The sequence below is a fragment of the Sceloporus occidentalis genome, unplaced genomic scaffold (genome assembly GCF_023333645.1).
Source record: "Sceloporus occidentalis isolate IW3139 unplaced genomic scaffold, rSceOcc1.0.p SCAF_3, whole genome shotgun sequence".
In the NCBI taxonomy this organism is placed as follows: domain Eukaryota; kingdom Metazoa; phylum Chordata; class Lepidosauria; order Squamata; family Phrynosomatidae; genus Sceloporus; species Sceloporus occidentalis.
This window is the reverse complement of record NW_028316983.1, coordinates 188,766,430-188,910,608: the sequence shown is the minus strand read 5'-3', so window position 1 is coordinate 188,910,608 and position 144,179 is coordinate 188,766,430. Positions and strand designations below refer to the sequence as shown.

Sequence of the window (144,179 nt, the reverse complement as noted above, 5' to 3'; positions counted from 1 at the left end):
CATTGAAGTCCAACATTTGGAGGGACATGTGTTGACCTGGAATGGACAAGCAATCTGATGACATAGTGAAAAATGAAATGTCTTTCTTTCAGCACAAAATGGTGCATCAGAATTTAAACAGTTAGCAGCCTCATGGTGTGCAATTTGGTACAATTTATTTGTGGAGGATGTATGCACAACCCAAACCCAAATCACATTAATGATAACCTTGTTAAATATAACATACATGTAGTATGTAATTGCCTAAACTGCAAACACAAACAGAAAAGCCAAGGAAATGTAATTGATTATAGGTTTACAGCGGCTCCAGAAAGCTTTGTGAAAACAAATAGGCACAGTGTGATATATCTAGCATGATGTAGTAACAGAAAGTGACTGTGTGTTACATCATTTATAATAGATGGCACAGATCCAACAAAAAATGGTTGTTTTTCCAGTGGGAGTTCAAACTGCAGAAACATTAGGTCAAAGTGCACAATATGAACGCATGACTAAAGAAAAGAATCTGTCTCTTTTAATTCTTCTTCTAATCCTTACATGGCTCCTCTTTGATAGTGTCTATCTAATGAGTGCCCTTGAGCTGAGCTAATATCTTTCATAAAACAATTTCTGTGCTGCACCTACTCATCATGTTGATAAGGCATGTCTACCTATGAGGCATTTAGTCTATCCCATTTACATGGGGCAAAAGGTCAGACCAACATTAGTAATTCTGTCAAGAATATGTAATATTCTTTTTATAGCTAACCCAGTCTGTAAACTGAACATCAATAATCGCAGCTTTACAGCCTGAATAGTCTAACAACTATTCTCATGTACTCATGAATCACACACTTCAAAAGGCATTTCTAAGCCCCTGGAATTCCTGTGAGGTATTCCCATTTTGGACAACCACCCCCACCCCCCACCCCCACCCCATTCAGGAGAATTATGGGTGTAGATGCCTTCTCTGCAACAAATCTGTTGATTCCCAAGATTCACTTATTGACGTTAATGTAAATAATCAATTTTACACAAAAGTGGATGATAACGTTTATTGTGCAGTGCAAGGAGTGGAATCACCTGCTCTTCCATTTGTGGTTGCATCACAGTTCCCAATAATCCTTACCACTGCCTATGCAGTCCAGAAACAGCTGGAAACATGTATGATTCCTACCATTGGTGTAATGGTATTCATAACACTTTCACAGAAAGTGAAATGACTCTGTCTTCACTCCGTGTTGCCATATTATATTTATCTCACAGCTTTAAAACAAATAAATATTTCATAGTCACCACGAGACAATCCGTGCCCTAGATTACATCTTGTTCTGTAGTCTGTAACTGAAATACATAGTTAAGGAAAGAAAGATGAGAAATGCAGAGAATTTTATTTAGGTTCTTCTTAGGATTTCGTGGAGTTTTTAATATTCATTTTATTCCATTAAAAATAAGGACTTATGTTGTTTATGATTATAAGTTGCACATTTTAACAAAATAAATAGGTAAACAAATCATGTCAAGAGTCCACAATCTGAAGTCAGACAATTTTTATGTAGCTATGTGCACATATATTTGAATTTGACCCAACAGAAGAAACTCTAAAGAAAACCAAGACTTAATTTAGAATATGTTTCCCTCTGCAGCTCTGAGGCCCACTGCCAGCAACACATGAGAACATGCAGATGCCAAAATAAATGAATATATCATTAGTATATTCTACTAGCACAGCTGGTTTTGTCAGGGGATTTCTCTATGAGCAGAAGCTGTTCTGTACAAAGTCTACCCCTCTCTGCTCAACTCGAAATGTGAAAAATTCCTGTAGGCTAAAGAATGATTAATTAGCATTATGTATTTCAAAGAAAAATAACAATTTTATAAACTTCACACACAGTGCAATCCTAGGTAAATTTAATCAGAAGTCTTTCCTACTGGGTTCCATGGGATTGAATCACTAGTAAACTAAATAAATCACTATACTACTATCAAAATGAAGAAGAAAATAAATAAGGCACTGCAAACATCATAATTTTTAATTTAAACAAAACAGCACATAAACCAGGGATTGAAAACACTGTAGCATTGGGAAAGAGAAGTGACTATTCCTCCTACACACAACAAGCCAATGGGGGCTACACTCAGTCAGTGCTACTGCTATCAAAATTTGGTAGCAACTGCAGTGGCTCTAGGATGCAAGAGAAGTAATCAAAAGCCAGAAGCAGAAAACCAAGAGTGGGAACCCAACAGTGTTTTGCTCACAAATCTGATGGTGTAGTCTCAGTTAATTTGGCATCTGTGAAGGGTGCAAAAAGGGGGGTTGTGTGCCATGTGTGACATACATGTTGCCCACCTCTGAGATAAAGAAGCATACCCTAAACCCCAGCAAATCATATAAACATATAAACATGCTATTCATGACTACAGCTGGTACTTAGCAGTCAGGTTTCAAACAAAAATGTACTAAATATGACAGAAAAGGTTTTCACACACTATACTATACAGTATATGTGTGAACACTGTCTGTACACATGTCCAAATGTCTGTGAGGATCTGTTCTTGTGATCATTCCTCATTTGTACTCAGGTAAAAAAATAATCTTAAATGCAAAGTACAGAACAAACGTACAGCTGCACCTGAGTAGAATGGCCGCACGTATCTTTGTGTACACTGATGAAGACTCATGGATGTAATAAATACCTGCCCCCTACACCTTGAATGGAGAACAATCTTTTTGTTCTTAAGGAGCTGCCACAGTAAACTCAAGAGTTCCTAAATAAAGTCTCAATCCAGCAGCACTGTTGAAGAGAAAGAGAACAATATCTCTCTGGATGCAGGATGAAGCCTAGAGCTGCATCCAGCTCGGGGTTGCATGGGAGGAGACAATTCTGAGACCCTAAGAAGGTATCTGATGTAATTAACTCCATTCTGTCCTGCTGATGTTGTTGTGTACCTTCAAGTCATTTCTAATTTACTGCAAGGCTAAGGAGAATCTATCCTAGTGTTTTCACAGCAAGATTTGTTCAGAGGAGAATTCATCTGTTCTGAGGTTCAGTGTGGTTCAGCCAGTGAGTTTCAGTGGATGAGAGGAGATTCAATACTTGGCTTTCCAGAGTCCAAATTCTGTCTATCCTGTACTAATGTTCATATATATTGTTTTTGAAATATAAATTGTATAATTATCTGGATTGTTTCCATTTCTTTGTCCCCCTCTTTCCCGTTCTTAAGAAATAAATTCTTGTCAGCCCTATTGGACATGCTAGGATTTGTCTCTGTGTAGAGTAGCAGCAGTAATTTTTCATTTTTAAAAATTTATTTATTAATTTAAAAAGCAATTTACAAAAGACCCCTAAATACTTATTTGTACATTACTCAAGAACCTTCAATACCAAAATAACCAGAAAAACCCAGAAACCCCAGTCTGAGCACATGTACATTTCATTATAGATCAGTGATGGTGAACCTTTTTGAGGCTGAGTGCCCAAACTGCAACCCAAAACCCACTTATTTATTGCAAAGTGCCATGTCTCTCTGGCTTTCTAGTAACAAACTCTGGCAAGCACTGTGCTGGGGTGACGGCACATGTGCCCACAGAGAAGGCTCTGAGTGCCACCTCTGGCACGCGTGCCATAGGTTCGCCATCACTGTTATAGATGGATAACTGCACTCTGGTATAGATCAGTGAGCTGTATACAAATCTACCTGAAAACAGGTACACAGACTGTACTCATGCTAAATGTAATGTGTGAACATCTCAATATACATCACTTTGGGACATGGAATGGCACCAGATAGTAATATAAATAAAACAGAATTGTCACAGGAGAGAGAACTAGTGGTGCTACACCAAAACATGGAATCATTTACACCAATGGAATTCTTCAAAGTATAAATAATGACATTTTGACCTCAGACACGGATAATAGATAAATAGGCATGAAGCTGAAATTGTCTCCTGAGCAGTACAAGTACAGTTTGTAACAGATTTATTTTTCTTTCCTTTCACATCACTCGCTGAAACAGCAAGAAAGCTAATAACAACCTGTTATGGCTGTGAATCGGCTGAAGAACACAGAAGGAATTCCACTGATCAAAGGCACAATGCTTAACATAAATCAGAGGCTACAGATAGACTAAATATTTTTTATCTTGGTAAATTGACAGCATGGTCTGTTGCTCAAATTAGAATTAGTTCACAACAAGATTGGGATGGAAAGAGTCTAAGGTTATTTTTTTGTAAATACAATTTAATTAAGAAAATAAGCCACAGAGAGATAAGACAACTTAGGGGCAAAACAGAACATCCCTTTGCATCACCGTCTGGGCAGCTTCAGAGTGTGGCGTTTTGACACTTCACGCTCTGAAGCTGCCTGGAAGCCAGATTCACACTGCCCGATTGTCCACGGTCTGTTTCACCCCTTACTTGGTGTTTTGGATTTACGTGGCAATTTGTTTGGTCCAAAGGACAAGGAATGCCTACCCTAAATGAAACATGTGTGCATGCGCTCATGCATACATTCACTGACTTTAAGTCATTTCCAGCTTACGGCGATCCTAGGGCAAACCTATCATGGAGTTTGCTTGCTGAGATTTATACAAAGGGGTTTGTCTTTGCCTTCCTCTGGGCTTCAATCGCTGAGTGGGGATTTGAATCCTGATCTCCAGAGTCATAGTCAAACAGACAAACCACTACAACTTGCTGGCTCTAGGTGAAGATTAACTCACACTTTGGAGAGCTAGGTTGGCGGTACAAGAAACCTTCACCTTTGCCTTTGGTATCTGATGTAGTCCAACCTTCCCAAATCTGGTGCTTTCTAGTTTGGACTATAGCTCTCATTAGCCACAACCAACATAGATATGTCTGCCCAAGTTAAATTCAACCCATTATCAATTTCACTCAGGAATAACTGTCCATGAGAGAAAGCTAAGAACAACAACCACCACAACAGGTCATTAGAGAAATTCATGAGGGAAACAGTAAATCAGTAAACATTATCAAATGAAAAAAACTGGGCAGGGTTAATCTGAAAAGCAGTGCCAAACCCAGGCACGATGCCAGTTTGAAATGGGTCCAGAATAATTGGCATTATCCAAGAATGGAGTTGCACAGCAACCACTTGCTTGAACAGCTTTGTTCATGGAAATGTGTATTTACATCTGCATGTTAGTTACAACTGGTTCACAGAGGGCTTTATAGAAGTGTGACATTGCAAACCTCTCTTGTTAACTACATGCTCTCATTTAGGGTGGAATGTTTAGTAGTATTTTATGAGAGGTTTGTCTAGAAGAAAAAGACAGCAAATACCAGGTGTTCATGAAGGTAGAAGAACAGAAACAGCCAATATTACTTCCAGCTTAACAACTATGACACACATTTCTAAAACACCCTAATAAGGATACAAGTAAACTAGGGATGGTGACCCCAGTGGCTCCCATGATGAGGGCGGTGGGTACTCTCCATTCAGCACCCAAGACTTTCTTCTACGATCTCCAACAAGCAAAGATAAGAAGAAGCATAAACATTAAACATCCTGCACAGACCTGAGCTGAGTTCTACACATAAGAAAACCGTTACACTTGGCCTTGCTCCTGAATAACTTGAGTGGTGGTTTGTATGCTTGGTGGGAAAACATGCAAACTGGTAAAAATTATGTCCATCTTTGTCTGGTGTGCTTTAGTCCTACCTATTCTTTTCTTAGCCTTCTGTCTCTTAACCCTACAAATACTGCTGGTATGTGAAACCCTTCCCTAACTCGAATTCAGCCCTTGGGGTTTAAGAAGTTAAAAAAGGTTCTCAACCTCCGAAGTAAACACCACTCGGGTAAATCAGGACAAGATATTCACATATTAAAAAAAATCCATATTTAAAATTCACAATTTAAAAATAATTTTATCTAAATCATACTTTTAATCTTTTAATTTAATTTAATGTCTTTTAATGGTGAAGACTTAAATTTACTGTGAGAGACTGATAGTTAAAAGCACATCCACCATGTCAAAACCAGAATCCATTAAAAATAAATATATCTGTAAACAAATTATTGTACAAGTGTACAATCACACCACAGAGCAAGAAAATACAAACTTGCCTTTGTGTGCCTGTACCTCTGCGATGGGAATCATATGCTTCTCCCCAGATGTTGGACTGCATGTCCCAGCTTTCACATTCAATGTAATCAGGAATGCTGGGAGTTGCAGTCCAACAATATATTGAGGGCCACATCATTCCCACTTCTGCTCTACATCAATAAATGTTCAAAACAAACTGGGACCAACTGAAGTTGGGTTGCCTTTTGATACTCTGTACTAAGATCAGCTAAAGATAATTACCATAGGCCTAGAAAGAAGCATATGATTTCAACCATAATGACTAAATGACCCTGCAGCTGCCAAATGCTCACTGTTCTGTTATTTCTCTAAAGGTCTAATGACATTCAAATCATTTAAAGAGAGAAGTTTCCTTGGATAACCAGCTGTCTGTACAGGATTTTCACTTAAAGCCCGTTACATATTCATTAATTCCTTGCCTACAAGACAGCTTGTTTTTTTAAAAAAAAAACCTTTTAAACAAGCAAACAAAATGCTTACACTTTAAACAAACACTGCAGCAGCTTCCCATTAAACAGAGATGAGTGTTGAAGAACAGGAGTGATGGGGTGGTGCCTTAGCTCATGAGTAATATATGACAACACCAGATAATTAATGAAGGCATTAAGATCTCCAATTCTGAGACAGATCACAGTGAAAAGAAAATACTATACAGGTTACTTTAGATGGTTGTCTGTTAATCTGCATCTAGACACTCCAGAAATACATCTAATTTTTTTTTTACTATAATCTTCTGGAATCTTAAAAGGAATTTACAGAACGTGATTTAATATGCTGAAATTCAATCTGAACACTTATTGGTGCCATTAGAAGGGCAAAAAGAGGAGAACAGGATGAAGTTCTTGGCATTCTCCTTGAGCACACAAAGTCTCTTGTTTCGTTCCATGGAAGGTGGTCTTGTTCTTATGTGCCTTCAAGTCATTTTTAAATTATGGTGACCCTAAGATTTGTTCGGGGGGGGGGTTGCCTTTGCCTCCCTCTGAGGCTGAGAGAGTGTGACTCGCCTAAGGTCTCCTAGTGGGTTTCCATGGCCAAGCGGGGATTCAAACTCTGGTCTCCAGAGTTGTAGTCCAACATTCAAACCACTACACCATGCCTGTTCTCAGTGGAAGATGACCTACCTGTCATCAAAACTCATTTTCTTCACCACAAAAGAAAAGTAGTTGATACATTGAAAAAAGGCTGTTGTTTCTTTGTATGATAATTAGAGAGACAACTGACAAGAAGTAGGAGATGGGGATCGTACTAGCCTTTGGGGATCTTTTTTGTTGTTATGTGCTTTCAAGCCGATTTATGGTGAATATATTCTAAGCAAGGTTTATTCAGAAGAGGTTTGCTAGTGACCTCATCCAAGGCTGAGAGTGTGAGTTACCAAAGGATACCCAGTGGGTTTCCATGGCTGAGTGGCAATTCAAACTCTGGTTTCCTGGAGCCCTAGTTCAATATTCATACCACTACACCGTGCTGGTTATCTCAGGTATCTACTTCTAGCACCAAGAGATTAAAAAAAAAAGATGCTTTTCAGATACTCATACAAAAAGATTTTATCCTGCCAGAAGAAGATATATTCCTACATTATTTATTTTAAAGTGGGTGCATATTTATTCCTGAAAATAAAAACAAAACTAAGCCAATGGAAAAGGCCCATATTTCCATCAGGAACGTTCAGCCCAAGCAGTTTTTGTGTGGTTCCTTATTCTAAAAAGGTCTTTATTTTTCCAGATGGAGGAGAGATCATTACTTCTCCTCCCCAATATTTCCAGCAGTTTTTGGTTTCACATACAGAGCAATGCTATCTAGCCCTCCTCAGAATTAAGTGTCACTGTGTTCAAAAGCACTTCTACTAAGTGAAGTGTGTACATAATTGGAATGGCATTCATTTAAAAATTATTTATAACAGCAACTAGGACACTAAAACAGAAATATGAAATATCCCACTAAAATTCAGATTAAAATATGTCCAGCTTCCAAAAGCTTGCTCAAACAGTAAAGTATTACTATGCTGCAAAGAAATGTTCCAGTTCAGGCTTTGATAAGTCATGGTGGGGAGACAAATAGGGTCCAGTTTCCTCTCTGCTATCTTTCTACCTGCAGGCCAACAGTTTTATTCAGGCAGGCCTCAAGCAAGATGGTTTGCTCTTAGAGGGACTCAAATTGGTTGTAGCACAATCCACTTTTAATTAACATAACTGACTTTTTTATTATTAGTTATCTTTGGGAGCAAAAGCTGGGCTATAAACAAAAGAAACAAATATAAATATGTGCACCACCTCAACAGACTTCACAATGCTGGCACACAGAGGCAACTGTTAAAAAGCATGCTCTCCAATGAGTCTAGGAAGCACAGTAAGGCATTATAGTCACCCCTCCGTTTTCACAGTCTTGGAATCTGCATCCTTTGCCCATTCGTGGGCAGCAAATGGAGGGGGCCAAAATGGGATGCATGCCCATGGTGTGCACCTGTGGGTGCCCACAGGCATGCACCACCATTCAAGCCAATGAGGCTTGAATATTGGAGATTTTCTGTTTTTACGGGAGGGTCCAGAATGGATTCCCCACAAAAACGGAGGGGAGACTACACAGTATTTCCAGGGGGTAGTGGTTACAAACATTCATGGTGGGGAAAAAGGAAATGGTGAAAACCTATACTTTAGAGACCAAGTCCAAAGATTTGGCCTGTTTATGAAGCTGTCCTCACATAACCAACTTAATTCGGTGAACCCTGTTTGCTTACATATCACCAGAACCTGTCTGCAAATAAGGAGCAGCAACTTTCCCCATGGCTAAGCACATTGTGAGGTCAGTATGTGTGTTCTGCTTTCATGCTGCTTCTTGCTACACAGCGCTCTAAAATATTTAAGACATTTTCATTTCCAGAAGTTCAAAAATGTGAAGGAGTTTCCAAACAGAGTACATACTGGTTAATTTCTCAGATAAGCTTCCATTCTTTCCAGAAAGGCTATTGCTATGGATATTTAAGATAAATAAAGACCCAAATAAGAAATTAATGAAACAATCTGGTTCCCAACTAAAATCAACTGCACCAGACAGAGGCACAGTAAGCAGGTAAACTCCAGGACTGAGTCTAAACTTAGTAATTTAACTTGTTGTTTAACATTTATATACTACTATCAGCAATACGCTGGGTGTTATACAGAACCAAACTTGAGAAAAGTTACTTTTTTGGTCTAAAACTTCCAGAATCCAACATCCAGAATGGGTAATTCCCCAGCCATGCTGGTTAGCTGAGTCTGAGAGATGTAGTCCAACAAACTATTCCAGGTTTTGCAGAGAAGGAAGAGTTAACAGAATCTGGTCCCTTACAATTTACATTCCAGCCAGTAGTACACAATGTTCTACACTTTGTACATGCCAGGAAAACAATAGTCATACCTCACAAAAACATTTCAGATTTGTACTATTGGTTTACTTAAATGTCTCTTTAATTCGGTACTACGTTAGCAGCTGGATTAGAGGTATAGATGTATACAGAGGTGTATCTAGGTGTATGTTGTTGTTGTTGTGTGTCTTCAGGTCATTTCTGACTTATGATGGCCTTATCACAGGGTTGTGTTGGCAAGTTTCTTTGGAGGATGTGTGGGTGTGTGCCACTGCCACCCTCTGAGGCTAACAGAATGTGACTTGCCCAAGGTCATCCAGTTGGTTTTCATGGCTGAGCAGGGATTTGGACACAGGTCTGTCCTAGTCCAATGCTCAAGTCTCTATACCACGCTGGCTCATATACAAGTGTATATCTGCATATATAGGTGTGTCAAACCTATATGCAAAGATATGAAATGATTGAGAGGAGGGGACAGAAAATCACCCCCCAATTTTAAACACAGCCCTATTATTAAAGAGTACTAATGAATAATTACTAACCCCTGTTCTGTTATTTTGAGCACTTGCTCTCCTGATCTCTTTATCCATAATTTCTGACCAGAGTTCAGATTTTGAACCCCCTGCTAAACCCTAGCACTTCTTAACTAAGCAAAGGAGTTTTCCTTCAAAGTGTACATATTAAAACAAACAACAGTATTTGCCCATGGGGAAACCACATTTGCCCATGGGGAATCATTGGAGAATACTTGCCCATAGGGAAACATCAGAGATGTTTCCTATGTTTCCCTATGGGTAAGCTTTCCCCAATGTTTCCCTATGGGCAAGTATTCCTCAATGTTTCCCTATGGGCAAGTATTCCTCAATGTTTCCCTATGGGCAAGTAATTCCTAATATGTGCAAGTACTGCCCAGTGTTTCCCTGTGGACAAATACTCTGCAATGGTTCCCTATGGGAAAGTACTGTCATTTCCTTCTGTTACTTAAGGAGTGCTAGGATTTACCAGAGGGTTCAAAATCTTAATTCTAGTCAGAAATTGTGGCATGTGCGCAGCCACCTCCCTTCGCCACACAGAAACATCCACACAAGCAGCCTTGAACCCTGTCACATCCACAATCTCACAACATCTCTTCCCTTGCTAGTTTTAAATCCAAATTAAAGACTTATATTTGGATAGTTGACATTTTATGACTTTTAGATTGTGCACCACTGGCAGGTTATATGCTGTTTTGATGACGCCTGTAAAGTGCCATGTTGCAAATCTCGTTCTTTGGAGGCTTTTAAACAGAGGCTGGATGGCCATCTGTCAATGGGGATGCTTTGATTGAGAGTTCCTGCATGGCAGAATAGGGTTGGACTGGGTGGCCCTTGCGGTCTCTTCCAAGTCTAGGATGCTAGGAAATTTATGGTGCTATATAAATAAACATTAGTAACAACAATAATAATTCTAACAGGGTTGGACCCTGTTTCACAAAGGACTGGGCATGAGCTCTCTCCCGCTCCTGATCTCTGGCCCCAAGCCTTAATGGAAATACTCCCACAGACAGGAGGAGTGTCTCTGAGCATGTGTAGAGTGATTCTCCCTCACTGCCACACCACATACGCCTGCAGCAATCTCACAACCCCAACAGGGTTGACAAAGGGCTGGATTTGAGATCACCTGGCCCTGGCTTCTGACCCCAGAACCTTAGCCAGACCTTGAAAATATCCCCACAGACAGGAGTGCCTCTGAGCATGTGCAGAGTGATTTCCCTCTCACTACCACACAACATTAACAGGGCTAACCCCAGAACCTTGGCCAGGCCTTAGTGGAAGTACCCCTGCAGACAGTGCCTCTGAGCATGTGCAGAGTGGTTGCCACAACACCCTTCTGTGGTAACCTCACAACCCCAACAGGGCTGGAGCTGATCCCTTACCCCAGAACCCTACCCAGGCCTTAATGGGAGTGCCCCCCAGACAGGAGCAGTGCCTCTGAGCATGTGCAGAGCGGTTTTCTCTCACTGCCACAAGGGAGTGCTTCCCTTCTTCCCCTCCCGTCCCCCTCTGAAGGGGCTGGGGTCCCATGGCCCTCCACTCACCTGGACCTCTGGAGCTCGAAGGCGGCGGCGGCGGCGGTGGCTGCGGTGGGGCCCTGTCCCTGATCGAGGCAGCCATAGCCCTGGGGGGGCCCTGCCCTGGCGAAGGAGGCGGAGGCGGAGGCGGAGGGGACGGGGCTGAGGATTCCCTGAGAGAAGGAGTTGAGGCGGCCCCTACTAGAAGGAGTAGCAGAGGAGGAACAAGAGGATGGAGGGGGGAGAGGGAAGGGGAGGCCGGGGCCCGCCGTCGCCGCTTGCCCAGGGCTGGCGAAGGCGTCTTCCTCCTCCTCCTCCTCCTCCTCCTGGGCCCCTTCCCCCGCCGCCTCCTGCTCCCCGAGAGGAGGGTCGGAGGCCCCATCCTGTGGCTGAGGCAGCGGAGGGGGCGAAGGGAGGCCGCCAGGGAGGACGGCGTCCCTTTCCCGCTCGCCCTCCTCCTCCTCCTCCTCCTCCGGCAGCAGCACCGGCCTCCCGTCCAGGGAGATGTTGCTCAGGAAGGAGAGCGCTGCCTGCCTCCGCCGGGGGTCCATCTGCGGAGGGAAGGGCCGAGGAGGAGGAGGAGGAGGAGGGCCGACGCTCCTCTTGGCGCCCACGGGGCCGCTGCTGCTGCTGCTGCTGCTGCTGGACGACGCCGCCGCCATTGCCATTGCCAATATTCCCTCCCGGAGGGCTAGGCCAGGCCCCCCAGCAGCAGCAGCCAGGCTTCTGGGGAGGAAGGGGGAGCGAGGAAGCGGCGCCCCATCCTGGGCTCCTTTCCCCTCAGGGCCCTCGTCCTCCTCGACGCCAACCGCTGCTGCATGAGGAGCCCGCCCAAAGGAGGACTGGGCCACCTCCGCCTCCTCCTCCTCCTTTTCTCCTCCTCCTTCTCTTTCCTTACCCCTCCTCCGCCCTCTCTTCCACTTCTCTTTCCTTTCCCCTTCCCTCCTTTCTTTCAGTCCTTCCTCTTTCCCCCCTCCCTCTCTCCCTCCCTCCCTCTCTTTGTTTACCCCTCCTCCTTTTCTTCCACCTTTCTATTCCTCCTTCTTTCGTTCGCTCCTTTCCCCCTTCTTTCCTTCCTTCCTCCTCCTTTCTTTCAGTCCTTCCTCTCTTCCCTTTCTTTCTTGCTCCTTTCCTTTCTTTCACTTTTTCTTCTTCCTTCCCTCCTTGCTTTCACTCCTTCCTCTCTTCCCCTTCTCTTTCTTTACCCCTGTTCCCTCTCTTCCATCTTTCTTCTTCCTCCTTCCCTCCTTTCTTTCACTCCTTTCTTTCTTCTTCCGCCTTCCTTCCTTCCCCTCCTTCTCTTTCTTTCACTCCTTCCTCTCTTCCCCTTTTCTTCCTTCCTCCTTCCCTCTTTCTCCCCCCCTCCTCTCTCCCCTCTTTTCTTTCTTCTCTTCTTCCCCTCAGATAAGGTTATTAGCATTTATAGGTGCCTTCGCCCTGGTGGGCACAACCACAACAACACAACCATCCCGTGTGTGTGTGTGTGTGTGTGAGAGAGAGAGAGAGAGGGGGGAAGAAGCTGAGGAGAAAAACAAAAGCTCTGGGCCCAGAGGAGGAGGAGGAAGGAGAAAAGAGGAAGAGAAGGAGAAAAGAGGAGGAGGAACCTCGGTTTAAGGAAGCTCCTTCAGCCTTGTTTTTGTCATCGCACACAAAAACACACCCCGCTTCTTTTTCCTGTGGGTTTAAATGGGAGGGGAATCTGGGGAAGGCGGAGCTTGTTGTGTGTTGTGTCTCTGGGCAGCACATGGCCTTCTCCAGGAGGTTACATAAACACACACACAAAAGGAGGAGGAAGTTAATGGAGTGCAAAAAACTCACTGGTTCCTAACAGGCCCTTTTAATCCCTTCATAACAACCACAATGGGCTTATTCAAAGATATAGCCATGTAAGTAGAGAGATCTTGTGGCACCTTTGAGACTCATTGAAAGAAAGAAGTTGGCAGCAGGAGCTTTCCTAGACTTCAGTCTACTTCCTCAGATGCATTTGGGCTTAGATGGGGGGTTTTTTTGTACCTAGTTGCAAGGACCCCTAAATTCAAGTTTTCCAAGAAAAATGCAGGTTGTATCTGTAGTGCAATTCTTACCAAGATGTTATTCCTGTTTTTAATCTATGCTACTTGATCTCACAGGCAAAACTTCATATGATGGAGTGTCTCTCCAAAAAGCAAACTACTGTAGTACAACAGGGAGAAAGCTTAAAAATATTTAAGGTGTGCATCTTGAAGGGTTACAACATTGTTGTGTAAGTGTTCATTGAGAAGGATTTTTCAGATGTATAGAGTTTATCCTATACATAGATCCTAAGATAGTAGAGAAGACAGCTGAGGATACCCTGGAAAACCAAAAAGACAAATACAAGAACAGGTCCAGCCTGAAATACCCCTGGAAGCCAAGATGCGGAAACCAAGGCTGTCGTATTTTGGCCACATCATGAGAAGGCATGGATTGCTAGAAAAGAATACAGTAATGCTAGGAAAGGTAGAGGGTAGAAGAAGGAGAGGAAGACCATGTGCCAGATGGATAGGCTCAATGAGGGAGGTCATGGGCATAAATTTGCAGGGCCTGAGAAGGGCAGAGGATAGGGATTCTTGGAGATGTCTCATCTACAAGGTGACCATGAATTGGAATTAACTCAAGGGCAGCTAACAACAACAAAACGCAAACCTATCAGGGTTTTCTTGGCAAGATTTATTCAGTGAAGGTTTGCCATTGTCTTCCCCTGAGACTAATAAAATGTGACCTGGCCACATGTGGGGATTCAAACCCTGGTCTCCAGAGCCATAATCCTTTTATTTCAGAGAGTATGGCTCCGTTAAATATTTTTTGGGGGGCTGCAGATCCATCTCAGCGTAAGGATTATCTCAATATATAATGCAAGGGCTCAGAAGGATTAGGAGTTACTTCCATGCCTGGAAGTTCTTTTATTCTGAAGGAATTTGTTGGTTATATGCCTTCAAATGACTCCGACTTGTGGCCACCCTATGCTAGGGTTTTCTTGCAAGATTTATTTACTTTCATTTGAGGCTGAGCTTGTGCGGCTTACCCAAGGTTATCCAGAGGTTTCTGAGCTTGAGCAGGGATTCAAAGCCTGGGGCTCTTTTACTCTACACAGGTATGATGCTAGGATTTCACTGTAATTGCCATTTATTTTAACTGCATAAGAATTGTAAATTCTGCTTCCTAAACTGCAAATCCCAGGATTCCATAGGATGTTGCCATGCCAGTTGAAGTGGAATCCTAGTGTATATATAGCAATGTAATGTGAAAGAGTCTCTGATCTCCCAGATTCCTAGTCCAACACTCAGATTACTGCATCATGATGGCTCTAGTCTGAAGGTATACTTGCAATTAACTTAAATAAGGATTTCTGAGTGCTGATCTTTCTTTCTTGTATTTGCTCAGGTGTGATTTTGGAGGGAGTTTCCTGTTCACTTCTGTGAGTTATGTGTAGAGGAGAAAGGACAAAATGGATGAAAATGCAAAACTTGTAAAGACAGAAGTCAGATGCATTCTGAAATATAAAATGAGCAGACCACTGTAAAGCTTGTGTCGTTTTCTTCTGTAATATGTAGATTTCACTTCCATATCAGCTACTAGAAATAATGTATGCATTTGGTGGCTTTCTCAGGGCTCCTTGAGGTATGATATTGTCAGAATTTGTGATGGAAAAATCTCTTATAGTGCATCTACACTGCACAGTCATATCAGTTTTATCTTGCTTCAACTGTCACATTTACATCTTAGTGAATCTTGTCTAGAGAGGACTTACATTCCCAATTATATTTAAACCGGTTTGCAATTTGTTTTCACTCCAGGTCAGTGAATCGATTCCAGTTGAGGTGTCGTTCCCACTATGAAAGCAGATCTTTTTGTGTATTTGCTTCTTTTTTGACATTATTGTCGTTCCCACTAGGTTGTGCCACTTCAGAATGCATGACAATCATCTATGTGTCATTGATGACGCAAGCGATAACTTATAAAACATTTAGAGGGTGGAGGGGATGATGGAAGCTATGTTTCTTAGTCCTGCTCCAAATATAAATGTCATGCTTCTAGGGATTCCTCCTGGATGGGAGGTTGAAATGTAGGACCTATCCTGGGAAAGGAGGAGGAGGTGACTGATCCCTGAGTGTGTCAAGCACACAATTTTCCCCTTGAGCAGCCTGGGTTGCTGAGGGTCAGAAGAAGGCTCCAGTTATTAAAGTTGCCCTGATCAGCATCTGCAATGACCCTATCCTCACCATCACTAAAAAGGAAGGTAATCCCTGTGGGGAGAATGGGTGAGGAGGGGGGTTCCAAGGCCAAGCCATAGCGCCTGCCTCAGCCTCTTTCTCTGGCAGGAAGCCCAACTCCCTCAGTCACCTCCCCCCCCCCCTCTCTCTCTCTCTCTCTCTCTCTCTCTCTATATATATATATATATATATATATATATATAAATTGACAGAATATGCACTCCATTGGTTTTGCAATTACCTATCCCTCTGAGCTGTATTTGGTCCGCTTGCCTGGCTCACTGCTCGAGTAATTGCAGGTAGTTGCAAATACAATGGATTGCATATTCTCTCTCTCTCTCTTGCACCCATAGATCACACTGCAAAGCACAAAGGCAGTGCTGAGAGTGGGGAAAACTGAAGCGGGATGGCCAATCCCCTCTGCCTTTAGTCCCTCCCTGCTAGTACTGTTCAATTCAGATCCTTCATTCCCACTTGTAGAACACGCTTCGGAATCAATTCTTTCCCAAAGAACTGCCAAAAAACTAGGAAAATCTGTGGGTTTTTGGTGTTTTGGGTTTTTTGTTTTGTTTTTTTGTTTTGTTTTTGCGTTTGCCTCGCTTCATTGTAGTTGAAAGCAAACACAGTAGGACTAGAACCGATTTGAAGGGTTGGCAGTCAAAAAGTTGTTACTAACAAGAATGTGTTCTGCCTAAACACCAAATAAAAGTAGTGATTTCGGTTAGTGTAGTCATGTTTCTTGGTAAAATTAACATACTGCCCACATTTTCCAAACATAGGCTACATGAGGTTCGCTTTATGGAAATCCTTATTTTGGGGCATGTTTCAGCAATCCTACAACAATCAATCAATTTTTTAAAAAGTAAAATAATGTTTGACACCTCTCTTTGAAATTCAGAGTAACCTGAATCTTAAACTTGGTTTTATTTATAAAAAATCTGTTTCTCTCGTTACTTCCACACTATAGAATATGTTTTTTATTCTTGTTGTTTTTGGTGCTTTGTCAGTTTACATAAGGGACTCATTTTCCAGCCTTCACATAAGGGGCATTCCTGGCAACCTAGTGTGCCGATGCCTTCACTTCAGTTTCTGCCACTTTTACTTTAAAACAACTTCACATTCTTTCCAGCCTGAATATGAAGAAACTAGCTAGTTTGGGTAAATTATTGCAAAAAGAACCTGAAATAAAATTGTTGTTGTTGTGGTGGTGGTTCTTCAAGTTGTTCCCACTTTTGGCGATGCTAAGGGGAAATTATTGCCTGGTTTTCTGAGGCCGAGAGTGTGTGGCTCACCCAAGGTTACCCAGTGGGTTTCCATGGCCAAATGAGGAATTGAAGGCTGGTATCCAGAGTTGTAGTCCATCGCTCAGACTACTATGCCATATTTACTTCTTAAAAAGAATCCTTCCTAGATCTTGCTATGGGAATAGGAGAATAATAGAACACATGTGTTAACATGTAGTAAACTATATGGACCAATCATCTGACTCACAAAACACAGCATATCTTTATGTTTTTGTTATTTTCATGTTTTCAAAAGCAGAAAAGACTTGACAGATTATTGACAGCATGGGGGGCATTATTAGAGTGTTTAATGCATGTCCCTTACCTGTGGGGGCTTCTTGATACATTCTGCTGAGGGATGGTCTCTTAGTACCTTTTACATGAGAGCCTGCATATATACAGAAAGTTACCAAACAGTCTACAACAATAATAAATGATGTAATGCTTATTCAAAGTATATATTATATTTATATAATTATTATATATTATAGAAATATATAATATCTATTATATAATTATATAAAATTGTAGAATTGGTCTCTTGGGCTGTGGGATTAATTCTAAGTACACTGAATTGTTGTGAACTGTTTAAATTGCTTTCTAAGTGTTTTATTGGCTATTTCCTGTCCTGAGATTTTTGGCTGTAAGGTGAGATAAGAAGCATTTTAATAAATGAATTGGGCTTCTTACCATACTGTAGAAAGACAACCTTGGTTTTACTTGTCTTACATTGAAACCAGCCATGTTCAACTCTCTTGCTGAGATCTCTAGGCAAAGTGCCATGTGTGTGGTAACTTACTGTTTTTCAAACATTCCTCCTTGCCTCTCTGTAGCCTCCCACACCCTCCAGCAATCAGCTTTTTAAACACTACACATGAATGGAGTAACTTTATTTTTCAAAGTTCAATACTGTGCTATTATCATATATCCTAGTTCTCTATGACAAAGAACATTCAAAGATGAAAACAGCTATTGAGTTTGCTAAACTCTTTTGATATTTTGGTATAAAGCTTTGAAGATCAAATGTATACTGAAAGTGTAAATACACTGCTTTGACTTCCATTCTTATTTTCTATCTACATTTTGTGATGTCAGAACTGCAGAATACATTCAGTGCATCATGAGAAAATAATACAAGACAAGACGGAGGTGCTCATGGTAGCGGCCCCGAAACCAAGAATTGGGTTGCAACCTCCAGTCCTGGATGGGGTCACACTCTCCTCCAGCGACTGTGTTCGCAGTCTGGGGGTGCTCCTTGACTCGTCGCTCCTGATGACAAATCAGGTAAATGCGACGGTCAGGAGTGCCTGTTATCAGCTTCGGCTGATACGCCAGCTGCGCCCTTTTCTGGAAGTAAGGGATCTCGAGACGGTTGTGCACGCACTGGTAACCTCACGCCTTGACTTCTGTAATGCACTCTACATGGGGCTACCCCTGTGCTTGACTCGGAAATTACAGCTGGTTCAAAACATGGCAGCCAGGCTTGTGTCAGGTACATCTAGGAGGGACCACATTACTCCGGTTTTGAGGTCCCTCCACTGGCTGCCTATCAGCTTCCGGGCCCAGTACAAGGTGTTGGTTATCACCTTTAAAGCCCTAAATGGCTTGGGTCCAAACTATCTTAGAGACCGCCTCCTCCCGTACAATCCTCCCCGCGCTCTCCGGTCCTCTGGGAGGAACTTGCTGCAGCCTCTAAAATCTAGGCTTGCGGCAACCTCCCAGAGGGCGTTCTCTGCTGTCGCCCCCAAACTCTGGAACGACCTGCCGGATGAGATCCGTCAGATAACATCATTAGACAGCTTTAAAAAAGCAGTCAAGACGGATCTCTTCCGGCAGGCCTTTCCAGATTAACCATCCCGGCCCAGGTTCCCTGATTCCCTCATTCCTCCCGTGGCCCCATCTTAGTGATGGTTGAGGATCAACAGGGATATCAGGGTTTTTAGTTTTAATTGCTGTTTTTATCCTTGATATTGTATTTTTAATATGTTATACTATTTAATACTGTCTTAAGGGGGGGAGGGATAAAGTGTTTTTAATTGTGATATTTTATATTTTACTGTTGTTAACCACCCAGATTGGTTTGCCAGAGGGCGGTATACAAATAAATATTATTATTATTATTATTATTATTATTATTATTATTATTATTATTATACAAGTGGTTAAAAGAAGATGCTGAGTGGTCTGCTATAATACATTTTTGCATTGCCTCCATCTCTCATTCTTTTTCCCTGTACTTACCAATTGCTTGTTTGAAAAAGACTGCATTTTTTCTTCCATCCAGACCCCAGTGATCACCAGCTCTTCATTTCACCAACATTTTTTCAGTTGCCATCACAACAATTCACAGCTGTACATTTTGATTTCTCAGTCTGGCATGGATAATTTTGACTATAAAATATAACTTTATACTTAATGGATTTATCTAGTTACTCCATAGTTGCCTTTCCAAGTTTTGTTGTGTGCCTTCAAGTCCTATCTGACTTATGGCAACCCTAATGCAAACCAATAATGGGGGTTTCTTGGCAAGATTTGTTCAGAGCTTTTGCCTTCCCCTCAGGCTGAGAGAGTGGGTTTCCATGGCTGAGCGGGGATTCGAACGTGATGTCCAGAGTCAGAGTCTAACACTCAAACCACTTGCTATCACACTGGCTCTTAGCCTTCTGATTTCTTGACTACTTTCTTAATTTTTATTAATGATGGAACCAAGGTCCAGAAAATCTTTTAAATATTTTCGTATCCTAATTACCAATTTTATATTTATGCAAATAACCTGTGGCAATTTAAGACATGCAGAGGCCCCATACTACCTGCATAAAATAGGAAACACTTGGGACTAATATTGATGAAAGTTAAGGAAGGAAGTGCAGAAGCAGGACTAGACTTCAATATCTTAAATTTCCATAGATTATTTACATAAATATAAACTTGGCAATCAAGATACCAAAGTATTTTTTAAAATTTCTGAATCTTGGTTCCATCATTAATAAAAATGAAGAAAGTTGTCAAGAAATCAGAAGGCTAAGAGTAGTATGGGGTCCTCTGCATATCTTTAGTTGTTGGTGCACCTAACCACTATTTTCAAGCCTCCTTCTTCTGAGTCTAATTCTGCTTTCTGTATATGTTGGGTGATAAAACACAGGCTTCTCAAGACCACTTGCCAATGGGAAATAATCTGTTCCTCTGTAATATGTCCTGACAGTGGTCTCTTGTTGAGAGTATCAGGACGGGCAGATGTTGTGGTATACCTGTTTATTTTAGAGCCAGCCAGCTATCCAGTGGTGATCATGACCTGACTCTCAGAAAGATGTTAGTATTTTTAATCTACTGTAGCTTTACTATGCTCAGGGTCTTAGCAGCAAGAAAATTCTCTCTGGGCCAGCTGACATGCTTAAAATTGTTTGCTTACATGAATGGCTAAGAAGCTTAAAAAGAATGTTGATTAAAATTTAACATCAGACTCCAAAATAAAGTAACTATGTGAGCTGGCTTCTAAAATCTTAGCATACAGTTTGATTACAAATGGGATTTAATAGAATGGGGGGGGGGGGGCAGCTTAACTTTAAATGGAACCTGTTGACCATGTGAACAGCTCCATAGATGCCAGACTCTGTTGGCTGTACAGTACTTTAGTCATCAAGACTGGGAATTAGCTAAAACCTATCTGCTACATGAGCTAATAATCTGCACATAACAGCTTGTTTTGTGCCCTATGAAAAGTAGGCAGGGGAGCTTACTGGGCAACTATTTTACAGAGGCAAATATCTTAAGTAAAATGGCCAGGTGGTCAGTAATTTTTTCTTAATGGCATGACATATAACTGTCCTGGAAGATTAGAAAGATCTGAATCTTCTATGTAAAATATTCTACCTGTACTGACCTGTCACTTTCCACAGTTTATGCAGATGTTTGTAACAGAATCTAACACACACACACAAACATTTATTCTGTGATATTTATAATCATAATCAGAGAATGAGAAAAATAGCTCATATTACCCCCACTTGTTTTATATAAAGAATATGTGGTGTTTTCCACAAACTTAAAATGTTTGCCTTTCTGGGTAATAATAATGTAAGAGAAAGGCTAGGATTCCCTAATTTGGCAGGTAGTGAAAAGATGCTTTAACCTGATATAAAATGGTTTTGGCATTAACTGAGAGAATAAAGGGGAAAAAATGTCAGTTTGATGAAATAATGACACAGCAAGAATGGTTGCATCTGTACTGTCATGGTTCAGTGCTATGGAATTGCGGGAATTGTAGTTTGTGGCATCCAGAGCTCATAATTCCATAGCATTGAACCATAATAGTTAAAGTCGTATCAAAACAGATCTTTTCTCCAGTGCAGATGCAGTTAATGTCCTTGCTTCAGCTTACAATCTCATACACATGGTAACCTTTGTCACCCTAGGAGCCAAATTTAAATTTTAGATCATATTCCAGTAGTGGCCAGGGCCAAAGCCAAAGTGGACAGAACCCGATGTTATATGTTTACTCAAAAGTAAGCTCCAGGGCAGCAGTTTCTTTGTCTTCTAAAACACGGCTCAGTTCCATGTAACAACGTTCCTGCCAGCAAAATCTCAGCACCATGCAACAATTTTCCTGCCTGCAAACCATAGTTCGGCAATGCAAAGGGATCTTGTAGCACCTTTGAGACTAACTGAAAGAAAGAAGCTGGTAGCATGAGCTTTTGAAGAATTGAGTCTACTTCCTTAGATGCATGGGGTGGAGGTTATTTTAATTTTAAAGTGTTTCAAATACCCTCTTATCTCTGATTGGAGATTAAGGGGGAGCAGCGGCATCCACAGGCCATAGAGGTTCACATCCCTGCTATAGATTCTTATGTGGAGCAAAATGTCCTTATGTCCGATTAGGCATATAAAGGATTGCATTGTAAATCATGCATTTTTTAAAAAAAATATGTGTACTGAAAATTTCAGGATTCCTCATTGACAGGACATAACGTCAATCTGTGTTAAGTGCTCTGGATTGTGTACCCATGCTTATGAATATAAAAGCATTAGAAGTACTTAGCTGTATCAGATCCAAATCCACCTTCATTATTTTTTGCTTTTTCCTTTCCAATCTCAGCAACAGCAGATGCTGGCACCCCTTTCACACTACATAGTTATAGCAGCATGATTCCACTTTAACCGCTATGGTTCCATCTGATGGTATCTTGGGATTTGAAGTTTAGGGAAGGCATTTAAAATTCTCAGCCAGAGAGTTGTGGTGCTTCACTAAATTATGAACAGCAGTGTTACCCATGCTGCTCCATATATATTTTGGTATAAATGATAACCCTTAATGACCCCTGGATGAACTCTAACAGCCTGTCCACCATTACTGGCAAAGCGAGAGGACATGTACACCTCCCCTAAGGGAGTTCCCATATTAACATCTCAGAGGGTCCAGGGAAGTCGCATGAAGGGATTATCTCCAGGCTGGGAAGAGTAAAAGGATTGCCTTCCCTGAAGCTGTCAACCTCCTCCTCGAACCTATTGTCCGAATGGCATAAGCCCTTTATACTATCTAAAGCAGACATCCAGGTGAAAAGAAAATCTTTAGAACACCTTTGTTTCGGCCAAGCCAGCCTCTTTGCCTCAGGCCAGATTTGACCTATAAAAAGTCCCCACTTTGGCTGCTCAGTGCGCCATTTTTCAAGGTCTACTTGCTCCACGTCAGTCAGACCTCTGTTTTGGTAGCCGGCATTTCTGCTCAAACCCAGGTTGCGGAGCAGACTTGCCTCACTGTCCATCACTCCATTCGCTTCCCGGAGGGAATCTACATTCTGGTAAGCATCTCCATTAGTAACGCCTGAAATCTGTTCCCATTTTCCAACCCTAATTTTCCTGAGTCCTGAGTGTGTGTGTGAGTGTATGCACAACGCAGGTGTTTTCCCCCTATTTCAATAAATTAGACATCTAGTTATTAATATCTGTCTCAGCTTTGTTTATTGGGACCCCCTGGTCTACTCCGTATACATATCGGGAGGGCGATTTTGGTGGGCTCTTGTAGCCAGCCCCTCTTGCAATATTTGAGCTAATAACAACATAATAAAATTCCCCTAACGGACCCTTGGCTACAAGCAGCATTTCAATATTGACACAGCAGTTAAAGTGGGACCGTAGTGTTATAATTGTGAAAGGGCTCTCAATGACTTGCCAGAAATGAGAAGTATCTATCATTTCAGTTTTTGCCAATCTTTATTTCTTAAAAAAGTATGTAAAAATTAACAGAGAGCTCCTTTTCTGAGCTGAACAATGCTATCTAACTCCCTAAGGGCAATTTGTCCTTGAAAGTGGCATGGGCAGAATTTCTCCAAGAGAATGGATGGCTCACCTTCAGTACACAATTAGGAATGACATCCCAATAACCTATAAAACCGGAAGTAGTGCTTCCCTGGTGGTTTGCTGTCAGCCTTTCAAGGACTGCTGCCAGTTACATCATCCGAATATTACATAAATAATAGATGATATCCTGAACAAAACATTTGGTCTCTATATAACACAGTACCACAATTGGAATATGTGCATTATTTTAGTGTGGCTTATAATCATAGGCTTTTGTTCACATTTTGTCTTATCTTAGGCTGCATATGCACCGCAGAAATAATCCAGATTGACATGACTTTAACTGCCATGGCTCAATGTTGGGGAATTGTGGGAGTTGCACTTTTGTGAGACATTTAATCTTCTCTGTCAGAGAGCTCTAGTACCAAGACAAACTACAATTCCCAGAATTCCATAGCATTGAGCCATGGCAGTTAAACTAGTATAAAACTGCATTCTTTCTGCAGTGTGGGTGCAGCCTTAGAGAAAACAGAGAGAAAATGTGATGACCCCCCCCCCCAAATCCGCTATAATTTGGTAACTGAAATATAATTCAGTGATCAAAAACATTTTAGTTTAGAATAAAGGTTAGTTCCTGTTGGTTCATGCTCCACAAAACTACAGAACTGGAAGCTAAACCTGATGCCCCATGATCAGGAATGTGCCAGGTCACAAATTGTATTTGCCTATAATTTAACACCTGATGCACTTTTAGTCTTTCAGGGAAAATTCAAAGTATTTTGCTTCTTTAGGCACAGCCAGTGGATCCGACTCTCATCCAAGTCAAAGTACACAATACCCCCAGCCAGCCAAGTTAGTTTGTCCCAGATGACAAAAAAATCTCTTCCTGGTTTTAGAAGTAAAAAACACAGCATGAATGAACAGAATAATTAACAGCTACTCACTTTTTATGACACCCATATCTGCTGCCTGGCATGAAAGGTTTGCTTTTCTGGGTAATAATAATATAAGATACTGTGCCTAATATTAAAGCTGATCTGGTGTGTATTGTCCTGATAACATTCCTTGATGGAGTGAGGCTGAGCCTTTCTGTGAACAGCTGCTTACAGCTTCATCAAACCAGTGGATAGTACCCTTCTTCATGTTAGTTAAAAGTATTGATATACTTCAACAAGCTTGAAGTACATCAATACTTTTCACTAAAGTGTTGGGCGGCGCGGGGAGGATGATACACCTTTCCAAACATTGGGGATTAAAAAGTACTATCCCTGTGACACCTTACATTGGTTTGAAATTCCACACATTGTGTACACATCCTCAACTGGATTGTCAATATAAATTTTCACGGTATTAGCTCAACAGAGACTGTTTTTGTAAGTAACTGAATCCTGAGGGTTATATTGGCAGAATCTGAAGCGGGGCTCAGTGTAACAAACCAGCTGTTGGTCAGTGATAATGATGTTGCCAGGGATGTTATGGGACTGTCTATTCATGGTTACAGTGCTTTCTCTTTCATTTCCGCATTATTTTGCTGAGCACTTTAAAGTTGTTTACAGTTCTGGAGATGCTGCAATGGCATTAGCTCTGCTGTAGCTGGATCACAAGCATTCTAAGCATTTCAACTACTTTATCTCACTAATGCTGACAACCTTATTAAGTCAGGCCATAGTTGTCATGTTCTGTTGTATATGAGAGCCATAGGCTAAAATACAGTGACCTGTGTAAGTTCACCCAGCTAATTTATGATTGAGGTGAGATCTGAATGAGGGACTCCCTAGCTCATGGCTCAGCTCGGAATAGTTGGCAAGATGCTGAGTGTACTTTTTTCCACTTTTCTTACTGCTTCGTAGGGCTAGTCCACAGTGGGGGAAGAAAAAGCATGAGTGATTGGTGAAGAGAAGACTGAGGGATGACATGATCATATCCTTTAAATACCTCAAGGGAGAAGAGACCCAGTATCTCCTGCCCCAGAGGGTTGGACCTGGTCTAATTGTTTGAAGTTTAAAAAGAGTAGATTTCAACTGAATATTAGAAGGAACTTCTTAGAATCAGAATCGTAGAGTTGGAAGAGACCACGAGGTCCATCTAGTCCAGCCCCTTTTGCCTCAGGCAGCAAAATATTCTGGGCCAGTCCTGATGAGCGGTGCTTCTTTCCTACTTTTTCTGATAACGAAAGATGTGTGATCTTTGCATCCTACACACTGCAGGAGTTAAGGAGATTGAAGAGATCAGTGTATTTCTATACCACATTCCAGCCTTCTGTGCTGTACTGTATTCCCTTTCTGTGGTGGTTCTGAGTAGATATTTAAGAAAAACACTTAAGGTGAATTCACATTGCAGAATTATAATGATTTGATCTTACTGTAATGGGCATGACTCTGCTGTATGGAATCTTGGGATTTGTAGTTCAGTTAAATTCTGTGCTAGCGAGTTCTAGGTCCTGTTTACAGAACATTTTAAAGACCTTGCCAAATTACAAATCCTAGGATTCTATAGCATGGACCCACAGTAGTTCAACTGGGATGAAAGTGCAGATGTATCGGTAGTTTTACAAAGCAGAGCAGAGGTAGAAAAATATATACAATGAGCAACATATTCTTTATTAGTATGGACCACTGAGGATTAAATGTCTCAGGTATGGAACTTGGGCAAATTTTTCAGTCCAATTCAATTTTCTATTGGGATTTTAATTAGAGGTTCAGTGAAGACAGATATACCACACAGTGAAACCCTTTTCTGCAAATTAAATCCCATGATGAATAGCAGTGTATAAATTTGAAAACTAAGAACTACCAAAGGAGCTATTTATTCCTGTCTGTGATGCAGTGAATTTTCTTTCAAAAACAGAAATACTAAAAATGTATGTACAGTTATGTGACACAGTGTGTTGTGGTTTGAGCACTGCATTATGGGTGCATCTATACAGTAGAAATAATAACACTGTTTTTAACTGCTGTAGCTCCATTCTACAGAATCCTGGGATTGTTAGTTTTGTGAGGAACCAGCACTCTTTCGCAGAGAGAGCTAAAGACCTTGTAGAACTACAAATCCCAGGATTCCATAGGATAGTGCTACAGCACTTAAAGTGGTTCCAAACCTTATTATTTCTATAATGTAGATGTACTACTGCCTACCTACTCAGCCATGGAAATCCACTGAGTGACCTTTGGTAGGTCACACTTTCTCAGCCTCAGAGGAAGGCAAGGGCAAACTTCATCTGAACAAATCTTGCCATGAAAACCCCATGATAGGTTAACATTAGTGTCACTATAAATTGGAAACCATCTGAAGGCACACAATAACAACATGCACAATTACAGCAGGAAATGTCTATTTTAAACATCTATGCAAAATCACTCTTTCTGCTGATCACCCCTGCCTTAAGGTTTGGATATGCTGAACCAGAAGCTCTAAGGAAAAGAAGAGGCATCTGTCACTTGTGCTGTCCTCCTGGTGTGTTGGAATACAACTCCCTTAATCCCAAATCAGTACAACATGCTTGACTGGGCATTATGGTAATTGTCATCCAACACATTAGGAGTGAGGCAGACTGGAGAAAACTGAAGCAAATCCTCAAATTCATGTCCCAAGTACAGCCATCTCTACTGCTCTCAAGTGGTCATTATCACTGTAGTTTATCTCACTAGTGCTGTGCAGACATTCAGTGTAATGGAACGTTTCACCACATTATCTCAAGTATGAAAGTCACTAAAGAACATCTCCAGAGCACATTTTGGATCTGCGGAAGTTTCTAAACAGTTTCCAAAGGCATCCCCATGTAGAGTGCATTACAGTAATCCAAACAGAATGGAATCAAAATGTATGACACTGTAACAAGATCTGATTTCTCACATTTTAATTGTGTAATAATAAATAATAATAAATAAATGTTTTATTTGTATACCGCCCTTCCGTAAGATCAGGGCGGTTCACAACATTTAAAAATACATAAAAAATTCCAATGAAACAATATTAAAATTACAACACAATACAAAGATAAAACAACAACAAATGCCCCCGGGTTAGCCAACCATTGCCTGTGCGGCCTTTACGGCGGGGGGGCCTATGAGGACTTAATCGGGGAATGCGATGTTAAACAGGTGAGTCTTCAACTCCCGTTTGAATTGGGCCAGGGAGGTGACTGAGCGGAGCTCTGTGGGCAGCGTGTTCCAAAGGGCCGGGGCGGCGATGGAGAAAGACCTCCTAGAAGTGGAGGATAACCTCGCCCCGGGAACCCTAAGGAGTTGCTGCCCAGATGTTCTGAGGGTGCGAGGCGGAATGTATGGGGAGAGGCGGTCCTTCAGGTATCCTGGGCCCAAGCCATTTAGGACTTTATAGGTCATTACCAGCACCTTGTATTGCGCCCGGAAGCGAATGGGCAGCCAATGGAGGTTTTTTAAAACCGGTGTTATATGGCTGGCCCTGGACGTGCCAGTGACTAGCCTTGCAGCCATGTTCTGCACCAATTGAAGCTTCCGGGTTTGGTACAAGGGCTGTCCCATGTAGAGTCCATTGCAGAAATCCAATCTCGAGGTTACCAGGGCATGTACCACAGTTTCAAGGTCCCTCTGGGCCAGGTATGGGCGCAGCTGGCGAAGAAGCCGAAGCTGATAACAGGTGCTCTTGACCGTCGCATTCACCTGAGCAGTCAGGTGAAGCGACGAGTCAAGAAGCACCCCCAGACTGCGCACAGAGTCCTTCACAGGGAGCGTGACCCCGTTCAGGACGGGTGGAACCACCGCCATTCCTGGGCCAGGGGAACCTATCACAAGTACCTCCGTTTTCTCTGGATTCAGCTTGAGTCGGTTTTCCCTCATCCAGCCCATTACTGACTCCAGACAGGCCACGAGAGGAGAGACGCCATCCTCAGTCACTGCATGAGTCGGAGACATAGAGAAGATTATTTGGGTGTCATCAGCGTACTGATAACCCCGCGCCCCATGTCTCCGGATGATCTCTCCCAGCGGTTTCATGTAAATGTTAAATAGCATGGGAGACAGAATGGCTCCTTGAGGGACCCCAGTTTTAAGGGCCCTCTCATCGGAGCACACGTCTCCCAGCTGCACCATCTGGGACCTCCCGGAGAGGTAGGACCGGAACCACTGGAGCGCAGTGCCCCCGATTCCCACCTCTGCCAGGCGTCCCAGAAGGATACCATGGTCTATGGTATCGAAAGCCGCTGAGATGTCCAAGAGCACCAACAGGGACACGCTTCCCCTGTCGATGCCCAGACGGAGATCATCGACCAAGGCGACCATGGCCGTCTCAACCCCATAACCTGCCCGAAAGCCAGTTTGAAATGGGTCCAGATAATCCGTTTCATCCAAGACCCCCTGAAGCTGGATTGCAACCGCCCTCTCGATCACCTTCCCTAGAAATGGCAGCAGTGAAACAGGCCGATAATTATTATACACCAGGGGGTCGAGGGAGGGCTTTTTTAACAAAGGTTTTACTACGGCCAATTTAAGGACAGATGGAAATTGCCCTTCCCTCAGAGATGTATTAATTATCCGGCGTAACAATAAAGTTACAGCCGGTCCCCCCTGGGCTGCTAGCCACGAGGGACAGGGATCGAGAGAGCAGGTTGTCTTCCGAACACTTCCAAGGATCTTGTCCACATCCTCGGTACTAACCGACTCAAACCGATCCAGCTTAACTAAGTCCACGGAGGCCCTGGATGCCTCTACGTTAGGTTCTGCCTGAATGTCAGCGTTAAGACCTTCGCTTATACGAGAAGTTTTATCCACGAAGAAGTCATTAAATAAGTCGCAGCAGGCCTTAGAAGGTTCAAGGATCTGGTTCAGGGCAGGAGGGAGCTGAGTGAGCTCCCTGACTACCCTGAACAACTCTGCTGGACGCGACTCCGCGGACGCGATACGAGCACCATAGAACGAATTCTTTGCTGCTCGTATCGCCTCTCCGTAGTCCTCTAACCGTTGGGCTAGGAGAGTCAATGCATTTCTGACCACTGTTGAAATCTGGGGATCCAAGCTCAGATCTGAGCATAGGAATACATCCAAGCTCTGAATCTGACATTTTTGGGGTGGGTTAATATTCCCTGATCTGTCCTACGACTGAAGGAACACCTTTGTAGTGTCAGGATTATGTTTCAATTTGTTCACCCTCATCCAGATAGTTACTTGACAGCAGACACTGATTTAGTACAGAAACAGCTTCCTTGGAGTTAGGTGGGAAAGAGACATAGAATTGGGTATCATCTGCACACTAGAGACCCCAAACCCCAATCTCTGGGTGAGCTCTTCAAACATTTCATGTAGACATTAAACAGCAAAGGGGATAGCTGCATGCCCCGAGGGATCCGATAGGCCAATGGAGTCAAACAGGCATCCCTCAGCACCACCTTCTGATTCTGCCCCTCCAAGAAGGAACAGAACCACTGCAAAATGATGCTTCCAAGTCAATGGTATCAAAAGCCACAGAAAGCCAGCAGAATTACAGAGATGTATTTCCCCTGTCCAGTTCTCTGTGTAGGTCATCCTTCAAGGCGACCAAAGCTGTTTCCATCTCATAGCTGGGTCTCAAGAAAGATTGAAATGGATGTAGATAATTCATTTCATCCAAGAATCCCTGGAACTAGGAGACCCTCACATGCTCTAGAACCTTGTACAATAATGGGATATTGTAGACTGGCTGATGATTGCCCAGTATGGTGGCATTAATTTTTTCACTATGGCTTTACTGCTACCTCTTTTAAGCAGGATGGAAACTTGCTTTGTTACACTGAGGTATTCACTACTCTTCTTAGCCACTCAGCCAGCCCCCCTCTAGCTGCTTATAGGAGCCAGGAAGGACACAGCTAAGTATATATGTGGTGGCTCTCACATCTCCGAGGATCCTATCCATATCCTCTGTTGCACAGGCTAAAATTTATCCAATGACACGGGACAACCAGGAGCCAAGTTCACAACTACAACATTTAAGTCTGAGTGGATATGAGTAATTTTATCTGAAAGGTATGGTACACATTCTTTGCAGTGGGCTGTTGACTGGTCTGCATGTTGCTCTTGCGGGGCAGAATGTAAAAGATCCCTGATCACTTGAGACAGATTTACTGGGCAACAATGAAAAAATTCTTATTGCCAACACCACCATAGCATAGGCCTTCCAGTGAGCTCTAACCTGTGCTTGTTCTGACCCAGTCTTCCATCATTATTGTTCTAGTCTCTGACCCACTTGTTTCACCACTGCCAGCTCCCTAGTAAAACAGGGCTTGCTAGGCTCCACTCTGTAAGGTTGGACGCTCTGGGGCAATCATATTCACTCCATGCCATTTCTCCATCCCAGAGATCAGCCAAGTTTTAACAAGATCCCTAATGAAGTGAGGGGTGAAGAAATGAATGAGAAAATGAGTTCTAATTACATCAGTTCTCTGCTTTCAGAGATTACATTTATTCCAGGCTGTAAAGAGCTACATCTGGTCACCTCTGTGCTTTGTTCACTAGACATTCTAATCAGTTAGTTTAAGTATTTTCTGTACCTTTTAATTACTATCAGCTGAGCTATTTACAGGATCAGCAACTGTAAGGATGTTCAGGTCAACACTTATATGTCATGAATTGGCTAGCTGGTGGATAAGATATTTCTATTATAGTGGGACAGATAAGCCAATCTATTTCACGTTTTGAAACAAAAACATGAAGTTTGGCTATTTATATTGCTAAAAGATGTGGAAACTGGAACACAGTTGACTTACCCTCTGAAGGCTAAAGCAGCCATTTTCCGAAATTGCCATCAAATGCAATTTCATTTCCCTGGAAACTGGCAGAACAAGGTTGAGTTGTTTAGGTCTCTGTCAGATGCTGACCTCATTTTAAAAAGAAATGATGATGATAAATAGCTTGTCATTGCTAATGGTGAAGTTCTGGGTACATGAACACTGGAGAATCAATTTGCTTCTGCGGCATGCACTCAGGAAGAAGCAGACAGTCCCATGAATCTGTATGTACTATATAACATGAGCATTGCAATGACCTCCATCAGCTGTTACACTCACTGTGGTAGTTTGTATTTTGCAAAGAGGTTGCAACTAGGGAATGAGCTATGGCTGTCAGCCTTTTGTATGACTGGCTATGTGCCTCTGACACAAAACAAGAAAAGCTGTTTTCAGAGAAGAGAACATGTAGCTAATTCCACAAACAATATCAGCTTTAGAGAAATTTGTTAAGATGGCCATTTGCTAAGAGGGATCTTCTGTGTCTGGTCTGTTTCTGTCGATACTTAGCCCACATAGAAGATTTCTTAGATCTTAGATCTTATAGCATTCCTGTTGTTTGTTATGATTTGTAAAATTGTTTTTAAGATGTGTGTGCCTGTGTGTGATGTATAGCTATGTTATACTTGAAATTTAGGGTCCATTCATACTGCGCTACAAATCAGTTTGCAAACTGGTTTAAAAGTAGGTTGTTCACACTTGCACCGGTTTTTCCTGCCCCGATTTCAAGGGGGGCAGGGCAAATCCCCCTTAACCTGGTTCTTTCAGGAACTGGAATGTCCTTGTTTCTTTTCCAAAACACCAGGTTTTATTGGGGTGCCGCCAATGGGATCTTGTTCCCAATCCCATTCGGGGCATCCAGGAGGGAGGGGGTTAATGTGCAGGGGGTAGATCAACCCCACTCCTGTGCTCTCTCCCTGCCAGGCAAGCACCATTGTTTTTCCTCTTGGCACTCGGTTGTGGGAGTGAAAAAAGCAGAATGCAGTGGACTCAAATTTCCCGCGCTTTGGACAGCCTGGATTTTTTTTCTTTTCTGCCCATCAGTCCCTTATCTAGGGTTGCCATAAGTCGGACCTCCAAACCGGGACAAATGTACGACAAATGTAGGGCAACATTTTCAAATGTAGGACACATTTTATAAAATGGAGGACATGCAAAAAATTTGAGGATTTTAAAAAAATGTTACTATAAATGCATGTTTTTTAGGCATGATCAAAATGGAGGACATTTTGGCATTATTCCTAGACAGATGGCAGAAATGTACTTCCCTTTCTGGCCAACCTCTCTCCCCCATTCCAAACAGCACATTTGGGCATCGAACATGGCTTTACTTAACATGGCAATCTCTTGCATATTTCAGAGGCTTATTGCATAACCAAACTCTTTGGGTTTCACATTGAACATGGATTCACATAGCTATGCATATTGAACATGTCAAGGTGGTTTCACAAGAAGTGATTTGCCCTCGGGTTCAACTGTACTTCTCAGAAGTGTGTACTTGGTCAAGGGACTGTGGTTTTTCTTCACTGTGCATGAGTTTGTAAAAATCACAGCAACTTACATTGGCCGTGCCTCAGAGGCTTGCTCATATCAATATCATCATCATCATCATCATCATCATCATCGTCATCGTCATCATCACTATAATTGTCCAAAAAGGCAGACTTGTTAGCATTCAAAGCACCATAAATACACAGAAAATGCACTTGCATATATTTAATAATAAAAAATAATGAAAAAAACAACAAGGCAGGGGTGTATATATTTAATAATAAAAATTAATGAAATAAGATAAAAAACAAGCAATAATAAAAATTAATGAAATAAAATAAAAACAAGCAATAATAAAAATTAATGAAATAAAATAAAAACAAGCAATAATAAAAATTAATGAAATAAAATAAAAAACAAGCAATAATAAAAATTAATAAAATAAAAAAACAAAAAATAAGTATTTTATATTTTTAAAAATTAATTAAAAAAACCCCAAGGCAGACCTGAAATGGCCACTGACTCACCTTTCCACCTCCTCTTCCTCCTCCTTGGCGCAAAGGCTCCTTGGGAAGCCCCGTGCGCGGGCATGTAAGTGGGGCATGTGCGTGCGCGCTGCCGCTGGCCCATGCTGCGGCCTGGGCGGCATGCGCAAAGAAACAGGAGCCCGTCCCCTTTGGCCAGCTGGCCAATAGCTGGCTGGCCAAAGGGGACGAGCTCCTCTGTCCTAGCCCCACACGCGGGTGGGAAAGCCCCGCCGCAGGTGGTGGCGGCGGCGCTGGCTAGGAGGAGGAGGGTGGCGCTGCCCAGGACAGAGGAGGAGGAGGTGGGTTGGTGGCCAGCTGCATTAGCGGCCGCGGCAATGGCCGCATGAGTGGGCCTGGCCCGGAGGCCGGGACAAAGGTTGGGATTGGGGGGGAACCGGGCCAGGGCAGGCAGGGGGCCCCCAAAAGCGAGATTGTCCTGGGGGCCGCCGGGATATGGCATCCCTATCCTTATCTGCACTGATATCTAATTCCCAGTCCAGAACTCACCAAAGCCAGGGAGGGGGTTCTCCTGGGAACATCATTAGATGATGCTTTAATTTTTTTTTTTAAAAAAAATACAAGTTCACAGCTTATGCACATATTTGCTATTTCATGGCCACAGTAGACAACACCTTTAAATACTCCCATCATCAGTATGACAAAGGTGCACATGATTTGCTTGACATTTAGAAGAAAAACCTTAACAGTTGCGCTGTGGGTTAGGGGTCGTTTTTTTCCTATTTCCAAATAAATAAAACCACAACAGACTCTGCTCCCAAGTTGATGCAAACAAAAGCTCTCGCATATTATATTGCATTTAAACCCCACATTTAAACCCATGGGTGTTTCTTGGCTGAGAGAGTGTGACTCCCCCCAAGTCTAACCTATCCCAGGGTTGCTTGCTAAGGGTTGTTCTAGGGCTTGCCATTGCCTTCCTCGAGAGAGGGTTGGGGGGTTTGCCAAACAGAGTGACATAGATGCACATCATTTGAATGACAGTGTAGCCCCCTCCCCCCCCCCGAGATTGATCGAAATGGTGGCTCCATTTTAAATCAATAAAAATGATAATGTGAACTTCATCAGAGTTAAATTGCCACAGAGAGATTTGATCTTGGTAAACATAGTGGAAACTTTGATTCAGTATTGCATCATCGAATCTCCCTGGATCTACTCATTACAAAAAACACTAGTGTGAATGATGCCTTAATTTAAATGGAAATGGAATTCATTACCACTTTATGTGTAACCCAGAGTTATATATTTGTAAGTGGTCCATAGTCATGATCCCTATGTATTCAGTAGAAATGGGAATACATAGGGATTGCAAGTCCCCAATCTCACTTTACTGGTCAGCAGCCATTGCAAATGATGGGGGACTGATTTTCTCTCAATCAGGATACAGCAGGCTGATGCTTCTACCCCTCTCCCTTGAGTGATCTCTGAGGTAAGGAGGAATTATGACAGGAATCCTGCTTTCAAGAAGGCAGTGGAAACATCAGCATCCTGGTCAAAGAGAGAACAGAACCTTATCACTTGCAGTGGCTGCTGCCAAGTAAGTTCAGACTGGGGCACTGGGAGGGGAGATGCTACTTAGCTGTGTAGCTAAGGTACGGTAGTTATGTAACTAAGTAGCTGATCTAGAATTGCAGCCAATATTTTTTTAAAAAAGATATTCCTACAAATACTAGAGTTTCCAGCACCAACTAACAAGCAAACAGTAACAGCTATTGGCTGATAGGTTGATAGGCTGATGCATGCTGTGAAGGCAAAAAACAGTGGAACAAAGTGAGTCCGCCAGGGGGAAATGTGTGGCTGGTTAGACTCAATGTCACACACTAACAGCATTTGTTAGTGCATTGCGTTAACAGGCTGGTGTGGGGTCATTACAGAAAAGGTGAGGCAGATTTTTTTGGTCAGTGTAAATAAACCCAGGGATGGAAAAACCTGGGAGGCAAGAATGTCCAGGTTTTAGTCATTTCCCACTAGGAAGGGCATCTCTTTTAGTAAAGAAAACCAATATGCATAACTTCCAGTCTGCCAGTGCAGAAAGGGGTTTAACAATTGTTGCTGAACCATTTGGCCACTTGGAGTCAATCTAATCCAGTCCCACCAAAGCGTATCCTATTTCAAAACCCTTCTTAATATGAATTTGCCAAACCTAATTCTGAAAAACTCATAGCATTCAAAAGTAAGTTGTTCTATTGCTTTTGTACTGTAGGGAGAACTTGCCCCTTCTAATTTTTTCCTAATAATTAGGAACAAATGATCGAGGGGAGGTAGGCATAAATATCTTAAAGATACCAGATCCTTGACTGATCTTGAAAGCTAAGTAGGGCCAGCCCTAGTTAGTACTTGGAAGGGAGACCACCAATGAATGCCAGTGATGTGGGTTATTTTTCAGAGGAAGGAACTGGCAAGCCCATCTCTTGAGTATTCCTTGCCTTGGAAATCCCTATGAAATTCATGGGGTCACCATAAGTGGACAGGAAACTTGAAGGCACAAGCATGCAAACACACGCACACAAACACACAATGGGGAGGGGGCTAAAGGACCCCCCCGCAGGCAGCACCTGGAAACTACAACATACCAGGTATTACCAATGGGTATGTATGAGAATGAGCCAATGTGGCATAATGGTTTAGTGCTGGACTAAAATTCTGAGAGACCAAGGTTCAAAACCCTACCCAACCATGGAAAACCACTGGGTAACTTTGACCATGGCCCATTACAGACCGCCCAAAAGGGGCGGTCTCGGGCCGCTGCCGGTTGCAGCGCAGGGAAGCCGCTGCAGCCAAACCGCGCGACTCCCCCGCGCTGTAAAAAAGGAGCGCGAAAATCACGCTCCTTCCGGCAACCCGGAAGAGACGTCGCGAGTGCCAAAGCGTGCACTCGCGATGTCTCTTCCGGGTTTAGACGTCTGGACGCTGTGCGTCCGTTACGTCAAGATGGCCGCACCCATCTGTATAGGGCGCCGCCATCTTGCCGTACAGAATACGCGCGAGGGGCAAGGCGCGTCCGGAAGCGCCGCCCCTCGCGCGTATTCCTGGCGCAACGACGGTGCCGCTTAGGCCCGTCTGTAAGGCGCCCATGTCATACTTTCAGCTTAAGAGGAAGGCAACAGCAAACCTTCTCTGAATAAATCTTACCAAGAAAGGTCTGTAATAGGTTCATCTTAGGGCTGCCATAAACTGGAGTCAAATTGAAGGTCAGCATGACAACAATTCATTTATAGTCCCCTATCTTGATTGCCTGACTGGCGATATAGTTGCACTGATATTCACTGTGAAGAAAAGAAAGGCTACTGATATATTCTAGAGGCCTTACCTTCTTTCTTAATCATCTCTTTTATTCTTCCCAGCACATTCAAGCTGCAATGTCAAATAACAGATGACCTTAGTGCTTATTTGGTTACACTTGAAGCTGGAGAACGTAAGAAACAAAATACAGATGCTATTACTTTAGATGGATTACATTTATTTTCCAGACGTTTGGCTAGACCAGGCAAACAAAGTGAGAAAAGAACATTACCTCTAATACTATCTTGTTTCTGTAAAATATAATGCATGTCCATACTTTCTCTTTTTAAGGGCAAGCAAGATTGCTGGTTTCCCCACTAATATTGTTACAGTCTTTGAGAATATGAAAGATATTTCTGGCTTCTTGAATGGTCTCAGCTTTTTAAAATTTTTGTCTTAGGTCTTAGTGCTGTAATGGTTTAAGTGTTGGACTAGGACTTTGGAGATAAGGGTTTGATTCCTCACTTGACCTTTATTTATTGATTGATTTATTGATTTGTGGCCTTTCTCCTGAAGTGGGACCAAAGGTGGCTCACAGAAGGAAATTAATTAAAATCTGGATGACTTTGGGTGAGTCACACACTCTCAGCCCCAGAAACCCCCGTCTTAGGGTCACCATAATTTGAAAATGACTTGAAGGCCTTCAATAACATAGTTGATCACAAGTTGGTCAACAATTTGATGTGGGGGCAAAACGCTAACACAAATCTGTTCCACAACAACAGAAGTATAGTGTTGCCACTTTGTTCTGTTGTGATCAGACCTCATTTGGATACAAATTACAAAAAAGAAGAATCACACTAAATATAAGGAATGACTGATTGACAGTAAATGATTCTCAGAAGAAGAACTGTCAGGCTGAGAAGGTGGTGGGTTCTACTTTGTTGGAGATTTTAAACAAAGATTGGGTGGGCATCTGTCAGGGATGCTTTAGTTGTGAATTTCTGCCTTGACAGGTTGACAGGAGTTTGGAACAAACTACCTTTGGGATTCCTTCCAGGGCTACAGTTTTATGATTAAATGACTGTGCTGTTCTAAGTATTGTAAAATTGGCTTTTGTTACATAGAGTGCGTTGAGAGATGAAGGAGGATTTTCAGGTGTGCTGAGGATTAATATCAAGTGATATTTATTCCTGATTAAGGCCTGATAATCTCATTAACCAACTTTGAGCAATCATATGCAGCCACATCAAACCATGGTTAACTATTTGGTTTATTCTGAAGTTGATAACCAGTTTCCCTTTTTGAATGAAATAGGAAATGGTGATTCAATAAAGACCACACAGTTTTCTTATTTATATTCTGAAGAGTGGAGTGAAGGGGCTCCATGCATGAGCAAAGGATTTGTTCAAAACTCAGATTATTAATAAAGGAGCCAAAGTTCGTTGCACTGTTCTGTTATTTAAGCATAACCAGAGCACATGTTTAGAGTAAATGCTAAAGGACAGATTGGTTTTGCACAGACCAAAAGATAATTGGGTCAAATTAAATGTTAGATCAAGTCAGCCTGAAAGTTGTACATTGTAAGCATGACTGCAAGAGGTCTTTAAGTTTTTCATCTGTATTTAGTTATCATATTCAGAAACAGTCAGGGGAGAAGGCTATGAAGATGACAAAACCGTAGAAAGTACCCAAAATGGTTTCCATGGAAACAACTGGGATTTAAAATCAGTTTGGAAAGTTACTTTTCAAAAGTAAGCAATCCATTCCATTACTCATTATAGAGTTAAAGAGAGTTTCACTCTTTTTGATGAGTGAAACTGTTACCTCATTGTGTTGCTTGTTGAACTGTTTTCTATTACTTTCTGTTCCTTTTTTGAAGGAAAAATAATCTCAGGGAATTGATAAGAGACTAGCATAAAAACCAAAAATATCTTGTCAAAATGGTTCTAAAAGGTGTTTCTGAAAATAACTAACAACTAGGACTCCAGAACATCAGAGTTTGATTCCCCACAGCCATGGAAACAACCGAGTGATGTTGGGCAAACCACATTCTCTAATCCTGAGGAGGGCTGGCTGAATGGGTAAGGGAAGGGATTGTTGCTTTTTTACAACCTCGATTGATGACCTACACAGGGAACTGACAGAGGGAGTCCCTGTCAGTTCTGCCAGACCTCACAGAAGTTTTTGATGCCATCAACCATGGTATCTTTAGCTCCTTTCATGATGATATCCAGCTCTATTATTCCTTCCCACCCAATTCCAAGGCAGCTGTTTCCGTACTAAACCGGTGTCTGACAGTGGTAACGGACTGGATGACAGCAAACAAACTGAAACATAATCCAGGCAAGATAGAAGTGCTCCTGGTCAGTCAAAAGATAGATCTGGGAATAGGGATCCAGCCTGTGATAGATGACATTTGACTCCCTCTCAAAATGCATGTTTGTAGTTTGGGGGTAATGCTGGATTCAGCCCTGAGCCTGGAGGACCAGGTTTCAGCAGTGACCAGGAATGCATTTGCAGTTAAAACTACTACATGCCTTGGTTACATCCTGTTTGGATTACTGTAATGTGCTCTACATGGAGCTGCCTTTGAAAAGTGCTCAGAAACTTGAGCTGGCCGAAAGAGCTGCAGTTTGTTAACTGGACCTGTTACAGAGAACACACAACTCCCTTGCTGTAACAGCTTCACTGGCTGCCAGTGGCACAATTCAAAGTGTAGGTTTTGACCTGTAAAGCTTTATATGGCTTGTGTCCAGGTTATTTGAAAGATCGTTACTTGAAGGATCTTTTTATGAGACCAAGATCATTTTGAGAGGCCCTTTTCTCAGTACCACCACCTTCTCAGGCTCATTTGGTGGAAACAAAGGCGAGGGCCTTCCTGGTGGCTGTTCCCAGCTTTGTAACTTTCTCCCTAGGTCCTTTGGTCCTTGCTCTCATTCAGTCAGCCAGTCAGAACATTTTTATGCCATCAAGCTTTTAGAAACTCACTAGGGTTGTGCTTTTAATGCTGTATGATGCAGTTTTTAAAATGTTTATAGTCTTTTATGAATTTTAATATTTGTAATGTCTAATGTTTTACCTTTATAAATTGTTAAATTGCTTTTTAAACCTTATATTTATACTTTTATTATTGTATTTTTAGTTTTTAATTTGTATTGTTTTAAATACATTGTTAGCCACCATTATTGGGAGAAACACATGGTGTGGCGGTGAGCGCGCATGTAAACATCTGGCCATTGCTGCCCTGGCCCAGGGACTGACCTAGATTCAAACCAGGGACTGGATACCAAGGACTTGGCTCATGGATCCCTTCCTCTATGCTCAGGCTCAGCGTCCTATACTGAGCTGTCATCATTTTTGAAGCAAAAAAGCCATACAACTACATACAACCAATGGCACTTCCAAACTTTGTTTTAATTTCTTCCTGCCATAAGCGAATTAAATTTATGAGAAACTACCCCCTTTATAATGCCACTCCTACATAAAGATTCTTATTAGGAAAATGAGTGTTAATAAGCAGAAACACTTTCTCAATTATTTACTGTATCAAACATTAAAATTAACTTTCTCTTCTTGAAACAGAGTCCTTCAAGATCAGAGAAGGTTGCTAGAATTCAGTTTGTGTCCTTCTTTCCAGAGTTGCGATACTTAGAACCCTAATATAATCCCTGGTGTCAGTTCTCTAGTTCAGGTTACTTGTATATTTCTGTAAATCATTTAGTAGGGTGGTTGGCTCAGGACAGAGAGTCAAGTAATTCTTAGAAAAGCTTTTGTTACAGACTTCTTGTTCTTCTACATGAATGTGAGAAGTTTCCTTTAGCCGAGTACATGGTATCAACATGCTCTATCTGATGAACTCTTAGAGTTGCATAACTACTACAATATTTGCAGAAATAGGACCATGCCAACTCCCTGGGCAGCTTATTCTTAGATTGCACAATAACTTTACTTTGACAATAGTTATTTCTGACAATATTTCTACATTTTGTTGTTTTTTTAAAAAAAGATCACATAGTGGACAGCCTACAGTGCAATTGATGAAGTTCACTTTGAACTGTTTTCTAGCTTGAGATGGATGGGGGAAATGTGGCTCTTGATACATTGTTGAACTGCAAATACACTCATATAGTATTGCATCAGCCCTAACCAGCATAGCCAACGGTAAGGAATGCTGGGATTTCAAATCAACCATTTCTCACCCATATTACATGCAGGAACTACTTTCCCCTAATTTTGAATTTTCTGTTAGTGTGTAACACCACCAAATACAGTGGGCCCTTCATAGCCACTGGAGTTTGTTTCCAGGAACCCCCATGAATACCAAAATCCATGGATTCTCAAGTCCCATTACATACAAGGGCAAAGTAAAATGGTCTCTCTTATATAAAATGGCAAAAATCAAGGATTCCTTTTTGGATTAAAAAAGATATATTTTCAAGCCATGGTGTTTGAATCTGTGTGGATGCAGAATGTACAGATACAGGGAGACAACTCTATATCCTAATTTTGAACCACATGAGTACTCTTAGGATGTTTCTTGTCTTATTCTATTGTATCGGTCCATGCTTTCATCCTTCCCCTTTCCATTTCCCACTGCAAATACACTCATATAGTATTGCATTACTTCATTTGTAACACTCCACTCCACTCCACTCGGCATTTGTAGCTCCTCCAGTGCAATTCTATGGTCAATGTCAGGCAGATGTTGACCACAGATTTGCACTGGAAGTCCAAGAGATTCCTAGAGGTGTTCTCTCAGGAAACATAGTATCTGTGGTTTTTCCACATTCACAGGAATCCTGTGCTCCTACCCCCCGTGAATGTGAAGGGACAGGTGTACACTAGTTTGATATCTAATCTATTTCTGCCACATCAGCACCAACACAGCAATTGTCAGTAAAACCACACTGAAAATGAAATAATGCCCCCATTTTAATTTTTCCAGTTAAGTAGGGTTTAGTCCTTTGTCTGCAAGTAACAACATATTTTGATAATCAGGAAAGTGGGGCAACACATGACAGAGGAGTAACATTATCTGACATACCATAGGTGGCACACACACACACACTTAGAGCACAATCACTGAAATCAAATAGTTGTGTACTATTTATTTAGAAAACCAGACAGCATAACACATGAGATGCACCAGGTGCTCATTAGAACTGAACACATAAATATAGTTTTAGGAGTTTTTGGTTAGGGGAAATAATATCTCTTATCATGATAAATATATCTTAACAAGCCTAAACTACACCAGAGGTGAAAAGCATATGGGCCTCTAGATGTTCTTGGACTGCAAGTTAGCATAGGCAACGCTAAGGAATGTCCAAAATGTAGAATGCAATATGATTCTCAACACCTAGCCTTCTTACTTAACTCATCATTTTCTTTCCCTCCTCTTAAAATAACTCTTAGTCATTTTAAAAATAAAAGCTGTCTTTCTCATCAAAACTTAGTCATTGTGTGCAGTGTAGGTTCAGTTTATCACAGATATGCCTATCTTTAAGAGGACTGAAATACTGGAAATCATCATTATAAAAAGGGCTAATTTACAAAAATATAATCACCCTCCAATTCACCATTCTCCTGCAAAAACTGTAATAGTAGCTGGTAGCTGGGTACTGTGGGTAGCTCAGTTTTTTCTATATTCATTATTTTAAAAAAAATGCAACCTGAAAGCTGTTCGAAGTTCAAAGATCTAGAAGCATCAGTGAGCTAATGGGCATTTCTTCTATTTTAAACAGGAAGAGCGCTTTAGTACTAGCCTTACAAAAAAATTATTTGTATTACTGCACAAACCTTTTAAACTAGGTTTCTACCTAGAAAATATCCACAATGACAGCTTTATATAATGCTTCCTATTCTAATTTATATGTAATCTGCAGACTTCACCTCGTACATGTTCACTTAAAAGTAAGGCCCCTATGTTAATAGATTTAGGGTTATTTGCAGACAAAGGACTAAATCCTATGTAACAGGCAGAAAGACTCATTGATTTAAATGGGATTTATTTTTGAGTAGATATATAATGGATTGTGATGTTAGGGGCATATAATCTGATATGAGAGCAACAAAAAATGTACACCAATTCCAAGTGTACCACTTCATTTTTATCCTAGTTTTAATTTACATAATACGAATAGGCATTGTGCTTCTAGATATTAATTAGGGGAATGACATCTTTTACAAAGATCTGAGCCTACAAACTTCTGATATGACATACAAGTATTGACATTAGGAGTAATTTATCCTCATGAATCATTAAACAGTATAATGTTATGACAGAGCAAATGTCAAAATTTCAACCGCTTCAAAGCTATTTAAGTCTTATACTTAATTACAGAAAGGCTATACTATTAAAACTAGACATTCAACATGTATGTTATATACAATCTTAATTATAAAACAATTATTCTAGATTGCGGGGTGTCTCTATGTAGTTGTCTAGATGAAGACAAGAATTCTTCACCAGCTACTTTAAATTATATGAATGGGTATAATAGTTGTTTTTCCAAAACAGGAGAGTTAAGAAAGGGAGGGGGAAAACTGGCTCAGACAACAACAAAAACAAAACACTTGAAGGCATACAAAAGAACAAGGAACTCAGTTAGGGTTCTTTGTTCTTGTTGTTCATTGTTTTGAAGGTTCACTATAATACAGTATGTTTGGGGAGTCTCTCCTTTATTATCATTCTAGGAATTTCACACAAATTACAGCAGCCTTTCATTTGATAAACTGAAGACTTGAAGCAAATGTACAGACTAACTGGCTAGTATGAAGTGAAATTTGGATTCTACAGTACACATTGCCTGTGGGATAGAATGAAAAATATAACAGGGAGTAATTTTTAGGAACCATGGTGATGATTCAAGAATTACATGTTAGTATTCTGATTTTCCATTAGGAGAAGGCAAGGAGCATGTTTCATATTTCTGAACAGCATAAAAATGCTTGGATTCATTCTTCTACTAATTCCACATTAAAGCTTTTTTATTATGTTTAAGTCAATCTTTTACTCATGTATTTCAGTTTCTTTTTCAATTTTCTGTTGTATCAGAAATAATTTTAAATATAAAAAGTAAAGCAATTTAAATTACAAAAATCTACAAATGAGATAGAAGGATCAAGCAAAATAACATTGTAGAATATAGTAATATTCTACAAAAATAGAGCATGCTTTGGCAAGAGATTTGTTAGCGAATTTTTGCAGGAATGGCAGAAGGTCTATGTAATAAGAAAACCATGGATCATGGACTGGGGACTCAACCCTCCCCTGAAGACTAGGCTAGGGGATCTGACCATCACCCTCAAAATTGGACCACCAAGACTCCTCTATAGCCAGCTTTCTCAGGAATTATCAGTCTGAAATATAGCAAATGATGAAATGCTAAGAAATATTAAGACAGCAATTATGAACTCTTCTGTGAATAATAAAGGCTGCATCCAGTCTCTCCTGTGCACATTTATTTGGCAGTAAGCTACAATGAACACATGAAAATCACTTCTAAGTGTATGTTATGCTTGCAAGAGTCTTCATATTTAAGGGTTTTCAATGATAATGAATGGAAAAAGTCATTTGCCCTCTCCCAAATTAATAACAGCCTGACTGTCAGTGCTGAGCCCACCCCTCAAAAATAGTTCCAGGGTCCTCAAAGCATGTCAATCATGAATGTTAAAGAATACAGTATGTGGTAAAAGGAAGCCACATGGAATTAGTATATCCATTAATATTGGGCAGGTGTGCAGTAGTTATTTTGTAAAGAACTGGCATGAAAAGTCATTGATTTAAAAAATTCATTTTTATTAATTTTTTCCAAAAGTTATTAAAAAACCCAAATGTTATCAGTTATTTAAATTATCCACTGCAAAATGGAAGCACCCTCTAAGTGTCCACCTAAATTTTCTAGATTTGATGTAAGAAGCTGCAACTTTGTTTGGATCAAGGGAGTCACACACCAACTTACACCAAGTCTGAATGGTGAGAGCAGAACTGCAAATTCCAAAGAATTAGAAACAGGCCCTCCACACTACAAGGTGCAAAACTAGGAGAAGATACAAAATATATCTACATATATTTATAAAAATCAAAGATATGTACATTAAATAGTTCCACAGAATGCCTATAATTTTCAGATGGTAAGAGAAAAGTGAGTTCCTGATTTTTCCATATTACCTATCTTTTCACTAGTTATAAATATGAATTGAAACGGAGTATATGTCTCAATTTTAAAGACATTTTACTCTGAAGTTATGTTTTTTGTTCTTTGCCTTTTGGAGAAAACATCACATTATATGGTTGCCTTCTTTTTGGACGTGGGCAAGGAGTGAGATCTTCTTTTATGTAACCTTAAAAGAAAAAGAAAAACAAATACTTAATAGCATCATCAAACAATTTTGGTAAGAGAAAGAATTGGGAAAAGAATTCCAGCCTCCTTCAAAATATACTGGCCTATTTCACTTTTATGTTAAGAGACTGTTGCAGAGTTCCTTCATACAGGAAGTCAGATGCTAGGCAATTATTACATAGTGCTTTTTCATATGATCCCTTTTGCCAGTAGAGGACTGAGTTTTTTGTTCATGGATTAAAGCTGGAAGCATAATGGTGTATTTCATACTTCCTCTTCTATCAAGAAAGACTGTGAAACGCTAGCACAATGGGGACATCTCCCAGACTGCTCACCCATTACTCTGATTTATTCCTGGAACTCTGTGTCCATCCATGTCTATCCCTTTTATCAAACCTCTCTTTCATATTAGGAAACCTTCCAGAAATCTACCTTTAAAAGAAAAATGCCAGAATTGCACAACTATGGCATTTTGCTACAGTCCACAGCACAATCTTGTCACATGGCCAGAAGTGAGCTGTAGTGCCACTTTGCCCTTTCTTCTTCTCTTTTCAGGTACAGTGGCCATTTTACAATATTCACATTATACAGTGTGATATGTTGTTCCTCTCTATGAAAGTAAATCCTTTTATAAAAAGGATTTTACTTTCTCACTGGGAGCATCCTCAACCATGCATTATACCTCAAAAGCCATGAGGAGCTGAACAAAAGCATCAACCAACATAAGTCATTTTCCCATTTCCTGAGAGAGATCCTGCAACATACAGGAGGTTTGATGTTTGGCAAACTACCATAAATATTATCAGCCAGCCCATGAGTAAGAGACTGGGTGAAGTGATATGGCTCATTCCTACTGCAGAAAGAAGCAGGACTGTAATGTGAAAGGCTACAATTAATGGATTGTTTTTACAGGCAAAAGAACTGGATTTAAACTGGCAAACAATTAGTTGAGAAGAACCATAACATTATGCATAACTTTCTACTCAAGGTTGTGATTTTGATAACATGATAACATTTCAAAAATTTCTTGTGAGAAAGCCTATACTATAAATACATACTACGGAGAAGTCAAAAATTACTTTCTCCAAAGAATTTAAACGTTGCACAAGTTTTCCCCTTCAGGTTCACATGCATGGAGAAGGAGAAATAACACACACACACACACACAGAATAATTTCTCTTAATATAAATGTAGTACCTTTATTTTGAAAGTTTAAGCTTGAAATAACATTCTGGTTCAGTATACCAGGTTCCAAAATAAGTAGCTTGAACTTTTGGCAAGAATGATTAGGAGCTGTTTGCCCAAGGAACTACTGCAACGCTCTGTTTGCACTAGTAAGTTAGCAGGATTTGTCAGTTTAAACTACTTAACAGCCATTGTGGGACCACATATACCTCTAACTGTCAATATAACATTCTGTGTGCAAATACAAAAACATTTTTGATGCTGCATTTTCTCCAGACTTTCCAAGGAACTTAGGAGACTTTGCTAGCATGGCACAACTTTATGTAGTGATGTGCCCAGTTCAGTTTTCAGACTTGTCATGGTTTTAGATAATTTGCTGTCACTGTGACTGAACACTGCGTCTGTAACAGCAAGATAATACTGCTCTACCAAACTGTGTTAGTTTAAGGATAACAAATATATTTGTTAGGCACTTCCAGTACTCAGGATATAAATATTAAGTTCCATTATTATTAATTATCATTATTATTTGTCATAGTTATTATTATAAGTTAAAGTGGGTATGGTGCTGCTTGGCCCATACCTAGTTAGCTTTCAAGGGGCCCTGTTTTCCTGTCCTCCACCCTGTTTTCCGAAATGGCTGCCACAGATACATAGATACTTTCTTTGATAATTTTAGATTTATAGACATTAGTTACTCTTAATATTGGACACTGTATATGGCTAATACATTTAAAATACTTATCTACTCTAATAAATGAACTGAAAAGGCATTAATGGTATATGCAACTGAGATCAATGGTTAAACACCCATTAATTTCAGTTGCTCTGGTTTGCATTCTTTGTCTGCTTCCATAATACCCAAGGGAAATTATATGGTACCTATGTATGGCATATAAACTGCACAGTAAATGAAATATAATATAGTTTCCCCATCAATCAAACTATATGAATAAGCCATAAATATTCCTTTTTAGTAAAAGTTTTCCAAATTGGACAATGTTGGGTTCTAAACAGGAATATATTTCACAGTGATACTGCTTTTATTGCCACAACTAATAAAACCTTTACACATACCCCTTTCATTACTGGATTTACTTCTTCCACTGGCAAAACATGAGTTGACACAGAAGAAGGGTTCTGAATATCTATACTATATATTAATAACCTTTGAAACATATTTTCTCCTGTCAGATGTTCATGTCCTAGGATTCATTTTCTTTTCCCCTACAAACTACCTCACAGTTCCTCTTCCTAAAAATATGAGTCATTAGTTCTATTCTCAGGTGCAAGGACAGCAAATACAGGAAACCTTTGTAAGGTATTTAAAACACAGGAAACACTTTTAGCTACTTAAAAAATAGAGATAACAATAGGGATTTTTTCTCTCCATTAGTAGACTGTGGGTTGGTACTTCAAATTCATTGCTTATGACTGCCCAACTTATTGACCTAACATAGGTCTTTATTGCACGAGTGCTCTTCTACTACAATAGTGCTATTTCCAAAATGCTATGCAATCAGGGTTGCTCTATTTTCTATCATATCGGAAACCTTTCTGGGATTATTTTGGTCATTCCTACTAAAAGCTGCTCACACACTGCCAAGACATTATTCCTACCCCTTTTGGCATAGGCACGCGCACACACACACACACAGATCCCGCCACCACTGCAAACTATATATGAAATGTAACCAAAAATAGTCTTACATTTTAAAAAAACCATTTTCTCACTTGCAGGGAGGGGGGATTTCTGATTGGTTAAACCAGACTAAGCACTGGCAGAGAAAAGCAAGCAAGAAGCAGCTACTGATCTATCCATCTCATCTATCTGCCAGTGCTTAGTCTGGTCTAACCAATCTTGATCAGATAGTTTAAAAAAGTCTTTTTAAACATAGGACTATTCATTTTATATATTTCATTTATTTTTGAAGGTAGCATGAAGGACATCTGAAGGTAGAAAAAAGCAAGAAAGATGATGAGGGTTAATGCAATAAAAGCTTTCTTAAACTGTAAGTCTGTTTTACATTTATATTTCCAGGTGTGTATGCGTGAGAAAAAGAGAGAGAGAGAGAGAGACTCCAGAACAGGACTGGAAAAAAAGGCTGGTGGGAGGGGCAGTGAGTAAAGGTTTGGCTACTCTTCCCTTCTCCTTCATACCTTATCACTAGAGCACCTAAGCCACACTCAAAGCATGGTAATGACCACCCCCTTACCACCCAAGATCAGCATTAAAGCAGAATTGAACTACCACACTATAAAGTGAAGCAGGAAAGGGGATCATTAACAGAATTTTAGTGTTAATGAAAAGAAATGCTTTTCAAACAGTCTGCCACTGGAGAGCAATGAAGAGGGCCAACGTCATGTGATAACACTGCACCAAAAACATTATAATCCTGCTCCAATTACAATTTGCTGCCTTGTAGTATAAAGTCCATAAAAGAGACAGAACTCTTAGACTTATATATACAATTATTTTATAAACCTACCTCTTTCAACACACATTTGTGTAGAAGGGAATCCAACCTCCCAGAAATTTTCAGGTGTGTCAGCAGGAACATAGCGAGATCGATGCCTTGAACAGGTAGCTATCTTCTTCTCTTTTTCTGCGTCAGGAAAATCTGCATAATACTAAGAGACATTGCCAAATCTTAGTAACATGAAATAACACCAGAAAAGAAGTAGCAATGCCCTACTTACAATCTGTAACAGGACATAAGTGGTAAACTGCCTCCTGTGGTCTTTGGGTACTTTATCCTACATTGTGGTCTAAAACTGTTCACATTTTTTATTTTTTTCTGATGCAGAAAGAATTCCATACATTATTTCTGTTTCTGCAAACATTTTTTTCCTGCACAAGTAGTATATACAGCTGGCTCTCACCCATATCTATAAACTGTAGAGCCACTTTTAGAGTTGTTGCTTCCTTGTTGTTGTGTGCCTTCAGGTTGTTTTCAACTTATGGTGACCCTAAGGCATTTCCATGGCAAGCTTCTTCAAAGGGCGTTTGGCACTGAGGCTGACTGAGAGTAAGTGAATTGCCCAACGTCATCCAGTGGGTTTTACATGGCCAAGTTGGAATTCAAACCCTGGTCTCCATAGTACTGAAGTCTTATTTGGCAATACCTTTTACATTTTTAGGTATGGTATGGTATTACAAGTACTTTTTGTGAATTAAGTTGTGTTTGTAGAATGTAATGACATGTCTCTGAGTTTTTTCTCTTAATTATGGTTAAGAAAATGGGCAAGCTCATACATGCCAGAATTGCACAACTATGGTCTCCTTATTTATTCATATCCTTTTCTCCCAAGATGGGATTCAAGGTAGCTCTCTTGTGCATTCTCCCTCTTTTTCTTTCTGGAGGAAACATTGGTACAGACTGGCAAACCAGCTTAAAGCTTTTTATTTGAAACTAACTATGCACATGTCTAGTACCCTCAATAAGAGAAAATGAATTCATATCCATGAAGAGAAGAAGTTGATAAGGCTGTCTTTAATCTCTCAGAGGTGAGAGACTATGAATGTTTTGTTCGTACTAGATCAGAGAAATGGATCCTTTATTTAATCTTTTGCTATTACAGTAAGAGTGCACTATCTTTTCATGCATCCCCTTTAATTATTGGCAAGCTATTAGGCTACAGTCTGATTCATTAGGTAAGCAATTTATACCATATCCTAAGAGCCCATCTCTCAGTTATTTCTCTTGGGTATGGCTGATTCATCGCTTTTGCTCAGGCAGAAGGATAACATTAATGGGAACATTCAGGTACTAAACTTCTGGGCTACAGCACTTCATTATGGCTATACTGGAAACATTTTTGCAGTTGTTAGCAGTTATAATGAGTACTTTCACTGACAAAAACAAAGAGTATATTAACATCAGCAAGAAAGTCTTTGCAAAGTAAGACCTCAGGTATGAACTAGGATTAAAAAGAGGAAATTTTCCTATGTGTTACCTATTTAGCCATATGCCACCCTCTTTCTGAAGAGTGAATTGAACACTTCTTACAAAAGTTTATTAAGACAAACATGAAGTGACACTATGATATAATGTATCAGCTACCAAGTCTTCTCATAAATGATCCACTAGCTTGGCATTACACTCTTCAGGAGGTTTAGGGTGTTCTGAATGGAGGCACACATGATCTTGTTCCTAACATTTCCTAACAGGAAGAGTGCTCATGCCAAATAACTTTCTAGTTGATGCTGTGAATTTATATAGGGAGCTTAAACAAAATGGGACAGCAAATTTATCAGAAGTGATCTCTGGGAAGGACATTTAAAAGACAAATGCTGTTTACTGTAAAAAAATGTATAATGATGCACACGGGGTTAAAAAAAATCCCAGTGTCATATATTCACTCACAGAATCTGAACTGACAGTGACTGACTGGGAGAAGAATCTTGGGAATGTGGTGGATAGTTGAGAAAATGTCCACCCAGTGTGCAGCTGTTGTGAAAAAGGCAAATTCCATTTGGAAACAAAAGTTAAACTACCAATTCAGTTCCAACAGGACTGAATCTTTATCTCTCTCTAGCTCTTTAACAGGCTTTGTAATAGTTAGCCCATGTAGGAACATGACTCGTCTAAACCATATAATTTAGCCATTTATCCATCAGAATTATCAGATTCTTTCATATTCATTTCAGCATCTCTTAAACTATTATACAGACATGTCATAAATGAACATTTTTACATGTAAAAAATTACATGTACACATACAGAATTCTGTCCCGTGTGTCATATCCAAAAACCATTTGTTATATTAAGAATACCTGTATTATTTCCTCTGTTGAGGAACTACACATTTCTAAAGAGACATTCAAGGATTAATCTCCTTGAGTGTTTTTAAATTTCAGCAACATCTGCTACATTATAAGCATATTATAATGTAGTTTCTGGGAAAATACAAAGTGTATCTTATTACATTTAAAGCCCTACATGGTTTGGGTCCAGGTTACCTACAGGATTGCCTTCTCTGATATAATCTGCCCTGTGCACTCAGCTGCTCTGGGGGACATTTACTTCAACTGGCCAGGACTAGACTGGCAACTTTCGCTCAGAGGACCTTTTCATCAGCTGCCTCTAGACAGTAGAATGACCAGCTGGAAGAGATTCACCAGCTAAACATGCTGTCTGAATTCAAAACAGTATTAAAGACCTATCTCTTCCAGCAGGCCTACCTAATTGATCTTAAACTATGAATCGTAAATTGGTATATTTTAAATTTATGTCTGGATGATTTTAATGTGTAATGGTTGTTTTAATCTTAAATTCATGCAGGAAAAGATTATCAGTTTCTAGATAATCTGGATTATATATTCCTTCCAGTCTAAAAGATAATACAGTATGCCTCTCAGTACACAAGTTGCTGAGAAACCCATAGCCTTCGGCTGGCTAATATGGGAACAGAATTCTGGCTTTTGGTGTGATCCAACAAGTTTCTTGTATTTTTATTTGGAATCGCACTTATCTGAATAAAGCAGGAACTGCTAATAAAATTATTGTTAAGGTGGCGAAATTTTATGTCCAAGCCTTTTTTACTAAGAACCAGCTGGTCAAACTCTCTTAGTAATTATATGAAAAGTATCAGGCCCTACTAGGTTCCATACTGAAGTGAGTTTTTGTCACTGTTTGCACATACATTGGAATTTTCCTGAACATTTGTACCTATTCATTTTATTGTTTGTTTTCTAATTGTAGAGGCTGGTCTACGTCTGTAATAAAGTTATCACATCACTTTAAAAGTGAAGTTTAGGTTCACATAGGGCAGACATGTATTTAACATTTTAAAATAAGGGTACTCCTACAAGCACCATCCTACCTCCTCATCTCTACACATGTACTGGCCCTGCATTATGCATTCCAATATATAAACCACCCCTTAGAACTAATGCCTATTCCTTAGTTTTTATTATCAATCACTGATTATTTATTTAACATTTGAATTCATTTAATACCTAAAATATTTTCAGACCCCTCTTCAAAATGTCCCAGTGCAAAGTTTTCAAGGCATCGAGTTTAGATGAGCTTGACTTTTGTTTTGTTTGGCAACCTGACAGTCCTAAGATTCTGAAAATAAAGTGCAGTATCTCCTCACTGACTTGAAAAACACCCAAAACACACAGGCATACACACACAAAGGCTCACTATAGATGCTTTAGAGTGAATTAAACAAGGCAAGAATTTTAATCCTCATTGCTGATGTTTGTAGGATAATATGTTGTCCTTCAAGCCAGAGTCCCTGTCAGAACTGTGTGATACAGACTTTACACAGGCCCCATACAGACAGGCCAAAATAAAGCTGCTTTGGGCCACTTTGGAGGTATGCTGTTTAAATGATGCATGCCTCCTAAGAGTCCGGAAGCCATGTCAAAGCCACAATCCAGTCCTAAGGACTGGAACACAACTTTAGCGCAGCTTCCTGACTCTTAGGACGCATACATCATTGAAACAGCATACCTCCAAAGTGACCCGAAGCAGCTTTATTTTGGCCTGTCTGTATGGGGCCAAAGTACTACTGTGTTTATGCATTTAGAAGTCTCTATCTCAGTGGTACATTCATGCTTCAATTTAACTAGAAACTTGACAGCCTTGCAAATTCCAAACACATCCTGAATCAAAAAAGTGACTAAGAAATCACATCAAATGGTAATTATCAAAAGGGAGGAAATTCTTCTAGTATAAAAAAAATGAACAACAATGTAATTCAAGGCAACAGTTATACAGAATAAAATTTTAAAGGCTTGTTTACATGTGTAAATTCTTCATTTGACAACTGGAGTACATTTTCCAATCAAAGCAATTCACTTATTTAGCTGTAAGTCTTTTCTTAGCTATTAGTTTGGGTTTTTTTTAATCTGCTTGGATCAGAGAGGGGAGGACTGTTCCCAGACAAACCTTCCCAGTATCCTGTTTCCAACCCCTTTCTAAAGGAAAGAAGAAACAAGAAGCTAAAATCTGTAACACAATTAATAAAAAAAGAGATTCCAAGGGCTACATGGAATTCTACTAAAACCCTGCCAGTCCAAAACATAGCACCATGTACCAGTCCAAAATATAGCACCATATTTTTCAATATACAAAGATGATAACCATGCTTACACAATGAAGAGTGCTTAGAAGCAGCAAACTGCTTGGTGCTACTCAGTGGAACATGCTCAGTAGCCTCAACTGGTGCAGATGTGTTTCTGGTCTTTGGCACTGTAGTGTCAGTGAGATCAAACACTGATCCTGTCTTTCAACTAGGAAGAGATATTAACCCGGATGTAGAAACTAGCTTCTATTCCCAGTAAATATTCTCATAATATTTGAAACAGGTAAAAAACCCAAGTTACAGAACATGAACTAAAAAATGACATGAATAGCCACCATGCCATAACAAGTTTTACTAGAAGAGCATATGGCAGGAACAAAAGCCAAACAAATACTTCCTGGCACAACTTTTCAAAAACAAGTCACCTGACAGTTGATTCAGGTAAATTCATAACCTGCATGAATTCAATGCCAAAAGATATGGTATGGGAGCTTAAAATATCAATGTCTATTAATCTTTATTGCTAAACAGAACCTCTATATACAGACACAATTTACTTCTGATATGTGAGACAAACAATGGAAGAGACACACGCCTTTTCTACCTTTCTTGTGTGTTTCCAAAGACATCTGTGTGATTCCTTTCAAAAAAGAAAGGGACCTTAGCCTAAATAAAACTGTATTCATAATGGTGAATGTAATATATCTGTGTGCTCCTTGGACACTTCCTTATGTTGTTAAAAGTGCATTGAAAAATCACAAGTACTAATCACAGGAGGGACAGAAGACTTATGAATCAGGGTAAAGCTAAAGCTTTATAGGTAAAAAAGGTACTCACATGGAAATATATCCAAGTATAAAGCTTATTAACCCTATGGTCGGACACAACTTGACAACCTTGCCAGTGGGGAATACCTTTACCTTTTTTTAACCTTTAAAGCTTTAGCTTTACTCTGATTCATAAGTCTTCGTCCCTCATTCCATCATTTTGGTCCAATGCTCCTGCAAACATTCCACACAGTTCTGTGAAAACATTCATCTTGGATTGTTTATACTAAAGGTTCCTGCCTATAAATGTTTAACAGCTCTGTCTTTAAATCTTACAATTTCTTTACTATAGAAAAACATCTAGCAAATGTTTCCAATTTCATAGTTACTACTATAAGTAATTTGCCAAAATGTAACAAGAACCAAGTTCCTGGAGAGGAAAAGCCCAGCACTGCACAGACAGGAAATTAAAATTGTTTACACACAACTCTTGGCACAAGACACAGACCTGCTTTCTGTCCTGTTTTCTGATGATGATTCAGGCATTCTAGATTTCACATATTTTGGGAAGAGAGAACTGAGTTTCACAGTATGCTATAAAGCTGTGTGTAATTCAGAAAAGTCTAAAAAGCTTTTAACTTCCTTGTTGAAAATTTTTTTGTTTGAAAAACATATTGATGTGTTTGTTTTAAATGGAACAAACCAGATTCAAAAAATGGTTCAAAAAGAAAATTAAAACATTAACACTTTTATTGTCAGAGACACTGTATTGTATACAGTGCGCCCGTGTCACACACGTACGCACTATACGAGGCTTTCAGCAGATGTTGAAAGCTGCGTGGGAGCGCGTGGTGCGGTGCGTTCCATTTAGATTAATGAGGTGCATGCCCGTGGCGTGCGTGCACCCTGCCACCACATGCACAAGCCCCATTACTTTCAATGGGGCTCGAGCATACGCATTTTTTTTACGTGTGCGGGGGTGTTCGGAGCAGATCCCCTGCGTAAAAAAAGGGTGCACTGTAGTATAGATACTCATGCTCCCTCAAAATGGCAGTGTATTGCACATGTGCTCCTCCAATGCAATTGGATACAATTTGTATCAAGGTGTTTGGTGCAGTCCAATAACTTCAGATGGAAACATTAAGTGTTTAAATTTGAAAAGCAGATTGTGAAGTTATTTGTAACCATCATTCTCATAATAATGAAATAGAATGAATGGTCACTATTACTTGGAATAAGAAACTGATAGGTATTAGAGGGTCATGTTGTATAGGGCTGCACCTTCCTACAATCCTAGGGGATATGGGGGGTGGGCAATTTTACTGTTATTGGGTCCCTTTCTAGGCCATTTCAATTTTCGGGCCACTTCCTGTTGGAAAAAATGTATTTCCTGTGCCTCAAATGGCCCAGGGGAATTTACAGGAATCAAATTTGTATAATCTATTAATCCACATCTTAAAACTCAGGACTTTAAAAAAAAAAAGCCAATGGACTGGGTCCATATCTGAGAGAGAGCTCATGGAAGGTATTCTCCATCTACTCCTTCCCTGGGCACACTGCCTGCTTAAAATTCCTCCATAGGTTATAGTGTGATGTAGCATGTGCTCTAGGAAACAGATGGGAGAAGGGAGGAAATATCTGAAAATGGGGTGGAGGCATTCATTATGTGCAATAGCTGCCCCTTTCAAGGTTGCCCATAAGTAGAATTTTTTCCTTTGCATTTCAGTCTTCTCTGTCATAGTTTACAGTATGCAATGGGGCCTTCCAATCCTCAAAGCAGTCTGTCTTTAAGTGAGACTGATGAAAGGGTGAGAATGCAAGTGGAGTCGTTTCCAGTATTTCTCTTAAGCCTGTATTCATCTGGATTGAACCAATAGAATTTCAGAGTTGGATGTAATTTTGGAGGTCATTTGGTACATCCCCCTCACCGTACCCAGGATCTCCAATAAAGGATGCAACTATAGCATCTGTCAGATTGCCATCCAGCCTATGCTTAAAACACTTCCAACAAAGGTAGCTCACAATACTGCAAGGCAGTCCATGTCATTTATGAACAGCTTCTATCATGGAAAGGTTCAGCTAAAATCTCTTTTCTTGTGAAAAGATTAAAATCACATTTCCATACATTTGTTCTAAAGAGAGAATAAACCTGCTCTACCTTCTGCTTAGCAGCCCTTCGGTGGTTCAAGACCACTATGCCATCACTTTATTCTTCTGACTAAGTGTACCCAGTTTTTTTTTACCCACTCCATGTATGGCTTTCTTTCCAGGCTACCTACCAACTTGATCACCTGCCTCTATACATGCTACAGTTGTCTACATGCTTCTTAAATATATGTTACCAGAACCGGAGACAGTACTGCAGATGTGGCCTCACAGATGAGCTAGTAGATTGATAGGTTTTAAAGCATAATTTGATTATGCACCATTTCCTGGGCTCATGCTAAAGATATGTTTCTTCACACCTGAAATGTAGGATGCATTATTCTACTGAAAACTAAAGATCCACAGTACCAAGGAAAATAGTTTACTTACTATTTCACATTCCTTACAAGTATGACCTGGTAATTTTCTTCTTTCTTCTTTCTTCCGCACAACCTCAATGTGAGGAAAATCTAATAAAATATTCCTTCTGGAAAGACACAGAAATTGCATGGATCTAAAGTTGGTGTTTTAAATACTGTTTTTGTATAAGGGAACTACCATATGTTGGTTTAATACTCATCAAATTATATAATTTTGCATATCATTTGTGATTAGTTATAAATAAAACTAAACCAAACCCAGATAATTTCACCATAGTGGCAGTTAGTCTGCTACTATATTTCTGATTATTCACCACTTTACATGCATCACTATTATAGAACTAATGGAAAAAGAGAATATAATTATCACTACATCTCTATGACTTCAAAAAAACCTGACTACAATTATCCAATGAGAAAAGGCAGGACATGTTATAATTGCAACACAGTAAGTATTGCTAGTATTTAATCTCCATGCATTTCAATAGTGGTCATTTCAAATTTTTGAACAAGGCCTACTGAAAAAGGAGTGGCTCAGAAGCAGCTATGCATAGAATCCCAGGTCAATGCAACATGTACATGTTAAATCTTGTTCTTAATCATAGAATCATAGAGTCGGAAGAAACCACAAGGGCCATCCAGTCCAACCCCCTGCCATGCAGGAATAATACAATCAAAGCACTCCCCAGCCTCTGTTTAGTTCCAAGTAACAGATCCACTGAATCAACAGAAGTTTGATAAGTCAGCGCTTATTTATGTTCTATTTACCCAGTGAATTCACTCTAGTTGGTATAATACAGTCGGCCCTTTTTATACACTGATTTTTTATATACGGATTAAAGCATCCACAGTTTGAAAATGTTCAAAAAAAGTATAAATTTCAAATATCAAACCTTGATTTTCCATTTTTTATAAGGGACACCAATTTGCTATGTCATTATATTTAATGGGACTTGAGCATCCATGGATTTTGTTATCCACAGGGGATCTTGGAACCAAACCCCAGCGTATAACAAGGGCTCACTGTAGTCCATAGCAGTCATAAACACATTCCTTTGATTTTCACTTTTCTTATTCCTTGAAAATTGGAAACAGATTTTGTACATGCATATTGCAATATAGCAAAGAACTCAGTAAATACAATTCAGCAAAGAAATACCATAATGCGACCAAACAAATTTTCATAAAAAGGAAAGGGCACTATAACAAACAAATAATATTGGTTTATCTTATCTGTCTAATGAAACTGAAGTGATAAAGCTTATATTTTATAAAGAAAATAGCTTGGGAATGTGCTCTAAAAAGGAAAATAAGAAGTAAGATTGTCTTCCTCATGCAAAACTGTGAAGTATACCATCCTTATGCTTTGTGTATTTCACACAGTTTATATTAGTTAAATCTTTCTGAATTTTCTTTTTTTCCTTTAAATGATATACTTCCAATTTTATCATTTCTTTGCTTGTACAGAAAAAAACATGAACTATTTTTCATACTGTAGAAACCTTATTGTATAAAAGATAATTTTACAAAGATCTTGCAGTACCTTTCATCACTTTTAAGATATGGTTCCACAAAAGCTTTCTGTTTGGTTTTATCTTGTTTGTCTCCTTGACCTAAAATACATAAATAACATGCCACAACATTTAAATACTGTTAGAAAGCACAATAAACCTAACTAAAGAAACTTGGCTGTGACAATCTATAGATTTCTCACTTCTTGAAAACAATAAATAGTTTTTCTTGAATACCCAATCCAGGTTGTTGGGGTGGGGAGGAAAAGATAAAGGACCCCTTTCTAACATGCATTCTAACTTCTCTTCAGCCCAAGCAGGCAGTGCATTGTATAATATATATATATGAATAAATACTCTGCAGATTTTTCTTGATTATTGACATCTCTTTATTTTCTTCCTCTTCCTCCTCAAAAGATCCTTTATTATTACATCCTGGAAGCTTGCCATCTTCTAAATAGGATTCATATTCTTCGTATGATGTCCGATCAAATATTTCAGATAAGTTAGCATTCTCTTTTCCTAGAAACATAAGTAGTAATGATTATTAAGATAATTACTGAAAATAAGAAGCTATTAAAAAGTAATAACAATAACATTTCTATACCACTTAATAGTGAACTCAGCACTCTCTAAGTGGTTTATAAATGTTAGCTAATTGCCTCCAACAGCCTGGGTACTCATTTTACGAAACTATGGGCCCAAACAGACAGGCCAAAATAAAAATAAAGTGGGTCACTTTGAGGTATGCTGTTTAAATGACACACGCATCTTAAGAGGCCAAAAGCAACACCAAAGCTGCGCACCAGTCCTTAGGACTGGAGCGTGGCTTTGGCACGGCTTCCAGCCTCTTAGGACACATACATAATTTAAACAGTATACCTCCAAAGTGACCCGAAGCAGCTTTATTTTGGCCTGTCTATTTAGGCCCATAGAAAGGATGGAAGGCTGAGTCAACCTTGGAGCCCTGGGATTGAATTCACAATATTGTGGCTGCAGTACCGGCATTTAACTACTGCACCACCAGGGCATAATTATTTTTCTGTGTTTTTAGTTTAAAATGAATAAAAAGAGGCATGTTATGCTTCTACTTTTTCCATCAACATATGGAATTGTTGGATGATCACTTGGATTATCCTTATCAAAGAGAAGGAACAAGATCACAGGGTAGTTTCTCAGGGGTTTTTGGTGATGCCAGCCACAGATGCTGGCGAAACGTCAGGAAGAAACTCTGCTAGAACATGGCCACATAGCCTGAAAATCCCACAAAAAACGATTTTTGGTGAGTTCAAACATATAATGTTTAAGCCATGATAATTATCATTTCAGCTTCCTGTCACGGTTTAAGAAGAGGGCTTTATCTACTAACATCCTTGTATTTAATTTAATATAAGCATAAACGATCTTTTCTCATATACTGCTAAGCTACATGGAGGAGGAGAAAGGGAATCAGTTTAATTCTATACTGTAGATACTTTAATTTCAGTTTTACATAACTTTCTGTGTATTACGTGGGCTTTTGCAATTTCAGTTGGCATGTGAGGAAAAGCTAACCATAGTGGATTGGTCCTCCATGCCATCCCGTGAATAGGAAGCTTTACCAGTTACATGAACAAGCTAGCTCCCACTGGCCTAACATAAAACATACTCCACACTTATTTTACTTATTTACCTACTCATGATCTCAAAGGGCCTTCAAGGAACCATGCAATATAAAATAAAAATTATGAAACAAAAATGTATAAAATTATATCATGTTAAATTATTTACAACTTATAATAAATAACACAGTTTTAAAGCTCAGACTTAATAGGCAACAGCAGTGCAAATAAAGCCAACCACCTCCACAGCCTTTGAAGCCTGGTGAAAAGGAAAATTTTTACATAACTATTTAAAAGGGGAAACGTGAATGTCAGGAAAGACAGTTCAAGTACTGATGCTACACTAAAAAAGCTCTAAGATTAGTAAACACACATTGATTACCGTTGCTGATCTGAAGCATTTTTCGGCTTCAGGGAAGGAATAAACACCAGATATTAGTTGAATGGGGAAGGGACTCCTACAAGGTTAATCTTACCTTTAAATGTGAGATGGCAGGGGAGTGTCATTTTTTTCCCTTTCTTTTTTAAACTACCACCCAACCCAAGCAGAAGCTGGCTATTCTCAAGAAAAGTATGGTGGCTTTCCTGGGAAAAATGTCCCAATAGGAACCATGTTCCACTGTGGCTCCATCTGCACTGCAGATATAATGCAGTTCGATACCACTTTAACTGCCATAGCACAGTCCTATGGCATTCTGGGAAATGTCTGTTGTGGCACCAGAGCTCTCTGATACATAAGGCTAAATGTCTCACAAAACTACAAATTCCAGAATTCCATAGCACTAAGCTATGGTGGTGGAGGTGGTGTCAAACTGGATTATTATACAGTGAGGATGTAGCCCATGATGGTGTGCTGCTTCCATTCAGTATTCTGGCAGCCAAATTACCACTTGAAGCATGTGCAGTAGTCTTTGTTTAAAAAGCAGCAAAATAAATAAATATCCACAGTCATCATTTAAAGTTATCAGCACCCCTGAAAAGAATTTAAAATGCACACTTTCATAAGTAACTAAGGCCCGTTCCGGACAGACATAAAGTACATGCCGAGCACGTACCAGGGTTAGAAAGGGGCGTCCTTTCTGGACGCCCCTAACCCTAGTACGCACTCGATGTGTACAAAATGGCGGTGCCCGTTCTACGCGGGCACCGCCATCTTGTCGTCGCGGACACATAGCGTCCACACATCCCATGACAGAAGTGACGTCACAAGTGCGCCATTGACCACTTGTGGCATCACTTCTGGGGCGCAAAAAGAAGCAGCTTTTTGTAGCTTCTTTTTCTTGTGTCCGGGAATTGCGCGGTTTGACCGCTGTGGTTCCCGGACGCAGCAATCGGCAACGCCATCAGAGCACCGTTTTTGGGCGTTTTGTGACACGCCCATTAGTCAAACTAAGGGGGAATACTTGCCCCTGCCTTGCTAATCAATGATAGTGGTGGTTCCTGAATAATTTTCTCTCTGCCACCGCACCCAAATCTCAATACTCAGGGCAGCACAAGGGGTAACAAGCATCACTGAGGTATACCAGATGCAGGCTTTTGTAAGTCAGGACCAAAAATTTAAATTCTACCCAGAAACAAACTGGTGACCAGAGAAGGTAATAAAGAATCAGTTATATGTGACTACCCTTTGGGTCTGTACACATGGGCGAAAAGGCCAGTGCTCCCCCTAGCCTCATGTCATCCTGTCTGGATGACACAGGTCATTAATTAACTCCAGGTTAATGTCAGACTGGATGTGGATCCCAATGGGGCCTTAAGTTTCTAAAAATAAACTCCGTGGCAATAGCTGACAGACTGGATGGCCCCACATGCCTTGTACCTTATTATTATTATTATTATTATTATTATTATTATTATTATTATATACCTGCCTGTTGCTCCATTGGCCTTGAGACTGACCTGGATCATGCTATCATCCTGCCTGTCTGCTTAGGGCAGATGAAAAAAACTAGTTAACATATTCTGGAGTAGTTAGAAATTTTAAGAATAACCTCACATGCTGATCATTACAGCAATCAGACAAAAACTTACGTGGACTGTCTGCTTCTTTCTGTTCTTGATTTTTCATTCTTAATAGAATACTATCACTAACAAACGTATAGTCAATATCCATGGTCTCCGCTCCATTTCTTGTTTGGCTACCTTCCTTTTGGGCAAAGAGTTACAAAATAATTATGATAAACAAATTTTATGATACTGCAACCCAGTATGTAATTTTAACTTATACACAAGATGCCCAACGTACCTATATCAGAAAAAAAAAATGCTTATACTGTTGAGCTTTTTAGCATTCTACAAAGATTGCAAGCCCTTCAGGGGCTGTACAAACATATTCTCATCGTTGCTTGTCAATTATACAGTGCAGAAGCTCTCAGATCAAAGCCTTGGCACCTTCCAAAATTCCCAAGGTTGAAAAATACATCTTTGTGAGAACAAGGTTTATGTCTGATACATTATAGTGGCCAAGGGAGAAAATAATTTCCAGGTGAAGATAACTGTCCAAAGAAATGTCTGAACTGGACTTTTCTTAATAAGGTTTAAAAGCAGTTTAGGAAAGTGAGGAATTTCTACCATATTTTATTTATTTATTGGATTGATATCTTGCCTTTGTCCCAAAATGAGATTACTTTAAAGCTAAGTCTTGAAATATGAGAGAGGCAGAAAAGCAGGACACAATTCCCATCCATCTTTGGTTTAATAAGTTCATTATATGAAATAAAGTTTCTTGAGATAAAGATCACAATTGTCTACCACAGCTTTTTGTGTCCTTTTGTTAATTCATAGATGCAGAGTAAGTTTGAAGTTTCCCACCTTCTATTGGTTACCTGTAGTTTACAACCATTGTAAAGTAATTCCAGCTATATGACAGGCCTAGCTTTCCAGATTATTTTTAGCAAATATGCAAAGTCTGCTGCTGATACTATTGATAAAACCTACTTGGATTTTATTTGGAAAAGGGCAGTTTACTTGAATAGTACATTAAGAGTGGCAAACCCCCACTATGAAAACAAATAATTCTTCAAAGCTATGAAGCAATGTTCTGAATATCCTAAAATCTATCAAATAAATTTCAGTAGTACAGGTACTTAGTCAGTTTTATATTAACAAATGAAATGATACTTCGGATGAAGGCAACCAATACAAGCACAACATTTATGAAAGAAAAACCTGAGTAAGCCTCTTATAGTTTAGCTAATATAATATCTGTGAAACAGGCTCAAAAAGATGCACAGGGTGACTTTTTCAGTTAAAAGATGAAAAACTGTGAGTACTTTTTCTCTAACATTATTTTTGTATAGGCAGAGAATCTGTGATGTGGTGGCACTAAAGCATTATATAGTATAGTAAACTATAGTAACTAAAGCTTGGGAAAGGGAATGTTATAATTCTGCATTACTTTGAATCAAGATTAATAGGCAAACCCATAATACAGTGTAACATGTTCTGTCAACTTAATAGTTCATATCTGAAAACAGCTTACTTTTGCATCTATCAGCGTGACATCCATTTTGTATTGGGAAAGGTCAGCTCCTGGATCTATACTCCACTGCACACTTTCCAAGGGTATTTTATCTTCAAGGAATAGAGAATGAGTAAAACAAGTGCATACAAGACAAAGAATATGTATGAATAATTATGAGAGTGGTTAGCAACATGTGCCTTAGGGCATGTAGTTCCCAAGGTTGTTTTTGTGGGTCTTTTCCCCTATGCACTGCTAAATTGCATTGGAAAAACAGTAATTCAAATTAAGCTAACTATCTAAAAACAAGTATTTTCTGCTATTTTTAAAAGAGCACCTTATATACTCATGTATAAGTTGAAATTTGTTTGCAAAAAAACCTGACTCAAAAAACCTGCACCAACTTATACATGGGTCAATATAGTAGTAGGCTTGCCCCAGAGTTTCTTTCCCAGCTCAGCTGTCTCTTGAAGGGACAGCTAGGCCTGGGAGAAGCTTGGGAGGCAAACACTCGCCTTCCCACCTCGTCCTGAGCCCAGATGTCCTCCGAAGGGACAGCTGGGCTGGAGAGTTTCGGGCAGCAAATGCTTGCCTTCCCTCCTGGTCCCCAGCTGGGTGTCCTCTGAAGGGACAGTAGGGCTAGGGAGAGGCTTGGGGGACAAACACATGCCTTCCCTCCTGGTCCCCAGTCCAGATGTCCTCTAAAGGGACAGCAGGACGGGGGGGACGCTTGGGGAGGGGGCAAATGCTTTCCTTCCCTCCTGGTCCCCAGCTTGTCTGTCCTCCGAATGGACAACCAAGTTTGGGAGAGGCTTGGGGAGGCAATCACTTGCTTTCCCTCTTCAGCCTCTAGCTTGGCTGCCTTCTTGAAGGGACAATGGATTGCGAAGGAGGAGGCAGAGTGAGTGCTTGCCACTCAAGCTTCCTCCCCAGACCAACTGTCTCCCGAAGGGACAGCTGGGCTGTGGCGAGGGAGGAAGGGTACCGAGACTCTATGTTTTACCCTTGACATCCACAGGACATATCAAAAACCCTATTTTTGGTCCTGAAACCTGCTTTCAATGTATACACAACGTCGACATAGTTGAGTATATACATTATTTATAGTTTTCCAATTTTAGTGTGGTGAACATAAAGATATAGCTAGAGGTAAGTTGAAATAGGGGAACTGGCTAAAATTAACCATCTACTCATATGGACAAAGAACAATATGAATAGTATGCAGTGGATAATACAGACCTCAGTTGCATTAAGTAGGGGATGTTTTTAATAAAGAATGTGAAATAATAAAATTAAGATATGGGCCCAAAGGAAATAATATAATAAGTAACTACGTTTAGATGACGGTAACATCAATAAAAGGGTGAAATACAAACAGCTAGCATTCTTACTTTTTTAGTAATTTAATTAGTAAAAACATACCTTGCTCACTTTGGGACTGTTTAGTTTTTGTCATTCTGCAAGGATTTGGCTGAAGCACAGAAGCTGGCTCACCTATTCCAAGTCCTGGCCTTACTTTCTTGCTTTTTGGTTCATCATCATCAGCTACCTGTCAATGCAATTAAAATGCAAGCAACTTCTGCATTAATCTTCAAAGGTTTTATTGTCTAACTTTTTCATCTTTTTCATTAACTAATTATTTTAATCTGATCTCTACTCTAGATACTCAAATAAGCCAGAGTAAAATACCTCCTGCAAATACTGTGTGATCCTTATATAGGACAATCTATTTCAGCATGGCAAAGAAGTAAGTGAAAGAAAATTCCTCCTTGGCAAGTGCAGATGATCATTAATTCTTGCTAAAATTATTGAGCACAAACTTACCTTCATATTTGCAGAGATGTTTGATTCTAAGGCATCACTTGGCAAAGGTGGCTTACAAAAGGCAGTGATTTCATCTTTTATTTGTACTTCACATTCTCTCCCTGGAGATGCATTGCTGAGAGATTTCAGGATGGCTTCCTGTATACAGGGATCCTCTTGTGATTCTTTGCTTGTTAAGCAGTTACCATTGATGATTTTAGATGAAGAATCTTTTGCTTGTGGTTGGAAAACATCATGGAGAGTTGCCTGCTTCAGCTTGGTTTTGCAGGTCTCAGCACTTATGTGGGTTTTTTCTTGACAGCGAAAACCAGAAAAGCGATTAGATAGATCTAAAGGCTTATCATTTGTATTATCTCTATTGACAGCAGGAGGAATGTTTGCATGAGAGGGGGAGGCATTCTCTTTTTCACAGCTAATCACATGACCGCTTCTCTCACCACCTTTCTTTCTTTTAGGACATTTGCTTCCTAATAGTTTTTGTGATGCAGGAAGGTAGTCACTCTTAACTCTCTCATCTTTATCTAAACGTGTGTTGGTCACACAGGTTATGTGCTCATCTGCATTCTGCTTCAGAACCACCTGCCTATTAGTTGGAGCCTGACTGATAACTGAAGTTATTTCAGTCCCAAGATTAAGTGGTGCAATGAGAGCAACATCTTCAGATTTTGATCTCACTTTCTCAGATCTAAAAAGGGAAGAATTGTTCACTGGGTTGATTTTCAGATTTGACTTACGTCCTGTTGTTAGCAAAGAAGGGGAAAGACTTGTATTCAAGTTGTTCTTCGTACTGGCAGATGCTCCAAAAACAGGAGAAGGTACTTTAGAATCCCAATCTATAGGTGGAGAGGCATCTTCATGTAGATCTGAAAATCTGAACACATAGAAAAATTTACAACTTTTCTTTTGCTCAGTGGAAATATTACCAAAAAAGGTGAACTCTACTGAGAAATGTTACATCCAGCATAATATATCATTGTTTAAACTGAGATTAAATGTGGAACACCTTCAGAAGTGTTGAATTTTCCAACCAGAACTTCAATATAAGCATAGGGCATACACTATCCTTAGAAACCTATGATTTTGAAAAAAAGCGTGACATGGACCAATTGAGGTCCAAATTAAAAGCAAGATCTTTACTGGTCATGCCTATTTGATAACCGATTCAAAGATCCTTGAATAGCTCAGCTTCTAGCAGACGCTATCAACATGGTTTGACTTGTATTTCTACAGGCATTGCCCAGGTTGGTATTGATGATTTCAGTCATATGAAACAGAAATCTGAGTGGCAGCACCTACATTCCTTAAAACGTTTCACACTGAGAATATCCCAGCAATTTTTTTGGAAAAAAGCTGATGCTGGCTCATCAGTCCTAAACCTACACAACAATTATTTGGGATGTGAACCTAAATGTAAATATCAGGTTTGGTCAAAAACACTTTAAAATGTGCATTACAGAGAAAAACAAAACAAAAGAAAACCCCCACAGAAAACCAAAATATTTGTTCAAGAAGTATCCAAAACAACGAAGGTCCAGAACCTCATTATGAGTCCAAAACCTTATTATAATCTACATCATATAACACATCATGTTTAGTGATGTATATGTATTTGTATAGTATGACTTATAAACAGATTGAAAAACACTATACTATCGTAGTGGTGGGAAAAGTACTGCCTAGAGAAAGCCCTGCAGGACATTTTTTTTTTTTTTGCAAATCCCAAGTGTTCCCTCCCTAGTTTTGGAGGCAAAAATGTTTTATTTTGTCCCCTAAATGACTAACAGCACCCCTAAAGACTCTTGGAGGGTGCCACTAGCTGTTTCACTGTAATCTCACCTTTTTAAATGCTCAGACAGGGCTTTTTTCCCAAACAGGAAGAGCTGTTCCAAAGTGATCTTGGGGGCTGCAAAGAGGAAGCAGCCCAAGAGCCTTTTTGGGCAATAATTACCATTTGGGATAAAACAAAATTTCTGTCTCCTGTTTTTGATGTGTTTAAAATACAGGGGTGGTGGTGCTCATGAATCCTGCAGAGAGACAGTGCATCCTTTCCAACCCCAAACAGTTGTCCACTATTCTGCTACAGCATCTGAATCCTTAATTTGCTTCTAACACACAATATGTCTGCAGTGTCTACTCATGATTTTCTTTGAGAATATGTGCATCTTTAATTCATGTATGTTTTACTGTGTAAGCTTTTTATATTATTTTATTAGGTTAATACTTGCACCCAGACTGAAATAAGTCATTCTATACATGTACACATATATTCATATGTGAGCCTTTTAATGGCATTTATTTATTTAATAACAAGATTCACACAGTACCCCATAACAGTAAGTCCTCTAGACAAATTAAACTTAAAATATATGAAATACAAAAACCAATTAAAAACAAAATAAAGTACAAAAGCATTAAAACAAAGAATAAAGTCAAATTATAATACAATAAGTATCATAAACAGCACTACAGTTCTTACTTAAGAAGCCATGAAAAGAAAACTAAAGAATAAGAAGTGTGATTTTTTAAAAAAGTATTTGCTTGATGAAGAGTTTGATGTCCAGCAATCTCCTCTGTAGAGGGCATTTTAAAGTAGCTTTAATTTTTATAGATTTCGAAAAAGCTTTCAATAAAGTAAATTGGTCTTTTTTAGTTTAGGTTCTGGAGAAAGTAGAAGCAGGAGAAAACTTTATTAAATGGATCAAAGCTATTTACTATAGACAGGAAACCCAGATTTTGATTAACGGAGAAAAATCAGAAAGAATCCCTATACAAAATGGTACTAGGCAAGGATGCCCACTTTCACCTTTACTATTCTTAATGGTGATGGAAATCCTTAATAATAATATTAGAGATGAAAATGGAATAAAGGGACTTAACTTCCAAAAACAAGAATTTAAGGTGAAAGCATACGCAGATGATTTGCTTATTATACTATCAGACACCATTAATGATTTAAAACTGTTAAATACTTTGGAAAGTTTTTGTGAAACCTCAGGATTGAAAATAAATAGTAGTAAAACACTAGTTTTAACGATGAATGTAACAAAAGAGGAAAAACAAGTGATTAATGAAGTATCGGGATTCCAGATATGTCAAAAAATTAAATATCTAGGGATTTGGTTAACAGCTAAGAATGTTGATTTGTTTAAGAATAATTATGAAAAGGTCTGGGGAGAAATTAAAAATGATTTAAGGAAATGGGATAAACTAAACCTGTCATGGCTTCAAAGGATCGCAGTGATCAAAATGAAAATCTTGCCAGTTTATGTTTCTTTTTCAAAATATGCCCATTATTGTGAATAGTAAAACTTTTAAGTTATGGCACAAAGAACTCTCCAAATTTATTTGGAGTGGAAAAAAACCAAGGGTAAGGTTTAAAGTGATGCAAGACTCGAAGGATAGAGGTGGTTTGGCAATCTCTAATTTTCAGATGTACTATGAAGCATGCTGCCTAGATTGGTTGATGGATTGGTTTATGTTAAAGAACAAAAGAACTTTAAGTTTAGAAAGTGTGGATTTATGTTTTGGTTGGCATGGCTATCTTTTTTATGAAAAACAAAGTGCACAAAGACTTCCTAAATCATTTTGTTAGAAAATCGTTGATGGCTGTTTGGTTAAAATATAAAGCCAGGTTTTGTCCAGGACTTCCGGAATGGACTTCAATTCATGAAACATTTCATAAAAGGGAAAAAATAATGGAAGATAGATGGGTCACATATGCTGACCTGACAAATAAAAATGAGATGGATAAAAAAGTGGAATTTAAAACATTGGAACAATTACATAAAGAAGGTCTCTCTTGTGGATGGTTGCTCTATCGACAGCTGAAATAATTTTTTTTTTGATAGACAATAAGTTAAAAGGTATTAAATCAGAGAACCCTAAATTTGAAGAAATTCTAGCCTCAAAAAATTCCCATAAAATTGCTTTATTTTATAAATGTTTGCTGGAATGGGACCTGGAGGAAGAGGTGATTAAAGAACAAATGGTTAAATGGTCCCAAGATATAAAGCAAAATATTTGCCTAGATCAATGGGAAAAATTATGGAAAATCAGACTGAAATACACCTTATGTAATGAATTGAAGGAGAATTTCTTTAAGATGTAATTTAGGTGGTATTTAACACCTGTTAAGCTAGCAAGGATATATAAAGGTATCTCCAACAAGTGTTGGAAATGTGACCATGAAGTTGGTACATTCTACCATATTTGGTGGAATTGTAAATGGGCCAAGAAATTCTGGAGAGCTATACATGGTGTTATAAAGAGAATAACCCAAGCTAAAATACAGATGGATCCCAAATTTTAATTATTAAGTATATGTGAAAATGAAGAGTTAGAAAAGAAGTATGGGGAATTTTTATTATACACAACCACGAGCGCTAGAATTGTCTTTGCGAGTAAATGGAAGGCTGCAGACTGTCCCTCAGTAGAGCTATGGTTGGCTAAACAGTTGGAATTGGTGCAGATGGATAAACTCACCAATAATTTAAGAAGACAAGACTGGGAAAAAGGCGAGAAGATATGGGAACCACTCTATAACTTTCTCAATGAATATAAAGTTAAGGATGATAGAGAAAATATTTAATTTAATTTTGAGACATGGAGGAGATTTGGAAAGTATATAACAGATGATAGTTGGTAAAATGTACATGGGAATATTTACAAACTTTGAAGAATTGAACCTAGCCTATAATAATAATATAGAAAAGGTGATATATATAGGTCTTATATGACTTGGTTGGAATTCAGGGAGTCAATTTATGTATCTGTTAAGTTAGAATGAGGTTTATATGTGTTTTCTGTTTTTGTTTGTTGATGTATGTTTAGTTTGTTTTTTGTGTTTTAGGATATAATGTTGTTTTGTGGTGATGTTGTGATGTAATGTTTTTTTTTAACTCAATAAAAGTTAATTAAAAAAAAAAAACTAGGATCAGCATCTTGGCTGAGAAGGTCCTGTCCTTGATAGCTCTTAAATCTCATCCCATTTAGCAAGGGAACTTATGGAAAGGCTTCTCAATTTTTAAATTCTACAACTCACCCCAAGTTGTCAACACTGCTTTTAGGACAGTTGTGAAGCAGATTTTTTCTGGAATCTCCCTGTGCTTTTTTCTGAGGCCCCTATGGAAAACAGCATAATTTTACAAAGAATTCAAACACTGTGTCGTCCCCACTACGCACATTTTAAAAAATAAAGTGCATCACCCACTCAGATCCAATGGAATAAATCAGACCTGTGTACACAGAGCCCTTTTTAAAAAGTTAAAACTGCAGCAATCACATAGTGGAATTGGATCTGCATTAAAACCACAGTTGCTGATTGGAATATACAGAATAACTAGTTGTCCATGGAGCTAGTAAAGTGACTACAGACATTTGTTTTTGTAAACACAGCCATTAACTGGTTAACAGTGTGCTTATGTGATTACACTCTCAGTAGCAATAATAAAAACTGTATTATGTTTTGAACCTATAATCAAAGGATTCCATTTCAACTACATCACGACAATTAATAAGCAAATTATAGTCCATCTACAAAAATGTGCTGCAGTGTTTAGTTTTTTAAAAAAACAAAACCAAACAAACTCTTTGAGTCTGGCTGGCCACATGTTCATCCCAACTCTTAGCAATATGTTTTCTAGTGAACTATGCCTTTCTAAGCCTTTCTCATTCATCTTCCTAAAACAAGATTACTAGACAAGTTTGACATGACATTTTAAACTATATTCCCCCTAACAATGAAATATTACCAAGGGGACCTTAATTTTTCAATGCATGCATGTGTGCGTGCAAACACACACATTTTCTGACACAAAGATTCAGACAGTCTAGCACTTATGCAATTTGTTATTCATAGTCAATTCCTTTCATTGCTGTCATTAACGGTGGTATTTTTTAAAATTATATTTTACTTTGCTGAATCATTTGGTATAATAAGCAGAATTAAGGATTTCTCCCCCTAAAAGAATTAATTGTCAATTTGTGACAGATCATAAAAGTAATACTCACGTTTTCATCAAGCCCGAGTGTTTCTGCAACAACTGTAGCCAAATTAAAAGGTGCTTTTTTATCAGAACACTCTCCTTTCACTTCTTCATCTGCACCAATGGGAAAAAAATTGCCAAATCACACCATGTGTCATAAAATGTATTTCACTCTTGCTACTAGACTTTATATAGTGAAAGAGATCTAAAAGCAGTTTATAAAACTGATAACCATGAAATAAGGAAAGTATTATTTCCCCTTTGAAGATAATTATTTTCAAGAGAGCACACGTGAATTGTTTTTTTAAACTACTTTATTAAAATTGCAATACATGTATAATAATACATCAAAAAGTCATAATCTAAAAGCTTCAATTATCAGTTACATGTATCAGAGTAACAACAGATTCAAACCATTAGATCAGGTGAGATGATGGATAAATGAATAATGGAAGATATGAATAACATTAATTAAAATAGGTCATTAGATAGAAGTAATTCTTTAAGTAAGAGGATTGGCAGGGAGGTGTTTTGTGCAAATGTGTTACAGCGGAGGTTAGAGGGTAGATGAGATTAAATTAAACACATTTGAATTGCTGATAAACACAGCAAGGTATTATATATTTACCTTTCTATTCACACAATCCTCTACAGAACACATCTGATCAAACAGTGGCCATCAAATTTATTTCCAATAAAAACAAAAACAACCACATGAAAGATAAAACAGATTAAAAAGACTGAAAACAAATATTTATCCAATACCAAAATGATACCAAGCAGGTACCAAGCAAGCCTCCCTGTGGAAAGCAACCCACAGCTGGGGCATTACCATCTCTGCTTCAGTTGGCAGGTGCACTTGGAGGAGGTCCTCCAAACATCTGTGGGTAGAGACAGTCCTTCAAATATAATGGTTCCCAAGCTATAAATGGCTTTAAAATGGCTTTTAATGGCGATAGATGCAGCCAAAAAATCTTTCTACTCTGCATCTATCGCATCTGTGAAATCTCGTCCAGCTGAGCTGTTCAGGGTGGTAAGGAGTTTAACACAACTGCCTCCCACCCAGAACCCTCTATTAGAGTCAACCATAGCTTACTGTAATGCTTTTAATGATTATTTCACAGATAAAATCTCTCGGATAAGAGCTGATTTAGATGCCAACTTTAAGTCAGAAGCAATGAGAGAGGCATCCAACGCCTCCGCCATTACTGTTAGACTGGATCAATTTGAGTCGGTAAGTACTGAGGACGTGGACAAGCTCCTTAGTAGTCTGAAAAAAACGACTTGCCCTCTTGACCCTTGCCCATCCTGGCTGGCTGTCCAGGGGGGTGATATAGTCAAGCTGATGCTGAAAAATATAATCAATGCATCCTTCAGGGAGGGTACCCTGCCTTCTTGTCTTAAGGAGGCAGTGGTCAGACCACTCTTAAAAAAGCCCTCCCTGGACCCTCTGGATAGAAATAACTATAGGCCAGTCTCGTTGTTGCCATTCTTGAGCAAGGTGATCGAGAGGGCGGTCGCCAATCAACTACAGGCAGTCTTGGATGAAGCTGATTATCTGGACCCATTTCAAACCGGATTCAGGGCAGGATACGGAGTTGAGTCGGCCTTGGTCGCCTTAGTCGATGATCTCCGTCTAGGCATCGACAGGGGAAGTGTGACCCTGCTGGTGCTCTTAGACCTCTCAGCGGCCTTCGATACCATCGACCATGGTATCCTTCTGGAACGCCTGAGAGAGTTAGGTATCGGAGGCACTGTTCTACAGTGGTTCCGGTCCTACCTTTCAGGCAGATTCCAGATGGTGGCGCTAGGAGACAGTTGCTCTTCTAAAAGAGAGATAAAATTTGGTGTACCCCAGGGCGCAATATTGTCTCCTATGCTGTTTAACATTTACATGAAGCCGCTGGGAAAAATCATCCGGAGACATGGGGCAGGATGTTATCAGTACGCTGATGACACCCAAATATATTTCTCTATGTCTCAAACTGATGCAGTGTCTATGGATGGCATCTCTCCTCTGAATGCCTGTCTTGGGGCGGTAATGGACTGGATGAGGGAAAACCGACTCAAGCTGAATCCAGGTAAGTCGGAGGTACTTGTTATAGGAAACCCAAGCCCAGGTATGGAATTATGTCAGCCAGTTCTGGATGGGGTCACACTTCCCCTGAAAGACTCTGTCCGCAGCTTAGGGGTGCTCCTTGACTCGTCGCTTCACCTGACAGCTCAGGTAGATGCGACAGTCAGGAGCACTTGTTATCAGCTTCGGCTGATACGCCAGCTGCGCCCCTTCCTGGAGCAGGGAGACCTTGAAACAGTTGTACATGCGCTGGTCACCTCTCGATTGGACTTCTGTAATGCGCTGTATATGGGGCTACCCTTGTGCCAAGTTCAGAAACTTCAACTTGTACAAAATATGGCAGCCAGGTTAATTACAGGTACTCGTCGTACCGACCACATAACACCGGTTTTGAAATCCCTTCACTGGCTGCCAATTAGTTTCCGGGCAAGGTACAAGGTATTGGTGATTACCTTCAAAGCCCTACATGGCTTGGGTCCAGAATACTTAAGAGACCGCCTACTTCCATACTGTCCGTCCCGCACTCTAAGGTCCTCGGGGAAGAATCTACTTCAGCCAATAAAATCTAGGCTAACTTCAGTCACCCAGAGGGCCTTTTCCATCGCAGCTCCGAAGCTATGGAATGACCTGCCGAAGGAGATCCGTGACATTTCTACTCTTACAGCCTTTAAGAAGGCTCTTAAAACGGATCTCTTCCGGCAAGCCTTCCCTACCTAGTTCTACTCTCCATTTACTGTGACTTATGTCACTCTGTCCACCAATTCTTCTCTTAAATTTAATGAGAAGAATTAAATTAAAATTAATTAAAATAAAATCCTTGCCTCAAGAAGAAGAGCCCTCCCTCCATGACATCATCATCAGACCTGGGAGGGAGTGAAAAAGAGAGGCCCAACTTCCATCAGGCCTAACTGTGAATGTACTCACTTCGCTCTCTGTAATTTTATTGTATTTTATTTATTTATTGTATTTTATTTTATTATCTTTATTTTTACTGTTGTAACCCGCCTGGATTCCTTGTGATTGGGCGGGCTATAAATAAATCATTATTATTATTATTATTATTATTAAAGGTCAAAATTACCACCTGGAATTTGGATTTTGTAATCTCATGTGGTCCCATGGTTCACTAAATGTACTCAATATATCAATGTATTTCTAGTTCAATACTGTTCACATTTAACTCAATAGCCCTCTTTGGAGTTCAATGCAGGAAGAAATTGTCAGGGATGATGGGAGTTGTAGCTCTTCACCTCTGGCTCTAACTCACCACCTTGTTATGCAGCAGAGCTGACCAGCTTTGGTCAGTGGTTAATGCTTTCCTTCCAAGCAGCAGAGTTTCAGAGAATAGGCTGAAGACCCTGACAAACTCTCCAAGCCTTCTCACTCTTCTTCTTCAGATGTCTCCAAACTTCTCCAGGATTCTGCTGACACTTGTATCTTCACCCAAGACACCAGGCAACTCAGTAGTCTTATATAAAAGATCTACTTTATTCTACTATATACAAATACTATCACAATCTCTACAATCTCCAATATACTCCAAACTACTCAACTATCCAAACTACCCACAAAATACATTGGCAAACATAGCAATTATTATAGCCATTGTTAATCACCACCCACTAGTCAGTTTCCACCCAGTGGGCATGTACATTCATTTTGATTGGTTCTCATAGTTCAACCCATACTTAAGAATTTCATCATTTCACCTTGTACACTTAATGAATCTCAGGTGTTTCCAATTGTACATTCTATAACTTTGTCCTTGACATTCAAGTCTTCTAAATTACATTAGCTTTTTCACCTGTGTGGCTTCTTAATTGCTTTTGCTTAGTCACTGTGACTTTCACATACATGTTTTATTTCTACTACTGTATGTCCCATGTTGCATTTTCCTTAACAGAAATATCCAGAAATAAGTAGGACAAGCCCTAACTTCCCCTTCCACGATGCTACACTTGTCAGCTGTGCTACCAAACAGAAGCATCACTGACTGAGTCTGAAGGGGGTTAACTTAATTGTGTGTGTGTGTGATTTCCAAAATGGGGATAGAAATCATGTTGGTATGTGTACTGTCATCAAGGACTAGAGCTACTTGCATGCATTTCTGGAGGCTAGTCGGGCATTTGGAAGTGAATACCCAAAGAAGAGTAATGAATTGCTTTGAATAATCTCCTTCATTCTATCTGATGAAAGATGACAGATATTTCTGTAAGAAGAAAAACTGAAAAGTTGTGTAGGAAAATATCAATTTCTCGATTACAGAGCAGTAACACTTCTTTAAAAAATTGAAGAGTTCATTATCAAATAGAAAACTTATACAGCACACCCGCGTCATACGCGGGCGCGCCTTAAGCATACGCACTCAAGCCGCGGGGCGTGCACAGGGCGGAGCGTCCCATTCAATTGAATGGGCGCGCCGCCGTGCATGAGCCCCATTATTTACAATGGGGCTTGAGCATAGGCGGAATTCACCTTACGCGGCGGGATCCGGAACGGATCCCCGCGTAAGGCAAGGGCCCACTGTATAAAAGAACTGCTGAGTGTAATGCAGGGGTCAGCAACCTGCGGCCCGCGGGCCGGATCCGGCCCGCCAAGGCCTTCCTACCGGCCCCTACGCAGTCCTGCCGCCGATTGCCGCCGATTTTCCCTGTTTTCTCGCCGCTCCGGCCGCCATTTTGTTTTTCAAAATGGCGGCTGAAGTCTTGCGTGACCTCAGGATGGCAAAGGTCACGCGAGATTTCGGCCGCCATTTTGAAAAACAAAATGGCGGCGCCCATGTAGGAGGCCTGGTGCAGCCCCTGTAGCACTCCAACAGGGCTCCAGGGGCTGCAGCAGGCCTGCAGCAGGCTCCACCTCGCCCTCCGCCTCCCTAAGAGCAGGGAAAGGAGGAGGAGGAAGAAGGAAGCAGTACAGAGCGAGGGAGCCAGGGAGCCAGAGCAGCAGCTGCAGCCACAGCAAGGCCAGAGGTTGGTTCATTGGGGGAGGGGGTTAGCTGGGTGTTCTTTCTGCAAAATCCCCTCTGAGCACCTTGTGGCTTTTCTGAGTTGAAACTGTGTGCATGCTTGCTGCAGTTTATTTTCAATTGCATTTTAGTAATTTCCTTGCTTGTAACTTTATTAGTTGTATTATGATTATTATTACTACTACTACTACTACTTGCCCTGGGTGTTCTTTCTGCAAAATCCCCTCTGAGCACCTTGTGGCTTTTCTGAGTTGAAACTGTGTGCATGCTTGCTGCAGTTTATTTTCAATTGCATTTTAGTAATTTCCTTGCTTGTAACTTTATTAGTTGTATTATTATTATTACTACTACTACTACTTGCCCTGGGTGTTCTTTCTGCAAAATCCCCTCTCAATGAGAAAGAGGGGGAGGAGGTGGAAAGGCGAATCATTTCAGGTCTGCCTTGGGTTTTATCCATTAATTTTTAAAAATATATAACACTTATTTTTGTTTTTTTATTTCATTATTTTTATTATTGCTTTTTATTTCATTTCATTATTTTTATTATTTATGAAGGTGAGACAGTGTGACTTTCCAAAGTGCTGTAACAAAGGTCTGCTGTAACAATGATAGTGGTGTTGGTGATGATGATGATGATGATGCTTTGGTGGAAGCTCCATCCCCAGTGTGTGGCTCCGCCCCTGGAGGGTGGAAGCTCCACCCTGGCATGTGGCTCCGCCCCCAGAAGGTGGAAGCTCCACCCCCGGTATGTGGCTCCACCCCTGGAGGGTGGAAGCTCCACCCCCGGCTTCGGCCCCCCAGCTGTCTGAGGGACAGCAACCTGGCCCCCGACTCAAAAAGGTTGCCTACCCCTGGTGTAATGGCTTCAGTTTCCTCCTGTCACCACAGAAATAATTAAGCATTGAATTATTGTTTATCTCTTGCCAACAAATGCAAACAGAAAATATCACTCCAGAGAGAGCTATCTAAGCACAATTTTATGTATTCCTTCCCTATATTAAATTGAAATATACGATGCCAAAAACATACTATATTTACTTGATACTGGGGACAACTGTGGAGCACAGGTATCAGCTACCCTTATTTCTTCTCCATGATGAGCATGTCTTTGAGTGGAGGACAGTGGGATCTTCCCAAGCTCTAGAAAGAGAAAATGTTTTCAGAATCACATACAGCACTTCAGTATTATAATATTTAAATGCAAATGACAATCTTTTAAAATATACAGAATCATAGAATTGGAAGAGACCACAAGGGCCATCCAGTCCAATCCACTGCCATGCAGGAAATCTCAATCAAAGCATCCGACAGATAGCCATCCAGCCTCTGTTTAAAGACCTCTAAGGAAGGAGACTCCACTACACTCCGAGGGAGTGTGTTCCACTGTCGAACAGCCCTTACTATCAGAGAGTTCCTCCTAATGTTGAGGTGGAATCTATTTTCCTGTAGCTTGCATCCATTGCTCCAGGTCCTAGTCTCTGGAGCAGCAGAAAACTAGCTACCACCCTCCTCAATATGACATCCCTTCAAGTATTTAAACAGGGCTATCATATTATTATTATTATTATTATTATTATTATTATTATTAACCTTTATTTATAAAGCGCTGTAAATTTACACATATCATATCACCTCTTAACCTTCTCTTCTCCAGGCTAAACATCCCCAGCTCCCTAAGCCATTCCTCATAGGGTATGGTCTCCAGACCCTTCACCATTTTAGTCGCCCTTCTTTGGACACGCTCCAGTTTCTCAACATCCTTTTTAAATTGTGGTGCCCAGAACTAGACACAATATTTCAGGTGGGGCCTAACCAGAACAAAATAGAATGGCACTATTACTTCCCTTGATCTAGACACTATAATTCTATTGCTGTCATCCCAAGGAATTCACTTTCCTTTGATGTATCAAAATTCCTGTCTGCTGTGATGGAATCTGACCATTCTTTATGCTTATAAAAAACGGTGGACAGTAATGCTTATGTATGAACATAAAAGGTATTGGTTCAAAGCTGAAATGAGTTATTAAAGAACAATTCATTTATTCATTTTCTTTTTTCTTAATTTATATCCTGCCTTCTTTCCATGACTGAGGTTAAAAGTTGTTTACAGTTAAATAGTAAAAATATAATTCAAACATAAAATTAATAAAATATTAATAAAGTATGATCTAAGAACATGTCAATAAAATATGCAGCAGCCAATATACAAAAACAAGTGAGATCAATTGGCTCACCTATACAAAAAGTTATTTGCCAGTCAGCTGAAATACAACAGGTGTGGAAGCCAACCAGTCTCCCTCTGCAGGATATTCAGAGAAAGCTTTGGATCACTGTGTCTCAGTTAATTTGGCAAGTGTGCAAAGTTTACCATTCACTTTTTTGTAAACAGATTTTTATTGATTTAAGAAAATACAAAGTAACAAGCCAATAAAAACATATCAATATTTTAGCAAGTTACAGCTTATATCATTCTCCTTCCACCTCCTTTTTTAGGTGAGACATTTGATTATCATTTCTTTACAACTGACAATTATTACATGTCCATTTCTTCCATGAAGTCTTCCTAGTAAGTCCTTCCAGGAACTGCTGTGAATCTGTACATCAATATTAGCATCCTTATCTTTTGAATGGGGTCAATAAAAATAGAAAAAAGAAAAAACAGACTATGTATCATAGACTTTCCAGGCTTACCGTACTTGCTACAGGTCTTTTGATAAAATTCATAAAACACTACGACTATACTCTCAGCAATGGAAATGACAAACTACGAGGCAGAATTAAAAATACAGGACAACCAAAATCATATAACCCCCCCAATGAATTTGTGGAAGGGGATCAGAACATAATTTAATTCCTTTTCCCCTGCCAACCCTTCAATGGATGGGGGTGCAGCTCAATATATTTGCTATGTACAGCCCATATATGCCATCAGTCCACTTGCTTAGTTCACCTCCTGGATAGGTTCCTCATCCTCCAAGGAGGAGTAACTTGTCCGTAAGAGCAAAGCATCTTTGGGAAGGATGAGAAAAATGATAAATAAGAAAAATGAATAACATTGTTTCATGAATGGAGGGAAACAGGACGGCTAAACATAGGAAGTATTTACAACTCTCCTATTATTATTATTATTATTATTATTATTATTATTATTATTATTATACAAGGAGCTCCAGAAGAGGAACACCAAAGTGAAGAAAGAGAGCTCATTAAGGCCTATAGTAACCACATTTAATAGCTCTAGCTGTGTGAGTTTGGATCACACCCTCTCCAAAATCCTATCCCGTATTTAAAGGCATTTTAAAAAACTAAGGCCTGTTACAGACAGCCAAAATAAAGCTGCTTCGAGTCACAGTGGAGGTATGGTATTTCAATGATGCATGCATCCTAGAAGTCCAGAAGCCACACCAAAGCCATGCTCCAGTCTGGAGCGTGGCTTTGGTGTGACTTCTGGACTCTTAGGATGCATGCATCATTGAAATACCATACCTCCACTGTGACTCGAAGCAGCTTTATTTTGGCTGTCTGTAACAGGCCTAAGACAATGAAAACTCTGTTCTTTATACCACTGTTTAGCTGTTGTGTGTGAGTGTTCTTAATTTTTCTCCACTAAATAGCAGAAATGTGTGTAGGGTGTTGTACATATACAAAATAGGTTTGCATTTGAATTTTTAAAACATATTTTCCCATAAAGTGACATTTCACACCTTAATAATTTTGGCAGGCAGCAGACATGTTGCCACTACACACAATAAGACAGTGACTGAAGTTTTTTAAAATAATAATATAAAATCTATGGGTCAAAATACACTGCAGAAAGAATGCAGGTTGAGACCACTTTAACTGCCCTGGCTCAGTTCTAGAGAATCCTAGGAATTGTAGTTTATTGTTGCACCAGAGCTCCCTGACAGAGAAGGCTAAATGTCTCACAAAACTACAGTTCCCAGAATTCGCTATCATTGAGCCAGGGCAGTTAAACTGGTCTCAAACTGGATTATTTCTGCAATGTGTTTTGGCTCTATGTTGCTCTTTTTAAAATTCTCATGTAACTTGTTATGTCTATGTGGATATGGCAGGATTGAAATCCTTGTTTTGTCCATTAGGTGGTGGTATGAGACAGCTACAGAAATCTGTATTCTGAAAGAATTTTTGAATTTATAGTTTCATGTAATATATGGAGTACTCATTGTGAATCTCCTGAAAATACAACTTGGCCGCTGCTTTTTATTAACACAGAGACATGTAACATGGTTTGTTTTTTGGCACTGATATTACAGTTTAAGGAGAAAATGTTGTACTACTTTAAAAAGCCCACCAAATTACCTACTCATCATTATTTTAAAATTGTTTAAGTTTATAACAAGCAATACAAACAAACAAACAAACAAATAAATAAATCTAAAAGAAATAAAAACAAAATTAAAAAATAACACAGTCAACTAAGTAATGCACACATTCATTTTTGGCCTCATCCCTTTAAGATGATTATTAAAGGGATACTCTATCATTCTTGACATAAATATTCCTGACAAGTTTAGAGGAGAAAGAAAGATTCTAAAAGACCATACCATGAAGTTTTCCAGTTTGTTCTGTACACTTTTGTTCTGTGTATCGGACATGCCTACTCTCTCGTTTTCGGCGCATTCGATTAACCATTGAAAGTGAAAGGGACTGAGCAGGTGAACCTGGAATACAACCTTCCATATATTGCTCTTCTTCTCTAAGAAAAACAGACAAAACTAATAAGAAATTTAAGTTCTGTAACTATTCCTCCAACTTTCCACAATATCCTTTTGGTCCTATACGTTTAGGGAAGGCCTAAATACCCTAAAGATGATCCTGTCTGATCTCGGAAGCTAAGCAGGGTAATGTCTTGTTAATACTTGCATGAGAGACTCCCAATGAATACCAGGTGTGGTAGGTTATATTTCAGAGGATGAAGCTGGCAAAACCACCTCCGAGTATTCCTTGACTAAGAAAATCCAATGAAGTTCACCAGGTTGCCATAAGCTGGTACACAGACACATACTGTATTCAGGGAAGGTTTATCAAAAAACACAGTGGCTGCAATCTTCCTGGTGCTTATTTTATTAGGCATCAGGAAGAAGGTCAGTAGTTGCAAGAGAAGGCAGACAAAGTCACCATCCTTCCTGTTGTGTCTGAAGAGCCTATTTCTTGGCTTCAAGTACACACCCCAGAAGTCAGTTATTGGAGAAATAAGCTGTTTGGAGCTGTTTGTTGCCTTCTTTCAACAATAGCAATTTTGCCTGCCTTCCCTCACAGCCACTGTTTGGTCCTCCAAAAGATGCAAAAGATCAGGGGATAGGGTCCAATTTCCCCCCAGAACCAATCCCTGCCCAAAGCCAAAATACCTGAGTCTCTTCAGAGTACCTCTAAAAATGGCAAATGGAAGAAACTATGGCCCGAAACAGACAGGTGAAAATAGCTGGCTTCCGTATGGCTTGGTGGTCTGGTGATTACATGACACATGTCCCCAAGCCACGCAGAAGCTGCCCTCAAGCTAAGTTGGAAAAGCTTTCCTGAAAAGGAGTGGGAAAATACCCACTCCTTTTCAGAAGCTGCTTTGGAACTGTGACAGTGGGGCGGATTGGGGCTGTGTGTATGGGGGACTGGGGCGACCCCAATCTGCCCTTTTTGAGCTGTCTGTTTTGCTTCCAAGTGTCACTTTCTACCACCATTTTGAGAGTGAATTCAATGCCAACAAAGATTTTTTTAGGGAGGCTTGGGTGGGTGGTCGGGGATTTTCTTATATTTGATGTGTTTTCTGTTTTTTGGAAAGTGCTGGGATATGGAGGTTCTCCTGAATTCAGATCTTAGCATTACCCCATGGGAATTTTCTTTCTTCTCAAGAAAATTAGTCTATCTATTAGCACACACAAAAAACAGGGGGAGAAACCCCTGTACTCACTCTATCTTTTGCTGCATCTTCTGAAGCTGTTCAGAAATCTTTTTATTTTCATCCTGTAAATTGTTCCTTTCATTCACTGTAATATGTGATAAAAAAAATCCAAAAGGAAAAAACACACACAACTTATATACACCATAGTTTATCAGATAAAAAGTGTCAGAGGCATGCATGAACTTGCACTCCAATCTGTTTTGTTTTCATTCTAAACAAAGCAGTCTAGTCAGTCACTTATAAGTTGAACTGATCCAACTGTAAATTCACTAATAAATAAAACTAATTTATTTTTTGCGTTATGTGAGAATATTTCTTTACAGAGAGAATAAAAATGGCTCGACAACATAAAAAAATGTGTTGATCGCACTGATCTTTCCATCTGCTCAGAACTAACTTTATAAGTGCACGCTGGTCTCCAGGGCACATACTGCCTCTTCAGGCGGCACAATGGCTACAATGTCAGAATTCAGATGATGACAGACCACACATTGTCATATATAATCATCTTTAAACCATGGTCTGCTATCCTAATTTGATGGATGGGTTTATGTGGTGGATGTCATACTAAGTCACAGTATGACTTGGCAAATAATAGCTTGGCTTGGTACCTGTAACCTCTGAATGCAAACAAAATCTATTGATAAAGTCAAGTCCAAGGAAAAACTCTTGAACTACAGTTTAATCATATCTGATTTTGGCAGTCCTTGGCATTTCAAACAAATAAACATTGTTATAATATGAACAATTCTGAAACTGAGAAGTGTTTTATCAGTTTAAAATATAAGAGATTAACAGCACATTTTTATAAATGCCCATACAAAATAAAGCCCATTATGTTGCACGAAATGTTGTGTAAGCGGGTATAAGACTGTCATCTGTTTCCTTTAGAGAATTAATGGTCCATCAGTAACTTCATAGATATAATAGCAACAAAGCACAGACAAAAATGTGAGAAATAATGTAATGTTTCTAGCAGAGAACTCACTCAGTTCAGTAATGAGCTTAAGGTTCTGTTGTCGGATATTTTCAAATTCCTGCTGTTTCTTCTTCATATGCTCTTCAGTTACTGCACAACGATCACATAATCCTGCTCTTAACCTATACAAATTAGAAAATGGATTTTCTATCTGTTGTTAGATCAGGATAAAACATTTTAAAAGTTCTAGCTAAATCAACACATAGACTTTGGACAAGCTGATATATTTAATAAAGTGAACTAAACATATTAAGACGGTTATCCTAAGTGTACTTATAATAAAATAAGTATTATGAGATGTACCTCCAACTCATTGTACATACCGTAGGATTGTTCTATAAATGGTAACTGCAATAATTATAGTTAGTAATATATGGTTTTGGGATAATTTCAGTTTTTGATTACTTGGTGAAAAAATCCACACAATGTTCTGTGGAAATGAAACAGTCCTTCTCATGTATATCCTTATTCCTTCTTGCCTTATCACCTGAAGAATTTATAGGAGGGTACCATTTGAAAAGGCTTATTTGTAAATCCAATCATTGCCTTATCTAGTATAAATCCTCTTTTCTTGAGATATGTTCTCTGATAATTTCCTCTTGTGATGGAACTAATGTAAAGTAAAGCATTTACAAGTAGCATAATTCCTTATACTCTACTGCAGCAAAAACACAATTCCATACATAAAAAACAAGTGAGAAACATCCAACTCTTGTTTACCTTCCATTTAAGACCTTTAAAAAAAACTTCCAAACCTCTTGATGTTGTGTGCTTTCAAATCATTTCCAATGTATGGTAACCCTAACGCAAATCTATCACAGGGGTTTCTTGGCAAGATTCGTTCACAGGGGGTTTGCCTTTGCCTTACCCTGAAGGTGAGAGAATGTGACTGGTCCAAGGTCACCCAGTGGGTTTCCATGGCCAAGTGGGGATTTGAACCCTTTTCTCCAGAGTCATAGTCCAATGCTCAAACTACTACACCACAATGGCCGCAAAACCTTTATTAAAGGCTTTTAAAGACTTGAATAAAAACGTCAGCTGCAGAACTATGCCAATAGTAGGGCAAACAATTTAGAAGGCCAAACAATCTAGATTATTTAGAGTGTTGTACAAGGAGCTGCTGGCTGTGTTTAAGGGGAAGAACTGACAGATTTACAATAATTGTAACTTCTGCATGCAGCGCTAGAGCTTGAAACCATTCATAGTAGCAGTGAGACTTTTCATCAGAATCTTCCTTTATGCAAGCAGCAGTAACATCATAAATTTAATTAACAATTGTTTCAAAGCATGGTTTAATATCCTGGCTTGTGCCAAAGCAACTAATGGGAGGTCTTGATTTGTTTACACTATAAAGAAAAGAGTCAAGGAACAACATGTTAATTAATATTCCTGTTAATTAAGCCAAGATACAATAATCCAAAAATGACAATGTTGTCAGACACGCAGGTGGGATACAGACCGCCCAAATAGGGCAGTCTCCCGTTGCCCTGGTTTGCTCTGTGAGGGAGCCGCAGCAGACAAGCCATGCAGCTCCGTCGCGGAACAAAAAGAACCTGCAAAAAGCAGGTTCTTCTTGTGGCGCCTTTGTGGCGCCGCAATGCACCAATGGCGCACTTGCAGTGTCACAAAGGCGCCAGGAAGTGTGGACGCTAAGCGTCTGTCACGTCAAAATGGCGGCACCCATGTGTACAGGGCGCCACCATTTTGACGTACGGAGTACGTACTAGGGTTAGAAAGCCTCTGAATGGTGCATGCTCTCTAATCCTAGTATCGCTGCTGGCACGCTACAAAATGCAGGTATGTATCGCACCACAGTTAAAGTTACTTAATAGCATTAATGTTAATACAAAGATTGATGTACGAATCAGCATTTATGAGATAAATAAAACACTGGTTTGTTAATTTTACCAGGAAGTAAGTTTCATTATAGAGCCAGTGTGGTATAGTGGTTTGAGTGATGCACTATCTCTCTAGAGACCAGAGTTCGATTCCCAGCTAGGCCATGAAACCCATTAGCTGACTCTGGGCAAGCACAAGCTCTCCAGCCTCAGGGGAAGGCAATGGCAAACATCCTCTGAACAAATGTTGCCAGGAAAACCCTATGATAGGCTTAAGTCTTAATGGACTTAATTCCTTTGTAGATCACACCAATATTAGATCTTCTTTACTCTGAAGAACAAGTGGTTTGTTACAATCAGGTTAGAAAATACATATTTGAACATCTATCTTCACTTTTCCATTCAAGATTACATACCACTCCCTGAATTTACTTGTATATCCTTGCCAAAAAGATGCCCAACACAAATCACAAGGCTTCTTTCTTGTTATAAAACTCAAAATAGTACTATACAGGATCAATCACCATTAAAAAAAATTTGCTGAGCTATTTGCCACTCAGTTTTGTATACAGTAAACAAAGTCAAAATGAGTAGAGCCTTTGAGATTACAAGAGGGCAAGACGACTATCAGAATGGGATCTTCATGAGTTTTTACTCTTTGTATTTGTGACAGTTTGAAATTGATTTCTACATTTCCTTGGATTCTCTGGGAGATCAAACAGAAGACAATCTTGATATGTTCCTATTAAAAATTCCGTACTAAAACCTAAACATATAACCATTTTTCTAACTACTGCATATACTTGACTATAAGTCGAGAAATGTATGCCTCAAAATTGACCCTAAAATTCAGTATGTAAAGAGGCAAAGAAATACTGGCAAGCAATTAGTAGGCAGATTGACCAAATTTTGGGTAAGAAAATACAGTTGAAACCAGAAACATTTTTATTGAGTATATTTGATGATGATATAAAAGGAAGTGAAAAGAAAATCTTGTATTACCTGACTACTATGGCACGGATTTGCTTTGCACAAAAATGGAAGAACGCCAATAGTCCAACTATAGAAGATTAGATATTTAAACTTTATGAGGCTATCATGATGGACAAACTAACTAAAGGGCTGAAACATGATGACAACAAACAGGCAGAGGATGAATGGGGAAAGGTAACTAAGTTTATAGAGATGAAATGGGGTAAGATAGCGGTAATATCATTTAATTAGATGAGAAATTTAGACTCGACTAATCGTAAAGATATGTGGAGAAAAAGGGACATTGATTTACTAAAGGGAAATGTGATCCACTTTTAAAAATTGAATAATGGAAAGTCATAAAGGTTGAAGGTATCAGAAGGATAGGAGGAAGTCAATAAATGAATGGAAGTGTCGGAGAGTAAGAAGATGGATAAAGAATGAGAAGAGTAGAGAGATGAGTTGGGAAGGATAAGAAAGAATTAGTAGTAGGTATAAGTAAGTGAAGAAGGTGAGAGTAAGTAGTGAAGGTATAGAGGATAGAGAAGGTGGAAGATATGAGGATATTTATTAGTTGGGAAGCTATTTAGGGAAGATTATGAAAGGTTCCTTTTTATTTAGAAGGGTATAGGAAGAGAAGTTTAAAGGAAATGAGAGGAAAAAATTGTATATGTAAGTAAGTATGTTAGTTATGTTAGTTAGTTTGTAAGCAAGTAAACTTTGATGTAAGTATATGTATGTATGTGTATATATGTATGTTTGAAATTTGTATGTGTTATACAAATTTTTTTTAACAATAAAATTTTTTAAAATTAAAAAAAAAAATTGACCCTAAAATTCTGAGTAGACTTATATAAGGGTCAATACATCAGGAGTGCTTAGAAAGGTCCTAAAGCAAGCAAGCCTGATGCCCCAATCTCCATTTAACACCAGTTCCTTCCCCTTCCAGTCCGTTTTGCAAGACCTTGCTTCCTATGGAAAAACTCCCCATTTAAAACCATCTCTCCAGTCCGTTTTGCAAAACCTGGATTCTTATGGAAAAAACTCCCCATTTAAAACCATCTCTCCAGTCCATTTTGCAAGACCTGGATTCCTATGGAAAAAACTCCCCATTTAAAACCTCTCCTCCAGCACCTGGGAATCAGCTGGGAGAGGTCCAGAGAAGGAGAAGGAGAGATCTTTCTTATAGCCCCAAAGTTTTGCCCTCGACTTATCCATGGGTCATATCAAAATCCAGGATTTTGACCATGAAATCGTCCCTTGATTTATAGACAAGGTCAACTTGTACATGAATATATATGGTACTCCAAAATCTAGAATGTGGGAAAGCCCCAACAATTTTTAGAGCGTAGAGAATATCATCTCATAAACAGCTCTGAGAAATGGGACCAAATGTTTGTTTGTTTTTTATTTACAAAGAATGTGATTGGCTGGGGGATTTTGAGACCCGCAGTCCAAAAAGATAGGCTTGTCAAGCAGCCCATAAGCTGCCTTGGCCAGAAATAGAGGAATAATAGAAATAGAGGAATTAATATCTGTCCAGGTATTAATATATGTTGCTGTAGTAACTCTACAGTGTTTATATAAATAAAGCATAATAACGTGAGCAGCTTAACATATTAAGATCCTGCAATATCACATAGGCCTGTTACAGACTGCCAAAATAAAGCTGCTTCGGGTCTCTTTGGAGGTATGCTATTTAAATGATGCATGGGTCCTAAGAGTCCGGAGGTCGCACCAAAGCCACACTCCATTCCTAAGCACCAGAGTGCAGCTTTTGGTGCAGCTTCTGGATACTTAGGATGCATGCATCATTTAAATAGCATACCTCCAAAGAGACCCGAAGCAGCTTTATTTTGGCAGTCTGTAACAGGCCTCAGTTTATTTTATGGCATCCCCTTAAATATCATAGGTTGAGAATAAAGAAAAAATGATGGCTACATATTACAAGCAGAAAAGGCTAATTTCCACTTACCGATCTTCTAAAACCGTAATTGTGTCGTACAGTGTTTTTTGATGCTCTCTAAGCTGTTGGTTTTTGGTGTAATACTCTTCAAGCCTCTCAGCATCCCTAAGTACAAGTAGACATACATTACTAAACAGTTTGAATTGTGACATATTTTCATTAAGCAGAATCCATATTAGTTCAACATTAACAAATAGCAATGTGTTCTTATTCTGAGCACTGTGTCAAATTTCTGTCCCCCTGGAAATAGATTACTACAGTTACTAATAAATAAAATGTGTCATCTCTAATACAATATACGTACATTAGTTACATGGTTACAGCTTGGGCGGCTTTCATTGTAAAACATGAATTTGATAAACAGAATCAGTAATTCTTTTGGAGTTGGAAAAAGTGAAATGTTAGCACAGAACACCACAAATAAATATGTTCTCTGATGCATGTCTGTCAAGGAAGGCTTTGCACTAGAAAGGGTTTTCATGTGATTTAAATGTGAAACCCACCGGGTGACCCTGGGCAAGTCATACTCTCTCAGACCAAGGAAAGACAATGGCAAACCTCCTCTGAATACATTTTGCCAAGAAAACCCCATGATAGGGTCACCTTAGGATTGCCATTGTAGCAACTAAGTCTACAATGCACCCCTATATATGTTTACACAGAGGTTAAGTTCCACTGTGTTCCGTTGATCTTACTCTCAGATAACTGTGCATGGGCCTGCTGACTTAATAAAGCAGAACTGATGCTGTTCTAGGGGTGGTGAAGGTTGACAGGAAGCAAGGAAACCAAAGCAAGACAGGCATTACAGAGCAGACTGAAAATTGTACAATACAACATGAGCCAAACTAAATGCAATGGTGACTGTTCTGTGCTGCCTGAGGCTTGGAAAAAGGTTTAAATGTGATGATGGGTTTACTTCAATAACAGAAAGTGGGCAATTGACAAATCCCACATACTACTTATCTTTCTACTGTTACACACTATTCTTTTACATGCTACTTATGTTTCTACTGCTGCTGTCCTCCAAATAGTTCAAGATTTCTTGCCAATACCTGTATCTAGCATATATTAATTAATGCAAGAAAGAATTCTAATAATAACAACTGCAACTATGGGAGGATAACAATGCAGTAGCAATACTAAATCCAAATAAAATTAAGTATGTCCTAATCCAGTCTTCTTTCAGAAGTGGCTGTAGTTTTGAGGCTCGATCTTCCAGTTTATCTATGAACTCCCTGGGTTATAATCATTTATCAGTCTCGCTTAATAATAAAGGGCAGATACTGCCCCACTTTACCGGGGTCTTGAACTGAGAGAATGTTACACAACAGGGTTGTCTTATGTGTATGTTTGCTAAGAAAAAAAAATCCCACTGTTTTCAAGAGGGACTTGCTCATAGTCAAGTGTGTACTAGACTGAAGCTTAAATATCCTCCATAAATACTATACTGAATTGACACATTTGATTTTTAACACCCATAAATTAGGGAGATAAAGGTTATAAAAAGTTTCCAGGCAAATTTCTGGGTTTTAGAATATTACTTTAGGTATGGAACCTAAGAAAAAGACAGCTGAAATACTTTCTACTAAAGCCAAATAGCAGTGAAAATGCATCAAATCAAGAGAGATCTCACATTCATACTTACCTGGGAGTAAATCTCACTAAATTCAAGGGAGTGTTTTCCTCAGTAATATGCTGAGGGTCAGGCTGCACACTGCAAACTTAAGCATACTTACTGGGAAATACCTCTTAATGAACATAAGAGAATTTACTACCAGGGAAACATGATTAGGATCAGTTGGCTATGTGCACATTCACATGCTAAGAATAGAGCAAAAGAAGAAAATAATTTACGAGGGTCTTGATACTACTTGACAAAGTTGACTGGGTCTTTGGCTATGAAAACTGTCTTCTAATAAATTGCTCCTGACCCTGCGTTTATAGGACTATTACCTTCACTGCTGAACCAGGGTGTAGCATAAGGGGCCCATTGTCTGGCTGGTTATCAGCGCTGAAATATTAAACCTGAGGTATTCAGGAAGAGCTGGGGAAAACAAGAACTCCTATAGAAGACTACTGTATCTACCATGCAGTACTTCTAGGATGACTCCAGCAAATAATAATTAAACCTTTTATCTTGGTATGTATAAAAACACAACAGAAAATCATCAATAGTACTCCCACCAACTCTGTTCTAACTAAGAATAGAAGCTTTTTTGGACACAAAAACAAGCAAGACTATGTTGCAATGTTATTATAAGGATTACTAGAAATATTAAATTTCAAGTTGACGTTACAGTATAAACATTTTTGGTAACTGATATATGGAAAGAAACGGGCACAGCAGATGGTATTTTTTTTTATAAACGGACTGAATCTATGCATTTTTTCTTAGAAACCATTTCAACTGAATTTTATCAGATTTATAACAAACAGCCTGAATACCATTGCAGCTTTAGAGTAAGTGACTGGTGTGTGTGTGTGAGACAAGAAATATTGCCTGAGAACTCATTTTGAACAAATTTTGTACTTTGAAAGATCCAGTCATTGGCGACAACAGATTTCTTAGTTTTCAGGGGGAAATACCAAGGCTCTGTCTGGAAAACCATACAGTACTCTGATCTTGAAGCCCTTATGCCCATTCATGTGCTTTACATGTGGGAGCTCCCATAAGTTACATACTGGTGAGAAAAATACATTCTGCTTGGGGTGTAAAGTTTGGTTTATTCTTCAAGTTAAGGATGACATTGAAAATGATGAGCCTGAACAGACAGGCCAAAATAAAGCTGCTTCGGGTCACTTTGGAGGTATGCTGTTTCAATGACACATGCTTCGTAAGAGGCCAGAAGCTGTGCCAAAGCTGCACTCTAGCCCTTGGTGCGGCTTCCGGCCTCTTAGGATGCATGCAGCAGCTAAACAGCATACCTCCAAAGTGACTCGAAGCAGTTTTATTTTGGCCTGTCTGTTCAGGCCCGATGTTAGTGCTGGACCTGGGTAAGCTCCAGTTCCAGCCCTAAACCCTAAAATAGATAGTTTCAGAATCTGAAATGAAGTTGGAAACTGCACCTATTTAGGTTTTTGTGCAGTGTGCACCAGGTTACTTAAGAATTCCTAACCTTTTAGGAGCCAAATGGACATGCATAAAAGCACATGCAAGTAAATAACCTTTGTATAATTATGCTGGAACAAATATGACCAAAGCACAAGACTGAGGGATATGTTTCCCTCCAGAGGTTGCTCGAATCCTCAACCCTGCTCAGCCTGGGCACTGTTGAGCAATCATTAATTATTTTATTTTATTTACTTCATTTATATGCTGCCTTTCTCCCAGAGTGGAACCCAAGAAATTATCATCTGATACAACCTGAACCCTGATCATGATAGTACAGTGAGCCTACGCCATACGCGGGTTCATTATAGGCAGCTTTCAGCTTACGCTGAAGCCGCCCGGCAAAAGGGAGAATGGCAAGGGCCCATGCTAGTAGTTCACTAACATGTGGAAGACAACAGATGCCCTACCACTAGTATATACCATACACTTAGTTAATGGTGTGTGAATACATATATACATGAAGATGTATGCTAATACATACATGTGCATATATGTATATACATACATAAAATACATGTACACATATTTGCATGTTGAAGACATTTAAAAATTAGTAAATGCATTGATTTCCATCTAATCTAGATATTTATAATGGGATACTTACCTACACCTTTCTGTTTTTAATTTGGAGATCTTCAACTGTAAACCTAAATAAAACCAGAAAAGTAAGGATTAAAAAGCAGTTTAACTGACAAAATAATGAAGGATAAGATATGCAGAAAGATAAAATATGCAGAAATTAACACTGCCAACAAATTGTTGCCCACAGGTTTGCTGCTGAATGTATTTCTAAAAAAAATAAAATTAAAATTAAGAATGTATATTTAGCTTTTCTGTTATTTTAGTTCCTGAGCCCGTTAACAGTATAGTCACAAAACCAGTTAATAATTCAATGTCCAATATATGTTTTTTTTCTAAAGAGTTAAACAAATTTACAATATATTTTTAAAATTCCAAAATAAGAACATTTTTCAGTTTTAGCTACAGTCCAAATGTTTAGGTATAAAGTAGAATTATGGCTTTCCAGGAATCAGATAGAACTAGTATACAGGATTGAAGACTTCTATAAGTGGGGAGCCACCACTGAAAACTTTGATAGATACAGATCTGAATTTTATCACAAAAAGTATTGTACCTACACATTTTCCTCACTAAACTTCAATGTATGATTGCCCAGAAGTCCCAAACCCAAGCTGTTCTTGACTTAAATGTCCAAACCAACATCTTTACTATAACACAGAAAAACTGGCAGACACAGAAGCTTTTGCAATATAGGAGTTATATACTCTACATTAGTGGTTCTCAAACTGTGGGGCGGAACAGGAGGGTGGGGGGTGGAATGAAAGTTGCTCAAGAGCGGAGGGAGAGACTTGAAAGCCTTAATTATTCTTCCTCCTCCCCTGTTTCTCAAACCTTTTCAGTCTTGGAGGGGGAGAGAAAGACAAGGGGGGAACTTGGAGCCTCTTCCTGGGGGGGGGGGGAGAGGAGAAGGAGAACTGTTTCCTTATAAGATATTAAAATATGAATATTCATGAATGAGTGGATGAAAATATGCACACCAAACAAAATATTTTTATTCATAGACTATATGAAGCGTGTGTGTCTCTCTCTGTGTGTGTAAAGGAGGTCACAAGGGTAAAAAGTTTGAAAACCGCTGCTCTACACAGCTAATACTACCATGTTTTGAACAAGTGGAAGTTCCTTAAGTGCCTTCAAGGGCAGCCCTACAAGCAAGACATTATAATAGCTTACTCAACAGTTTACCAGGGGGCACTTAGTTAGGGTTTTGGGTTTTTTTGCAGAAAAGATACAGCTGCTATATTGGCTAAAGCTATTTATTTATAAAATAAATCCTATTATTATTATTATTAAAGCTGATTTAAAAATCACTGCTTAGCAAAGCCTTCACAGGGGGAAAGCAGGAGGACCCACATGTAAAACTTTTGAAGTGTAAATCTGCTTCTCTGAAGTACAGTGGGCCCCTGGTATCCACTGGGGTTTGGTTCCAGGACCTCCCATGGACACTAAGTCCATGGATGCTCAAGTCCCACTAAATGCAATACTGTAGTAAAATTGTGCCCTTTATTTAAAATAAATGGAGAAATCAAGGTTTGCTTTTTGGAATGTATATATTTTTTGAATGGATGGTTGAATCCGTGGTTAAGGAATCCATGGATACAGAGGACTAACTATATATGATATCCAGTACAGGCAAATTTACTGCTTGTCGAAAGATGAGCCACCACAGTCTGGACTGACATCACCCTACTGCTGTCTATTCATTCACAAACAGGACTAACTCTACACGAAAAGGGAAAATAGTGTGACATGCAATCTTCCACCTCCTCCTTCTCATGGCCAAGATGTTATTTCTGGACTAGAAAAAATTTGTGGATTCCTGGCACTGAAGGTTACTGAAAAGTCACACTGAAATGGGTCCAAGTTTCATCTTTGAGTCCCTGGAGCTGTTTCAAACAGTAATACAATAATTTCACTTTTAGTTCAAAGTGCTGGTTTTCTCCTATAAAGCTGAAGAGGGTTTGGAGCCAGGAAAGCCTACTTCTCCACATATGAGCCTGTCTGGGATTTGACATCTTCAGTAGAGGTCCCGTTACATGTTCCAGCTGTCTGGCTGCATCTGCACTGCAGAAATAATCCAGTTTGACATCATTTTAACTGTCATGACTCAATGCTATGGAATTCTGGGAATGGTAGTTTCTTGTGGCACCTGAGCAGCTTGTTTACCGGGATAAGAACTACTGTAAAACTACAACAAACTACCATTCTAAACTAAACTTGGAGGAAGAAGGATATGAAAACTGCCAGAAGGAACACCAACAATTTGAGATATGCCGATAACTCCATACTACTAACAGAATATAACAAAGACTTAGAACAATTAGTGGGAAAAAAAGGAAATAAATGCAAAGGCAGGTTTGCAGTTGAACATTAAGAATACAAAAATAATGACCACAGATTATTTACATAGCTTTGAAGTTGACAAGGAAGACACTGAAATAGCTCAAGATTTTCCATACCCTGGCTCAGTCAACAATCAAAAGGGAGACTGGGGTCAAGAAATCAGAAGATTAGCACTAGGAAGGACAACTGTGAAAGAACTAGACAAGATCCTGAGGTCTCAAGATATATAATTGAATACTAAAGTTAGGATTGTCCATGCCATTGTATTTCTATGTATGGATGTAAAAGCTGAAGGAAAGAAAATCAATTCATTTGAAACGTGGTGCTAGAGAATAGTTCAATGGATACTATGGACTGGTAAAAAGCCAAATGAATGCACCCAAGAGCAAATCAAACCTGAACCCTCCCTAAAAGCCAAGACGACTAAACTGAGACTACCATACTTGGGACATATCATGAAAAGACACCTCTCATTAGAAAAGACAATAATACTTGGTAAAGTAGAGGGCAGTAGGAAAAGAGGATGACCACATTTCAGATGAATAGACTCAATCAAGTAAGCCCCGTCTGCAAGACCTGAGCACGGCTGTTGATGACAGGGTGACTTGGAGGTCTATCATGCATGGGGCCTTCATAAATCAAAGTCAACAACAACACTGAAGATCAGAATACAGGAAAAAAACTAGCTGGGTGGAGAAGTAACAAAAGGAATGTTAAACACGCTTTTCTCTCAATCTGCTCTGAAAATCTTCCTACTACATTATCATTACAGGTAAATATAATGTGTAGCTCCACCTCAGGCATCACTTTTATCGTTGTTTTAATATCCTATGTCTTTTTTTTCCTCAACAGGCTTCCTTTTTCATCTACACACAGCAACGATTCAAAAAAACAGAAAGAAAATGGTATCTACCTTCATACAGAAAATGAAACTTGCATTTTGGCAATACAGCCTGAACCAAATACAGCATGCTCACTCTTACAGCATGTTTTTCTGAGCCATGGTCTAGTAAAAGTATGAAGATATTAAAAGGCCTAAGTTGTCGTTTTCGGTACTGTAAGGGTTTCAGAGAAAGAACACACCCACACCAAAAGACACAGTACAACAATTAGAAGTAAGTTTTTGGCACTTATGTTTCTGATTACAGTCTCATATAAGATATATTTTGCTGACATTTAGAATTAAAATTCATGAGTCAGTTTTAATTCTTATTTATAGACTTCAGAAACAAGCAAAGTCCAGACAAGTCTGCATTTAATGTATCTTAAATATCACCATACCTGGTTCTACTGGAGGATCCACACCTTTTGCAAAAATTAACTATCCTTCAGGCATGTCTTTGATGTAATCATACAGGATCTAACTTCACCAAGCATTGTGTGGAACAGCCAGTAACAAAGGTTGAGACATGAAAAAGTCTGTCTTATGGCAAGACTAAACTGACACACCTACAGCCAATCATTACTAGGTTTATTCAAAAGCAAGTCGTTTATTTCAATGGGATTTATTCCTAAGTATCGTATATTTAGGCTTATGATCCTAATGTGTTTTGAAAGGACACCTGTAAGTTTCTATTTGTTCAAAGTTCAGAAATTTGAATTTTGAGCATTACAAAAAGTAATTAGGCAGTTTATTATTTGAAAATTCATATTTCTGTCATTTGGCTCCATGACAAACATACACTCTTTAGATTGCTAAATTCTGTGGTGACAATGCCTCAGCATGTGCCCTGCTGATGACATACCACCCACAGTAAAAAAAAAAAGTCAGCTAAGAAACAAACGTAGCCAAGAGGCATAAAAATTACCTTTCTAAACTATAATTAGTACCGATAAACCTAATAAATATAATAAACTTAATTTATATCCCATGGAATGCACAACATTTTCTTGAACATCTAAGTTCTAATACTCTTCTGAAGCAAACCAGAGTGCCCATATTTTGCCCTTGCCATCTTATACTAGGATTCCTCCTAAGGTGTTAGGGTCATATCCATCAAACAACTGTCCACCCATGTTGTCTCATAGCATAAGTTAGCCAGGGGCAGCTTTAATTATTCCTTGAGGTAGGGCTACATGCTCTTGCACACAGTTTTGCCTCTTAGAACCTAACTTCACCTGCTGTTGTCTACAACATTCCTAGCAGACAGTGATTATTGCAGCTGGCAGCAGCATTAATTGCACCAAGTTTCTAATATTTGGCTGTATCTGTTCCTGCTATAAGTTAAGCCAACTAGGTCAAGTATGCTACTGGTTGTAATTCCTGTCCACTGCATCACAATATTTCAGTTAGTATCACTGGGATTTCTGAATATGTATTGGGCAATTCTCTGAGCATACAGAATGTACTGCAAACTATAGCTTCTGCTGTGTGCCTATCACACAACTCCATTTCTGAGATGAATTCTTTAATATTGAGAAATGACTGAGGCTGTTATCCTAAACACACCAACTAGAGAGCAAACTCAATCGAATACAGTGGAACTTTCTTCTGAATTAAACTGCATAAACTTTTTCTGTGGAATTGGCTACATCAGGGTCTACATCACAGCAATCTACTGTGGTTTTGCTGTCATCTCTGCATCCCAAGCATTAACAATCTTCTCTAAAGTTTATGTAGAACACACTTTTTTCAACTTTTGCCTATTTAGGCCATACCGCGTCATGCTGATACCACAGCCCCAACACAACAAAACTTCTTTCCTCTGTTCTGCAGTCCTTGTAACACCCTGCCCCACAAAATACCCCGCTGCAGATGCAGATTTCTGGGACACTTGGAGCTGCGATGGGAAGGCAAGATCCCTCTCATGTTCCACCAGATTCTGCTGTTCTGCCAGCAGGTGTCCAGCACTAGAGTGAAAAGATGTTTTACACCAGTATTTTTTTAGATTAGAAACACCCTCATTATATAAAATATTCAATCTACTCAAGAGCTTGTTTTCAAAATTTCAGCAACACCACCAGGTTATTCAGATAAATGAGAAAAGAGTTTTTCTAATTACCACAATGTTGAACACTCCAAGACATCTTAAAACTTAAAGGTCTACTTACGTGACTAAGCATTCAAACAAGATCAAATCACATTCATTTATACAACATGCACCATATGATGTCATCTTGTTATGTTCTCATCACATTTGCTGAATACACAAGACACAAAAGTCAGCTGATGAGGGGCTAATCATACTGTATTTGTTTGGTAAACACATGTTATAAATATATTCAGCCTCAGCCACATAAACTGCAAAAGACACTAAACAAACTAGTATAACTTCTCTGTTGGCATTGTAGATTTTTTTTCCTTCTACAAATACATATGTGCAACTCCAAAGGCAATTAATTCACTAATTATTCATAAATTTTCCACTGTCCTTAACATAATTTCTTAATGCCCAGATCAACATTTACAGTATTACCTTTTACTTCTTTATCATGATATTCCTTCAACTTGGACCACATTTCATTGAAGCAGTCAGCAGCTGGTTCTGCAGCATTAGGACTTTCACAGCTTCCTCCAGAAATACTCATTTTGTCTTTCTGTATCAAATTTTCCACTTGAGTTTCTGTAGTTGTTCCTGTTTGTCTCTCTTTTAGGTTTACATTACAGTTATTAAGATTCTTCCTCTAGATTGTTGAATTCCTGCAATGACAAGTGCACAAAGTTAAAGTACTGTATAGTGAAATATAATGTGAAACAGTGGATGAAATATATCATAGGCACTTTCTTGTTTCAGATCTTAGCCAAAGTATTACAGCTCACTGTAACTGCCTCTCTGAAAGTTTTTAAACAGTAACAAAACATGGACAGCTAGAATTATTGAAGGCACAGCCGTTAAGTCATAGTCCTAATAAAAGAATGGATGGCTTAGTTACATAAACAGAAAACAGTTAACTTTTAGCCATCTTAATGTACTCTTCATAAAGTAAACTGGTAAACACACAATAACTTTACTCATTCATATATCCAGCCTTTTCCTCAACTTTGGGACTCAATGAGGCTTGCGTGTGCCCTTCAGGCTGCTTGTTAACTTATGGCAACCCCAAGAATTTCACAGGGTTTTGTTAGTCAAGTAATATTCAGAGGTATTTTGCCAGTTCCTTCCTCTGAGATACAGCCTACAGCAGTGGTTCTCAAACCTTTTACCCTTTACATCTACATGTGGATGTCCCCCACACTTGATGTAGTATATGAATAAAACTATTTTATTTAGTTTATGTACTTTCATTCACACACTCATATATATTCATGCTTTAACAAGAAAACAATATCATTCAAATTAGAGCAGTTTTATTTAAGTAAATTCAATATTTAACCCAATGCATGTATACATTTTACACATAAAAGTTTGGGAAGAGGAGGGATCAGAACCTCCAAGTCTTGTGCCCCCTTTGAGCAACTTTTACGACTCCCCTGGAGGTCCTGCCCTATCGTTTGAGGCCCACTGGTCTACAGCACTTAGTTTTCCCATCCAAGTACTAACCAGGGCTGGCCTTGCTTAGTTTCCAAGATCAGACAGAATTTGGTGCTTTTAGGGTATCTGGGTCAAGGAAGCTTACAAAATATTAAAATTAGAACATATTAAAAACAGACAAAAATATAATCGATGCCTGGAATTCTGGGAACTATAGTTTTATGAAACATTTAGCTCTCTCTATCAGAGAGAGCTCTGGTGCTGCAATAAGCGACAATTCCCATGATTCCCTAGCACTGAGCCAGGGCCGTTAAAGCGGTCTCAAACTGGATTATTTTTGCAGTCAGTTTTGGACCAAAGCTTTTACAAGTAAGGCACTATATAACAGAATTCTTAAAAAGATTTTTAACAGACAAGTATACAGGAGTTTTATTTAATTCTGACAGCCAAATCTCAACAATTTTAATTTTGGTCACCCTGAATTATTCTACCATTGCTTTAAAGATTTAGGGAAATTGCCATGCAACAACAACACCCCAAAGCCTCTCTTAAATGTTGTGTTGTTCTTGTTGTACCTAATCTCAGCTGCAAGAATCATGATAGCCCAACTATAGAAGAAAAAAGACGCTCCAACGTTAGATTGCTGGCCCATGAAGCTATTTGACATGCAGGAGATGGACAGACTAACTTCTTGGTTGAATCATAAAGAAAAAGAAATTAGAAACTTGTGTTGAGGGCATCTTTATTCAGATCTAAAGGATAAAAATGACAAGGGTAACAATATTTAATTTGGAGCATAAAGGTCTTAATGTCAGGAAAACTGGGGAAGTCAATTTATTGACCCAGACTGACCTCCCATCAAATGACAGCTCCTCTGCTCCTGGTTGTCTTACTCCATTTGCCCGTTTTTTAAGCTGCTTTATAATTATTTAATTATTTTAACTATGTCATTTGTATTCGATTGTTATTATCTTGTTGTTGGTGGAGGGGTGGGGATTGCCTAATGGTTTATTCTGTTAGGTTATGTATTGATTATTATACTGTGCTATGTATTTTTATTTCTTTTATTGTAACCCAACTCGATCCGTAGGGAGAGGCGGGCTAATAATAATAATAATAATAATAATAATAATAATTTTTGAAGAGATATACTGTTGAAATAAATTAATGAGTTTTGAGAATTTTAGATATGTAATGAAAATTATGAAATGAGAACTAATGGGCTTGCAAATTTGTAATATATATATATATATACACACACACACACACATACACATATATACAGTGGGCGCTTGTTATTCGCTGGGATTTAGTTCCAAGATCCCCCATGGATAACAAAATCTGTGGATGTTCAAGTCCCATTAAATATACTGACATAGCAAAATGGTGTCCCTTATCAAGGTTTGATATTTGAAATTTAAGCTTTTTTTGAACATGTTCAAAATGTGGATGCTTGAATCCAACAAAACATAGCTGCATGATGACCCAACAACACAATACACACACACACACACAGCTGCATGATGACCCAACAACACATTTATATACAGCTGCATGATGACCCAAGACAACTGCATATATATATATATAGTTAGTATACATATTATACACACACACACACACACGTACAAAGCTGTGCTATACGATGACCCAACATCACTGCATGATAACCCAATAAAACATTTACAGTAGAGTCTCGAATATCCAACCTTCGATTATCCAACATTCTGGATTATCCAATGTCGCTGCTCAGTGATTTCTTTACATTTTCAGAGGACTGAACTGTTTATACAGTACATTTTGTACATCACAATGTTGATCAGTGATTACATTTTCAGAGGACTGTTTATACATTACAATGTCATTCCTATAACGTTACTTCAATGTTACTTTTAATGTTACTGCAATAAAACTTCAATATGTTTGCAATTCATAGTGATTTCAAGGCTTTTCTTGGACCCTCCAGATTATCCAACATTTTCGGCCACCCAACTATCAGCCTGCCTCTTTATGTCAGATAATCGAGACTCTACTGTATGTGTGTGTCTGTATATATATTTATATATAGAACTGCATGATGACCCAACAACACAACATATATATATATGTGTGTGTGTAGCTGCATGATGACCCAACAGCACTACACACACACACACGTACACACAATTGCATGATGACCCACAACACATTTACACACACACACACAGAGCTGCACGATGACCCAACAACACACACTGCATGATATATATAAGTGTTGTGTTGTTGCAGCTACTACAACCCCAGAACTAGAGACAGAAGCCTGAGTGTGGCAGGAATGGACGCTGACCCTCCTCCTCCTCCTCCTCCTCCAGCGTTTTGAAAGAGAGGAGGAGAGGAAAGGGCGGCACTTTCAAAAGCCAAGTTGCCACTGATGCCAAGGGAGGAGGAACAGCAGAGTCTGCTTTCAGCTCAGGCGCAACATGCAGCCGGTTCCTCCTGTCCTCCTCTGATGCCAGCCAAAGGGGCAGGGAGAGGAGGACATGGCCACCCGCATTATCTGGGGGGGAGGGGGGGGGGCAAAACATCTTCCATTCTGAGCATGACTAAGAAGCATGAGTTTATATGCTATTGGTCCTCCTTTTCCAGGACGCACCCTCTATTCCCACCTTCTGCCCAGGAGAAATACAAAAAATGTCCTCCATGTTGAGGACGACTAACAAGCATGAGTTTATATATCATACAAGGGAGGTCGGACCTTGGTCCTCCTTTTCCAGAACATGTCCTCTATTCCCACCTTCTGCCCAGGAGAAATTCAACAATGTCCTCTATTTTGGGCATGGCTAAAAAAAGAACATTTGTCCTCCTTTTCCAGGACGCATCCTCCATCTCAGCCTTCCCTCCAGGAGACATTCAATCATGTCCTCCATTTTGAGCAGGACTAAGAAGCGTGGATTTATGTCTAGGTGACCAGACTTGGTCCTCCTTTTCCAGGGCACGTCCTCCATTTCCACCTTCTGCCCAGGAGATATTCAGCAATGTCCTCCATTTTGAGCATGGCTAAGAATCATGGCTTTATACCCAGCTTTCTTTGGGCCCTGTCCTCCATTTAGGGGGATGCCTCTGTCCTCCTTTGCCTGGAGGACATCTGTCTGGGCTCACCCTCCTTGAGGGAAGCAGAGGCCAAGGAAGAAAAGGGGCCGATACTTGCCTGAGGCCTGGCTCCTCTGAGGCGCTTCCATGGCCGCCCTTTTGTTCAAGGAAGAGAGAGAGAGAGAGAGAGAGAGGAAGGGGGAAGGCGAGAGGAAAGAGGGGGGCCTGCTATCTTCCTCCAGAGACAGAAATGGCTTTAAAAGCGGCCTCCCTTTCCTCCCACGAAGCCTGAAGTGGCAGGAAAAACCGGCTTATTTGAGAAGAAGATATTTGGCTGGAAGGATCTGCCCCTTGTGGCTGGAGGCCCTCCTGGCACCAAGGCCTCCTAAAACAAGACAGTACTTCCCCATAGAGGATCATTGGGGGATATTTGCCCCTAGGGAATCATTGGGGGATATGTGCCCCTAGGGAAGCATTGGGGAATATTTGCCCCTAGAGAAGCATTGGGGGATATGTGCCCCTAGGGAAGCATTGAGGGATATGTGCCCCTAGGGAATCATTGGGGAATATTTGCCCCTAGGGAAGCATTGGGGAATATTTGCCCCTAGGGAATCATTGGGGGATATGTGCCCCTAGGGAAGCATTGGGGAATATTTGCCCCTAGAGAAGCATTGGGGGATATGTGCCCCTAGGGAAGCATTGAGGGATATGTGCCCCTAGGGAATCATTGGGGAATATTTGCCCCTAGGGAAGCATTGGGGAATATTTGCCCCTAGGGAATCATTGGGGGATATGTGCCCCTAGGGAATCATTGGGGAATATTTGCTCCTAGGGAAGCATTGGGGAATATTTGCCCCTAGGGAATCATTGGGGGATATGTGCCCCTAGGGAATCATTGGGGAATATTTGCCCCTAGGGAAGCATTGGGGAATATTTGCCCCTAGGGAATCATTGGGGGATATGTGCCCCTAGGGAATCATTGGGGAATATTTGCTCCTAGGGAAGCATTGGGGAATATTTGCCCCTAGGGAATCATTGGGGGATATGTGCCCCTAGGGAATCATTGGGGAATATTTGCTCCTAGGGAAGCATTGGGGAATATTTGCCCCTAGGGAATCATTGGGGGATATGTGCCCCTAGGGAATCATTGGGGAATATTTGCCCCTAGGGAAGCATTGGGGAATATTTGCCCCTAGGGAATCATTGGGGGATATGTGCCCCTAGGGAATCATTGGGGAATATTTGCTCCTAGGGAAGCATTGGGGAATATTTGCCCCTAGGGAATCATTGGGGGATATGTGCCCCTAGGGAATCATTGGGGAATATTTGCCCCTAGGGAAGCATTGGGGAATATTTGCCCCTAGGGAATCATTGGGGGATATGTGCCCCTAGGGAATCATTGGGGAATATTTGCTCCTAGGGAATCATTGGGGAATATTTGCCCCTAGGGAATCATTGGGGGATATGTGCCCCTAGGGAAGCATTGGGGAATATTTGCCCCTAGGGAATCATTGGGGGATATGTGCCCCTAGGGAATCATTGGGGAATATTTGCTCCTAGGGAAGCATTGGGGAATATTTGCCCCTAGGGAATCATTGGGGGATATGTGCCCCTAGGGAATCATTGGGGAATATTTGCTCCTAGGGAAGCATTGGGGAATATTTGCCCCTAGGGAATCATTGGGGGATATGTGCCCCTAGGGAATCATTGGGGAATATTTGCCCCTAGGGAAGCATTGGGGAATATTTGCCCCTAGGGAATCATTGGGGGATATGTGCCCCTAGGGAATCATTGGGGAATATTTGCTCCTAGGGAAGCATTGGGGAATATTTGCCCCTAGGGAATCATTGGGGGATATGTGCCCCTAGGGAATCATTGGGGAATATTTGCCCCTAGGGAAGCATTGGGGAATATTTGCCCCTAGGGAATCATTGGGGGATATGTGCCCCTAGGGAATCATTGGGGAATATTTGCTCCTAGGGAATCATTGGGGAATATTTGCCCCTAGGGAAGCATTGGGGGATATGTGCCCCTAGGGAAGCATTGGGGGATATTTTCCCCTAGGGAAGCATTGGGGGATATGTGCCCTGAGGGAAGCATTGGGGGATATTTGCCCCTAGGGAAGCATTGGGGGATATTTGCCCCTAGGGAAGCATTGGGGGATATTTGCCCCTAGGGAAGCATTGAGGGATATTTGTCCCTAGGGAAGCATTGGGGGATATGTGCCCCTAGGGAAGCATTGGGGGATATGTGCCCCTAGGGAAGCATTGGGGAATATTTGCTCCTAGGGAATCATTGGGGAATATTTGCCCCTAGGGAAGCATTGGGGGATATGTGCCCCTAGGGAAGCATTGGGGATATTTGCCCCTAGGGAAGCATTGGGGATATGTGCCCTGAGGGAAGCATTGGGGGATATTTGCCCCTAGGGAAGCATTGAGGGATATTTGCCCCTAGGGACGCATTGGGGGATATGTGCCCCTAGGGAAGCATTGGGGGATATGTGCCCCTAGGGAAGCATTGGGGATATTTGCCCCTAGGGAAGCATTGGGGATATGTGCCCTCAGGGAAGCATTGGGGGATATTTGCCCCTAGGGAATCATTGGGGAATATTTGCCCCTAGGGAAGCATTGGGGGATATGTGCCCCTAGGGAAGCATTGGGGATATGTGCCCTGAGGGAAGCATTGGGGGATATTTGCCCCTAGGGAATCATTGGGGAATATTTGCCCCTAGGGAAGCATTGGGGGATATGTGCCCCTAGGGAAGCATTGGGGGATATTTTCCCCTAGGGAAGCATTGGGGGATATGTGCCCCTAGGGAAGCATTGAGGGATATTTGCCCCTAGGGAAGCATTGGGGATATGTGCCCTGAGGGAAGCATTGGGGGATATTTGCCCCTAGGGAATCATTGGGGAATATTTGCCCCTAGGGAAGCATTGGGGGATATGTGCCCCTAGGGAAGCATTGGGGGATATTTTCCCCTAGGGAAGCATTGGGGGATATGTGCCCTGAGGGAAGCATTGAGGGATATTTGCCCCTAGGGAAGCATTGAGGGATATTTGTCCCTAGGGAAGCATTGGGGGATATGTGCCCCTAGGGAAGCATTGGGGAATATTTGCTCCTAGGGAATCATTGGGGAATATTTGCCCCTAGGGAAGCATTGGGGGATATGTGCCCCTAGGGAAGCATTGGGGGATATTTGCCCCTAGGGAAGCATTGGGGGATATGTGCCCCTAGGGAAGCATTGAGGGATATTTGCCCCTAGGGAAGCATTGGGGGATATTTGCCCCTAGGGAAGCATTGGGGGATATGTGCTCCTAGGGAAGCATTGGGGGATATTTGGCCCCAGGGAAGCATTGGGGAGTATTTGCCCAGAGGGAGTCATTGCAGAATAAGGAAACATAGGGGAATACTTGTCCATAGAGAAATCATACTTGCATATAGGAAAGCATTGGAGAATACTTGCTATGGGCAAGTATTTTCCAATGATTCTCTATGAGCAAGTATGGTTTCTCCATGGGCAAATACTTTTATAGTACTCCCTGGTCTCCAGAGTCATAGTCCAACAGTCAAAACACTTTGCTGTTGTGGGACTTCAAGTTGTTTCCAACGTATGGCGACCCTCAAGCAACCCTATCCTGGGGGTTTCTTGTCAAGATTTGTTGAGAGGGGGTTTGCCATGGCCTTCCTCTGAGGCTGAGAGAGTGTGACACTGGGTTTCCATGGGTTCCCTTTCCCCCTCATTTTTCATTCTCTGAAGATGCCAACCACAGATGCTAGCAAAACATCAGGAATAAACTCTTCTAGAACGTGGCCTCCTAGCCTCAAAAAACCCCACAAAAAAGTATTCCTCTTCCTGGTTGGTATGTTTCTTGTTGGTAAGGCTTAGAAGCCTTGGCGTGGCCTCGTGAACAAGAAATAAAAGGAAATTACCACAGCACACTCTCTCAGCTTCAGAGGATGGCAATGGCAACCCCTCGCAGAAGAAACTTGCCAAGGGTCACACATGTTTATATACCCCACACACCTCCATGCCATCCATCCTCTGAAGATGCCAGCCACAGTTGCAGGCAAAACGTTAGAAATAAATTGTTCCAGAAGGCAGTCACGCAGCCCGGAAAACCCACAGAAAACTTGCCAATAAAGCCCCATGATAGGGGTCGCCATGAAAAGACTCACAACAACAACAACAAGTATGGGAACTGTTGTTCCTTCTTCGCCACTGAAGAAAGAAATGCAATCATTCCCTTTTCACTAATGTGATTAACATGAACAGAGGACCTCGTAAGATATATCAAGAACTCAAGATATGCTATATCTACAGCATTCCCTTTGTCTACCAGGCTAGTAATTTTATCAGAAAAAAGGAGATCAGATTAGTCTGGCATGACTTGTTTCTTAGAAACCCATGTTGACTTTCTGTGATTATGGCATTGCTTTCTAAGTGTTCAGACTCTCTGTTTAATGATCTTCTCTAGAAGCTTTCCTGGAATTTATGTCAGACTGAGCGATAATTGTTGGGATCCTCTTTCCCCCTTTTTGGAGATGGGGATGTTTGCCCTCCTCCAGTCTGTGGGGACTTCTCCTGTTCTCTAGGAGTCTTCAAAAGTTATTGTCAATGGCTCTGAGATTTCATTTGCAAGTTCTTTTAATACCCTTGGATGTAGGCCATGTGGTCCTGGAGGCTTAAATTCATTTAGATTTACAAAGCATTCCTGCACTTCCTCTTTATTTATTCTGTGCTGCATTTCTCCTGTTGTGTTCTCTGCTTGATTTTCCTCAGGCTGAGCACTCTTTTCCTTTTCTGAGAAGACTGAGGCAAAGAAGGAGTTGAGTAATTCTGCCTTTTCTCTGTCCCCTGCTCTGCTTAGGTCCTGTAAATGTATACCTGTGACCTCCTTAATAGAGTCCATCCATCCAGCATGCAACCTCCCTCTCTTCCTCTATCCCTCCACTTTTCCTAGCATTATTGGCTTTTCCAATGAGTCATTCCTTTTATGATATGTCCAAAGTATGACAGCCTCAGTTTGATCATCTTGGCTTCCAGGGAGATTTCAGCCTTGATCTATTCTAGGAAAATATATATATATATATATATATATATATATATATATATATATATTGAATATTTTCAAGCTTAAATCCACGAATATGGAGGGCCAACTGTACATTTAGTTTTTGGGAGGTGAGGCAAACTACCAAAAAGAATGTTCTCAATGCATTTAAAGCATATGTTGGAGTTTACTATAGTGTATGTCATTTGTTTAGAAGGAGTAACCATTCACACCTAGACAATAAAACTGTGGGAAAAGGATTAGTGTCACGCTTGAAACATGCCCATGAACTCATGGCCAAATTTTGATACCGCCCTTAATATATTCTACTTGTAGCAGTAGAATACCTATCTTACTTACCTACATATTTATTGTTTATTAAACTTTTTACAGTTCCTATTATTTTTCTTACTGTGCTGATAAATCTGTTTCCTGCTTTACCAAACGAACTACTGGACTGCAAACATAATGACTCCCAGACACATGCAGCTGTATGAGAAGTTTAGTTGTCACTTGAATATTGAGTTATTTTAAATAACTGAAAAAACTTTCTTATATTTGGGGGAAGAAAACCTTATAAAATTTATTGGTAGGGCCCAAATCTAGAGTAGACCCACTGATTCTAGTCAACACTTCTGTAGGTTCCATTGATGCAATAAAATTAGATTTGGGCCTAAATCTATCATAAAATCTATTATGGACAGACTTCACACTTGCTTGAAAAAACACTTAACTTGGGGGAAAAAAGGGGAACTTATTATATGATGTAAACCAGGATATTGTATTGTATTTTATATACGTATTATAATAATATAACAGAAAAAAACTTGGCATATTATTATTATTATTATTATTATTATTAAGCTTTATTTATATAGCACTGTAAATTTACACATAACAGCCAGGGTAGATAACAACAGAATAGAGTGCTTTACAAAGTAATACTTTTTTCATGAATGAACACACACATACACACTAAATTATATGAGTTGCACACAAGCATATATGGTGCATGGATGAGCGATTTCTTGTGTCATAGTCCTGGAAGGAGGTTCACATATATATCTGGATATTCTGGGACACATGTTGCAATGGCTCCTGGCCACGGGGTAAATATGATTTGGAAATACATCTTCCACTTCTCAGTTCTTCCTCCTTAGTGTATCAATTATCAATAGTGATGTGGCATTTTTATGAGCTATATTAATAAAATATTGCTTCCATTTTAGAATCCACCTGTTTCCATGACATTTTTATTTAGGCCGACTTTTTTAGGCAAATAAGTGAATTTTACTTATGTAGTGTGGTGTGCTGTTTTAATGCTTGAATGCTTTTTATTTTTTTAAATGCTGTTTTAAACTTATTTTTAGTATTATTTAATTTAAAAATACCTTTTGTAATTAATATTTTAATTTTATCCTTTTAAATTATTGTAAGCCTCCATGAATGCCATTTTGTGAGAAAGGCAGGATATAAATCCCATAAATAATAAATAAAGCGATCCATAAAGGTTTGTGTTAGAGCCCTGGACTAAATCAGAGATGGGAATCATGTGGACCTATAGGTTTTCTGGGACTGTAACTCCCAGTGTTCCTTACATTGGCTATACTGGCTACAGCTGATGGGACTTGCAGTCCAAAAGTATGTGGAGGCTGGGTTCTTGGCCCCTAAGCAATAGTGTTGATTTGCTGTGCGGTATTAGTAGAAAATGCTTTGTACTGTAACTGCAACAGGAGTTATGCAATTGCCACATCAGGCTGTGTTCCCAGGAATGCTTATTATTATTACTATTATTACTATTATTATTATTATGTTTATTTATACCCTGCCTTCCTCTCAAAAAGACAGCTTACAAATCTAAAACATTCCAAGTTAAAACACTATTCATATGCAAAATACAAGTTTAAAAAACAATTAAACAATACAAAGAATTAAAAACAGTACATTATTAAAATTTAAAATTTAAAACTCTTAAAAAAACAAAAGTAAACAGCATCCCTGTCATGTGAAAGCCTGGTGGCATAGAAACATCTTTATCTGCCGCCGGAAGGACAGCAATGATGGAGCCATACTGGCCTCTCTAGGAGGGAGTTCCAGAGCTTGGGAGCAGCCACTGAAAAGGCCCTTTCTCTTGTTCCCACCAAATGCTCATGAGAGGGCAGTGGGACAGAGAGAAGGGCCTCTCTCAATGACCTCAGTATTCTTGGGAGCCCGTATACTAAAATCCAAGATGTTATGCAAATTGATTTTGAATTAAATCCTAAATTATTTTTATTAAATATTACAGAGTCAACTGCCACGCATTATGTATATGGAATTAAGATATAATTTTAACTTTAATTAAAAAAATATTCTTGGGAGCTGATACATGGAGATACGGTCCTTCAAATAGCCTGGACCCAAGCTAATTCTGCTTATAATTTTAAAAATAGAAACAGTAAAGGAAATATATGGGAATAAAAGTAACCTGGATCACTGCTATAAATACCACATTCTCTTCTATCGATTTAGGGAGCTTGGGATGACTTAGGGAGCTGGGGATGTTTAGCCTGGAGAAGAGAAGTTTAAGAGGTGATTATGGTAATGCTCTTTAAGTATTTGAAGGGATGTCATATTGAGGAGGGAGAAAGCTTGTTTTCTGCTGCTCCAGAGACTAGGACCTGGAGCAATGGATGCAACCTACAGGAAAAGAGATTCCACCTCAACATTAGGATGAACTTCCTGACAGTAAGGGCTGTTCGACAGTGGAAGACACTCCCTTGGAGAGTGATGGAGTCTCCTTCCCTGGAGGTGTTTAAACAGAGGCTGGATGGCCATCTGTCAATGGGGATGCTTTGATTGAGAGTTCCTGCATGGCAGGGGGTTGGACTTGATGGCCCTTGTGGTCTCTTTCATTTCTATGATTCTATGATTCTAGATTTCCTAGTTTAAGGAAGACTATTTAAAGTTCCTAGTTTAAAGGAGAATCTGACATCTACTTTCAATCAGAGTAGCCAATAGTGAGTTAAGTTGACATATAGGTTGATTTTAACTATGTGGAATGGGTCAGATGCATCATGTCTGTAGAGCACATGGAAACGAAAACATCACATAGTGGATAGCCTGTTGTGAAGTTTAAACAGTGGCTGTCCAGATGTTGGACTTTAGCTCCTATCAATCCTAGCCAGCAGAGCTCAGCAGAGTCCAACAACATCTGTCAGATATACATTCTCAAATCCTGTTTCTAAGAGAATGAGTTTTCCCCCTAGTATATTCTTTACTATTCTTGTCTGTGTGTTGCCTGAATAAATTAGACAATTTATTATTTGCTGCCTTTTAATAGCACCTTAAATCTGCTGCCTCAGGCCACCATTTCATTCTGCTTTATCAGAGAGTTGGCCTCACTGAATTAGCATTTCTTTTGAATTATCATTGAATTAGCATGCATTGATGCTCATTTTAATTAAATACTACATTCAAGTTTCAATTGCTTCTTCAATATTATAGGAGGAGAGACTACAGAACAATGCCAGGTTCTCCCTGAGGGAGCATACCATCTGACAGAAGTGCTAATCCTGCAGTGGAGAAGAAAGTCTGGCAGCACATTGAGACTCTTCTCATTGAACCCAACCCTTTTGCCCTGCTGAGTAAACTGATGCAAAAATTTGTCAGGAGCAGAGAGCAACACCAAGAATGCCATGAATCCACAGGATCCAAAGCCCATTTTCTAAACACTTCCACAAAACTGGTCAGCCATAACCAAACTGTTTCTGGAGTTGGCATAGTTAACTGCTTCCCATAACAATCAATTGGTGGAGTGGAGGCAAGGCAAAAGAAGAAGACTTCCCCTTCCCAATCATGCTTGCTGGGTTTTCAATGTGACAGATGCTCCACCATGGAATCTCCTCCTCCATAGGATTTCACTGCCTGGTTAGGATCCTATGCTAACTTATCTTAGTGTAGGCCACATTTGAACTCATTAGGCCTTCCATCTGAGTTCAGAGGTGTACTTAGTATATTTGATATCAGGTGTGGATCATTTTTTAACACTCCCCATCTCTCTCCAACACCCTTTTCTAGGTGTGGTGGGGCTGCTGGCTGGATGGCAGAGAGAGATGACTCTTTGCTGCCTGGCCATTAGAGCTGCCAGACCCAGAAGGCAGCCCAGTCTCACTAGACTACTGGTGGGAGTGGACTGCTGTTCTGCCACACAGTGGCCTTCTCCAAACCTAGCGGAGCTGCTGTCTGGATAGCAAAGGGAGGCGGCTCTCTTGATCACCTGGCCAGCAGAGCCTCCAGATCTGAAAGGCAGCTCACAAGTTCACAGGGTGACACCCAGCAGTCTGCACCCCTGATGCCCCTGTCTGAGTTGACATACATATATGTAGATAATGGGCATTACTATAATGCAAATTTAAAGCATTCAAGTCAACACACACACACACACACACACACACACTATTTCAGCACTATGACAATCTTTACACTAAGTAGGCAAAGTGTGGCCTTCCAGGGCTGCATTTGTGATCCGGTGGGCAAAAAAACCCCTCCCATTTTTTAAAAAAACATTTTGCTCTGTAATGCCCAGGAGGGTTGGGGGGGCTTTTTCACCCTGCCTGGAGCCCCACTGGACACCCTTGCCAAAAAAATAAGTGTTTCTTGCCTCAGAATGCCTGAATGCCCACTAGCGGCCCAAGAAGGCAGCAGAACATGCCTACATGTCCTGACTGGGCTCTGGGTCGAAAATTGGGGTGTTTTTGTGGGAATTTGTACAGCGGGGGGGGGGGGGATATGACACTCCAAGTTCTTCTGAGGGCCTAATGCAGCCCTCTGGTCTTCCAAATTTGCCCACCACTACCTTACATGCTAAATGACTTGCCAGCACTATGGAACAGTGCAAGAGCAGAGTTATCTTGGCATAGGATTCTTGCTTCTTGTTCCTAAGCAGTACTGTACTTTGGTTTTCATTCACCTTTTTTTAGCAGTAAAGTATAATAAAATCTTAATTACTTGAGTTAGTCAAAGGAGTAAGTCCTGTTGAAACTGAACACAACTGAACAAAAGTAGTTCAGTTATGATATTTAATAAGGTATGCAGTAATTTTGATAGGAAATGCAGCACTGTTATGTATTTTGACTCATAAGTAAGTACTATCACATTCAATGTGAGTTACTCCCAGTGAAGTGTGCATAGATACTGTTTACCTCCACAAGGCTATAAAGGCTGCTGGTGAATCCAGCAAGGCTTACTTCTGTATTAACAAACATAGGTCTGGGCTGCTAGTGTTGAAAATTAAGCAATTCATTAAGAATAATCTTCGCTTTTTGACTGGTGAAGGTATATTCTACACTAAAGAATTTTAGGTAACTTTCCCTTGTACAATATGCTCCTTTGTGATACACAGTTGTTATAGATATTTGCATTCTCCCAAGGAATAATAAAAATAACTCTTCATCAGTGTGGATAGCCATATACCAAGTTGATACTTCCTCTGTGAGATTATGCAAAGATCTAACATGATGTTCTGAGCTATTAAACAACTTTGAAACATAGCTTACTAGCTACTAGTATTTTACTTACCTCATAATTAGAAGACACTCATGCTTATTTTGTTTAAAAATCTACCCGCTTCCTTGAGAAGATAATACACTATAGGATGTTTTTTTTTTCTTTTAAAAAAATCTGCTTTAAAGAGGAGACAGGAAGAGTCACATTTACTTTAAACAAAAGTTATTTTGTACAAACAGACATGACCAAACCTGTGTTCATTCCTTTCTGTTCACTTCAGCTAGTATACTTCTTAGCTTCACAGCACAAGTGTAAGTAAGAAATAAGTCTCAGTGAGTTCAGTGGCACTTGCTCCCAGGAAACTGGTTAATCAGTTACCAAATTCTATAGCATTTGTTTTCAAAGTTGTCATAATTCTGATGTGGTACTGAACTTGGAAAATTATTCAGATTCATAGATCTCAATTTTAAGTCATTATTCTGGGGCTACAGCTGTGGGATCTATTTGGTTTTGGATACTGTGTCATTATAATCTCCATATATTAAAAGAAAAGAGGAATTGGCCTTTTTACATGCAACATGCATGTTATACTTCTACTGCATTAATATTTCTCAGGGTTTGCAAACTGAATCTGCTATTTTATTTATTAAGGTGTTATGAGTTGATATTCTTAGGAAAACATAAGTTTAAAAGTAATATATTAAGCATTTTCCTTTATCATGTTGTAATTATGACACCAGTGTATTTACTTCATATTCCACACACAGAAGCTAAGATTACAGTTCTGTACTCACCTTGGCATTGGCCTCATTGAACTCACATGTAGAGATTGCACTATATAACCAGGAAAGTTAAGGGACTTACCAAAATTTACACATCACTCAGTGACAACATTTAGGCAAAAATTCAGGCCACCAATCCCTGAATGGCCCACAACGTGTTTCATGCACTGACCTCAATTCCCACTAACTTGAACTGCTCCATAAGAGAATCAAAAATGATGTTAGCAGGAGCACTAAGTATATGACATAATATCAATGCCCAACTAAATACTGAAGCAAATGACTGTATAAATAACCCTCATGACAGAATTTCAGAGATAGTCCATTTTGACTACACAGTATTAAGAGAGACTTTATAAACTCACCTTTTTGTTTTGATTGTGAAAATGCAGTCTGACTCTGCTGTTGTTCAGCAGTGGTGATTATTTATTGTTGCCTTTCTTTGATCTTATAAACCTCCAGTACACAGTATGTAAGATGAGAAAATCACCTGTGGACCACACTAGAGAATGCTGAGGAGTTCTGCTGCACCTAGGATATATACAATGTGCAATGGATAACCTAATATGTCTTTCATTTAACTGGCTGGGCAGGTTTCTGCATTCTCTGGAACATGGAATCATACCAGAATTTGTTGGCATAACAGGCCTGTCAAACTGGTTCCTGGGTACAACAAGAACCTGTTCAGCCAGTCTGCATCAAAGGGCAGCTCAACATGCTGTGGCTCAACTCAGCTCTAAAGCTTCATAAGTGGTGAATTATTCACGCCTCCACCAACTCCCAACATAGAATGTTGTAGCCTCCAGCAAAACAATTTACCAAAGGGTTGGGGAGTGCTGTATCCCTAACCATATCAAATTCAGCAACATCCTATTGTTGCAAATCTTCTTTATTACATACTGTATCTAGATGGAATGGTTGATAGATAGGCATTTTGTTATTTAATCCAAGGATAGGAAGCAAATACTGCACTATGAAACAAATCAGAAAAGTATACTTCAGATAAACTGCATTTCAGTTATTACAAATAGTACAAACAAAACCTGGGACCCAGTTCTGAACTACTATTTTTAGATGTTGATAATGAAAACTCCATTAATTAATGGAAGAAGAATTATTCTGTTACATATACGATTAAAGTGCAGGCAGCACTTTCTGGAGCTACACTTAATATTATTTGGCTTGTTATACAAAATTTGCAGGAGTGGCAGGTCAGAAAAGATATGTGTTAATACATGTAAAACTAAGTAGCAAAACCTGTTGTAACATCACCATGTGCTAACAGAAAGAAATCCCTAATTTCCAGCAGCCTACAGATCATTTACATTTTACAAGCTGTAATCGCTTATAGCCTTGCAGAAATTCCCAGTAACTTTCATTTTAGGTAGAGATCCAGTTTCTAATGCAATCCTGTTTTCTTGTTACCTGTAAGTTCAGAATTGTTCAGTGGGAGCATGGTTTTCAGTGACCCCTAGGACATTTTACCAGTTTTCTTTATAGATTTTTATGGATGATCAATTTCCAGCACATTCATAGTATTGTGGTTAATATGCATTATATATGTATGTGTTTAAAACATTTATATATCACCCTTCATCCTAGCAGGATTTCAGGACAGTGTGCAATTATTTTACAAATAGCAATATGATAGATAAATTGCTTAATGATTAAAATATATGATTTATAAAATTCCTGAAGGAATAAAAATACTTCTGCCTGGAGCCAAAGTAGTATCCAGATGCCTTCTTATTTCCAAGATGTTTGGCTTCCCTAGGCAAAACCTCCCTTGCACTGAACTGAAATGAGGCTTACCTATAGTGACATAGGAAATGAAAAGAAAGTGGGGCCAGAACGCATTCATGTGAATTCGCTAGTTCAGCTAATTTACGTGAATTTGAATTGTGTTCGAACTGACTTCCCATTGCCTGAAAATAGCTTGCCATTGCCCGAAATTGCGTGTGATCACTTCTTACACAATAACGTGAAACCCCATGATTGCATTCGGACTGACTTCCCATTGCCCGAAATTGCGTGTGGTAGTCTATCACGCAATAACGTTAAACCCCATGATTGCGTTCGGATTGTCATTGGATTATACTTCCAATTTCCCTTGTCTGATAATGTCCATAGAAAAGGGTTGCAAGATGCTACTGGGCTGAGGGATGGGTGTTTTGTTATTAGTAATGCCTTAGGGTGTCATCTGGTGCAATCTGTACCCCCTAGTGATGCCACTGTTTGTTGCCTGGCCCATGTTGAAGGCTCACAGATTACATGTTATACAACCCCTGCTCCTACCCATGCCATTTTTCAATCTCTTCTAAATTACAGGTAAATCCAGTTAAGATGTCCAAGGTGGCTGTAATGACAACACTCTCTGATACTTACTAAATTCACACAACCAATTCTGGGGTGTCATCTGGTGAGGTCCATGGTTCCCACACACTCCCTCCCCATGACGCCACTGATGAAAAGTGATAGAACATTCTTATCCTTGCCACTTCCATATTTTGGTGCTATTTTATCGCTGTTTGCTCTTTTGGTAGTTAAAGAAAAGTACAAATACAACCAAGATTCCAAAATCCACAGTCAAATAAACGCTTTACTAGGGTCAACCAAATGTACACATAATTTTGTGGTGTAGACTTAAATGGAATATGCTCTGCTGGGTATTATATAAGTAACAGATTATACCTAGGACTACTGAAACAAATACACATGTAATAATTTATTCCCTCATTTTTCAAAATTTAAATCCTGCTGCCACCTCCTCCCACTCCATTCCACTTAAGTGTTTGATCATGGGGATTTCATAACTTCAACATTAAACCAAGTTTCCTCTTCCTTTTCTCCCTCTCCCCATTTTTGTAAGGTCTTGCTTAATGAAAGATTTCAGAACTTGCCCACGAGGTTCTACATATCTGCTTGCTTCCAATAAAGATATTAGACTATAGAGTTTGGATCCCCCCTCCCCCCCTTGCAGGCCATTTTTTAATACTTAAAAAAATAAGGTCTTGCCATTAACACGAATACCCTATTAAATTGAAATAGAAATTGCTGCTCCTGGCTTGGTAGAAAATCTACTTTCGGGTCAGTGTCACTCAGGAATCTGGCCAAGCTCCTTCTTGAAGACATTTCCTACACCCATCACAGCCATGAACAAAAAGAAGCAATAGTAGAGGGAAAAGAGGGAAAGAAAGGGAAGTGGAATAAAAGTGAGAGAGACAATGAAAGAGGGGAAATGTATGAAGGAACAGAATAGAGGGAGAGGTAGAGAGAGGTGGGTAACATTCCGCTCCAAACCAAATTCTCATAGGTCCTAACATTATTTTACTATGTGAAGTCGAAGGCTTTCACGGTCGGCATCCATAGATTTTTGTGGGTTTTTCGGGCTATGTGGCCATGTTCTAGAAGAGAATTAGCCCTCTCTTGTTATATCTGTAATTTAAACAGAAGAACATTCCTATTTTTCCGTTAAAGGGAACAAAAAGAATAAAAAAGCAGCAAGACTATAGCTTTTACTAATGTTCCATCTTTGGATGATGCTTTTAAATCTCTCTTTTTAAAAACAGGTTGTGAGAAAAATGTGCTCATCTCTAGAACTTATTTCCAACCTATGAGGTAGGAGAAGAGATTACTTACCATGCTTTGAAGCTTATATTACCAGATAAATGTGTTCATAAATGTAAAAGACCCAGCTGGAGAGCTGAAATTAGCTTATAAAATAAAGATGGAGGATCTTCATTTGTACCAATTTTTATGAACTACATATTTTTTGTTCAAATACATTCAAGAAAAAGTGTCAAGCAGGAAACAATGCATCAATTACTTGTATTGGCTCACATCTCTAGCTCTAATATCAAAATCTTAGTTATTCTTGCCAAATGATTAGTAGCTGAAACATACTAAATTACATGCTCAACGAAACTTGGATCATTTTGCCATAATTTCATCAGCCCTAGCAGAATTTCTCCAGGTATGGAGAAAGAAAAGGCTAATTAAATCATTTGTGTTAAAATGCAAATATGAACATAGCATACAATCAAGGTTATACTTTGCGAATGATTTGGAGAAAGGAAACACATCTACAAGAAGCTTTAGAGACTAGAAGAGATCAGATGGCGCAACAGATGTGCAGTGTTTACACTGCAGCAGCAGCACCTCAGGCTATTGTTTCTTATATCTGAGCAGGATTGGGCTTGGTCAGTAGACCTGAACAGAAGAGATTCAGTTAAAAGTGCTGCAGGAAATGATTTTGATGATGCAGTCAGGATTACAATGAGCAGGATTAAAATCACACCATATGTCAAGAAGAGGAACACTGATCGCTAAAGGTGTTCTTTATAATAAAAGAGTGTTCAAGGGGCAAGCTAGATGTTTACAGGTAATGTATTTTAAATGTTGTTTGCTTATCAAAAATAGCTTTGCAAGGGGTCAATTTAGAGAATTAGTAAAAAAGGGAAGTTGGTGTGTGTTTAGTCCTTTCCTGCATATCATTTTTGTACTGCAATTTTCCTCTTTCCAGAGAAATTTTCCTTTGGCTTACAGATGTGTTTTCTATCACAAATATACTTACCATCATTGCCTCCTTATTCTGGGAGGGGCTGGTGGTCAGCAGCAGGACCCCACCACACCAGTGGCTGCAGAGGAGTGCATTTTTACCCGCTGCCCTGCTCTGTGCCCCATGCCACAGAACATGGTACTTGGAGGGCAGTGGTGTGCCAGGCATCTGGGAAAGATGCTGATGGGGCGGCCACAGAAGGGAAGGAGAAGACTCCATGGCCACCACTTTTGCTGCCTCTGTTACCACCTCCTTTTCCTAGCCCTACCAGCAGTTTTGCCAGACCCAAAGGGGCTTCTGGGTGGCAGCATCACCCCACTCCCACCACAGTGGGTGGACAGCAGAGGCACTGTGGTTAGTGGAGGGGGGTGGCTGTGTGTGTGTATTTTAGGATGAATAGTGAGGAACCACCCCACCCTGTCTGGGGTGTCACCCAGTGCAGTCTGTACTCCCCACACCTCCTTAGTGATGGCCTTGATGAGCATGAGCCATAGTTTTCTGCTCTTGATGTAACTGCCAGCCAAGAAGAGAAAGGAGACAAAAACGATACCAAGTGACTGGTTCTGCTGCAGCTAGGCTTTTCTGTTCCATACCAAAGGACTATCTAATATCACATGTTCCATATAAAGGGTTCTCGGGGAAATAGGATAAATAAAAAAAAAATAATCTAAAAAAGATTTGTTCAGATTTGTAGCTGTAATTTGCATCTACTGAAGAGGGATAGATCTGACTATACTGGATAATTTTAAGCATGGGCTTGTAATATGCCTGGCTAGGGCCTTACATGAATGGAATATGTTCTAGATATTACAGAGTTGACAGATGAGAGGCTGTGGGTTTACATCAATCAGATCAGTTTTATGAGCATCTCTGCTTTAGAGCATGGCAAATATATCCTGTAAACTGTATAAATATCAGCTATTGCATTTAGGGCCTTTCATTTGTACTAAGAGTGTGTACTAGTAAGTTAGAACCATGTGAAATTAACTGATTGGCTTCATCATAACCACAGTTATGCTAGAAACATGTATTAAACAATAGATATTGATAACCATTAAAATAGTTTAGAGACAATTTACTCAGTCAATTGTCCTGTCTATTTGATTAATGGAGATTATCACATGGGCAAATAAAGCATCCTTTCCCCGATGGGATAATTCTGGGATAATTATATTTCTATTTTTATATATTTTATTTTATTTTCACATTTTTATATAACTTTTATATACAGTGGACCCTTGCCTTACGCGGGGGATCCGTTCCAGACCCCCCATGTAAGGCTACTTCCGCGTATGCTTGAGCCCCATTCATTTGAATGGGGCTTGTGTGCACGGCGGTGCGGTGGTGCGGGAGCATGCGGGGCGCCATGGGCACGCACCCCATTCATTTGAATGGGATGCGCCACCCCTTGCGCCCCGCATGCTCCCCGTGGCTTGAGCGCTTATGCTCAAGTCCACATATAACATGCCCGTGTATAACGCAGGCACACTGTATAACTTTTGTATAGAGTTTTATATAGAGTTCTACTTAGTTTTGTGGTAGTTTGAGACGGCCCACAGGCTAATCAATAAATATTGATTGATGGGATAAATTTCCCTTATGGGTTGCAATCAGGTGTTATTCCATGCTAAAAGGCCAACTTTGTCGCACGGCAAGTACAACCCATCCCCTATCCATGCTTAGCCCGCTAATTTTCAAGCATGGAAGCTCCCCGTTCATGCAAATCAGTGAGCTAAGCATGGCTTGGGGATGGGTTGTAGTCATTCTGCAACAAAGTTGGCATTTTAGTGTGAGATAACATCTGATAGCAACCAGTAAGGCAACCTTATCCCGTTGGGGAGAGGATGCTTTATTTGAGCGTACAATAATCTCCAATCTCTTAGTTAGTTGTTACACCAGAGCTCTCTGACAGAGAAGGCTAAATATCTCACAATACTACAATTCCAGAATTCCATAGCACTGATTAGTGCACTGGCTTTCCCCCACACACTACATGCAAGATGTAAATGCAAATCAACACATTCTATCTCATAGCCCTGTCCCCAGGCAGTATTCATCCCAGTCTGGACTGCACGGCATCAAGCTGCACCATGTGATTTTTTTCTACCTGCTCACCACGCATGTACACTATCACATCAACACACTACTAGTAATTTCCAACTACCCCCCTCTTCCTACCCAAATGCCATTCCATTGGACAGCTCCCCATCGGCCACACATTCACACATGTGCAATGCATTGGTGCACTGGTGTGCCCAGTAGCAAAACACAATTACAGAGCCCATAACCCCTTGTTGGACTATCTGGTTTGTGTATGACGTAATTACATCCATTGCATTATTAGTGATTGCCCTTTTGTTTTGCTGCAGTCCCACACATGCACTGAGCTGTTTATATGCCAGTGGGAAGATGCATATTTTCCACCTTGAGTCAGAGTATCCTAGCTGCTTTTTGCTCTGATTTTCAGCCCCGGAGTGTGGCTTCATTTTGGTTTCCACTCATTTTCACCTCATGTATTGTCTAAATGCCCTTCCTTCAAAGCGGCTGGAAGCCACTTTTTTGCCCATGTGTTTCATCCCTAAGATTTTGATGCCATTATTTTACAGTGGTATTCATTGGTTCTCTAAAAGGTTTCTTTAATTATTACTCTTTCTGTAAATGTTTAAATGGACTTATGTGTTTAGCATGGTGTGCTTGTTAAACATTCCATTTTATAAACAGCACAGCAATGTGTTTTACAGTGAAAAGATTTTGAGTTTCACAGATTCTTTAAATGAAGCAGCAGCAGCAAATGGCACAGGTGCTGACCTGCTCCTACAGTTAAAGTATGCACAAACATTCATATCTATAAGGACTCATTATAGAAAGTTTATTACATACTTCCTTGTAGCTATCAAAAAGTGCCCCGCACCTTTAGGAACAAATCTAGGGACTCTGGGGTGCAGAGAATAATACACCTAGGAGGAGTAGCCAACACATATTTTCTTCACAGTACTGCCCAATAGGAAAAGGACTAATAGGAACTTTCATTTAGAACTAGGCATTGATGGACTAAACCTACATCTCCTCCTACAATTTTGTATGGGGGAGATTGTCTGGAATCTAGATTATGATATATAGCAATAGCATATGTGAAGTCATAAGATGCATTTTTAAAATCTCTTATTAGTAATTATGTACCGTATGTTAACTGTTTTAACCATGTTTTTAAAAGCAATACTGTTATTTAATTCTTTTAAACTTTTTAAAAATATTTTTTAAACTTGATCTTGTTTTAAATTCCTGTAAACTGCCTTGGCTCTCATCCCAGGAGAAAGGTGTGATATAAATTCAATCAGTCAATATGTAATCAACTGTAGCAGCCAGTGGAACTAAAGACCAAGAGAAAGGCTGCTGGGGAACCGTTTTCTGTACTCTGACCAGCCACTGACTATACATGTATCATCGTTTATCTCCTTCTTCTCTTGCAGAAAGATGTTCTGGAACAGAGTCCAGAGGAAAATGTTATGCTACCACTGGACCTTTGTACCTTTGTGTAAGGTTGTAACTGATGTAAACAATGTTGAAAGCCAAGCCAACCTTGCTGGAAAGTAGGTAATTACAGTTGGTGAGGCAATTTGGTGGGTTTGGTATTAGAGAACCTGGCCAAGGAAATCCACTGGCTGACCTTCAGTAAGTCACATGCTCTCAGCTTCAGAGGTCAACAAAGACAAACCTCTGAATAAATCTTGCCAAGAAAACTCTTAGGGTCATCATAAGTTGTAAACGGCTTGAAGGCACACAACAACAATGACAACAACAACAACAATCACTGGTTACTATAGTGCAGGCAGACAAAGAGATGGTCACACCAGAACAGGTCAAATGTCCTATGCCATTATCTTGAGAGGAGAGAGTGTGGTGTTTCAAATGTCACATATATGGAGTCCTGGTGGCGCAGTGGTTAAATGCCTGTACTGCAGCCATTCACTCAAAACCACAAGGTTGCGAGTTCAAGACCAGCAAAAGGGCCCAAGCTCGACTCAGGCTTGCATCCTTCCGAGGTCGCTAAAATGAGTACCCAGACTGTTGGGGGCAAATTAGCTTACTTGCTAATTAGCTTACTTGCTGTTCACCGCTATGATCTTTGGAATAATGGTATATAAATTAAAAAAAACAAATTTATATATATACCCAAGTCTCGTGTGTGTGTGTGTGTGCGCGCGTGCATGTGTATAGAGAGAATGGTGGTGTAGTTTGAGCATTGGACTATGACTTTGGAGATCAGGGTTTGATTCACTGTTTAGCCATGGAAATCCACTGGGTGACCTTGGATGAGTCACACATTCTCAGATCCAGAAAACCTTGTGATAGGGTCACCATAAGTTGGAAATGACTTGAAGGCACACCACCATCTCCACCACCCTCTCTCTCTCTCTCTCTTTCTATGGCCCGTTACAAACGGGTCTAAAAGCGCACGCTTTGTGCGTACTAGGGTTAGAAAGGGGCGTCCTTTCCGGATGCCCCCAACCCTAGCACATGCAGAGCGCACACAAAATGGCGGTGGCCGTTCCACACGGCCGCCGCCATTACAACGTCACGACCGCACCGCCTCTATACGGGGTGGTGCGGATGTGACGTCGTCACGCTGCACCAGGGCGCATAGTACGCCCCTTCCCCGGCCGCAAAAGGAGCTCCGAAACGGAGCTCCTTTTGCCGTTTGCGTTGCTGGGCGCAGCCTTCAGAGGACACCCCTTTCCAGGCTGCGGGGAAGGGGCCTTTTGCCGCTTCCCCGCAGCTGGAAAGCGGCGGATCAGGGCCTCAGTGGCTGCCGCTCTGGCCACTGAGGCCCCGATCCGGCGGGGAAAGGGGTGGGTGCAGGCTGCCGCTTTTTGGCGGTCTGTAACCTGCCTATGTGTTGTTTTATGTTTAACCTCTATAGATAAAGTATAATATTATCCAAAATCCACGAACAATGGATTTTATTGGTCCAATCAAAATACACAATGTACATGTTTTCCTTTACCTCTTGGCTAATAATTCAGTAGCATTCAACACAGTGGCCAGCAGATACTGTGTAGTGTGCTACTCTGTTTCTAACTAATTCTGGATAAATTAGAACAGTCACAGATATTTATTATAGACATGGGTAAAGTTCTCTGAATTTTTAGTGACTGTGGCTGCAAAAAACATTGTGTGGAAAAACATATTGGAAAATGGCTCCCCTGGGGATGCTGCTATGCTGATTGGAGGCTCTGGGAATACAAATAGCAAGATATCTACAAAATTTAATGTTTTTAGGTTAAGAATTGCTTTGTTTAATGCTAGATTTAATATTCTCCTATCTGCACTACTCCAAGGAAGATACAACAAAGTTCCCATAACTGAGTACACTTGCCCACATGGAGAAATGGAAACAGAAACTATTTTACATGTATTGTTATACGGTAAATTTTATTAAGATGTCAAGTCAATTTATATTGCACCACTAATAGAAAAACATCTGGGGTACCCAGATAACTTCTATTTATTCCAAGATTTAAATCCTCATATTATGTTTATAGTTGCTAAATTTTGTGTTGCTGCAGTGAAAATAAGACAAATTCAGACAAAAACTATCCTCCTATCTTAAATGTTTTTATCCAAAAATTTTAACTGAAAAAAAAAATTGTCAGAGGATTTACAATTTTCTTTTTATTTTATCTTATAACATTCTATTATATAATTTCTAATGTACTATGCTCATTCAATAAGGTAACAAAGGTATTAACAAAATTGTAAAGTGAACATTTTATTACTATGTGTCACTTGTTAGTTTACTATTGAGCCCTGGTGGTGCAGTGGTTAAACCATAAGGTGGTGAGCTCAATGCCAGCAAGGGCTCAGGCTCAACTCAGGTTTGAATCCTTCCGAGGTTGCTAAAATGAGTACCCAGCTTGTTGGGGGCAATTAGCTTACAGTTGTAAACCACTTAGAGACTGCTTAGGTGGTATGAAGAGGTATATAAATGAAGCTGCTATTGCTATATTTTAAACGTACTTTGTACTCCCTTTTAAAATCTTGTATTGTATTCACCGAATACAATGTAAGTATGGTCCACCAAGAACTCCAGAGCCGGCAGACTAGTGTTTATTCAGCCATCATCAGGCTTCCCTATCTACTTGGGAAAAGGAGAAATCAGTAAAGCAATACATGTACATTGCAATCCTGCTGGTACTAGAAAGAAGATAAATGTCACAGTCTTTCCTGATTATTTACTGGGTCATTATGCACATGGACTCCTTCTCTGGTTTCTCCTCTTCCCATAAAGCAACAATTGGTTTCGGGTTTTTACATACACACACACACATGGGGGAGGGGGGAGGGAGGGAGAGAGTGAGAGAGAGGTAATTATGTTTGGAAGGTCTAAAGATCCTAAAACACTAAATTCTGTCTGATCTTAGAAGCTAAGCAGGATCAGGCCTAGTTAATATTTGGATGGGGGACTGCTGAGGAGTAACAGGTACTGTATATACTATATTTCAGAGAAAGGCAATGGCAAACTACCTCTGAATACCTCTGACCTAAGCAATCCTTATAGAATTTATGGGGTCACCATAAGTCAACAGGCAACTCGAAAGCACATACACACAGTCTATTTTCACAGCATGTGATAAACTGGATGCATAATTAAAGATAGTGGGAATGGATGAGTATGCTTATGCATCTTCATGATTAAATGCAGTTTGGCTTTCAGAACACGGAGTCTGTGTTCACACAGTCTGAGAGAAGCACAGTGACTTTGCTCCCAGCCCTAGGGGAATTCATCTGATCTTGATGTTCCGGTAAGTCTCACATTCAATGGGTCAGCTTTGCCCCAGCAAGCCTCTTTTTCCTCCTGAAAATAATGTGGTTTGCCCAGTAATTCGAGCACTGTCACTCCAAAGGAAAAATATCAAATGGTGGTTTGCAAGTTCATGAACTCATATTTAACAAAGCTAAACTGTTGATCCAACACTAAGCGTCAATCTTGGGTTTTCATGAAAGTCAGTGTTCCACATCCTGTGCAAAGATTAGAAACACCCAGATGCACTTTTTTCCTCTAGTTTGATTTAATTACACTGAAGTTTGGGGAATCTAATTTCCTAGGAAGCTTTATTGCTGTGCTTTCCAGCTCGATAGCATTGCAGGTGGTTAACTGGTATGTGAACTTGGCTGTGGGCGGAAAATAATAGGAGATCACTAAGTCAAAGAAGTGCCTAGATCCAAATTATTTCATAGAAAACAGAAAGGATAAAGTAGCTTTGCCTTAGATTCTCTCAAACAGTGTATGGGGCTACCAAAACCCAGATCTTCTCCTATAAAAAGCAAACAAAGAAGAAGAAATGTAGTTCTGGAGTACAATCAAAACAAAGCAAAGCTCTATTAAAAAGCATGGAAACTGTTCAAGAACACAAGTTGCACAGAAGTTAACCATTTGTATTTCACAGGCCAAAGTTTGGGAAAATTACATGGACCAAATACTGGTTTGGCTCCTGGATGGCTAGGGAAGAGGACACTTTGAGGTGAAGGACATGGTCCTGGTGCAGTGTGTGGAGGTATCAGGAGGGGGTAGATGAGGTGAATAACTTGGGTTGTTCAACTGTGGCATTCTTTGGAGTCTCCAGTTGTTTCAGAGGTCTCTTTGGGTTCTTACTGTTCTTCAATGGAGGAAGATGGGGAATTATGGCTGGACTGGACTCTGATAGGTAGAGATTGTTTTTCAAAACACTTTCTCTGTGAAAGCTGCCCTGAAAATGTGTGATGTTTTGCTTGGAACGAAGTGTAATGATAACTATGTTATCTGTCCAGAGGACGATCACTTAAATTAATACTAGTTATCTACAGAACCTGCACAGCTAGGTGTGTATGCCCAAGAGGGATTTGGGCGAATGCTTCTCAAATAGTTCCTCACACTACTGTGGCAAACAGCTGTAAAGCAGAGAGGAGGGGGGTGTACTCAAATTAGTTTGAAATACAGTAACATACAGAAAGAAGAAAAATGTCCAAATTACCACTGACTACATGCAGTCCCTTGGTTATGCTTAAACAGTACTTTGGATTCTGATGTGAGTTTCTGTAATACATAGTTACTATGTAAATTAATATTTTTATCCTGGCCCTCAACAGATAAGTGAGGTTTCAAGTATAGCTTGTGGCCAAATATTCAAGCATTAAAACTGGCTCAAACAATGTTTTTAGAGTACTTTGAATATAATTATCACAAATCAAGACACTTTCCAACACTACATACACATTCCTTTAATTATATTAATATTTTCAGTATGATTTCCTTTTAAAGTGTACGTTCCAAGAGTTTGAGGTATTTTGATGGCTAATACTTAGGGCACAATCCTATACTCAAGATCTACCAGCAATGGGGAATAGGGGTCAGCAGATGCCCTAATACACTAGTTGGGAATACAGACATACCGCCATCCTTCCACCTTAACAGATACACTTGTGGAAAATCTCAGGTATGCCTGCAGAACTTGCTGCTGGCAGAATTGTGGCAAGTATCAACTGAAATGGGTTGGATTTGTGAGCAGGAAAAACCTTCTGAGACTGCAAGGTACCCAACAGTGGGACAGAAAATATGCAGGGGTAGCTGTGTTGGCTATTTAGCAAATTCAAACAAAAATCCACCAAACAGTGGCGGATACAGGCCGGCCAAAAAGGGTGGTCTCCTGCCGCCCTGGTTTGCTGCGCGAGGGAGCCACAGCGGACAAACCACGTGGCTCCCTCATGCAGCAAAAAGAACCCGCAAAAAAGCGGGTTCTTTCTGCAGCGCAGTTGTGATGCCACAAGGCGCCAATGGTGCACTTGCAGTGTCACAAAGGCACCGGGACGTGCAGACGCTAGGCGTCTGTCACGTCAAAATGGCGGCGCCTGTATGTACAGGGCGCTGCCATTTTGACGCCCTCGTCACGTGCAAGGGGCGAGTCGCATCTGGAAGCACCACCCCTCGAACATAATGACGGCGCCCCGTAGGGCTTGTCTGTCCAGCACCTGTGATACCTTTATTGGCCAACTGAAATGCACAATATACTTGTTGCAGGCTTTTGAAGCCCCACTGACTTCTTCATCAGGCAAGATGTTACAAACCAAATAGGAGAAAAATTGGAGATGTTAGTAAGATGCCTGCATTTTATTATTTCTGTCATTAGTTAAGGTGGTATGGGGAGGGTAAATTTTGCAGGCTGGCTCTTCCTCTGCCTGGCCATGTGGCAATAGGGAGTTTTTAAAGTCCAGGAAATTTAAAATCCATTTGCATCTCAACAGGACTCTTCTCTTGCAATCCAATATGTCTCCATTCCTGTGAGGCCACAGTCCTCTTTGTAGGCAGACGACAAAGAGGCTGCAAGGAATTATTTCTGTCAGGGCTCTGGGGATACCAACTCTGTCTCAACAAATTTTGCCAAGAAAGCCCCATGATAGGGTTGCCTTAGGGTCTCCATAGGTTGAAACAACTTGAAGGTACACAACAACAACAACAACTGCAATTAATTAATTAAATTATTAAATTATTAAAATACTTAATACTAAAAGACTCTGGAAATTAAATAATAAAAAAGTTCAGCCCTCCAGCAGTTGCAACAATCCTATTGTTCCTTGAGGTCTAGCCATAGCTGCCTACATCTACCACAGAGACTAGTGACTTGCTGAAGAAATTATTTCATAGCAAGAGTGGTGTGTGTGTGGCCATTCAGATGTTGCAGTCAGCAACTCTCACCAGCCATATCTAGCATAGCAAGTGGCAATGGGAGCTGCAACCCAACAATATCTGGAAGGCCACACTTTCACCTCTCCTGAACTGGTAATGTATATGATCCTGATTACTTTACATTGAGATTACATCAGGATAAGCAGGGTGCCAACATGAGGGGCCTGTAGGTTTGTCCAGTCATGGAAATCATATATGCACCACTTCTGTGCAGAATGAAAAAAAAAGTTTTCTTAAACCTACTTTCAATTTAACTGTGAAGTACATAAAAGCAATTGTTTTTTTTAAACCACACAGTAGGCTTTCATGCACAAAGTACAGACCACCCAACACAGTTAAACAATTAAGTGTGCTTTACAAGGAAAGAATAGTTATCCTTAGGCAAAACTAATTTGATAACAATCACTCTTCTTTTTGCTGACATAAAAACAAAATCTCAATTTTCATAACTGAGTTGACTCATATGCAAGAATGTCTAGATCACACAATGCTTCTACAGACGGGCATGTAAGAATTTAAAACATATCAGTTCTTGTGTCTTGCTAAACCCATCAACCTTTTTATACAGTGTTAACAGATGTTGGTAATAAAAGCCAACCCATATAATCTATTCTTCTCTTCGTTTCCTTTCTTCTTCTCTCTCTTTCAATGTTTAAATATTTAGTGAATGAAGAATTCTGCATTATTATCTCTGACTCAGAAGCATGAAGGCACACTGAAAATTATTAGAATAGCAAATTCTAAGGCATTTTATGTGGCATGTGACCTCTAAAGGTCTCCTGCTGCAGATGTTTGAAAAGTTGCATTGCCTATACTAAAAACTTCATTCGATATGATAAAAATAGATTATTCATAATTCAGGGCAGCTGTTTGAAAGATGTCTTCATGGTCATTAATTACATTAAATGCTGAACAAGGAATTAACTTCAGAGTGCTCCAGATTTTCTTGGAAGTTCCAGAGCAAATGGTCAGGTTTTAAAAACTGGATTAAGGCAGAGATGGCCTGGATTGACTGCAGACCTTGCCTTCCCACCTGAAGACAGTTCACCTCCAAATCAGGCCTTTGGCCCTGAACCATGCGGACAGAGTGGTGTGAAGGTGGTAGTGGAAACTGATGTAAATGGCCCATGTAGACATGTTTCAATCCTGTAATACTACATTGGGTCCTACACTGGAGGAAAGGTGGTATGACTACTGAATAAAAACACAGAATGTTGGGAAGCTCAGCAAAGAAGGGCATTGTGCATGTACCATTGCCTGACCTTCTGTTGTGGCTCACTTTCTTGCACCATTGATTCCATGTGCATGTAATTTCTGAGTGGCATTGCTTGGTGGTTTGCTTTTGTCCTTCTCAAACATTTCCCAAACCATGCCCATGTTATGTCCAAATTCCAGTGGTTTGCTTTGCGTTGTCTTCAAACCTTCTACTCCCTCCAAATATATGTAGCTCAACGTCTCGGCAAATATAGCTCAACAGTCTCAGCATTTTACCATCTCTTCTTTTGTTCCTCCTCCTTAAGCACCTTCTTCCATTTAGTATTTTTCTTCATCTCAGAATAATAAAATGTTGAATCAGAGCTGTCAAGCTGTCAGGGTTTAGGAAAGACAAGATGACAGGAAGCTTGGTGGAGGTGTAGAGCTGCACAGATATATGGTATGGCAAGAAAAAAATGGCTCCAGAGATAGGATGTATGCTCCATGAAAATAAAACAAATAAAGGGGAAGTGGACCCTACTTGCCCAGAAAAGTTGGGCAATCCTCCCTGTGCTAATCCCACCTACATTGAGTGAATATGCCCATTTCCCAAAACTGACCTTCATCTTGTAACATACAGAAATACAGAGAAGACTAGCCTGGCATTCTGCAAATACTTTGGGATAAAATGGAAAAGAAATAATTTCAAAATATTTGCCTCAAGCCACAAAAAAGTTCTAAAGGGGCAAACAAACTTTATGTACCATGTGAAGAGTAGATTATGATCAGCATGGCAACTGCACAGTTCCAGCTGGGGTGTCATCATGCCTTCATCCTGCTTTGTTCCTAAATTTCACAGAACTTCACACAATATTGTTTGCCACTCCTAATCCTCCCCCCCCCCCCACTACTACTTCTGATTTCTTTTTTCTTTATGTGAAGCATCAGTTAATGAGAAAAAGGCAGAAGAGTTACTCCTTGCCTTCTAACTATTTGAGGAATGAGCCTTCCATCTGAACATGCCCTGTGATAAGGGTAGTCAAGCAAGTATTGGAGCAGTTTGCAGAACATGTGGGCCCTAGTCCCCACTATAAGAAGTCCTTTGAAGGATCAGCACTTCTGGTCCCCCCCCCCCCCCTTGGTGCCTTTGTATACTTCTCAAGGAAAGGAAACTTCACAGAATGTTACTTTGTAAAGCAGAAGGGAAGTGGGGCTCTGAGTCTTTTTGGTCATCCTGCATTCCAAATCTGTAAACTAGTAATTCAAATTTAGATATCTTACTTAATTTAAATTGGCTAAGCCTGCATAGATCACCATGTAACTGATTAATTAAGCCTGCACAGGAACTTTCTAACAGACAACTTCCAAAAATACCAGAAATTAAATTACTGAGAAGAGAAAAGGTGTCTTTTAATCATCTTTTGCCTGGAGAACTCATCAAGTGCTTAATCGAGACCTGAAGGGCAGGAGAAGAAGTTAGCACACACCCCAATAATAATTCATATCTGTCAAACCATCATAAGATATTTTCCTCCACCCAGGATAATTTGCTGTTTTTGAAGAAATAAATATACTAAACTGTGGACAGATGAGATAAGTGGGTATTTGGATTTAATCAGGATGTTATAAAGGACTTCACAATTAACCGATCTGAAATGTCACCTGGTTTGGCTTGGTTTGGATTTGTGTCCTTGGTCATCATGAATGAGATGGACAGATGCAGAAGAGGATGCATCTTTGGTGCCTTTAAATTCAGAAAAGGGCAACCCAACAGTTGTAGCTTCTTGTACAGTTTGCACCCAATGAAGTTCCTTCTTCTGTGCCACTATTAAAGGTATAGGAACCCCAAACTCTTTTGTGCCTGACTACCCTATTCATGCATTCAGATGGCTTAGTAAACTGTGGTGGGTTACAGACCGCCGCTTTGCGGTGGTCTGCCGCCGCCGCCGCTTGCTCCGTGCAGGAGCCGCAGCAGCCACACCACGCGGCTCCTGCACGGACCGAAAAAGAAGCTCCAAAATGGAGCTTCTTTAAGCGGCACCTCTATGATGTCGCGAGGCACCAGGGGTGGACTCGCGATGTCATAGACACCGCGACACGTGCGGACTCACAGCGTCTGATACGTAAATATGGTGGCGGCCGTGTGGAACGGCTGTCACCATATTGTACGTACAGAATACGTACTAGGGTTAGGGGGGTGCGGAAGCACCTCCCCTTCCTAACCCTAGTACGTATTCATTACGTACTAAATGGCGGTGTGTAACCCGCCTGTATTATCTTCTCTGGTGGCCATATGAAGGGGGAAAGAGAGAGAGAGAGAGAAGGACACGTGATCATAAAAGTGTCAACTACTAAAGTTCTCTTTCACACAACTATTAAAGATACAGGGATCCTAATTTATTTTTTCATGAAGCCACCCTACTGGCGAAAAAGAGATTGTGCTAGAGAACTCTCTCTCTTGACACTCTTCGGAAACTATATAAAGTAAACTTTCCTTTATATATGACTGATTTAATGGGAAGAAGTATCAGAGTGATGAGTGTCCTAGATATCCTAAAGGCACCAGATCCATCTGATCCTGGAAGCTAAATAGGGTCAGCTCTGGTTAGTACTTGAATGGGAGATTGCCAAGGAATACTAGGTATTGTAGGCCATATTTCAAAGGAAAGAACTGGCAAAATCACCTCTGAGTATTCATTTCCTTTAAAAAACCCCACAAAATGCATGGAGTTACAAACTATGTTTGCAGACGTTCCTGGGTGTGTCTATGATATCTCCAGGAAAAAAATTTTTGGGAGGGGGGGCTAGAAAGGTGCTGTCTGTCAGTATAGACAATTATCAGATGAACCAGTTATATTTCTTGATATAAGCAGTGTCCATTGGTCCTAAGAACTGCAATATTACCTGAGAGTAAACACCACTAAGCTCAAAAGGATTAATGCTGAGGAAACATGCATAGGGCTATGATTCATATGTCATATATCTGTCTGTATTTCAGAGAAGGTTTCATGAAGTGTCATTAGAAACATGCCAGGGAATAATTCCAAGGATCTCTCACAAGACAAAACTGTACTAATTTCAGACAAGAAGTCAGTGTCACCAAACAGGCATTTGCAGCACCATATCTGAAAAATCTACAAAACTATTTTACCATTAGTTTGTGAGAAATGCCAAGGGGCTATATATTCTTGTCATGGTGTGGAACAGGAGTCACTTAAAAGCAGTTTTTCAGAGTCAGATGGGACATTATGCAATTTGTTAAGTTTATGTATTGTTGAGGATTGTGCATTACTATTGATTAGCATGTTTCCAACAGGATTTACTTATAGCTGTGTCCCTCAGCAATCAAACTTGCAGATTAAGCCCATGTTTACCTTCTGCAAAGCATGATGGAATGCAAGGTATGGAGAAAGGAAGTTCATGTTAGGACAATCAAAGCACTACTTTTAAATATGTATGTGTGTGTGTGTGTCCTAAAGGCGCCAGATCTTGTCTGATCTTGGAAGCTAAGCAGGGTCAGCCCTGGTTAATACTTGGATGGGAGACTGCCAACAAATTCTGCATCTGGGGCTGTAGGCTATATTTCAGAGACAGGAACTGGCAAAAAACACCTCTAAATATTCTTTGCCCAAGAAAATCCTATGAAATTCATGAGGTTGCCATAAATTGGTAGGCAGCTTGAAGGCAGATATACACAAAGAAGCATATCATGTAGAATGACCTTCACCTTGCTTGCTCATGAGAGCAAGCCACCTAGGAACTGAAGACTGTAGAGCAGGTAGGTAGAAGGGAAACTAGGATCCTGTGAGGAAGAGATGGATAGAAATCATTTTGTTTTTATTCATGCTGGTCCTAATAAAAGCACTATAATGACATTTTGAGTCCCTATATTGGGAGAAAGGCAAGATATAAGAAAATAAAATAATAAAAATAAAAATAATACTTCAGTTACTGTAAACTGAGTTCAAAGTGTGAAAGTAGTTTGCACTAATTTCTCAGTAGGGAGGAGTTGAAAGAAGAGGAGGGATGGCTCGGACCAAAGCAAACTGCTGCAACCTCTCCTAGCTTGTGTGCTCTTTCCTTATTAATAATTTCTGTTGTCTTGACCACACTTTGATCTTGCTTGGTCACATGTATCCCAGTTTTTATCTGTGAAATGTTGAAGGACATGTTTTAATCTACTATCGATTTCTTGTTTTCTGTCAAGGATGGGGAACTTCAACCACCACAGTCCTTTACTATTGACCATTTTGGTTAGGTTGATGGAAGTTGCAGTTGAACAAAATCTGGTGAACCAAAGTTTCCGAACCCCTTTTAATTAATTGTTGATGATACTTTATATCCTGTTCTTATGACTCTTTATTGTACTTTATATATTGTGAGCCACTTTTTGATGGGTTTTCGCTCTGAAAGGAGGCCTAAACATTCTCTAATAAACAAATATCTTTCTTACTCTTGAAGAAAATTTGTTTCACAAGCATCATTGGACTTTATCACATGGGGCTAAAGAATGAAAATAAAAGTGTTTTTGGCCGGTACATATCACACAACTTCGTGTCCATCCTGCTGCTGCCTTGCATTCCATTTGTTACTGTTGTTCACCTTTTCATTAATGGACAAAACTTGTCACTAGGCTCTCAAGTATGCTGGCATTCATTTCTGCCTTGGTGCGGTAGATCCCTTCCACTGCAGTTCCACGTCTTAAGCAGTCATGTGTGTGAGTGGGTGTTTTCCACTCATCCCCTTGCAACAATCATGGCTGCCAGTACTTTCCTGAAGTTGGATGCCCTGTGCATATTCACAGCCAGGGTTGCTTGTCCCCCTGCTTCCTCCCAAAGTGCAGTGCTGCTGTGTGAATGTGCACATAGCAACGTCAAGCTTTGGGAAGTGGGAACAGGAGTAGCCCTGACTGCTAATACCTTCCCGAAGCTGGTTGCTGTGTGCACATTCACACAGGAGTTGGCTTCAGGAAGGTATTAACAACTGCTTCCCCTCTTCCTCCTCTCTCCCCCTTCCTCCGAAGCTCAGTGCTGCTGTGTGTACCTGGATGCCAAAACCTTCCTGAAGCTGGCTACTGTGTGCACATCCAGGACAGCTTGTCCTCTCCCCTTTCTCCTTAAGACAGCATTTGGCAGTGCAAACAAAACAAAACAAAACCCTACAACCATTGATCATCAAAACTCTATTGTGGGGGAAAGTGTGATAAGAAATGATACCAAACCGATATACCTGTACTTTCATTCATAAACAAGCGGGATTGTGGTGGGGCAGCAAGCTGGTGTGATAATGTCCTTAAATATGAATTAACCAGCTTTTTATTTGTCGCTTTGTGCAATGCTGAAATGATTTAGAAAATCTAATTTGAAAAACTAATAGCAGCTTTTTACAAAGATATGTCACTCTGCATTTGAAGGAAACAACCATATTGAGAGGGGAAGCCAGACAGTGCACAGTGTAACAAATTGATTGTACTCAGGACATTGTACTTTCTTTTTGGCAATTGAAATGACACACTCCATGTTCCTATTTGTTCTGCCTCACTTCCTGACATCAACCACAGTTTTTCATGATGCAATAAACCTGGCAAATTAAAATGAAACAGGTTGATGAAATGCTGTTTATTAGAATATTTTCTTCAGCCACAAAGTACTGCTTTCAGTGATGTGGGTGTGAGCCTGTCTAATGTGTGTGTGGGTCTCTCTCCTTTACTACCTCCCCACACTCAGCATGATGATTTACAACTCACTGCATCTGTAACAGAAATCCCTATAGACTTAAAATATATAAAGTAGGGGATTATTGGCCATTATCTAGAATCATAGAATCACAGAGTTGAAAGAGACCAAATGGGTCATCATTTTATATGCCACCTACCTGTAAAACTCAAAGTAGCATAAGGTCCAAAACACCATGCAGAAATAATTTAGTTTGAGACCACTGGCTGAATGCTAGGGAATTCTGGGAATTGTAGTAACTGTAGGATATTAACGTAAAATCCAGCACCATATGGAAGTGACAGTATAAGAAGTCAATGTCATGCAGTTCCCTTCCACATGCACCTAACATTTTCTGCCTTCTCCAAGGTGTTTTGATCAGATCATCAGGGACATTCTGGACCTCCACCATGTCAACCTAGTGAAGTAGTAGAACTGAGGTGATTACAACATTTATGGTTTCTGGTACTTGAGTATGTTTACTCCACAAGCTATGCAAATCATCAGTAGAGGGATCTCAGCTCCACCCATTTGGGTCATAGATGAGGAAAGAAGTAGAAAGAAGCTGCTTTTTTCTCACATGATAAATTGTGGGTTACACCACAACCAACACCTTTGCCTAATTTCCTTCTGAATCAGCCCATTTAATTTCACTTACTAAATTAGTAAATGAAATTGTCCATGGCCCACTGAGTTCCTGAGGTGTCAGTTGTGTTCTTTTTCTTTTCTTTTGTTTCTTCTTTTTACATATCCTGTGAGTCTTGATTACATGATACAAACCATAATCACTGCCTTGCAAACAGTGTACTCTCTATGAGATTAATGAATCTGATAGGCAGCCAATTAGCCAACTGAGTCACATTCAGCAGTTCAGGTGGTCCATTGTTTGCAGAAAGAGAAAAGGCCTCGCTGTGGCATCAGTGTTGGAAAGAAGGAAGTGTGTGGGCAGATGTTAGAAGGCTTGATTTGGACAAGCGAATAGTCTGTACTTGTCAGTCCATCTGGCATGCGACCTGAAAGGGCTTGGCTCAGAGTCTGTTGCTTTTCCTTTTTGCTCTTTGTTCATTGTTTTACAATTGTGACTGAGGTTTTGAAATCTTTAAATTGTTCTGATGTTTTATCAGAAAGGGGACAAATACCATGTAAGAAATACCTAATAAGCTAAGTATGCTATGCTGTGAGGTGCTAGCAGCTGTAATGAGACCTCCTCTTTAAGAATTTAAGAATTAAGAATAAAAAATATGAGACCTCCTCTTTAAGAATTTCTCTGCCACCCCCTAATGAGTTCCTTTAAAATCATAACATGGAAAAGTTACTTTTTGGGTATAAATCCAACCGCTAGTTCCATTGAGAGAATGGGATTTGCATACATATTGCCTGTTAATTTACCATCAGCAATTATTCATGGATTTAAACTAGTTGAAACTAGCAATTGCCTTTAAGTGTTGGATTGCAAATTTCAGGAACAGATTTGGGGAACTGTAGTTGAAAGAAGTAATTTTTCTAGCTTCTCTTTAAGCTATAGTGTAATTGAGAATATAGTATCTACCAGCTTTCACAGGACACACGAAGGAACAAGGACTCCACTCTCCATTGTGATGATTCTGCAGTACTGGATATTCTGTACAGGAAGCATAAGGACAATGTTCTTCTGATAGTGGCACATTTCAAGTGTGAAATTAACAGAGGCAGGGGAAAGGTTCCTGATGTCTGAGAGTTTTCACATGCTTGGTTTTGTTTGTTGCTACTGGTAATATTTGTAGAAGAGAGTTTCTGGAAGCCTTCCTCAATTTGGTGCCCCAAAGGATCTGCCTGATAAACTCCGTGAAGATTTATGATAATCATGCTAGTTGGGAGTTAGTGGGAGTTACAATCCAAAACATTTAGAGAGCACTGTAGCAGTATGGTTCATGGCACACCAGTTTAAAAAGTTATCCTCATTGGAATTTAGTTTAATAAAGGAATCCAGCTTGTTCTTTAACCCTTTGTTATACAGCCATACATATGTATACATAAATATTTACACAAACGTATACAGTCATTTATATTTACTGTATTTCCATTCTTCTTTCTTCCTCAAATCTAGATCAAGTCAGCCCACAAGAACATTACAACAGGAACAGCTAACTCCCCCTGGCTGTAATATTAAAACATGATTAAACCAATTATAATATTAATACTTAACTGAAATAAGGGAATGTTTAAAAGTTGAGAGCCAATGTGGTGTAGTGGTTTGAGTGTTGGACTAAGACTCTGGCAATCAGGACTCAAATCTCTGCTTGAGAATAAAAACCCACTGGATGACCTTGGGCAACTCACACTCTCTCAGCTTTAGAGGATGGCAATGGCAAACGTGCCAAGAAAACCCTATGATAGGTTCGCCTTAAGGTCACTATGGGCCCATACAGACAGGCCAAAATAAAGCTGCTTCGAGTCACTTTGGAGGTATGTTGTTTAAATGACACATGCATCTTAAGAGTCCGGAAGCTGTGCCAAAGCTGCACTCCAGTCTTTAGGACTGGAGCGTGGCTTTGGCATAGGTTCCAGACTCTTAGGATGCATGCATCATTTAAACAGCATACCTCCAAAGTGACCCAAAGCAGCTTTATTTTGACTTGTGTGTATGGGGCCTATGAGTTTAAAAAAATGACTTGGAGGTACATAACAACAACAACAACAAAAAGAAACAGTTAAATACATTAAAAAGCATTTCCTCAATTGCTAAAAGCCCTGAATAAAAGTCTACCTCAGAAGGGAGTTCCACAACTAAATACAGTTGGCCCTTCTTATACACAGATTTTTTTATACACGGATTCAAGCGTACACAGTTTGAAAATGTTCCAAAAAAGTATAAATTTCAAATATCAAACCTTGATTTTCCATTTTTATAAGGGACACCATTTTCTCATATTACAATTATTATTATTATTATTATTATTATTATTATTATTATTATTTTACATAACGCTGTAGATTTGCACAGTGCTGTACATAAAAACAATAAATATAAAAGAGTAAACCTGCCTATGACGTATAATCTAAGAAATAATAGGGTAAATAACATTTAATGAGACTTGAGCATACATGGATTTTATTATACACGGGGGATCTTGGAACCAATCCCCAACGTATAACAAGGGTCCACTGTAGTATAAAAATCAGAAAAGTATCAAAATCTGCTGCATATTGTTGTTGTTAACTGTCCTCTTGTGACCCTGTGAATGCGGCAACTCCAAGAATCCCTGTTCTCTATGGGCCTGATCACTTTTTGCAGACTTAGGACTATGTCCTCTTTGATTGAATTTATCCATCCGTTGTGTGGTCTTGGTCTCTTTCTGCTACCCTCTATCTTTGAAACTCTTCTCCAACTCAAATAAGATGATTTTCTTTCTATCACTTTTCTACACCATCCAACTCTCACCCATACTGTACATTATTTCAATGCAAATCTCAGCAGAAGACTATCAGTGAATTCTAAGTGCAGAACAATACCTTAAAAGAAAGAAGTATGCATTCCACTTTTGAAGAAAGATTCTTTTTTGCAAGATCAGCTGTTGTCTGTAACTTTTACCTTACACTGAAATTAGGGTTGCCATAAGTCAGGACCTCCAAACCGGGACAAATGTAGGACAAAATTTTCAAATGTAGGACACATTTTTTGGTGTCCTACATTTGAAAAGGAGCCTCGCTGAGGAGAGGCTTTCCTTCCCCGCCTGGGCCCCGTTCTTGCCGTGGCGTTGATGGAGCCCAAGCGGTGAAGGAATCCTTCCCTCAGGGAGGCTTTCCTTCCCCACCTAGGCCCTGTTCTCACTGGCAGAGCCCAAGCGGGGAAGGAATCCGCCCCTCAGCCTGGGAGCGGGGGAAATCCCGGGGGCGGGGGCAAATTGGGGCGGGACCGTGCAGACCTGCCCCAAACCGGGAAAGTCCTGCCCCAGGTGGGATATGGCAAGCCTAACTGAAATGAAACTTTGATTTTTTTTTTAAAATTGGACTCAAGCAAAGTCCACATTGGTCTTTTGCTAGATATCTTGTTTTTGCTGTCTTATCTTCTGAAATACATTACATAATAGGAACCCTGGTGGCGCAGTGGTTAAATGCCTGTACTGCAGCCATTCACTCAAAACCACAAGGTTGCGAGTTCAAGACCAGCAAAAGGGCCCAAGCTCGACTCAGGCTTGCATCCTTCCGAGGTCGCTAAAATGAGTACCCAGACTGTTGGGGGCAAATTAGCTTACTTGCTAATTAGCTTACTTGCTGTTCACCGCTATGATCTTTGGAATAGCGGTATATAAATAAAACAAATTAATTAATTAATAATAAAATGATAATTTTGTTACATTTCTATTTTTGATTATTGCAAACACCCCGAAGGCACCAGATCTAGTGTAATCTTGGAAGCTAAGCAGGATCAGGCCTGGTTAGTCTGGATTTGGGACGTCCAAGGAATGCCAAGTGCTACCAATATGCTATTATTTCAGAGAAGGCAATGACACACACACACACACACCACCTTTCAGTATTCCTATGAAACATATTCGGGGTAGCCATGTTGGCCATACAGAAAATACTGTATGACAAAATCTTCCAAAAAACATTATTGGACCAACTCCAGTTTAATCCCACATTAATTAATATGAACTAATTACTTCTCCTTTAGCTTTTTGATAGTTGGCTGTCATTTGTGGAGGCCAAACCTAATTCACCAAATAACAGCTGCATTATGATACTTGTGTTCAAACAGGTTGTTTGTGTGTGCCTTCAAGTTGCCTGTCAGCATACTATGGTCCCATAGATTACATAGGAATACTGAATACAATAAAATCCAAAATTCAAAAATCAGTGATACCTTTACTGGCCAGATCCAAAGCATAAAATACATTATGCAAGCTTTTGAGGGTTTACTGACTTCTTCATCAGGCCAAGATGTTAAAAACTGTACAGGAGAAAAACAGTAACACAGGCTGAGACCACACCTGTAAAATAATTTTTACTAACCTCAGTCTTGATCCTGTTGGAACACATGATGTTTCTCCAGATTCAAAGTGAAAGCACTTCTTATAGATGCCTAAGGGCTTTAAAGGGATTTTTAAAGCTCTTTTTTATTATGCAGTTTATTTGGAAAAAATAGGTTTTTAAAAATGTGTGCCCTGAGCTCTGAATGGGGATTGGGGTGGGATGAGGTGGTTGAAGGGAAGGGTGGGACAGGTTGGTGGGAGGTGTCCTTAACATCTATGCTTGGGAAGCATGCTGTGTACATTTTTTGCTGTTAATGTGCTGTTGATATTACGAAGGCAGGGGAGGTTCATTATGTGCATGATGGGGACATAATGAGGACATAATTAGCTTCCGAGCCCAATACAAAGTGTTGGTTATTACCTTTAAAGCCCTAAATGGCTTGGGCCCGAGTTACTTGAGGGAACGCTTCTCCCTACACAATCCGCCCCGCACTCTCAGAACAACTGGGAAGCTCCTACTTGAACAACCTAAAATGAGATTAATAGCCACTCACCAAAGAGCGTTTACAGCCATGGCCCCAACGCTTTGGAATAATCTCCCGGAAGAGATTTGTCTCGTCTCCACCTTAGATGCCTTTAAAAAGACACTGAAAACTCATCTCTTCCAAAAAGCATACCCCCCTGACCTTCTATAAGGAAATTCACCCCAAATATATATCTACCTCAGGATGCTTTTAAATTGTGTGTGTTTTTTTAATAAAAATGTTATTTTATTTTATGCTATGAACTGATTTTAAATGACTGTATATGATGTATCATTAATTGATACCGGCTGTAATCCCGCCTCGATCTGTGGGGAGAGGCGGGAAAATACAAATAAAATTTTTATTTATTTATTATAATGAACAATAGTAATAACAGTACTGGTGCTCTAGGCAACCACCTAGGCTGTGGAGGGACATAATTTTATTTTCTTTCCATTTATGGAAATATACAACTTTTCAGAAAGAAGAAAAGACAGTGACAGGAGGAATGTAATGAAAAGGAAAGAGCTAAAAAGAGTTCATTTCAGTCCCAGCTGCCATATCCCTATAGCAAGTCACACAAATCTGTCGGCCCAAAAGTGCTATCTCAAATCACCTCGCTCACTCCCACCCCCTATTATGGCCATTACTTGTGGTTCCATTTTTCATTCATTGCTTGAATTGCCCCCCCAAAGCTGCCATCTCAAGCCACCCCACTCCATTTTACAAAGGAGCACCCAGAGCCGGGAGGGTTCTGGTTTGCCTTTGCATTCAAGCAGTTTCTGTCTCTCCCTTGACCTTCCAGTTCACTCCCATATGCCACAATTCTTACTTGGGGGAATAAACAGCATTTCTGTTTTGTTAATTTCACAGCACTCAGCACTCACCCTCCACCCCATGATCACCACTACTCACATTTTCATTTTTCATTCCTAAAGGGTGTGCACGCATACAAGGGTTGCCCCATGCCTACTTGCCTTGGGGCTTCCTTTTCTCTTAGTGCCCCATTATGCTCTCCCCCCAAGCAAACTGTGCTGCAGTTGATAGGAGAGATGAGTGGGAAAGAGTTGGGAAGTCAAGGGGATGGAATTGCTTGAATGCGAAAGCAAACTAGATCCTTCCTGGCTCTGGGTGTTCCTTTGTAAAGCAGAGTGTGGTGGCTTGATACAGAAGCTGGGAGGGGGGAAGCAGATTTTTGTGATTTACTGTGGGGGAGATGGCAGCTGGAACTGAAACAAATTCTTTATAGCTCTTTCCTTCTCACTCTGCTCCTTCCATCCAGAGGTGTTGCTAGTGGGTGCGGGGAGTGCGGACTGCACCAGGTGAAACTCCAGAAAGGGATGTCACAGACTGCCATGGCTACTGGGTGAGTGAGAAAGGGCATTACCTCCCACTCACCTAGCATCTTCACTATACCTATAGGCCACAGTGCCCCCCCAACAGCAGTCTGGGTAGGCCAGTGGCCAGAGGGGAAGGAGGGCAAGACAAGGCAAGGCAGTTCACCTCTCCCCCTGCACTGAGTGATACCACTGCTCTCACCCGTCCTTCCTTGTTTCTGAAAAGCTGTACAATTCTGTAAATAGGTGAGGAGACATTTAATTCTCTCAGGTGAGGGAAACAAGTGAGGGAGTCATCCAATGAGAGTGCAGGTGGGTGATACAAGAAAGGCTGTTGGTTCTTTTAAGTTTGTGCATGTATATCCACATACATGCTGGGCAGGGGGAGGAAAACCCTGAAGCTTCTAACGCTGTGTGATCCAAAATAATCTAATTCATTGAAAACATGGGCAATAGTAGAAACACTTATATCAATCTGACTTTGGTGTGAAAAACGTGTTGCTCTAAAATCAATCAGTTTGGCTTAAAAAGGGGGAGTGTGGCACTAATGGGACAAAACCAGGGCTGAATATTGTGTACTGGAGCTGAATAATTTTGCAAGTGTGGATCCAGCCAGTGTCACAGTATGTCAAGCAACTTGAAGTCATGCACGTATGCGCGCGCGCACACACACACAACCTGTTTTAACACAAGCATCTAAATCCAACTGCTATCTGGTGAATGACATTTGACCTCCACAGATGTCACATAGAATTTTAGTTATATGTGTCAGTTTCCCATCCAGATGCAAAGGTCTTAATATATTCAAAAGGACCGATCTAACCTTGCTTTTGGTAGAATACCTTAATAGTTATACCTCATAGTAATGGTGCATTTGATGTATGAGTTAGATTCTAAAATGCTTTTTCCCTTGTAGGGAAATTAATGAGTGGTGAAGAATGTGGTTGTGTTGATCATAAAGCTAAAGGAGAAGTAGTTAGTTCATATTAATTAATGTGGATTAAACTGTGGGGTGTGTGCTTGTGTGTAAGTTTGCCAAGAGTGTTTAAAAGTAGTGCAGTTCTCTACAAGGTTGATGAAAAGTGCTCCAAAATGTTTGTGTAAAGTATGCCTTTATATTTTCCACGGAGAGTATTAAAAAAAAAAAAAGCAAGAAGGGGACTGGTGCACAATTTCCTTCCCATCTCTGACAAGTGTCTTTCACACTTCACAGTATAAGACTTTGATAACTCTTTAACTCTCAGGGCTTCATCCTAGGAATCCTGGGGTTTGTAGTCCCCTTACGTATTTAGAATTCTCTTCTAGAGTGCTTTAGTCCCTCATTAACTACAGTCCCTGAATTGAAGCCACAGGAGTTAAAGTGGTGTCAAAATGTTCCAATTATGTAGAGTGAAAGAGACCAACGACAAAGAAGTATAATCTCACCCTGAAGTGACGCAATGGTGGAATTTAAGAAATACCAGGTGTTATAGGGTATATTTCAGAGGAAGATAGTGGGAAACCACCTTTGAGTATTCTTTGCCTTAAAAAAGCCTATGAAAACCATGGAGTTGTCATAAATTGACAGGTGACTGAAAGGAATATATACACACATATACTGTTGGTGTAAAACTGCACCTAAGACGGGAAAACCACATTATACTCCTGTCCTTCTAGCTGGGACAGATGAGCAGTAGAGCAGATGTTGTACCTGGTTTACATCTCCAGCATCACAAGCCAAATAATCTCACTAAGAAGCACATGGAAACATTTTATTTCATATCTAAGACAGCTCCTGCCTAATGGTGTACAGTACATGCACCATACTGGAGTAGAAACATAGACTCACTCAGTTGGAAGGGGACTCATCTGGTACTATAGTCTACCAGGACTGGGAATCATGAGACCTCCACATGTTGTTTTGCTGCAAGTCCCAGTAGCCCTAGCCAGCATAGCCAATGGTGAGAAACACTGAAACTTGCAATCCAATAACATCTGGAAAGCTCATAATTCCTGTAACTGATCTCTCCAGAGGTAGCTCCCTAGCAGGTTACAAATCCTTAATTCTTACTCTGTTTTGTGCTGTTTCCCCACCCCATCTACAAAGCCTATTCAAGGCAGAAGCCAGTCGTGGTCCTACATTTTGTCTGATTCCTATGGACATTGTGAGTTCAATCCAAAGGAGTTTTCTCTGATTGATCAATATTCTCTGAGGGATCTATACTACAATCACTGGCTGCCCTCTTCTTACATATCATTGGTATGGTTCACACATTCCCATTGGCAAATGTTGGCTTCCGATGTTTCATTTTTATAATGATAGGCAACAGCATTATAATATTAAGAGAGTAAATGCTGGATGCTGTAAATGTAAAAAGTATAGTAAATACTTTAAAAAAAGAATACAATGAGCACTACCAAGGCCATTTACTGCTTCTCTGCTAGTAAATGCATAATCTATGGTCTTGGCGAGGGTGGGGTAGATGTATGCTTACCATGATGTATAAAACAAAACTTACAACAGGAGAAAAGAACACTTTATTGTCTGAGGTTGGCAGATCACCCAACATCTCCTCCCAATTTAACAAGCGTTAAGCTTCAATGAGATGTGAGATACTTTGGAGAAAAAAATTATAGCCACAAGGCTAATGATGACAACAGCTGCCAGCAAATTTTCCACTGTGCGCATGTAAAGACTTGAAATGAATATTAGCTCCCTTTTTTGTTTTAGTAGCATCAGTGACAAGTCTGTGCTGGCAGAGCTCATAGAGCATTCTTTAACACTAGGACTGAAGGCTTGTATTTGAAAATGATTAAATTCATTTGTGTCTGTGTGGTGGTACAAAGAATATGGAGCTTTTTTCCTATATACATACACTGCAAAACAATTTGCATTGAGTTGTTCTGCTCCCAGTACCCATTGTGAAAGGAGAGATCAAAGAATTATGTAGGGTATGGAATCACTGTCTTGGCTATTTCTGAACCCTCTTCTGAACCCTCACTCACTTCTTTTTTGCCACTATTGCCATTTTTTTTTTTTAGCTAAATCAAAGCCTGGATCCTTAAGATGCTGAACTGTGCATAGGATTCTGTATTTCAAAAGGCCCTTATGTGTGGCACAGAAATAATGTGCAAAATACAACTGGCCCTCTGTATCCACAGATTTTTTATCCATGGATTCAATCATCCATGGCCTCAGAATATTTAAAAATATATAAATTTCAAAAAGCAAACCTTGATTTTGTCATATTATATAAGAGACACCTTTTCACCATGCTTTTGTATTTAATGGGACTTGAGCATTCATGGATTTTGGTATCCACAGGGGATCCTGGAACAAAACTGCAATGGATACCAAGGGGCCCGCCTTAATCTGTGGAATATATGGACATTTTAAAATTTTTACTTCTCATATATATAATATCTTTCAAGGTGATTCATGGCAAAGATGAGAACATAGGCCCTGGGGCCTTTTCCTGCTACACAGTTATAGCACTGTGATTCCACTTTAACTGCCATGCACCATCCTGTGGAATCCTTGCGTCTGTAGTTTGGTGAGACCTCTAATTGAAAGTAATAAACATCCTTCTTCAAACTAAAATTTCCATGATTCCATAGTATGTTGCTGAGGCAATAAAAATGGAGCTATTCTGCTACAACCGTGTTGTGTGAAAAGCCCTGCTATCAGGGTTAGAAGAAAAAAGATAACACCCCCAAGAGAATGTGATGAGGGGGAAAAAAAGAGGAAATGCACTGTCTGACATCAAAAGTGCTGAGTTGAGCATCTAGAACCAACTTCTTTTACTGGTGGTTGAGTATGTGTTCCCCCTATGAAATAAAGCGAATTGCTGATCGGTTTAAATGACTGTCATTCCCATTTGAAACCAGTTCCTTCCGTACTTGATCGATTTCTGTCATGAGAAAGTGAGACAAATGCAACCCCCCCCCCCAAAACGTTTTTTCCAGACACTACTTTCTTAGCGGTTCTTTTGAAAAGAATTGATCCTGAAGTGTGTTCAACAAGTAGGAATGACAGATCTGAATTGCATCATTCTGGAGGGGAGGAACTAAATCGGATGTCTAAACTGAAGTGAATTCTATGTGGTTGACTGAGGTGAATCTAGTCTTCTCTCC

At 40.0% G+C, this 144,179-nt stretch overlaps 2 protein-coding genes across 6 annotated transcripts; both read right to left on the bottom strand.

Annotated features, from left to right (window-relative positions):
• Nucleotides 1-444: 444 nt before the first annotated feature.
• LOC149317248 (uncharacterized) lies at nt 445-12,369 on the bottom strand. The gene is made up of 3 exons (XM_089517169.1): nt 11,502-12,369; nt 5,377-5,457; nt 445-1,323 (listed from the first exon to the last, which is right to left on the bottom strand). Exons 1-3 carry the CDS (start codon nt 12,140-12,142, stop codon nt 1,299-1,301), a joined length of 747 nt encoding a protein of 248 aa, XP_089373295.1. The 5' UTR covers nt 12,143-12,369; the 3' UTR covers nt 445-1,298.
• A 31,684-nt stretch (nt 12,370-44,053) lies between these two features.
• On the bottom strand, nt 44,054-101,159 carry RBBP8 (RB binding protein 8, endonuclease). 5 transcript variants are annotated; one of them, XM_089517166.1, is made up of 20 exons: nt 100,862-101,159; nt 96,679-96,902; nt 90,945-90,987; nt 87,238-87,333; nt 82,462-82,574; nt 81,483-81,558; nt 80,122-80,273; nt 76,586-76,696; nt 70,540-70,628; nt 69,572-69,651; nt 65,265-65,401; nt 64,531-64,823; nt 64,129-64,255; nt 62,728-62,819; nt 61,278-61,392; nt 58,003-58,167; nt 57,678-57,747; nt 56,145-56,241; nt 48,294-48,435; nt 44,054-44,619 (listed from the first exon to the last, which is right to left on the bottom strand). In XM_089517166.1, exons 2-20 carry the CDS (start codon nt 96,788-96,790, stop codon nt 44,522-44,524), a joined length of 2,208 nt encoding a protein of 735 aa, XP_089373292.1. In that variant the 5' UTR covers nt 96,791-96,902; nt 100,862-101,159; the 3' UTR covers nt 44,054-44,521. The 5 variants fall into 5 exon arrangements, 4 of the variants coding, with proteins under 4 accessions (XP_089373292.1, XP_089373289.1, XP_089373291.1 ...); XM_089517163.1 differs by having other exon boundaries at nt 64,531-65,401; XM_089517165.1 differs by having other exon boundaries at nt 64,531-65,401; nt 76,595-76,696.
• Between the last annotated feature and the right edge of the window lie 43,020 nt (nt 101,160-144,179).

Excerpts from the sequence above, each read along its gene's own strand:
- RBBP8 (XM_089517163.1), bottom strand. The coding sequence starts at position 96,790 with ATGAGTATTTCTGGAGGAAGCTGTGAAAGTCCTAATGCTGCAGAACCA. Across the intron at positions 90,988-96,678 it reads TCATGATAAAGAAGTAAAAG|GTTTACAGTTGAAGATCTCC; the intron begins GTAATACTGTAA and ends GGTTTTATTTAG. Across the intron at positions 87,334-90,944 it reads TTAAAAACAGAAAGGTGTAG|GGATGCTGAGAGGCTTGAAG; the intron begins GTAAGTATCCCA and ends ACTTGTACTTAG.
- LOC149317248 (XM_089517169.1), bottom strand. The coding sequence starts at position 12,142 with ATGGCAATGGCGGCGGCGTCGTCCAGCAGCAGCAGCAGCAGCAGCAGC. Across the intron at positions 5,458-11,501 it reads TTCGAGCTCCAGAGGTCCAG|AAGAAAGTCTTGGGTGCTGA; the intron begins GTGAGTGGAGGG and ends TGGAGATCGTAG. Across the intron at positions 1,324-5,376 it reads TCACCATCCCTAGTTTACTT|TTACAGACTACAGAACAAGA; the intron begins GTATCCTTATTA and ends TATGTATTTCAG.